At 39.0% G+C, this 144,179-nt stretch overlaps 1 protein-coding gene across 1 annotated transcript; it reads right to left on the bottom strand.

The window, feature by feature from the left end:
- Positions 1-23,330: 23,330 nt before the first annotated feature.
- MANEA (mannosidase endo-alpha) lies at positions 23,331-82,278 on the bottom strand. The gene is made up of 5 exons (XM_070418059.1): positions 82,170-82,278; positions 65,564-66,145; positions 57,373-57,482; positions 27,958-28,034; positions 23,331-27,242 (listed from the first exon to the last, which is right to left on the bottom strand). The coding sequence occupies exons 2-5, from the start codon at positions 66,105-66,107 to the stop codon at positions 26,585-26,587; spliced, it is 1,389 nt and encodes a 462-aa protein (XP_070274160.1). The 5' UTR covers positions 66,108-66,145; positions 82,170-82,278; the 3' UTR covers positions 23,331-26,584.
- Between the last annotated feature and the right edge of the window lie 61,901 nt (positions 82,279-144,179).

Here is a 144,179-nt window from a genome sequence, read left to right on the forward strand (position 1 = left end):
ATGCATCTGACTTCCACAGTGCTGTCCTGGACCCACGGGCTAGCATGTGAGCAGATCCAGCGATGACTTCCATCCACAGGACAGTGATGGTCCATTCACTCTTCAACCCTAGGGATATATCTACTGTTATCTGTCATAATATCTTTACATTCTGTGCTCTCCCAAATCCATATATTTGTTCACCGGATTTTCTCTGCCTGGAATACATTTCTAAAAAAATTTCCCCACCTTACTATACATTCTTAATCTTTATATATAAAACCCTGGTCCATCTCTGAGTTCTAGCTCAAATGCTACTTCAAGTTAAAGTTTTCTGTATTAAGAACGTCTTGTCTCCCGCTCCTCTTCTCTTATATTCTCTCAACCTAGTCTTCAGCCATTGCCATAGCAACCAGTTTCTCACAGATGCAACCTGAGGGCACCTCCCCTTAACTGTACCAGTTTATCTTCTACTTTCTGTTCCAAGCTTCTCTGACAGAGAACACCTGTTGGAACCAATTTGGCTACTATGTGCAATCCAGAAGTATAAGAGAGTTAATGACCCAATGGGCAACTATTAATCATTGGAAAGAGAATCACTTACTAATTTCCTCAGGCAGGCAGTTCTGGGATACAACCTTTATGTCTCTACAGCAGGTTCAGGCAGAGTCAAGCTAAGTTGTCTCCAGTGGTGACCAATTCTAGAATATCCTCTAGAGTTGGCTTTTCCTCCTGACCTATTTCCCTCTTCCTTGTCTGTTGCTACTCTTCCCTGGGATTACTTCTGAAAGTAAACAACTGCCTACTAGCAGCAGTCTCAGCCTCTGTTTCCTGGTGGATGCCTTCCATATGACATTTTCCCTAATGATTAATGGAAAGCAACCATTTCTTTCTTCTCTATCACAGTAGGTCGTTTATGTTGCTCTAATTATGCCTCCTTGTACTTGGCTATAAACGTCTTTAAAGTGGAAACTCTGTGCTCTTCATCTTCATAGCCATATTGCCTACCCTAGTTTTTTCCACATACCAGGTTTTCAAACATTTCTTGAAGACATAATTTTTAAATTCCATAAAATTAGATGACATAGCAAATACACATGCATGTTGTCTGCAAAACCAGATAAGTACCTTCCTTGTGAAATGTGCACCATAAACATTTGGTCAATGATACAAATCAAACTCAAGCTGTTTAAAACGAAATTCTCAAAAGAGATACAAACTCTGCCAACCGGATTTTTGAAAGGAATCTCTTCTGGAAAGTTATAACCATGGATTTATGGGGAACTTTCAGGCATTTTATGGTCTTATGAAGACCAGGCATCTTGTGAAAATCATCTGAGGCTGTCTCTATGACATCAGGAAAAATAAAATAACTTAGAAAATAACCCAATTAATATAAAAATGAAAAGCATTACATTAACAAAGACACCAGTGCCATCATTTTTCTTTGCCTTCAGTTCATAATGTTTTGCACTAGCAAAAAATCCTGCTTACAGTATCTATTGATCTCTTTCGCAAATCTCCACAAAGTCAACAGCTTTCATGTTAAAGAATTATAAGGCGTAATAGTCTTCCTGTTCCCATTTCACTTTCTTAAAGTTAATTTCCCACACAGCAGCCAAAATATTTTTTAAGGCATATCAGGTCATGTAATCACCCTGCTTAGATCAGGGAATGTTAGGACAGATCCACCTTCTTGTCCTAGCTACACAGCCCTGCACGATCTGACTCTGACCTGCCTATCCCACCTTTCATTCTACTCACGTTGATTACTGTACCAGTCACACAGTCCCCATCCTCTCTGACATCCCCATCCTTTCTCACTTCAGGGCTTCATCCTACTTTTCTCCATCTGGAGTGCCCTTCTCTCATGTTGCTTATCTGATTCTTATCCTTCAGTGTGAGCTAGATGTTACCTCCTTAAGGTAGTTCTTCCCTGACAGCCACATCTAATGACACCATACTCGTCCATTTCTTTCGTAGCGCCTTTTGCATTCTGACATTAAATTACATGTTTATTTGTTGGGCAGCTTCCCTTGTCTCGCTCTGCCCCAGCAGGCCCATGAGAGCAGGGCCCTGTCTTTTGCATGCATTGCTCTCTCCCTAGTGATCTGTCCAGAGCAGGTGGCATTCAATAAATGTCTGTGGGTGGAGTAAATGAATGAGGAACAGTACAGCATGCTAGGAAGAGCGTGGGGTTTTAGAGTCCGACTGACTGATTTTGTATATTTGCCTAGCCCCATGGCTCACTGGTTATATTACCACGGGCAGCTTACGTGACCTGTGTTTCCGTCCAATGGAAGTGATGAAAGGACCAATCTCATAACATAATTGTGAAGATTAAATGCCTTCATGTAGAAAGGGAAATGTTAAAACTTCTCCTTCAGTATGGCTTCTGACAAAAGTGACCATGGCCATGTGGTGGCTGAGAAATGGCCAAGGATCATGTCCAGGAGGCAGTGTTTAAGCTTTATGGAGTAGCGCACATAACAGCATGACAGATTCTCAAAAAGAAAGGGCAAGGTGGATAAATGCCAGAATTTCCTGAGATTAATTCATGAAAAGATTGGCTAGGCCTCCATAAGAGGCTTTGTGTAAATGAAAAACACAATTTTAAAAAAGAAGCAATGGATGATCTAAATTTAATTTTAAGGTTTTGCATTCCCATTCTCTTGAAATTGGCATTGAGTAGCAAGATGAAATCATTAATAGAAAATAGATTATAGATTTTATGAATCTGAGTTACCGTGTATGCATTTTAAAATTTCAGACACATACATACACACCCACACTTGTTTAAAATGATTTTAAATAGTATATTATGAAGATACAATGAAGAAAATTCACCAGTGATGCCATGTCTCACACCAAGGAAGAGGTCTTTGAACTTGAGGGGTGAAAGAATCCATGGTGATATAATTACAAATTATGCAGTCCTTGTCTCCAAAGAATCTGACTCAGTGGCTTGGTTAGGCCTGGAAAATCTGCATTTTAAAGCCTTGTTAGATGACCAAGTATATGGCAGACTGAGGACTAAAGTAGAATAGAACTCTATGTCCCAAAGATTTATCAAACTGGTAGTTAGGACAAATCAAGAAGGAACTTTCACAGGGGCATTATGCAGGAACATAAAATGCCTACATTTCAGACTATATGAAAAGACGGGAATAAACTGTTGAAAATACAAATGCCATTTGCTTATAATCTAAAATTCTAATAAGCAACATTTTTGTAGTAACTATTAACCAGAAAAAGTTGAAATATGTTAGAGAATGCAAACTCTGTATAATTAAAAAGTTTAGGGGGAAAAATCTTACAAAGAAAATATTAAATTCTCTGTATTTTATTCTTCCACTCTCCCTAATTATTTCATTCCCAAATAGCTTAAATTATATCTGAAGTCAACTATAAAGCTTTGTAACTCTTAACAAGCACCTTAACTTTATAACTTTGAATGCACATCAAGGGCAAATGCATTCCCATAGGAACCTCAAGTGACTCAAAGTAATTTGTCATTTAAAAAAGAATTTCTTCCCACTGCATGATTCCATCTATACATTAAGCTCTGTGACAAGCAAAACTAATCAGTGTTGTTAGAAGGTCACAAATGCGTTTGCCCTTGGGGAGCAGCGGCCGTGCCTGAGGATGGGGATCTGGGGAGGGTGAGGGGGCTTTGGTAGTGCTGGTAATGTTTTATTTCTTGATCTGAGAGCTAGATGTACAAAGTTTAAATACATTGAGCTATATACTTAGGACATGTACTTTCTTAAATATATATATATATATATATATGTGTGTGTGTATGTATATATATATATATATATATATATATATATATATATATTTATATCTACACTAATAAAAGACAAAGATGCTAATTGACCATACCTTTGCTATGCCCAAGCCACGCCCACCAGCAAATCAGAGCGACTATATGCAAATTAACCCAACCAAGATGGCGGCCAGCAGCCACGGAGCTGGAGCTAGCAGGAGGCTTGGTTGCCCCAGCGATGGAGGAAGCCAAGCTTCCTGCCTGCCCTGGCTGGCTGTGGCCTCCGCAAAAGGCAACAAAGTTTCAATTATAGATGATAAATAAATCCCAGATACCTGCTTCCAGAGAGCCTCCACTGGGAGCTTGGGTGGCTGGGGGCTGTGGCCAGCCTGCAAACAGCCATCAGCCCCTCACCCAGGCTGGCCTGGCACCTCAGCGGGGACCCCCACCCTGAAGGGGCTGTGGCCAGTCTGAAAACGGCCCTCAGCCCCTCACCCAGGCTGGCCAGGCACCCCAGCAGGACCCCCACCCTGATTCGGGACACCCTTCAGGGCAAACCAGCTGGCCCCCACCCATGCATCAGGCCTCTATCCTATATAATAAAAGGGTACTATGCAAATTGACGCTAACAGCAGAAAGACTGGGAATCACTGGTCACTATGACACACACTGACCACCAGGGGGCAGCTCCTGCATTGAGCATCTGCCCCCTGGTGGTCAGTGTGTTCCCACAGGGGGAGCTCTGCTCAGCCACAAGCCAGGCTGATGGCTTCTAGTACAATGGTGGTGATGGGAGCCTCTCCTGCCTCCTCAGCAGCGCTAATCATGTCCGACTGCAGCTAGGCCTGCTCCCCGCTGGCAAGTGAACATGCCCCGAGGGCTCCCGGGCTGCCAGAGGGATGTCTGACTGCCAGCTTAGGCCCAATATCCCAGGGAGCGGGCCTAAGCCAGCAGGTGGTCATTCCCCAAGGGGGTCCCAGACTGCGAGAGGGCACAGGCCGGGCTGAGGGACCCTCCGAGTGCACAAATTTTTGTGCATCAGGCCTCTAGTGTGTGTGTGTGTGTGTGTGTGTGTGTGTCTCTCTCTCTCTCTCTCTCTCTCTCTATATATATATATATATATATTATTCTTAGACTTATGGAAAGATTGTGAAGATAGTACAGAGAGAATTTCCACATATCTCATGCTCAGTTCCCTTTATTATTAATATTTCACATTTGCCATAACTGATTTATTCAGATTTTCTTAGTTTTTACCTATTACCTTTTTTCTGCTCTAGTATTGCACCCCAGATTCCACATTGCATTTAGACATTAGGCCTCCTTAGCTGTGACAGTATCTCAGAGATTTCTTGGTTTTCATGACCTTGACTGTCTGTAAGAATACTAGTCAGGTATTTTTCAGAGTGCTGTCTCTCAGTATCCCTAGAGTGTTGGTTCCAGGATCCCCCACAACCTGCCATACACAAATCTTCAAACACTCAAATCCCTTACAGAAGATGGCATAGTACTTGCATTTAACCTGTATTTGCATACAGGCTACAGCAGGGTATGCCTACACTTTACTGCCTGGATTCAGCATAGTGCAGATTCAAGGTTTGCTTTTTAACATTTCTGGGATTTTTTCCAAATGTTTCTTATCTGTAGTGGATGCAAAATGCATGGCTACAGAGGGCCCACAGTACATGTAAAATATCATCAGAACTGTTAACCAGTTCTGCATTGTGAAACAATCTTATCAACTAGGGTAGAATGCTTATATGCTATTCCTTTTACCTTTTGTCTTAGGAACTCCACATGTTTCTCAAGTTACTTCAGTCAGCAGCTTTCTCTTCATCCCTTCAGTGAGGTGTGTTATACATTTAGGTCAGTGTGCCCTACTCTGCATTCTACCTTGTGGTGTCCTTTGAAATCATTTAAATTGGTTTCTTAAAATCTGCATATATAGAGCTTCACTTTTTGTGCTGTATGTTCTATGGGTTCTGAGAAAGACGTAGCTTCATGCATCCATCATTACAGTATCCTTCTGAACAGCTAGGTCTCCCCCAAATTCCCACCCCTGTATTTCAATGATTCATTTCTCCCTTTCCACCACCAATCCCTGGAAGCCACTGATCTGCTTATTTTTTCTATAGTTTTGCCATTTCAGACTGTGATATAATTGAAAGTATATGTATATAGCCTTTTTAGATTGGCTTCTTTCCTTTAGCAATATGTATTTAAGAACCATCCATGTGTTTGTGTGACTTGGCACTTTATTCCTTTTTATTGCTGAACAGTATTTCATTGCATAGATGTAAAACAGCTTGATTATGTATCCACTTTTGGGTGATTATGAATGAAGCTGCTATAAAACTGTGTGCATGGGTTTTTGTGTGGACATATGTTTTTGAATCATTTGGGTAAATATCTAATTGCTTGACTGCTGAATTACATGTTAAGATTATGTTCAACTTTGTAAGAAACTGACAGACTGACTCCCAAAGTGGCTGTACCAGTTTGCATTCCCTTCTGTAATGACTGGAAGCTTTTGTTGCTTTATGTCCTAACCAGCATTTGATTTTAGACATTCTAATCTATATATGTAAAACCCTAATATGCAAATAGACCAAACAGTGAAACAACCGAACAACCAGTCGCTGTGACGTGCGCTGACCACCAGTGGGATCCCAATTGCTCGGAGCTGTCAGCGGGTATGAGCGATGGTTGCCAGTCCTGATTGCCCCTCAGGGCTTCTCCATCTCCCTCTCTCCCTCTGCTTCTGAGGGGTGATTGGGGCCGCAGCCGCCTCTCACACCCCCTGCTGGCGATGGCCCCGCTCATACCCGCAACTGGCGCCGGAGCCACCACTTGCACCCGCTGCCAGCTCCTGGTGCTGGTCCTGATCACTTGGCCCTAATCACCCCTGAGGGCGCCAGCCCTGCTTGCACCCGCTGCTGGCACTGGCCCCAATCGCTCTGCGCCATTAGTGTGTGCGAGTGGGGCTGGCGCCATCATGGGAGCAGAGGCGGGAGCAGGGCTGTAGGCAAACAGGACCAGAGGCTGCAGAGGGAGGGGCTGGGAGGGGACATGGAGGATGGGCGGAGACCTGCCTGTGCTCACTGCAGCCTCCTGGCTCACAGTTCCTTTCAGGGTGCACAAATTCGCGCACTGGGCCCCTAGTATGTATATAATGGCATCTCATTATTGTTTTAATTTTCATTTCCCTGGTGACATATGATGTTGGGCTTCTTTTCATATGCTTATTTGCTACATCTTCTTTGATGAGGTATTTGTTCAATTCTTGTGCCCATTATTTAATAATTTAACTTAATTGTTTTAAGAGTTCTATGTATATTTTGGATGTCCTTTATTATATGAGTTTTGCAAATATTGTCTCTCAGTCTGTTGCTTTTCTTTCATTTTCTTAATTGTTTCTTTTGCAGAAAAGTTTTTCCTTTTATTAAAGACAAACTTAATGTTTTTTTTCTTTTAGAAACTGTGTTGAGTATTGCATCAAAAATAATCACCAATCTCACAGTTACATGAGTTTTATGCTAAAAAATAAAAGACAATGTAACTTGATTTTATAAACTAAAGTAATGTTGTTCTTGTGCAAATCTCACTGCAGCAATTGACACCAGGAGGCCAGATTTATAGACAGCTCCTTGGAAACCACAGCACAGCGATCAGAAATGCAGGTGGTTTGACGTTTAAAAAACTAGATAAATTACACAGCTAATTCTAAGGTTGACACACTCTCCCTTGGGTTGAATTTCAGTTTTTGTCAATTAAATACCTATTTATCTAACTTGTATTCAGTTCTCCACAAATCTGAAATGTGAACACCTGCAAGAGATACTGACATTCTAAAGCCCAAGCAGCAGAGGAATTGGTGAGGTGCTTTGGTCCCCCCCCCCCATTATTATTTTCTTTTGTTAGAAATGCCCTTGATCCAGATCTCTCTATGAGGAAAATAAGAATGTAATAGAAAGAAAAAGGAAAAAATCCCAACATTGTCTTCTGGGAAGATGGATGCTTTTTAGAGTCACTGTCTTAGTAAGCCCTCATCCTGAATTATTTTGCAGTGGATATTTGGAAGTAGTAGAATGTTATGATAAATGAAAGCTCTGATGCCAGGCTACATGCGCTTGTGTCCCAGCTCCAAAAATGGCTGGAGAGTTCATCTTTCACAAGTTCCTTAACCTCAGTTTCCTGACATGCATGTAATCATAGTGAGCCTACGTTGCCGGCAGTCACAGGGTCATGCTCAGCTGGTTTAATTTAGTGCTGCTTTGGTCAGGGGAGAGGTTCTTCCATGAGCCCCATTTTCATGAGGATGTTCCTACCGTCTCTTCAATGAGGAACTTACAAGCTTCAAACTATGGAAGGTCAGGTTGTTCACTGCTGATAGGGTGATGGGGTGGAGGGATTTCATGAACCACCACAGCTTCATTTTGGATGTCTTTCCAAAAATTGCAATTAGTCCTTTTGTTCCTCTCCTGTCCGAAGTCCTGGTTTATCTAACGAAAAGTCTGTCTCAAAAGAAAACTGTTTCCCTCTTTCGGTTGGCAGGTGTGTTTTTCCCAAATCTTTCTCTTCCCTTTAGTGTAAGATAGATGGACGGGAAATGCCCCTGGGGTTACAAGTGTGAAAGAAGAGGGATAGGGAATTAGAGAAAATAGATTAATTAATAGTTCAGGGTATAATCCCACCATACATATTATATCTATAGTCCAGTGTCTGGCACTAATAAGAGACCTCTAATAACAAACTTGCATTACTGTCTAATCATAATCACCACTATTACAATGACTTGCTTAGTTCAGGCTGCTAAAACAAAAGGGCACAGATTGGGCAGCTGATACACAGCAGACATTTATTGCTCTAGTTCTGGAGGCTGGAAGTTTGAGATCAGAGGGCTGGCATGGTTCGGTGAGGGACCTTTTGCTGGTCACAGACTTACTGTGTCTTCACAGGGTACAAGGGGCAGGGGAGCTTTCTGAGGACTCTAATTAAACACTGACCCATTCATAAGGGCTCCACCCACATGACCTCGGCACCTCCTAAAGGCCTCACCTCCTAATACCATCATCTTTGGGTATTAGGTTTTGAACATATGAATTTGGGGTGGGAGAAGGGACACAAACATTCAGACCATAGAAACGGCCCAGACAGTTTCCCTAATTTGGAGTTTGGAAACGATTATAAATAAGAATGCCTGCCCTGGCCAGTGTGGCTCAATGGTTGGCATTCTTCCATGTACTGAAGGTTGTAGGTTTGATTACTGGTCCAGGGACATGCCTGAGTTGGGGGTTTGATCCCCAGTAGGTGCAGGAGGTAGCCAGTTGCTATTTTATTTTCTCTCTCTCTCTTCTCTCTCTCTCTCTCTCTCTCCCCCCCCCCCCCCCTCATTATCCCTATAACTCTTTTAAAAAATAAGAAGAAGGATTCCTGACTGGAGAGATTAAAAAAAAGAAAAAGGGGGGGGGGGGGAAATCCTCCTGACCACTTGAAATAGCAACCAATAATATAGACCAAGAGAGAGAGTGAACAATGGGCTAAAAGAAATCAGTATTTTCCTTAATGCTTTCTTTGACTAGCCTGTATTTCACTCTAAATAGTAGCACCTTGACCCCAGATCCAGGAAGACAAAAATCCGTGCTGCTCAAGAGCTCACATATATTTTAGCAAGTGTCAACAGAAAGGGTTTTAATGACCAACAAGATACATCTCTCTCACATCAGTCTTGACTGTGGGTGTTGGTTTCAATGTCCCAGATGGTGCCAAGACAGGGGCTTACTGCAGGAACCAGGCTAGGTGAACTCTAACATGCTTCTTTTTCTTTTCAGCACAAATGATTCACAAGTTACTTGGGGTAAAGCAAATTTAAGTAATAGGTGGGAAACTATCTCACATTTTCAGCTGATGTTTATTAACCAGACAAATAATCTAGTTAAAAAGATTGGTCTCAACTTAAGGATTTAGTAATTTGAGATGTCATCTTCTATTTCTTAAGCCATACTTGGGTCAGTTGTGCATGTTATATCCAGAAACTAGAGTTATTCCTTTTACTAAGATAAGCCATCAAGCACACTCCCTTTCATGAACCTCCCTTTCACTTCCATGTCATGAACCTCTAGGAAATTCTCTGAAGCTACTTGGAGGCTATTGGGGTGAATTAATCCAAATTTTTATTTGTTTTCACTAAACATACAGATTTTTAGCACTGAACCTCAGCTTGATTTTTCATATCATAATAGTCTATTTGCATATGCTTTACATGTTAATTATTAATGCTGCTATTCTCTTTGCTATAATTAAAGCTAGCACTTTATTATAAAACCTGATTTTCTAAGTTTTATAGCAAGACAGTAAATATTCCCTGAAACTAACATTAACCTACCCAACCATTTGCGTTTTCTTTGTATAAATCGAGATGTGTGTGTGTGTGTGTGTGTGTGTATGTGTGTATGTGTGTGTGTGTGTTTCTGTATGTATGTGTTTGTTTGTTTTCCCCAATGATGAGGATGGTAAAAAGAAAGTTTTATATTTTTGTTTTGTTTTTATTTCTTAGCCTCAGGTTGAAGTATTCTAGTATTATAATGATTGAACATTCTCATCAAGTTATTTTATTGCTACAAGTAGTTCAGGTTACACATCTCAATCAACATTTACTATATGAAAACCTTTCATGTTAAGACATCTCTACCATCATATGATTTTTGTGGGTTCTGGATAATCCAACTATTTCTTAGCAGTCTACTTGCAATGGAACTAAACTGGACCAGAACTCTGCTAAGGGCTAACACCAGTATTGACTGAGCCAGTCTAACCAAGTGTAAAGGCTCAAGGAGAACTTCAAAACACAGATGTCATTTACTTTTCATTTAACTTCCAGAACCTTGACCATGTCTACTCTCTTCTAAATCCATCTTTGCTAACTTTGAAGAAAATATTCTAAAAAATGTTTGTGACAATATGGATTGTCAAAAGATCTATTTTTTTTCCTGGCAGTCTGACCAGGTATAAGTCTTTTAACTTCTCTGGTATTTGGTTTATAATATGAGGGTTTTGATGAGATCAATTCTAAGGCCTAGTATCGTTTTAATATTCTGAGGCTGTGAGAGCTGAAATTTCAATGTCAAAAGGTCTGTGTCCAAATCTCAAGTCTAGTCTGATACATTATCGACTTGCCAGCTAACCTCCCTGAGGTTAGGTTTCTCATCTGTGAAATGAGAGAGTATATGATCTACACAGGCTTTTCCAGGTATAACATTAAGGATTTCAGTTTACTAGGTTCATATATAGTAGCAGCAAAATAATAAAACCACAACTGATCGTATGTTGAATGTATGTGTTACGTTCTGCTCCTTCATCTATAATACCATTAAGTGATACAAAAATGTTCGTAAGGTGGAAAATGACAAGAACAATGAGAATTGAAGAAAACACAATAGCAACAAAATTTGGAAGCTGGAAAGCAGAGGCACAAGGAGCTGCTGACTTGGTATAGCCAAGAAAACCGAGCCCTACGCCAACTGTGTAGAAGGCAGAGAAATAACTGCTTTATTTGTACTGTGGAGCCTTCAAAAGCCTCCAGAATTCACTTTAATAGATACTTCTGGAAATAAGTCAGAAAGTAGGGCTCAAAAGGCTGAGTGAGAACCTCTTTAAGGTGCTGGTAGACCTCCACATACCCTTCCCACTCTTGCAACTGAGCAGTGGTTCTTCCTCCAGGGAGTGATTGAAGTTTATGGATTGGGTCAAACTGAGGGTTTTGGGACTGGAGACAGAAGATCAAGTTGGAAGTTGGGGTCCATAAAAAAAGAGGGGGGTAAATAAAAGTGTACATACTGATCACAGAGTCCCCCAAAATTCTTCTTCCTTTGCCCCCAGAATGCTAGCAGCCAGGCAGGAGCCTGAAAGGATCTTCTCCAAGTAGCCTGCATCAATCACAGGAAAGACCTAATGATGCTGACAGGATGTTTCTCAAAAACTGGTTCAGATGAACATCCACATTAAAAATACACAAGTCCCACCCAGATGTTTCTATCTGCTTTTTATTGTCCTCTCTGAAATATGAGTGGACAACCAAGGGTAACCTAGGGAATGCATTTAATATGAAATACAAAGACAAAAATGAACATGAAAAGAGAATGAAAAGATAACTTGGCAAAGACAGAGACTAGACAATGATACACACAACAAATAACTTCAAAGTGACTATTTTAACTCCTTCATGCTCAACTTTTATAAACATGAAAAAAATCAAATTAAAAAATATTAAGGTGACAAAAGATTTGAAAAGATGAGGGGGAAGTGTAGGGATTGAGGAATGCAGAGTGGAAGGGAGAGAGGAGAAGGAGAAGGAGGGGGAGGAGAGGGAAGGGGCGCAGGGGCCACTCTCTGAGTAACTGGTGTAGTAAACTGAACCAAATTTCAATCCACCAGTTCCCCAAAAGAAAACTCTAAGTTATGGATGAATTCATTTCTTTTTAAAGGAAGAAATAAAAAAATCAAGACAACCAGGCAGGTAAATTTCAGACTTTAGGAATATTCAAAGAAACTCCTAAAATAACTTATTTTTAAAAGCCTCTTTTGGTCATGGTTATTTGGACTCATGGCCTCGGACTTCTGCTCAATTTGGTTAGCAGAATTCTGGCTGCAGTGACAGGAACATGCTGAATTCTTTCTTCCTTGCTTGTTTTGGAAGTGATCCAGAGGAAAGCCCCAAACAACCCTTTTGCATCTTTAAGAGGTCCTCTTGGGGGCCTGAAGGGGTCATCTGGTGGCTAGAGCTGCACATATCACTGATTTACTTCTTGTCATTGCCAGGACACTGTGGTGAGGATGTGGTGGAGGTGTGAAGTAGCAAGGGTCGTGGCAGGTTTGCTGAGTCAACAGTACAGACAGCAGATGGAGAAGAGAGACTCACTTCGTGGCCTGGGCCCCAGTGGGGAGCATCGGGCTGTGCTCATGAAAGGAATTCCATGTGTATATGTGGTCCCTTGTGTTTGACCTTCTCTGTGGTATTATCTGGGGAAAGGCAGGAGCCCAGGCCCAGCCCATCTCTCACCATGCTTCCTGCTACACAGGCCTGCTCAGTGTCTTCAATCCACAACCTACTGCTCATATTTCTCTCTACTTTATCAATGCCCGTTTTCCGTATTTCACCCCTGTGCTTGTCCAGGCCCACGAGTCCCCAGCTCGGGGAGGAAGCTCTGGGTGAAGTAGCCCCTCTGCTTTGTGAAGGAGACTTGAAAGCAGCGGAAGAGGCAGGACTCAGCTACCTAGTATATTCTGTGAAAAAGAAAATCAAGATGCTTCCTGTGTTTGTGTCTCAGCCACTGCTTTTTTTTATTAGTATGCAGGAGGGGAACTATGCTCTCTTAAAACACTGATTTTTAATTGATGGGTTTTTGCGTCATATTTTTAGGTGTGGAAATACTATGTAACTGGATAGTCGGTCCCTGATGATCTCTTCTTGTTCCAATACTCCCTACGCACTTCACAGAGGTGGGAGAGAGATCGCCATACTTCAATAAAGGATCCTTCCTAAACTGCTAGTGCTAGTTTGAGAAACTGACATTCGAGAAGCCATGCTGTGTTTCCATGGAAACTACTTGCAGTTTTAAGGAAAACTATTAGAGCCAGATTTTAATCTCAAATGCAAGAAGCACAAAACTACACATTCTAAATGTAGACTAGGAATGAAGTCATGGAAGAAATGCTAATTTGAAGGCACAGAGTGATTGTTTTCTGCAAATTTAAAAGCCCATCCTAAAGTTGTACTTGTATGTATATCGTTTGCCATAATAGTACGATCAAGTTTGATTTTGTCAGAGGTGCAAGCACATTGAAAACGCAGCATTTTAAGTAGGAGATTCTCATCTTCATTTTTAGCCAGAATTTGAGAAAGCCATTTAAAAGGAAAAGCACTAAGAAGAGATGATTTTGTGATTATGCACAATGGGTTTGTACATGTTTGGCATTGACTCATCTCTGCAGAAGCTTAACACCATTGTTAGGCACTAAATGACAAATGGGCTGTGTATGACAAACTGAGAGGATGAGCAGGTGTGTGAGAAATATGTGAAACAAATTAAGACTGAGAATGAGTGAGTAGGATTCTTTTGCAATATTTATAATGAAAAAGAAAAGGGAGAAAAAAGAAAAGCTTTGTGATAGACTCAAAAACATTCCTGGGTACATTGGCACATATAGAGTAAGTTGGAAGGAAGTAAAAGGTATTTCTAGCTAGGATAAAGAAAAAGGTCTTTAAAGGGTTTTTTGAAAGATCATTTTAATGTTTTCACCATCTGGAAAAGATCAAAGCTAACTAGAGGATTACTGATTAGGTAATGCATCTTACAAAATGTCCTAACTCATTATTTTACTCAGTGAAAATGTTGGAGTAGAAAATGTTCCACTGATGAAAATTTCTTAAAAGACTACTGTAGATAAATACAGCTATGATAGTTTACTGTTTTAAAATTTAGGTTATTATTGTTTATTTGTTTGCTTATTTGTTTTTTAGGTGAATCGCGGTAGTCAGGGATAAGAATAATGGAAACAAGATCCCCTATTTCCCAGAAGAAAAAAAATGAGACTATCTGAAATGTGGTAAGTTCATCAAAAGAACATAAACAGCTACAAATAAATTCTAGTTCGGAGGTGATGGATCTATTGCATAACAGCAAATTCTTCATCAACAAAAAATGTAATAGAAACCTGCCTTTTCTATAACTCAACAAATGATGATATTTTGGTATTTCTATGATTTGCTCCTCTGAGCTTGTTTCACGTACCCCATGAACTTGTCTGCAATCTGATATAGGAGTGAGCAAACAAAGGACCCACCATATGGAGCCTGTGTTCCAGAAGGGAAGACAGGCTATAAAAAGAAAAAGCTATTATATTGTCTTCAGGTAAAAGAGCCTTGAAGAAAAGTGAAGTAGTGCAAAGGAATAGAGAATGATATGGCTGCTGTTTATTTTATTTATTTTTTTTAAATATATTTTATTGATTTTTTTTATAGAGAGGAAGAGAGAAGAATAGAGTTAGAAACATCGATGAGAGAGAAACATCGATCAGCTGTGAGAAACATCAATCAGCTGCCTCCTGCACACCCCCTGCTGGGGATGTGCCTGCAACCAAGGTACATGCCCTTGACTGGAATTGAACCTGGGACCCTTCAGTCCTCAGGCCGACGCTCTGTCCACTGAGCCAAACCGGTTAGGGCATGGCTGCGGTTTAAATAGGACACTGGGGAAGATGTTTGGAGACTTTTGGCCAGAGACATAAATGAAATGAGGGTAACAGTGATCTTTGCAAATAGATGTGAGGATCATTCTAGAAGAGGAAACAGCAAAGGAAAAGAAAGGAGGAACCTGAGGAACGCATCTGCACAGAGGTCTGTAGCAACAGCACAGAAGCCTGTGTGCCTAGGGGGAGCGAGCAAGAGAAGAATGAAGGAAGCAGGCCAGGGCAGAAGCAAGGGCTAGATCCTGCAGGCCTACGTGTGTACTATAAATACTTTTAATTTTATTCTTAGTGTTGAGGGAGTCATAGGATGGTTTTAGAAATGAAATATCATGATGTAACTTAACATATTAAGGATCACTCTACTTAACAAAAGGATAGACCGCAAGTTTCCAACAATAGAAAAAAGGTGAGAAGCTACAGCCAGGGAAGCAAAAGTGGTGGCTAGAATCCAAGTGGTCCTAGTGAGTGGAATGAGAAAGGTTGATATTGAGAACACATGTTGAAGGTAGAATAGGCAGTTTCTCAACAAAGGAATGAATGGATGTAGGATCTGAAATATAGACAGGAATCAAGATCGATTCCAAGGATTTGGAACAGAAAGTATGCTGAAGCCACTTCCTCAGAAAGTAAGTATTTGTGGAAGGAAAGAAATTAAGAGTTCAATTTTGAAAAAGTTAAATTTTAGTTACCAATTAGAAATTCAAGTGCCAATTTGATATGAGCTTAGAGCTATAGATATAGTTTGAGAGTTACATGCTACAGATGTTGTTTTAGAGGTTTTGTGCATGTCTGTGAGACTCAAAGCCATGCCTACAAGACTGCCTAGGAAGGGAATGTATGTGGATAGGGAAGAGAAGAGGTACAAGGCAGAGCCCAGAGCATCGTAACCTCCAGCGGTTAAGAAAGGCAGGAGGATGAAGCAAGGTAGACTGAAACAGAGCAGTCAGTGTTAGAAGGAAAGCCAGAAGTGGGCGATGTTACCAAAACTAAGGGAAGAGAGTGCTTCAAAGAGGACAGAATTTTTATCAGAAAGAGTTAAGGAACACTGGGCAAGCAGAAAAGAAACAATCAAAACAGATGTCATGTAAAGAAATGATTCTTTTGCTTCTAAATTGTGAACTCTTTGGGCATGAAAATAGTGCATTCATTTTATTTCATCTGCCTTTGAATTATTTAATCAAGTGCTTAGGGATCTTAATGACAACCTCAAAGTCCCTTCGCCTTTGTCGCATTCTGTTAGAAGATCCTGTCCACACTTTAGGGGCAGAGATTATATAAGGGCATGGCTCATTGGGTATCATCTTCAGTCGCTTCTACTTTCTTAAGTAAGAAGCAAGAACATTAATTGTTTAGACAGAGGAGGAAGAAGTGGAGGTTTGAGAAAATGGGAAAAAAATAATGAAATATATATAAGAATGAGTGTACCTTTTGACTCTAACCAATCTCTTCAAGATTTGTAGGGCTTCTCCAGTATGTGGATTCCTAAGATAACTGCTTATCAAACTCAATCCTCATACTTTAATCAATTATTAAATATTCTGGATGGCATTTGTGGGACTTGGTCATAGACAGTAAGAATAATTGATTCTACTATATTAAAATTTATTTTTTTGGTGGTTTCTGAACCATTAAAAATACCTAAGAGACTTTAAAAATAGGTTTTCTCTTACATTTTATATTGAAAAAATTTGTAAGAAATTTGAAAACATGTTACAGAAAAGCTGTAAGGTGTATGTGGGCCACTTAATCACTGAATATTTTGAGTATATTAGCCACTGATAATCTGCCAGTTTAAAATGACCCCTGGTTGAACTCTCATGCTTTAAAGAACTTTTTTTTCTTTGAGTTATCAGTTCTTTGGAGAAATAAATTTTGAAGAGGTGTGGGAGGAATACATTTTATAAAATCTTACAGTGAAGCTCACAAGTTTTAAGTATGCTATTAAAAATCTGTAATGGATAGTTAAGGCAATTACCAGACTGTGAAATAAGCATGTGAGCTTGCCAAACAAGGATTTCAGTGTAGATTTTGTCTTTACTCAGTGATCTTAAAAGGGACAAGTTACAGTTAAAGATTGAATAGAAGAACCTGCCATTGTTGTTCCACAACTGGTTGTTGCTATTTACATTCTTTTGTTGAGCCTGTATCTTCAGCTGTTTAGTAGGTATATGTTGAACACTTCTATTTCATAGTCAAGACAGGATCAGAGGCCGTAGACAACAATAACTGATTTGTCTGTTTTATTCTGTCTTTTCCCAGAATAAAATGAGTCTACAGCCTACTCTAGTTTATAAGCACACCTGGAAAACCTACAGGTTTGTGGTTATCTAGGACTAATATAGCAAATAGTGCTGTTATTTTTGGTAAAGAAAGTCAATTTTGTATAGTTTATTTCAACATAAATAAAATGTGAATTTTGAAGAAGACTTATTGGTCTATGAGGAATTAGGAATAATGCAGAAATGAGGTTAATATTCAGCAGCATATGCTTTTCTAAATTTTATTGTTTGAAAAGCATGTCGATATGTAGTTTTTAAAAATTTCTAGTGCATGTTCTGTTTTAATAGCAGTGTTAAATTCAGCAAAACATTTAATGAAAAGAGCATAGGGATTATGCAAATAGCTCAGAATCTATGACTATTTCAAACATAATACTTGTTAGAATAAATGACTTATTAAAAGTCTGTTTAACTGGGATTCTTCCAGAATTTCTACCACTAAGACATTAAATCAACAGCAATAGTCTCACTTTTAGGGAACAATATAGTTTTTGTTTGCTTTACAGAACTTGCCTGAAATTGACTTTGTGTGAAAGGCTCATTAACCAAAAAAACAACTTATGAAATAGAACTACAATTTTATTTTTAATGCTTTAGTTAATAAATATAACAGGAAATTATATATATATTTTATATATAATAAAAAATTGTATGTATATACAATTGTATATATATATACCAATATTATTTGGCTACAACCATCAATCATGGAACATATCTACAATCTTCTTACAAGTAGTCTACGAGGAATCAAATGTTAAAAAATATTTATGAACAGAAACCTCTAAGTAACACACTGTTTTGTATATGCAGTGTTCATATGAATCTATGTTAAGTTCAACAAGCATTTAATTTGCCCTTACTGTGTCAGGCACAGGGGATATAAATGTGGAAAGCACTTACTCACTGATTGAGGCCAGGGTTCAAAGCTACAGGAAATGCTACATTTCATTACAGTGAGTGTTGGGTCCATGACAACACTATATCTAGCCTAGTTCAGTGGTTGAGTGTTGACCCATGCACCTGGAGGTCACCAGTGTGATTCCTGGTCAGGGCACATGGTTGGGTTGTAGGCTTGATCCCTGGTGGGGGATGTACAGGAGGCAGCGATCACAATGTTGATGTTTTCTCTCATAAATGTTTCTATCTCTCTCTCCCTCTCCCTTCCTCTCTCTCTAAAAATTAATAAAAACATTTTTTTAAAAGTGTAAAAAAAAAAGATATTTCCTACCCTACCCTCAAGGTGCTTATAGCAGATATAAAGATACTCATGTATAAAAGCTTATCTCAATAAAAAATAGTAAGTGCTAGATGTGTACTCTAAGTGCCAAATCTGTGTGAGTGGGGGGAAATACTTCTAGATAAATTGACCCTATAGTAAAATGACAGTTTGTTCAGGTCTATCTCTACTCAGCTGTGGGACACTGGCAACTTCCTCATGTACAGTTTCTTTAACTATAAAATAAATAAAGGCTCCCTCAGAATGTTGCATTTATATTACATAAAATAACATACAACACAACATGGTGCTTGATACACATTACATACTTATTAGAAATATTATTTCCTTTTTACTTTTTTGTCCTACTCACCTCCTCTTTCTAGTAGGAGTAAACGGTTTTTGTAAAACCAACTAAAAAATACGTTTATGCGTAGACATAATTGATATCAATGCAAACACACACACACACACACACCTTCATGTGGTTATGAAATAAGTTGTGTTCGGTGACCCTTCTGAAATAAAATATTGCAGAAGAAAATTTAAGAAAAAATAACCAGGAAATGAGACTATCGCTGTAGGCATAGAACAGTAATGGGACATCTTATATGCCTTCTGAAGAAGTTTGTGCTTTACTCTGTAGGCAACTGGGAAAATGACCTTGACTCTGATTCTAGAGATTGATTTGAAATAGTCAATACTGTAGGTATAGAAACTAGTTGAAAATATGAAATGGGCCACATGAAAAATGATGATGAACTGGATATAGTCAGTGCAGATAGAGAATAGCATACATATTTAGGAGACATTTAGGGGGAAAGGAATCAGGACTTAATGTTTGATGGGATTCAGGCATGAGTGTGTGATAAGGCCAAGAATGACCCCATGTTTCTGGTTGAGTGGTTGAATGATAATGTCCTGAATTGAGATAGAGAAGAGAGAATAAGGAAGATGAGCTATTCTACTACTGGAAGTGAAATAGTTGGTCATGTGGTAAAGATATGCTTAAATTTATAAGAAACTGCCACATGGTTTTTGAAAGGTGAAATATTTTATACCACTACCAGAAATAAGCTTTAGCATTGCTAATCTTTTTAATTTTAGCCATTTTTATGACTGTTTAGTAAGTAGTACCACATTGCAGGTTTTTAAAACTATTAATATAAGAAATTTTAATGTTATGTTTGGATGTGTATTGGGTATGTGAGGGATTGTATAGCTCTTTAAACTTGGCAAATGTAGAGTCAGGTAATCATTACCTTGATAAGGATATAGAAGATCCCTCCCCAAATTATCTTGTGCTGCTTTTTTTTGTAATCAACCCCATCCCCAACCCCTAAACCTTGGTGAGCACTAATCTATTCCTCTCTTAATGCCAAGGCAGCTATATTTTTTATTGAGAGCTGTATTTATATCTTGTACTGTGGACATTACACAATGTGTAGATGATTAGATGTCTTTTCATATTGTCCAATCAAAAGCTTAACTATCAGTATAGCAGTTTATTTGCCATAATATTCAGTTTGCATTTAATGCTGGGTTCAATAATTGTATTCCTATTCATGATGTACTTTTCACTGAGACTATGTTGTCACATGTTTTGTATTCTAACAAATCACTAACATCATTTTTGAAACAAAGCAGATAAGCAGGCCGCCAAAGGGTAGAAAGTAGGTTGCAGTAAAGGGGCTAGAATCAAACCCAGTTACTTTATTTTTTTTTTTCTTGCCAGGCTTCAAAATGGATTCAAATCTAATAAGCAACAGAATAAAAGCATCCCACTTTCCCTCAGTGAATATAAATTAAGGCAAATCACTATTCAAAAGCCAAATTGGGAGGAATAATAGAGAAGATCGGCTGAGATATGAACCTAACTCTCCCTTTGGGGTGCTTTAATTTCTGATCTTGCATCAGGTCAGACCTGAGGAAAGCTATCACATAATCAGAACCCTCATGCATTCGCTTTCACTGACTTGCCTTTTATTGTTACATACTTGGAATTTATCCAATAATCACCACAATGAATAATCATATGAAATCCTCTTAAGTATTATAAAAGTTTGAGGATATTTTCATGAAAAGTTTTACATTCTATCAGAGGTCACAAATTAATGACCCATGAAATGAATCCAATCAGCAAATAGTTTTTTAAAACTTTGCAATATTTTCCAACACGTTATAATTAGAAAAATTTACATAGATACACATATATATACATGTTCATTTTAGTGACCCATAGCTACAGAGGGTGACATGGACAGGAGCTGACCAGCAACTACTCCTTGTAGGTGACAGTTACCCACTGTCCCTAGACTCTCTGGAAGAGTCTTAAATCTGATGCACTTATTTACAGTACCTGATAGGTTCCTGTAGGTTTTTGCATTTTGACCCCATATATAATGCCTGTTTGAGAAATTTATTTTAAAACATACCAACAAAGTAAAGTTTGCATCACATATAAGGAGGTGCTTCTTTTCTGGCAATAAGAACAATATGATATCTTGTAGTAACTACTCAGAGGGTCAACACCAAATGTGTAGTCAGTCATATGAGCATTTAGAAAATTCCATCATTCATAATTTATACATTAATTTTGTAATTATTTTTTGTGGAAAAATACTTGAAGTCCTTTTTGAAAAGGGTCAGAGTGCACATATTCTAGTAAAATAAGACATTACCTAAACTCTAAGAATGACTCAAGTTAAAAAAAAGTGAAATGAGAAAATAATGTATATTAAAAATATTTTACTTGGAGATTAAGTCTTTAACTATAAACACAATACTCATATGAAGAAAAATAAAATTTGAGCTCAGCTCCTATTCATATCATTGTCATCAAATATTTTTCATACAAAATACCTAAAAAGAGCATAATTTTTAAGAATGCACTTTAATTAAATATAGCAACACAGCAAATTTTCAAGAATGTAGCAGTTGAATTTTTACATGTAGTCAGAGATTCAACTGCATCATTTTAATAATAATGGCTTAATAGTCTGAAACATGGCTAATCTAAGTCTGGATAATTAACAAACGATATGTAGAACAGACGTATTCAATAAGAACATGTTTAGTATATACAAACAAAAAATGGTGGCATGATATCCTAGGTGACTGTGTTCAAACGTATAAATTGCTTAAGTTTACTGCATGCATTACAATTGAATTTCTTTCACATATTTTTCTATTTTGCATTTGCTATTTTCAAGATTAGGTTCAAGACCACATTATATTAGTTATCAAGTTTACATGGTGATATAGTGGTTTGATAATGGTTTTTGTAAAACCAACTAAAAAATAGGTTTATGCATAGACATAATTAATGTATTTATTTTCAATGTTATTGAGTAGCTGTAGTTTGTCACTTTTGTGTTGTTTACAATGATCTTTGCTCAGATTTCTATTCTATTCTTTCAAAAAGTCAAACACAAAAGCACAAAAGGATACAATCATATACCATAAGTTGAATTATATATAGAATTATCTTACCATGGTACATCATTGCTTTGTGTCATAAAATAGTTATTTCAATGGGGCTTTTTATCCAAAAAGCTTTTTATCGTTGTTTAAATATATTGTTAATTTGCATATAAATAGAAAACTTAAAATTCAGTATACATGATGCTTTTTAAAAAATGAAATCTAGAACATTCAATAGAAAAAGTGCTAGTTTAGAGTTTAGTAAACTTTAGATTTAAGACTATCTGATTAGGTCTGAAATTATTTTCTTTTTTAAAAAATATTTTTATTGATTTCAGAGAAGGGAGAGGGAGAGGTAGAAACATCAATGATGAGAGGGAATCATTGATCAGCTGCCTCCTGCAGGCCCTCTATTGTGGGTGGAGCCTGCAGCCTGAGAATATGCCCTAACCAGGAATCCAACCATAACCTCTCGGTTCACAGGTCGATGTTCAACCACTGAACCATGCTGGCCGGGCTATTTTGTCTTTTGATGTCATTAATTAAATAGTAACCATATAACAATAAAAGCTAATCACTTTGAAAAATGCTCCTTTCATTGATAGCTGGAATAAAACAGCACAGTTACTAAGTTTTTTTGATTTGGCTAAGAATAAATGAGTCTCTTCAATTAAGTCAAAGTAGTAACTGAATTTTCAAAAATAATAACCATATATCAGGCATACAATAACATTTAGCTTTTATGTAGATATATAACAAAGTCAGTATAAAATTTAATTTGAAGTACATTTTTAAAAAGAGGACTATCTGAGCCAAAACTTCTTTGCTTGCGGCTAGATCAATTTTTTTATTTTGAAATAGTAGATATTTATAAAAATAACTAAAAATTTGCTGGTTGTAAATAAAGTATTTAGCTCTGTACTATGATACATGAGGGTGTTGACCTTAATTCAAAATTTAGGTATAGATTTTCAAACACTGTTTCTGTACGCACTATAGAGTTTAAGAGCAGTCGCAGGATTTAAATTAACTGATTAGTTTGAAAAAGCACAAGGTTATGAACTTGTTAGGTTTTTCAGGTAGCTTGTTACTTTTGCTGTTTGGGGGGGGAAGATCAATTTCCTAAAGGATATCAGAGCTAATATATCATTATGCCCAAAGGATAAAATAACAAAGCACCTCCCAAATTAAAAGAGAAAGTTTTTTTTTTGTGTATAACTCAGATGCACAGATTTTAAAAGTATGTAAAATTAAACATATCTACTTTGTAAATGCTACATATCTCAAATAGAGAAATTATAGTGTAATTGAATATTACCTTTTCACTTGTTGATCAGACATTAAATAAAACACAGCATAAATAGAAATAAATTTTTATATCTGAGATATAACATATTTCATGTATGCTTTTATTAGATGAAAATTAACTACTCCATATAACAAAATAGTCATCTTTTAATTACATACTCTTTAAACAAAAAAATGTTAACATGCAACTTATATAAACAATAATAGCAGTTTTAACAGTACTGGTCCTTAAGGGGAGCAATGAAAGAAATATTTGGTTTCTACAGTCAAAACAATTGGATTACAACATAAAATAATTCAGTGGAATTCATGCATTGCATATATTACGCTGCTTTTTCTTTTAACGGTTATTTTAGTTTATTGAATTAAAACCTACAGTTTTAAAATTAGGAAATCATTTTTTGCTCTTATTTACTTGTGAGCTAAACTGTTACTAGTCAAATGGTAAATAAAGGCAGCTGTAATGAATACCTGAGAGTTTGAAAGCATTCCTCCCTAATAACAACAAAACTATCAGAGATAATTCTTCCTCATAACTTGTATTTAAAAAAGGAGAAAAATATATTCATCCTGTATAATAAAAGGGTAATATGCAAATCGACCAAACAGCTGAACAACCATGGCTATGATCTGCACTGACCACCGGGGGCAGATGCTCACTGCAGGAGCTGCCCCCTGGTGGTTGGTGCACTCCCACAAGGGGAGCGCCTCTCAGCCACAAGCCAGGCTGACAGCGGTGAGTGCAGAGGCTGTGGTGGGAACCTCTCCTGCCTCCATGGCAGTGCTAAGCTGTCAGTAGGACATCCCCTAAGGGCTCCCAGACTGCTAAAGGGCACAGGCCATGCTGAGGGACCACCCCTCCCCCAGTGCACGAATGTTGTGCACCGGGCCTCTAGTATAATTATAAAGTATTAAACCACTATGTGATCACATTCCAAACATTCATAATGAAGTCAGAATCTGTCTTATCTTACATTGAAATCTGACTGCTTGTTACTGGCTAGTGGGGTAATGTGTTGGGAACCACACTGAAGGTCAGAGTTAAACTGTGCTGTAGTAGGTTATCTATTTCTGCCCTACGAGCAGGATAGGAAGTGGTGCTATCTGTGTTGAGGATATACTGAACATGTTTATACAATCTCCCTTAATCTTAGAACTATTTTATAAAATTAATTTCCTACCATAATGAATTCAAATATACAATATAAGCAATGAGAAAAATTCCTCTGTAGTAGCTATTTCTCTAACCAATCTTTAATAAAATGTGGTATGTTATAAAATATTATTAGGTATGACATAGAGTTTATATCCATAATATATAGTGGTTAAGTGAATATAAGAAAAAAAAAATCCACAGGTTAGATCTATGAGTATTCATTTCTATGAAGATGCTTGGTTATATCAATCATATAGTGATTTTTTCTTGTGATTTCCTATAGAAAGTAGATAATTACTATTGTAATAATTTCCTGTGGCCTGATCATTTTTTGAGGAATGGCAAACTCTAAGTTATAAAAATGTTCTTTTACTTCAAAACCACTGGTTAAAAATAAAATTTCATCCTATGATGGGCTATTTTATGATAAATTACACTGCTAATTTGTTTCAGACTCTCTTTATACTTTAAAGATTTATATGCATTATTGTTTAGTACTACCCTATTGCTTCTCTTCAATACATAATATTCATGTAGTAACATATATATTAGACTTTATACTACAGTTCTAGTTACACATATTAACTATAATATATTTTATTCTCTAGTTTTTAAAGTAAGGAAATTTATTTTTAGCATACAGGTGATTAATTTATCATAATATGATAAACAACTGACCACAAGTATTTAACCTGATAGGAACCATAAAAGTACATATAATTGGAATACTATTAACAATAACTTAAAATATTGTCTTTGAAACAAAAATATTATTTCCATCAAGTCTTAATCAAATGTCAAACTTCAGGAATGAATTTAAGATATAAAGACATTTTCATTTCAACGTCTCTAAAAAACTAAAATAAGCTAAGTAAATGTTCTCAATTACTTTTGGTAAAAGTAGCTTAATATCATAAAAGGAGGCAATCTAAAAGTAGTATCAACTTTTTTCTTATCTAACAGTTGGTTTCTGATTAAATTGAAAAATATGAATAACAGAATAAGAAGTTAAAGACTAAAACATTATCTCTAAAAATAACATTTTGGACATTATATCTATCCTATATAATAAAAGTCTAATATGCTAAGTGTCTGGTCATCCATTCAACCAATCAAAGAGTAATATACTAATGATATGCTAAGACCACTCAACCGCTCACTATGACGTGCAATGACCACCAAGGGGCAGACGCTCCAACCAGTAGGTTAGCTTGCTGCTGGGGTCTGGCCAAATGGGACTGAGCAAGATGAGCTGGACACGCCCTGGAGCCCTCCCACAGTCTCTCCCCAGCTGGCCAACCTCCCACGTCCAGCCCCGATCATGTACCAGTGGCGTCCCTCAGCCTGGCCTGTGCCCTCTCACAACCCGGGGCCCCTCGGGGGATGTTGGAGAGCCAGTTTCGGCCCGATCCCGCAGACCAGGCTGAGGGACCCCACTGGTGCATGAATTCGTGCACCGGGCCTCTAGTATATAATAACTGTGAAAGAACTATGTTTTTTATTTGAGAAGCAATCGTTAACTTTTGTAAAAGAATTTTCTATAGCTTCTAAAATCTAGAATTCAGCTTTATAAAGCAGAAACATTACACATGCAAAACACCTAGCATGCTCTAGGTAACCAAAAATCTGCAAATGATGATACATATTGTGCTGCAGAAAGTAGGCCTTCCGAATGCAATATGGTTCACAGTAAAGTTTAAGATATGTGATTTTATTTTTGTAAGAATTATTGTTAAAGAGTTATCCAGAATCTAAACACTAATACCATAAAGTTTATTGAATCATTGAAAAAACATACAGATGAAACAAGTACATTAACAAATACATAATCCTATTTCTTTGGGCCCAGAATACAGTAGGATAGAAAGAACTGTGTGCTAATTATTTTATGTAATAAGCATTTATCTATTGTAAAATAAAAATTAAACTGCTATAAAAGCAGGATTTCAATTTTAGTCAGAAATTTAGCAGATGATGGCACAGGGAATGTTTTTGCACAATTTTCTCTCAGGCATTTTCTCAGTACAGCATTGTGAACGGTGGCGATAACATTACTACCTTTAAAAAAGTACAAATTATTTTTATAAAAGATAATAGTAACAATGCATATTGATTTTGACAGTTTTCTTTCCGTAACTCAAAACAATAGGCATTTACTGAAATTAGGTGTTTTCTATAATTATTAAACGTTAAATAGTGCATTAAGAAACAGGCAGCTGGTGCTCTAACGCGTAAGTTGATCTTTCCTTACTGTATTTTTCAGACCACTTGCGAGTTAGTTCCAGATAAAGACTTGGTTTATGAGGCCGGTAATCCAGGTATACTCTTTTACTGGTTCGTTTGGGCACAGCTTTTTCAATCTGAGTTCCTTCATGCCACTCATTGAAAGAGGTGATAGAAATTACACTAGGGTGAGCTTGGAGTGCCAAATTCAGAGCAGTTTCATAATACTTCCCATTGATTCGGTTCCGAGTGTTTTGAGTGTTCCATGGACGGATGCTGGTATCTATGTATCCTGGGCCCACACTTGGGATAAATAGTAGTTGGAAGTGATCACAAAATAATTTTATTTTAGCCCAATTCTCATATGATGAGCCATAAGTAAAGCCATTTGTGGCAAAATACGTGTAAATTCCATTAAAACCACTTTGAAGGATATCATATTTATGCTTGTCTTCTACTAGAAGTGCAATAAACAATGCATCATAAGGAGAGCTTCGAATGCTCTGAGACCCTGAGGTGGTTAACAGATTGGCCCATTGTTCAGGCTCTGTAATATAGGAATCATAGACATAAAACATAGGAAGAGAACTGCCGGTCTTAGTCTTGTACCTGTAAAAGGCTGGATGATTTCCATATCTAGAATACAAACATAGATAAAAGTGAAATAAATATTCACATTTCATTTGCCATAGATAATAATTATGTATGAAAATCAAGGTAATCAGAGTTTATACACATTGTTCACCTTCTTTGGGGAGTCAGGTATGTAAGTGTAATTATTAAAAATGCATTTTAATTTTATTGATTAGGGAAGGAAATACTAGATATCAAGACATTACCAAACAAGAAATTAATTCTTATGCTGAGGTCTACAAATGATGACGAACACCATGAAAAGCCCATTTTCTACATGAATATATAGACTGCTTTTTTTGTATCAATAGTACATGGTCATCTGTTGCTGACAAGCTTCTTTGTTAGAGTATGGCATCTGTCAGACTATTATCAGTAGTACTCATGAACCCAGTGAAACTGAATAAATTCTTATAATCAGACTAAGTATAAATGAAAATATTAGATGTTGAGTCCACCGTTACAAAAGCAGTTCACACTTCATAATCTGAACCTTCTTTTAAAAAGATAAAACTCTATATCCATAAGATTTAAAGAATAATATAATTTTAAAATATCAGTATGAAGAAATCATAAATAGCATAAAACATATGTAAAATACTAAAGAGAAATCTTTAATTATTCATATAGAAAGTGAACTGGAAGGAACCTCAAATGTTCCTCAAAATGACTTCAATATTCACTACAAAATTAATTTATAAACACAGGAGAAACTCACTTGTCTATAATGTATTTGACATTTCGGTACATGTTTTGAACATCTCGATTGCTATATGGTTCAATGTGAAAAGCGACCTAAAACAAAAATATTGATTAAAGAAAAAACCATCTATGATGTAAATATAAAAGTATATCCTATGTTTTAAATTAATCCCATGATTTAATAACCTTAACTTAAAAAATGAATAGTTATTGAACATAGAAGTTACCCGAGAATTTTAATAATATTAAGAGCTTTTTCTATTAAATAATATGCTAAATATTTTATACACTTTACCTCAGTTAATTCTGACAATGCTATAAGGTAGTTACAATTAATATCTTCATTTTCTAAGGGAAGCAGATTTAAGAAAGGTGTTGTAACCAGTCACACCCAGCCAGCTGGAGGCATTGAGGGCGATCTGACTTCAGAGCCCAAATGTTCAACCACTGTGGAATACTTCTTCCTGTATGTTAATTCCTGATAAAGAATAAATAGGGAGGGCTTGGCCGGGTAGTTCAGTTGGTTAGAGCATCATCCAAATACACAAATGCTGTGGGTTGGATCCCAGGTCAGGGCACATACAAGAATCACCCAATAAATGCATAAGTAAGTAGAAAAACAAATTGAAGTTTCTCTATTTCAAATCAATAAATAAAAATGTAAAGAAGTAATAAATCGGGATATAGTCTATATTCAGACATAACTATTTTTTAAGAAAGGTACAATAACAACAAAAAGAACCCCAAAGCAAGCAAACTATAATGAAGAAAAATCTGGATTCTTTTTTTCAGATGTGATCATATGTGTACACTTAAATGGAGTCAACAGCAAATGCCTTTAAATGAAAAATTCTTCTATATAACTAAAACAGAATTTTACAAAATAATGTAAATTTAATTTATACTATTAACATTCACTTGTACTATAAAGGGCAATAATTTTCAGAATGCTCATTATTATTGACATGGTTTATATATATCTCTACTGTAATAGAAGCAGTAACCAAAAGTATTTTTAAGATACTATGCACAGAAGACTCCATTTTTTTAAATTGAGGTAACATTAATAACATAAAAATTTCAGGTGTTCAACATTATAATTCAACATCTGTTATGTGCTCCCCACAAAAAGTCTAGTTTCCAATTTCACCACACATTTGACCCCACTTTGCCCTACCCTTACCACCTTTTCCTCTGGTAACATCAATCTGTTGTCTTAATATATGAGTTTTTGTTTTGTTTTTATCCTTCATGACTGTAATCATATTCTTTGTCTTTTTCTCTTATTTTACTTAGTATCATACTCTCGAGATCCACCCATGTCATCACCAACGGCAATATTCATCTTTTTATGGCTGAGTAATATTCCAGTGTGTATATTTACCTCATCTGTTGATAGACACTTCTTTCCATATCTTGGCTATTGTAAACAATATTGCAATGAACATAGGGGTGCATATATCTTTTCAAATTAGTGTTTTCATTTCAGATGAATACCGAAAAGAGGAATTGCTGGATTATTTGGTAGTTCTACTCCTTATGTAAAAAAACTTCATACTGTTTGCCATAGTGGCTGCCCCAACTTACATTACCACTAGCAGTGTACCAGGGTTCCCTTCCTCCACATCCTAATATTTGTTATTTCTTGTCTTTTTAGTTACAGCCCTTCTAACTCATATTAGGTGACATCTCATTGTGGTTTTGATTTACACTTTCCTAATTGGCGAAGTTGAACATCTCTTCATGTGCCTGTTGGCCATCTGAATGTCTTCCCTGAAAAAATGTCTATTCAAACCCTCTGCTCAATCTTTAAGCTGTTTTTTGTTGTTGTTGTGGTGGTGGTGGTGCTGGTATGAGATTTTATTTGGATATTAACCCCTTCTCTCATTTGATTGGTTGCTTTATTGACAGTTTCCTTTGCAGCACAAAAGCTTTTCAGTTTGATGTAGTGCTATTTGTTTTTATTTCCCATGCCTTTGGAGTCAAATTCACACAAAAACATCACCAAGACTAATGTCCATTAAGTTTAGTGCCTACTTTTCTTCTAGGTATTTTATTGTCTCAAGATCTTACATACAAGTCTTTAATCCATTTTAAGATAAATTTTATGTATGGTGAAAGATATTGGTCTAATTTCATTTTTTTGCACATGGTTCAGTTTTCCCAGTCTTTTTATGGAAAAGACTTTCTCCATTATATATTCTTGTCCTCTTTGTTACAAATTAGTTGTCCTTATATTTGTGGGTCTATTTCTCTGCTCTCAACTCTTTTCCATTAGTATATAGGTCTTTCTCCCAATACCATGCTGTTTAAATAGAGCATTGTAGTATAGTTTGAAATTAGAGAGTGTGACGCTCTCATACTTTGTTCTTTTTTTCCTGAGGATTGCTTTGGCTATTTTGGGTCTTTTGTGGTTCCATAAAAATTTTAGGATATTTTTTTCAATTTCCGTGAAAAATGCCATTAGGATTTTAATAGGGATTGCATGGAATCTGTAGATTGCTTTAGGTAATATGGGAATTTTAGCAATGTTAGTCTATTCCTCCAATCCATGAATGGAGCCTATCTTTCCATTTTGGGTCTTCTTCAATTTCTTTCAACAATGGTTTGTAGTGTTCAGTGTGCAGGTCTTTCCTCTCCTGTGTTAAGTTTATTGCTAGGTATTTTTCTCTTTCAGATACTTCATTGTTAGTATATGGAAATGTAACAGATTTTTGTATACTGATTTTGTACATTGCTACATTACTGTATTCACTTACTATTCCTAATAGTCTTTTTGAGGTGAAGTCTTTAAGGTTTTCTCTATATAAAACCATGCCATATGCAAATAGTGATGGTTTTACTTATCTTTCCAATCTGGATGCCTTTTCTTTATTTTCCTTACATAATTGCTCTGTCTAGGACTGACAGTACTATCCTATATAATAAAGAGGTAATATGCAAATTAACACCCACACCCTCACAAGATGGCTGCCTACAACCAGGCCTGCAGGGGGGGTTAGTGAGGGACTACCAAATGACTAAACAGCAGGCTGCGTGGGGCGATCAGGCCGGCAGGCAGGCAGGTGAGCGATTAGGAGCCAGTGGTCCAGGATTGTGAGAGGGATGTCCGACTGAGGGATGTCCTAAGGATCGGGCCTAAACTAGCAGTGAGACATCCCCTGAGGGGTCCCGGATTGGAGAGGGTGCAGGCTGCGCTAAGGACCCCAAACCTCTGTGCACGAATTTCATGCACCAGGCCTCTAGTGTTGAATAAAAGTGGTGAGAGTGGGCATCCGTCTTATTGGTGATCTTACAGAAAAAGCTTTCAATTTATCATCACTAAGTATAATGTTAACTGTAGGTTTGTCATATATAGCATTTATTATGCTACAGTACTTTCCTATATACCCAGCACAGATCACTGGAGTGGGGGGACGGGGGATATGATTTAGGACACAGTGGAGGCTGTCAGGAAAACTCTTCCAGTACCATTGAAACATTGAAAAGCACTAATTTATCTGCTGAAGGTGACCTCTCCCACAGGAAAAAAGGAAAGCAGTGTTATTCCCAGCTAGTTGGCACCCAGCTGGAGAAATCAAGTCTTTCTTGTAGCACTTAGAATAGTATGGTGAAAGCTCTATAACTGTGGGTGGGGGTAAGGCATTGGGAAAGAGGCAGATAAGTATTTCAAATGGTGTTAAAGGGATTGTGTTCAGCAGGAAGTCCTAACTGGAGCTGCTGGGTGTACCACCCTGTGTGCACCCTCTGGGTCTGCAGGCACCCCCAATGCACTCAGTGCTAAACCCACACCTCTCCCCATTCTATGTTAGCTCCTTGTGTGGGCTGACAAGTACCACTGCGAGAGCAAGCTCCAGTGGACAGAGAGCATGCTCAGGAAGCACAGAGTTGAGTATAGTGCCACCTTATTTAAAACAAAAGAGGTTTCTAATACTCAGCCTGGTGATTTTTAAAAACCAGAAGAAGCACAAAAGCTTAAACTTTTGCACAAAAGAGGGAGCAATAGGAGTGGAGCAGTACACCTTCACAAGTGTTGGGGAGACAAGAGACTTGGTTGGAAAGTTGTAAGGAGGACATTCTGAGAAAAGGGAAGTATGTGAAGGCTGCCTGCCCTATCAGAATTCCGACTTAGGGGAGACTTAAGGGAGTGTCAAAGGCGGCACCCCTAATTATTCCTTGACCTTTCCAAACAAGTCTGTGCATATGCAGACCCCCGGGTGTTTACTGGAATCCTTATGCTTAATCTGTGGATGCCCTTGCCTAGAGGACAATGTAAACACATGTGTCCTCCCAAGATTACTCACCCTACTGATTGTATCTAAAGATAAAAATTCTAATAATGAGGCAGGCAATCGAGGCTGCCTGGCTTCTTCAGCAGGGTTGTCCCTTAGTCCTCTCCCCCATAGTGAAACTGTGTCGGAGTAATTTGTTCATCCGTCACTCAGGGGCTGCTGGTCAGCCCCAGCACACAAATACAGATAAAAACTCAGGTAATAATAGCACCTCATCTGCTGAAGGAAATGAGAAAAGAGTCAAGGAGGAATCTACTGCAGCAAAGCATATCTGCAAGGAATATGAAACTTCAAGGAAATACGGCATCAAAAAAAGAAAATTATATTCTTCAGCAATCAAGCTCAAAGGTACAGAAATTTGTAATCTAACAGTTAAAATTTCAAAATAGCTACTCTGAAGAAACTCAGTTATAAGAAAACTCAGAAAGACAATTCAGTGAAATCAGGAATAAAATTAGTAACAAAATGAGTTCTTTACCAAAGGAAATAAAATTATAAAAGAGAACCAAACAGAAACTCTGGAATTGTAAAGTCAATGAATGAAATTAAGAATGCAATATAGAACCTATGTAGCAGGGCAGATTATATGGAAAAAAGAATAATTAATTTAGAGAATAGGAATTTTGAAGTGGCACAGAAGAGAAGAGGAAAGATAGTTTTAAACAGAGCAAAGACAGTCTCCATGAGTTATTGTTATTCATAAAAACAACATATAGAATAATCAGGATTCCAGGACAAACGGGCAGCGAGTTTATTTAAAAAGTAGTTGAGAACTTTTCAAACCCGAGGAAAGACCTGGACATACAAGTCTACAAAGCTAATAGATCATTCTGTAATCTTAATTCAGAAAGACCTTCTCTAAGACATAACTGTCACAAATCAGTGATAAAGAATCTTAAAGGCAGCCAGGTTAAAAAATATAATTTAACTTACAAAAGAATCCCCATTAGGCTATTGGTGATTTCTCAGCAGAAACTACAGGTCAGGAGAGAGTAGAGTAGAATGACATACTCAAAGTGCTGAAAGATTAAAATGGCCAGCCAAGAATACTTTATCCAGAAAACTCATCCTTACAATAAGATCTGAAGTAGTTCACTACCACTAGACCTGCATTGCAAGAAATGCTGAAAGGAGTTCTTCCTGCTGAAATAAAAACATACAAAAGAATACAACACACTAGTACAGGTGAAAAATGTACAGCCAGACTTAGAAAACTGTATGTCTAAAGATTAAAGGAAAAGAAAAATATAACTACAGTTATTACACATAACAAAAAAGTAACTTGTGATATCAGTAATATAAAAGGTAACAATAAAAGGTTATCTACTAGTATCTATACTAATAAAAGGGTAATATGCAAATTGGTCACCACACCCTAACAGTCATGACTGGATAGGCTAATTAGTCACAACCACTATGCAAATTGACCATCACTTTAACACACAAGATGGCTGCCCCCATGTGGTCAAAGATGGCCACCACAAGATGGCATGCAGGGGAGGGCAGTTGTGGGCGATCAGGCCAGCAGGGGAGGGCAGTTGGGGGGGAGGACCGGGCCTGCAGGGGAACAGTTAAGTGTCGGTCAGGCTGGCAAGGGAGTGGTTAGGGGGTGGTCAGGCTGGCAGGCAAAAGCAGTTAGGGGCAATCAGGCAGGCAGGCAGGCAGGCAAGCGGTTGGGAGCCAGCAGTCCTGGATTGTGAGAGGGGTCCCAGATTGGAGAGGGTGCAGAGGCTGGGCTGAGGGACAACCACCCCACCCCAGTGCACAAATTTCATGCACCAGGACTCTAGTGTGTGTGTGTGTGTGTGTGTGTGTGTGTGTGTGTATGTATAAGAGGTAATATTCAAATTGACCACCATGCTCTCACACAAGATGGCCAGCAGGGTAGGGCAGTTAGGGGCAACCAGGCCGGCAGGGGAGGGAGGGCAGTTGGGGGGGACTGGACCGTCAGGGGAGCAGTTAGACGTTGATCAGGCTGGCAGGCGGAAGTGGTTAGGGGCAATCAGGCAGGCAAGTGGTTGGGAGCCGGCAGACCTGGATTGTGAGAGGGGTCCCAGATTGGAGAGGGTGCAGGCTGGGCTGAGGGACAACCACCCCCCCCCCCCCCGTGCACGAATTTCGTGCACTGGGCCTCTAGTATATATATAAAACCCTAATATGCAAATAGACTGAACGGCAGAACAACTGGCCGCTAAGACACGCATGGAACATGGTGGGTGGCAGAATGATGGAGCAGGTAGCGAGGGCTCCGGTCACTGTCATTGGGGCAAGCCTGTGGTGGTTACTGAAAATTCTTTGCTCATACGTGCCACAATCCCACCCGGCACTCACACCCGATGCTGGCCCTGCTTGCATCTGATCGCTTGGCGCCATCAGCGGGTACGAGCGGCGCTGGTGGGAGCGGCCAGGCAGGGGCACAGAGGATAGGCCGAGACCTGCCCCTGTGCCCACTGCAGCCTGGAGGCCCACAGTTCCTTTCAAGGTGCACAAATTCATGCACTGGGCACCTAGTGTTTTTATAAGACATCAAAGATAAGTTGTTATTAATCTAAAATGGACTGTCTATCTAAAAAATATTTTATATATATAAATCCTATGGTAAACACAAAGCAAAAACCTGCAGTAGATCCACAAAAGACAAAGGAGGGGAAAACAGAGCACACCATAATAAAAAATAACCAATTTATAAAGTAGGCAAAAACAGAGAAAAATATGGCAGTAAAGTCCTTAGATATTAATATTTACTTTTAAAAGAAATGAAATTGAATTCGCTAATCAAAAAGCAAAGAGTGGCTGGCTGGATAAAAATAAAGACCCTACTATATGCTGTTAACAAGAGACCCACTTCAGATTTAAGGATACACATACCATGAAGGGATAGAAAAAAATATTCCATAAAAGTGAAAACTGCAATAGAACCCAAATTTCAGAATGTAAATTCAAAAAGGGCAGAAAAAATGAAATGTCCAAGTGGAAATTAACTTTTTAAGAAAAACACTTTCAAAGAGAGAAACCAAGATGGCGGCATAGGTAAATACCGAAGATTGCTGCCTCGCACAACCATTTCAAAAATACAACTAAAAGATGGAACGAACATCATCCAGGACCACAGGAAGGCTGGCTGAGTGGAATTTCTACAACTAGAAGGAAAGAGAAAAGCATACCGAGACTCGGAGGAGGTGCGGAGCGGAAGTAAAATACAAAGATGCAGAGGTGCATGCAGAGAGGGCTGGCGGCTGAGGTCATGATTGTCTTTTTCAATCGGGAGGGAGTCTCAGGCTCTGAGCTCCAGTTCCGGGCGAGTCTCTGGGGACCCAGACTCATACGGGAGAAACAGGACTGTCTGGCATAGGTCGGAACTCGAGGGCAGCTTTCTCTCGGAGGCACACGCAGTGATTGCCGGGGCCTCTAAAGACAGGACTGAGAGCAGCCATACTGCTCGCTCCGCCTGCCCTGTTGATCCCCTGAGATCCAGCTCTGCCCAAGCCGTGCACGGAGGCTTTTGCATATGAAAGGCCTGGCTCTTTGTAATCTGAAAATTACTTAACAAACTGCAGCTGCCCCAAGGCCCCAGGGCAACTTGCATTGCTTTACAGCTGGCTTCTGCTGGGGAGCCTCAGGCAGAGGCTAGATTAGCACCTCCTTAGATCCAAGAGCCAGTGTACCCAGTGGTCAGAGTGGGACCATCCAGATTACAACTCCGCAGATCCATAAGGGACACACTCAGGGGGCAGACTCAGTGAGCACCAAAGCCCCACTGAAGCAAGTCTTGCCCCAGAAGGGTGTCTTCAGCACAGAAGTTCTCCCACCGTAGACACAGCTGATTCTCACAGCCAATTGGCCTAGAGATCAAATCCTTCCAGTGTTACCTACAACAATCAAGGCTTAACTACAACAAGACTGTGCACAAAGCCCACAAGGGGGTGCACCAAGAGTGTTTACCTCAGGTAATTGGGGAGGCTGAGCCACTGGGCCCTACAGGACACTTAGCACAGAAAGCCACTCTATCGACACAGCGAAGCATAAAAAATGCCGAGACAAAGAAACAGGACACAAATGACAGAAATGGAGGAAAGCAAACTACTGGATATAGAGTTCAAAACCACAGTTATAAGGTTTTTCAAGAATTTTCTAGAAACCGCCGATAAACTTAATGAGACCCTCAAGAAATCTAATGAGATCCTCGATGTTGTGATAAAGGACCAACTAGAAATTAAGCATACACTGACTGAAATAAAGAATATTATACAGACTCCCAACAGCAGACCAGAGGATCACAAGAATCAAGTCAAAGATTTGAAATACAAAGAAGCAAAAAACACCCAACCAGAAAAGCAAAATGAAAAAAGAATCCAAAAATACGAAGGTAGTGTAAGGACCCTCTGGGACAGCTTCAAGCATACCAACATCTGAATTATAGGGGTGCCAGAAGAAGAGAGAGAGAAAGATATTGAAAACCTTTTTGAAGAAATAATGACAGAAAACTTCCCCTACCTGGTGAAAGAAATAGACTTACAGGTCCAGGAAGCACAGAGAACCCCAAACAAAAGGAATCTAAAGAGGACCACACCAAGACACATCATAATTAAAATGCCAAGAGCAAAACACAAAGAGAGAATCTTAAAAGCAGCAAGAGAAAGAAAGTCAGTTACCTACAAGGGAGTACCCATACGACTGTCAGCTGATTTCTCAACAGAAACTTTGCAGGCCAGAAGGGAATGGCAAGAAATATTCAAAGTGATGAATACCAAGAACCTACAACCAAGATTCTTTATCCAGCAAAGCTATCATTCAGAATTAAAGGTCAGATAAAGAGCTTCACAGATAAGAAAAAGCTAAAGGAGTTCATCACCACCAAACCAGTATTATATGAAATCTGAAAGGTATCCTTTAAGAAGAGGAAGAAGAAGAAAAAGGTAAAGATACAAATTATGAACAACAAATACACATCTATCAACAAGTGAATCTAGAGGAGAGCAAGATGGCGGCGATATAGGCAGACGCATCCCAGGTCTTGTCCCGGAGCAAACGGAGTAAGCAGCTGAAACTAATAACACCCACCCCGAATTGGCAAATTTACTCAGCTGGTGAGACGGCTTGCAGCCTGGAAGGGCAGACCTCCCCTGGAAAGGTTAAAAACCAGGGATCTGGGCAGGAAAGTTTGCCAGACCTGAGCCCAGAGGGTCGGAGGGAGACCGCATGGCAGACAGCCGCGTCTCTTGGGACAGACACAGACCCTGACCAGGGTAAGGAGTTCCGCGGGTTTGCTGGCGCCAGGAGATTTGAGATTTGGATTTTGTGATTGCGGAGAACTGAGACTAAAGGGGGCATCCTGAGGAACTGATCAGACCATGCAGTGCCCATAAGAGAGGAGCGTTTCCCAGACCATGCAGTGCTGGTAAGAGGAGCGTTTCCCAGACCGGTAAGAGGAGCGTTTCCGCGGCCGGCCGGCGTTTGTCTGTTTCTTTGTTTTCACTGAACCCTGCTCATAGGACAGTTCGGATACAGACACTCACCTGTGCTGAAGAGAGGGTGAAGGTGCAGACGAGGGGAATCTGGGGAGAGGCTGAGGAAAGAGGGGGAGCCGGAGGAGGTGGCAGCGAATTGAGTGCTGAGACCCCCCTGGGCCCAGGACTGGGGCAGCCATTCCTCCAGAGGGTGGAATTCCTCCCCCCAGCCCCCCAGGCAAGGAGCACAGCCACACCCAGATTCCACCCTGTATGAGATAAAGGACTAAAACAAGCTGATTAGTCCCTGGGAGTTACCAGGGTCTGGCCTATAGAGGGATTTTCAGTCCCACCAACAACACAGAGCAGGGTAAGGATTAAAAAAGGATAGAGAAGCTGTATAGCCTCAGAGGCCAACCCAAAAACACTGCCACCCAGAGGTTGAGCCACAAACTGACTCTTAGGGGAATACAAATTAAGGCAGACTGGATCACAAATACGGCCTGCTTTAAAATCAGGACTGTGATTTACAACACGGAGGAACAGTGTAATGCAGGCAAATTCAACACTCTCCTAAATACCTGGCAGGACTAAGGCGAACCAGGCTGAAGAGTAGAAGAACTGAAAGACCATCACTACTGCAAATTTTTTCTTTTTCTTTTTCTTTTTAATTTTTTCACCTTTTTACTAAGAAACCAATTTTTTTTTCTCTCTTTTTCTTCTTTTTCCATCACCTGATTTTACCCTTTCAATTACCACATTTTTATTTTTAACCAGTATTATTACTCCTACCATTTTACCATTTTTTAAAGTGCCATTTTATTTTCTCTTTATTTTCTTTTGGGATTAGTGTTCTCCATTCTATTTTCATCGTTCCTTTAGCATTAATTTTCCCTATCCCAATTCCACCTCTTTGCTAAAACCCTCTTCCTTACTTTTCCCCTTTTGGTGTCCTGTTTCTCTTACCCTATTCCTGCTCCAGACTTTCCCAATTCCCTCTTTTTACCCCCTGTCTAATTCCACCCTACTTATATATCCTATTTCCAATCTACTGCTCTAAATCCTTATACACCTATTCTTTATCCTTCTTCACTTTCCAACCATTTTTTTTCTCTCTTATCTTTCTATTGTTTTCTTGATTGTTGAATATATTGGGCTTTTTTTTTTTTTTTAATTTGTTTGTTTGTTTTGTTTTGTGTTTTTTCTTCTTTTTTAGGACTGGTTGTGAGGTTGTTTTTCTTTTTCTTTTTCTTTTTCTTTTTTTTTTCTGCTGGTTTTTCCCTTCCCTCCCCCACCCCACCCCAGTTATTTTTGTGCTTCTGTTTTCCCTTACCCCTCTGGATATTATTGGTGGTTTGTAGTTTGCATTCATCTCCAGGGATCTGTTGCTGGAATTTGTTGAGATTAGTGGCAGTTCTATTGGAGTTTGCTCCTCATACGGGGAGTCTCTTCCCCACTTCTACTTCATTCTCTTTTTTCGCTCTCTTTTTTTCCCCCCTCTTTTTTCCCAATTCTATTTTTGCACTCCTTTTTTGTTTGTTTTTTTCTTATTTTTCTTTTCTGTTCTCTCTTTTATCTTCTTCTCTTCTTTCTCCCTTATCCCCTAATTCTCTTAATTCGGGTGGTCACCTTTATTTGGAGTTATTAATATTGTGAATATACTTGTGTTCAGTGCCTGGTACGTTGTGCCTTGCTCTGTTGTATTTTGTGCCTTTAAATCAACGCAGCAGATCCAAGCAACAGCAGCCCCCTGATCACCGCAGCCTCCTGATCACCACAGCCTCCTGATCACCACACCCTCTGTCTGTGGAACAGCAACTGTACGTGAAGCCTCCCCCCACCAGCCAGAAGAGCCAACACAGCTGTGAACAACACCCACCAGAGGAGCTGCTGCCAACTGGAAAGCAGCTGCTACCGCAACCGTCTGAGCAGCAACCACAACCCAAGGAGCCCCTGCCACCCAGGGAGCAGCCACTGAACACCTCAACATCTACATATGTCAGCGAGATCAAACATGGGTAGGCAAAGAAACCCCCAAAGGAAAGAAAAGGAGGACTCGCCAGAAAAGCAGCTAAGTGAGACAGAGATATGCAACATGACGGAAAAAGAATTCAGAATAAGGTTCCTAGAGTACATGCACCACATGTTCAAGAAGCAAGAAGAAACAGATGAAAAACTCAACTACTTATGCAAGAAGCTAGAAGAAACAGATGAAAAAATCAACAACTTAAGTAAGTCCCAAGAAGAAATGAAGAGTGACATAGCTTCAATAAAAAACTCCATTGAAAGTATCAACAGTAGACTGGGAGAAGCGGAGGACCGAATTAGTGAATTAGAAGACAAGGAAGCAAAACACACTCAAACTGTACGGCAAATGGAGAAAAAAATTAAAAGACAGGAGGAGAGCCTAAGGGAGCTTTGGGACAACATGAAACGAAACAACATACGAATAATAGGGGTGCCAGAACAACAGAAAGATGAACATGGATTAGAAAACCTATTCGAAGAAATAATATCAGAAAACTTCCCTAAGGTGGGGAAGAAAAAAGTCACACAAGCCCAGAGAGTCCCAAACAAGGTGAACCCGAAAAGACCCACACCAAGACACATCATAATTACCATGGCAAATGTTCAGGATAAAGAGAGAATCTTACAGGCTGCAAGAGAGAGACGGAAAGTAACATACAAGGGATCTCCCATTAGATTATCAAATGATTTCTCAACAGAAACACATCAGGCCAGAAAAGAATGGACGGAAATCTACAAAGTGATGCAAAGCAAAGGACTGAATCCAAGAATACTCTATCCAGCAAGGCTATCATTCAAAATTGAAGGGGAAATAAGAAGCTTCACAGACAAAAAAGGGCTAAGGGAGTTTATCACCACCAAGCCAGCCATGCAAGAAATGCTAAAGGGACTGGTGTAAAAAGAAGAAATATCAAGCTCAGAAAGAAAACAGCCACACACACACACACACAAAGAAATGGCTACAAACAAATACCTTTCAATAATAACTTTAAATGTAAATGGACTAAATGCTCCAACCAAAAGACATCGAGTGGCTGAATGGATAAAAAAACATGACCCATACATCTGCTGTCTACAAGAGACCCACCTCATTAGAAGGGACTCACACAGACTGAAAGTGAAGGGATGGAAAAATATCTTTCACGCAAATGGAAAGGAAAAGAAAGCTGGGGTAGCAATACTTATATCTGACAAAGTACATCTCAAAGTGAAGGCCATAACCAGAGATAAGGAAGGCCACTTCATAATACTAAAGGGATCAATACAACAAGAAGATATAACCCTGGTAAACATATATGCACCCAATGCAGGAGCACCCACATACATAAGAAAACTTCTGGAAGATATCAGGGGAGAGATCGACAACAATACAATCATAGTAGGGGACTTTAATACACCACTGACATCACTGGATAAATCCGCTAGACAAAAACTCAGCAAAGAAACAGCAATCCTAAATGACTCACTAGATCAGATGGACTTAATTGACATCTTCAGAACACTTCACCCCACAGCTGCGGAATATACATTCCTCTCAGGTGCTCATGGGACATATTCAAAAATAGACCACATATTGGGTCACAAGCAAAGTCTCCACAAATTCAAGAAGATTGAAATCATAAAAAGCTTCTTCACAGACCACGATGGCATAATGTTAGAAATAAACTACAATAAAAACAACCCAAAATACTCAAACACTTGGAAGCTGAATAGCATGTTATTAAATATTGATTGGGTTACCGATGACATCAAAGAAGAAATTAAAAACATCCTGGACACTAATGACAATGAAAACACAACAATCCAAAACCTCTGGGACACAATGAAAGCAGTCCTGAGAGGGAAGTTTATAGCTCTACAGGCCTATCTCAAAAAACAAGAAAAAATGGTAGTCAATCATCTAACTCTACAACTCAAAGAATTAGAAAGAGAGCAACAAGAAAACCCCAGAGTGAGCAGAAGGAAGGAGATAATAAAGATTAGAGCAGAAATCAATGAAATAGAGACCAAAAAAACAATACAGAAAATCAATGAAACCAAGAGCTGGTTCTTTGAAAGGATAAACAAGATTGACAAACCCCTAGCCAGGCTCACCAAGAAGCAAAGAGAGAGGTCCCAAATAAACCAAATCAGAAATGATAGAGGCGAAATAACAACAGACCCCACAGAAATACAAATGATTGTTAAACAATACTACGAGCAACTCTACTCCAACAAACTGGACAACCTGGAGGAAATGGACAAATTCCTAGAAAAATACAACATTCCAAAACTCAATCAGGAAGAATCTAAAAACCTCAATAGGCCAATAACTATGGAAGAAATTGAAGCAGTCATCAGAAAGCTTCCAGCAAACAAAAGCCCAGGGCCAGACGGCTTCACAGGGGAGTTCTACCAAACATTCAAGGAAGAACTAAAACCTACCCTCCTCAGACTACTACAAAAAATTCAAGAGGAAGGAACGCTTCCAAGCTCATTCTATGAAGCCAGCATCACCCTAATACCAAAACCAGGTAAAGACATCACAATGAAAGAGAATTACAGGCCAATATCCCTCATGAACATAGATGCCAAAATCCTCAACAAAATCTTAGCAAATCGGATCCAGCAGTACATCAGAAGGATCATACACCATGACCAAGTAGGATTCATCCCAGAGATGCAAGGATGGTACAACATCCGTAAATCAATAAATGTGATACATCACATAAACAAATTGAAAGAAAAAAACCACATGGTCATATCAATTGATGCAGAAAAAGCATTCGACAAAATCCAACACCCATTTTTGATAAAAACTCTCAGAAAGGTGGGAATAGAAGGATCATACCTCAACATAATAAAAGCCATATATGACAGGCCCACAGCCAACATCATACTCAATGGACAAAAACTAACACCATTTCCCCTAAGAACAGGAACAAGACAGGGATGCCCACTCTCACCACTCCTGTTCAACATAGTACTGGAAGTATTAGCCATTGCAATTAGGCAAGAAGAAGGAATAAAAGGCATCCAAATTGGAAAAGAGGAAGTAAAACTGTCCTTATTTGCAGATGACATGATATTATACATACAAAACCCTAGAGACTCCATCAAAAAGCTACTAGACTTAATACATGAATTTGGCAATGTAGCAGGATACAAAATTAACCCCAAGAAATCTGAGGCATTTCTATACACCAACAGTGAACTTTCAGAAAGGGAGATCAGAAAAACAATCCCATTTACCATCGCACCAAAAAAATTAAGATACCTAGGAATAAACTTAACTAAAGAGGTTAAAGACCTCTACTCAGAAAACTACAGGACGTTGAAAAAAGAGATAGAGGAAGACATAAACAGATGGAAGAACATACCATGTTCTTGGATTGGTAGAATCAACATCATTAAAATGTCCATACTACCCAAAGCAATCTATACATTCAACGCACTTCCCATTAAAATACCAATGGCCTTCTTCAAAGATTTAGAACGAACTCTCCAAAAATTCATCTGGAATAAAAAAAGACCCCGAATAGCTGCAACGATCCTGAGAAAGAACAAAGTAGGTGGGATCTCAATGCCAGATATCAAGCTGTATTACAAAGCCACTGTTCTCAAAACTGCCTGGTACTGGCACAAGAACAGACATATAGATCAGTGGAATAGAATAGAGAGTCCAGAAATTAGCCCGAACCAATATGCTCAATTAATTTTTGACAAAGGAGGCATGAACATACAATGGAGCCAAGATAGTCTCTTCAATAAATGGTGTTGGGAAAATTGGACAGACATATGCAAGAAAATGAAACTAGACCACCAACTTACACCATACACAAGAATAAACTCAAAATGGATAAAGGACTTAAATGTACGACAGGAAACCATAAAAATTCTAGAAGAATACAAAGGCAACAAAATCTCAGACATATGCCAAAACAATTTCTTCACTGATACAGCTCCTAGGGCAGTTGAAACTAAAGAGAAACTGAACAAATGGGACTACATCAAAATAAAAAGCTTCTGCACAGCAAAAGAAACCATCAACAAAACAACAAGAAAACCCACCTCGTGGGAAAACATATTTGCCAACGTCATATCTGATAAGGGCTTAATCTCCAAAATTTATAGGGAACTCATACAACTTAACAAAAAGAAGATAAACAATCCAATCAAAAAATGGGCAAAGGATCTAAATAGACACCTTTCAAAAGAGGACATTCAGAAAGCCAAGAGACATATGAAAACATGCTCAAAGTCACTAATCATCCGAGAGATGCAAATCAAAACAACAATGAGGTACCATCTCACACCTGTCAGAATGGCCATCATCAACAAATCAACAAACGACAAGTGCTGGAGAGGATGTGGAGAAAAAGGAACACTTGTGCACTGCTGGTGGGAATGCAGACTGGTGCAGCCACTATGGAAGGCAGTATGGAGGTTCCTCAAAAAATTGGAAATGGAACTCCCATTTGACCCTGTGATCCCACTACTAGGAATATATCCCAAGAAACCAGAAACACCTATCAGAAAGGATATATGCACCCAGATGTTCATAGCAGCACAATTCACCATAGCTAAGATCTGGAAACAGCCTAAGTGCCCATCAGTAGATGAATGGATTAGAAAACTGTGGTACATCTACACGATGGAATACTATGCTGCTGTTAAAAAGAAGGAACTCCTACCATTTGCAACATCATGGATGGAACTGGAGAGCATTATGCTAAGTGAAACAAGCCAGTCAATGAAGGAAAAATACCACATGATCTCACTCATTCATGGATAATAAAGACCATTACAAACTTTTGAACAATAATAGATACAGAGGCAGAGCTGCCTCAAACTGATTGTCAAACTGCAGTGGGAAGGCCAGAGAGAGTTGGGGGGCAGGAGGGAGGGGAGTAAGAGATCAACCGAAGGACTTGTATGCATGCATATAAGCATAACTAATGGACATAAGACACTGGGGGGTAAGGGAGGGTAGTGGTTTGTCAAGGGCGGGGGGGAGGGGGAAAGGATACTTATGTAATACCCTTTGTAATACTTTAAGAGGAAAATAAAAAAAAAAAAAAAAAAAAAAAAAAAAACAAGTGAATCTAAAAATCAAGTGAATAAATAATCTGATGAACAGAATGAACTGGTGATTATAATAGAATCAGGGACATAGAAAGGGAATGGACTGACTATTCTTGGGGGGGAAAGGAGTGTGGGGGATTGGGGAAGAGACTGGACAACAATCGTGCACCTATAGATGAGGACAGTGGGTGGGGAGTGAGGGCGGAGGGTGGGGTGGGAACTGGGAGGAGGGGAGTTATGGGGGGAAAAAAGAGGAACAGATGTGATAATCTGAACAATAAAGATTTAATTAAAAAAATAAAAAGAAAAACACTTTCATGTGTTATAATAGTGACTGTATTTTTTAAGTATTTTTATTTCTCCTGTTTTTTTTTTTTCCCATTAAAATGTCAACAGATATTTATTATTGACTATATTCATGTTTACTACATTTAAATTTTTCACAAAAATGTTTCTGAGTGTCAAATATTACCTTTTTTGTATTTTTACTTATAATTTTGTTGAAGTAAGTATGTTTCTACTCTTGGAAAAAAGAAAGAGGGTTCCAGTTAAAGACATAGGAAGATCCTGAACTTGCCTCTTCCAATAGACACACCAAATCTATAGCTACATATGGAACAATTTCCTTTGACAAAAACAAACACCTAAAAACTGGCAGAGCAACTCCTTCATATCTGCCAATCAAGAGGAAACCCACATTAGAGCAGGTAAGAAAGGCTGAGACATAATCTCACAAACTCTTCCATGGAACAGTGACCCACAATTGGCAGAAAACTGGAAACCAGGAGCTTCTCCATGAGGGGCAAAGGGTTCATACTCAACATTGGGCAACCTAACTTTTAACCTTTTGCACTCCAAAGTCGAGGCTGAATGACAGACCAGGCGCTAGTAGCAGGTCCAACGTCGAGTTGGTGATTGAGCTAATTGGCAATTTCCGCCAGGGAATTACTGCAACCAAGAGAGGAAGGACTTCCAATTCGGACCACACTGTTTGAATTCCAAAAATAAAATTGGAGCGCAAAGGGTTAATACCAGCATCTGAGAGACAAGCCCAAAGCATCTATATTTAATGACCAATGGGGCTTGTCACCAAGGGACTATCTTGAACTGAGAAATAGCGCTTAAAAGGGCTTATGCACAGGCTCAACTGCCATGGTGCCCAGGGCAGAAGCAATCCTTGGAAAAGTACCCGGACTTTATGTGAGAAACAGGGTCCTGCTGGGATACTCTTGGGGAAAGGAGGCTGGTGGGCACCATCTTTCCGTGTGCCCTGTCTTGCTAAAGCTGCTGTGTGCTACCTTTTTTATTCTTTTTCCTTTTCTCTTTTTTTAGGTGAATACTGTCTTTGCAGTGGATCCAGCCAGTAGTATTCCAAAGTGATAATATCTCCCAGATAGGATCCTCTACACAGGTCTGGTGCCCTGTGTTTCGTGGCTACCACCCAGGGCTATTACCCCTGATTGCCTGGCTCTAGAGGCCAGAGAGGTGGTGTTCTTGGGTCCCATGGGACTGTAGCAATCTTGTTAGACTACCACTCCCAGGGCACTGCAACAGCTAAATGAGTAGGGCACATCCCAGTGTTTCTGAGAAAGAGGCCCATTTGCTTGTTCAGAAGATCTGCCTGATGGGTACACATATATAGGCCTACTGCGGTGCTCTCAGGGAACAGAGGACAATGACGGCATTCACACAAGCTCACCCTTATCTCCCAGAACAGAGCTTATATCCTTGACTGGTGGCCTGATTTTTGCAGCTGCTACCAGGGGATACATCTACATCACCTGGCTCTAGGGGCCAGCTGACTTATGCTGTGGGTCCCACAGGACTGTAAGGAACACATAAAGAGTCTTAAACAGCTACTACCCCTAGGGCACAACAGAGGCAGGGGCTCAGCATTTCTGTGAAAGAGGCCTATTACCTTATCATCATAGCTGTAGGCTGAGAAACAGGCATCTAATTTAACACACATCCAAGAGTGACTGAAAACCTTTCCTGAGACTTAGAGGTCAGGAATTACCTTCACACACTCTGCCACATTCCAGAGCACCAGCATCTCTTGGAGGGGAAGCTCTTACATGTGTCTGGTGCTCTGGTTTTTGTGGCTACAGTCCAGGGGATAATCCTTAATTGCCTGGCTCTGGTAGCCAAGGGGGCTTGGGAACCAAGGGAATATGACAATCAGAGAGACAGGTCTTGGCAGGCTACCACCAGGCACTACAGAGACAGAAGACTGAAACACATGCCCATCCTTACTGTGAAACAGGCCTACTTGCCTGGGACAAGTCTGGCACACATGTAGGGGCTACAGAAATGCCCTCAGGGAATGCATCTCTGTGCTCTCTCTCTACCCCAGGACAGCGCACCAGTATTTCTCAGAAAGGAGCTTACGCTTGACTAAAACACCAATTTTTAAGACAGCCACTTGGCTCTGGTGGCTGATGGGGCTTACACCTTTGGTCCCACAGACTGCATATATTTGCATTCAAGAGCTGCTGCCCAAGGGTCTGGCTTACAAAAGCCTGGATCTAGGTGTTGAGACTCTCTCCTATGGGGAATCAACTGGTCTTTGCACACCGGGAACCACCTTGGATTATTAAACATAAAACAGGCTGCTTAAAGAGGTTTCATCCTGGCCTGCATGGCTCAGTGGTTGAGCATCGACCTATGAACCAGGAGGCCGCAGTTCAATTCCCATCAGGACACATGCCTGGGTTGCAGGTTCCATCCCCAGTGTGCAACATGTAGGAGGCAGCGGATCGATGATTCTCTCATCACTGATGTTTCTATCTCACCTTTCCTCTCTGAAATCAATTTTAAAAAAAGGTTTTAGAGACAACCAAGGTCTAGATCACGCTGAGTGATAAGATTAATCTCCTAAACTAGGGGTAGGGAACCTTTTTTCTGCCAAGAGCCATTTAGATATTTAAAATATCATTTCACAGCCCATATAAAATTATCAACTTAAAAATTAGCCTGCTATATTTGGTCAAACATTTAATTAACTCACCCCTAATGCCTTGACAGGTCTGGATGTTCCCCACCACTGTCCTAAACAAAGTAAAACCCTCAAGACTGGGAAAGATGGCTGTTTCACCTTATGCATGGAAACAAACACAGAATTAAGCAATTAAAGAAAAACAAATATCACCAGATAAAGATAAAATCTTGGGAGGTACTAATAAAGAGTTGAAATTAATGATCATAAAGCTGCTTATAAACAAGACTTGGGAGAAGAATGAGTGGACCGGGTGAGAACTTCAATAAAGTGAAGGAAAATATAAGAAAGTATCAAACATAGATAGCTAAAGAATATAATAAATAAACTGAGAAATGTACTAGAGGGTTCAATAGAAGACAGAATTAGTAAGCTTAAAGACAGTACAGAAAAAGTCACCTAGTAAGAGTAAACAGGAATGAAAAGAAAGTGAAGCTAGATTAAGAAACTTATCTAAACAATTAAGCTGACTAGAATTTGCATTGAAAGAGTTCCAGGAAAAAAAGAGAGAGGAGCTGCAATCTTCCCTAACCTGGGGAAGAAAACACTTCCAGATCAAAAAAGCCTAGAGCAGCGGTTCTCAACCTGTGGGTCGCCAACCTGTGGGTCGAGACCCCTTTGGAGGTCAAACGAAGACCATCGGAAAACACGTATGTAATTACATATAGCAGCGGTTCTCAACCTGAGGGTTGAATGACCCTTTCACAGGGGTCACCTAAGACCATCGGAAAACACATATACAATTACATATTGTTTTTGTGATTAATCACTATGCTTTAATTATGTTCAATTTGTAACAATGAAAATACATCCCGCATATCAGATATTTACATTACGATTCATAATAGTAGCAAAATTACAGTTATGAAGTAGCAACGAAAATAATTTTATGGTTGGGGGTCACCACAACATGAGGAACTGTATTAAAGGGTCGTGGCATTAGGAAGGTTGAGAACCACTAGCCTAGAGGGTTCCAAATGAAATGAACCCAAAGAGACCCACAGCAAGACATCAATTAAAAAGTTAAAGACAAGAAGATAATTTTTAAAGCAGTAAGAAAAAAACAAAAACAACATGATATACAGAAGGGAATTTACACATTTTTCAGCAAAAACTCTGCAGGCCAGAAGGGAGTGATATAACATATTCAAAGTGCTGAAAGAAAACAACACTTTCCAAACAAGAATACTCAGCCCAGCAAAGATATCATTTAGAATTGAAGGAGAAATAAGAGTTTTCCAGACAAGCTAATGGAGTTCAGCACCACAAAACCAACCTTACAAGGAAAAGTTACAGAGACTTTAAGCTGAAAAGAAAGGGAGCTAAAAAATAACAAGAAAACATCTTAAAGTATAAATTTTACTGGGAAAGGTAAATATATAGTAAAGGAAGTTGATTATGCTGAAACCGGTTTGGCTCAGTGGCTAGAGCGTCGGCCTTCGGCCCCAAAGGTCCCAGGTTCGATTCCGGTCAAGGGCATGTACCTTGGTTGCAGGCATATCCCCAGTAGGAGATGTGCAGGAGGCAGCTGATCGATGTTTCTCTCTCATGGATGTTTCTAACTCTCTATCTTTCTCCATTCCTCTCTGTAAAAAATCAATAAAATATATTTTTTTTAAAAAAAAAAAAGGAAGTTGATTACTTATAATGCTGTTAAAAAGATTACAAGACAAAGGTAGTAAGAACAACTGAAATAGCTACTTTAGGGTACACAAGATAAAATGATGTGAAATATGACAACCATGCAAATTGGAAGGAAAGTATTAAAACTATTATTATTTGCAGATGGCATAAATTATATATAGTGAAAACACTAAGGATTCCACCAAATAACTATTAGAACTAATAAATTAATTTGTTACAGTGGCAGAAAACAAAGTTAAAAATGCAATTGATTTCTGAATTTTATACACCAAAGATTAACTATCAGAAAGAGAAATTAACATTTACAATTGCATTAAGAAATTAAAATACCTAAGAATAAATTTATCCAAGGAGGTGAAAGACCTATTACTCAAAAAATAATACACTTAAAAAAATTAAAGGTACAAATAAATCAAACCATATACCATGCTCATGGATAGGAACAATTAACATCATTAAAATGCCCATACTACCCAAAGCAATCTATAAATTCAACTCAAAGTCTATCAAAATACCAAGACAAAACTATAACCATCTTAAAAAGCCACGAACAATAAAAGCTATCTTGAGAAAAAAGAACACAGTTGGAGGTTCACACTATTTGATATCAAACTACACTACAGGCCTATATTAATCAAAACAACATGGCACTGGCTTAAAAACAGATACAAAGATCAATGGAACAGAACAGAAAGACCAGAAATAAACCCTTATCAAAAGATCCATCTATGACAAAGGAGGCAAGAATATGCCATGGGGTAAAGCCAGTCTCTTCAATAAAGTATACTAGAAAAACTGAACAGAAACGTACAAAAAAAAAAAAAAGAAAGAAAGACCACATTCGGACTCCACACACAAGAAATAAACTAAAAATGGGTTAAAGAGCCCTAACCGGTTTGGCTCAGTGGATAGAGTGTCAGCCTGCAGACTGAAAGGTCCCAGGTTCGATTCCAGTCAAGGTCATGTACCTTGGTTGCGGGCACATCCCCAGTAAGGGGTGTGCAGGAGGTAGCTGATCGACGTTTCCCTCTCATCGATGTTTCTAACTCTCTATGCCTCTCCCTTCCTCTCTGTAAAAAAAATCAATAAAATATTTAAAAAATAATAAAAATAAAAATGGGTTAGAGATTTAAGACCTGAAACCATAAGACAAATAGAAGAAAACACTTTGACATTGCTTTTAGTAATACTTTTTTGAGTATGTCTCCTTGAGCAATGCAAACGAAAAAATATACAAATGAGAAACCATTAAACTAAAAAGTTTTGCACAACAAAGGAAACCATCAATAAAACAAGACAACCTTCTCAATGGAGTAAACTATTACCAATAATATACCTGTTAAGGGTTTAATATCCAAAATATATAAGGAACTCATACAACTTAATACTAACAAAAGAAAAAATGCAATTAAAAAATGGGTATAGGACCTGAAGAGCCATTTCTCTAATGAGGACATGTACATGGCCAATTGACATAGAAAAGATGTTCAACATCACCAATCAGGGAAATGCAAATTAAAGCCACAATGAGATATCACCTCACACCTGTCAGAATGACTGTCATCAAAATCAACATATAACTGCCGGGAGCCGGTCCATCCTTGCTGCTTGACACAGTCGCTGCAGAGAAGAAACGTCTGCACAGCATATGTTTCAAGGGACCTGGTGTATATAGCATACTGTTCTTAATATGTTTGCTCCCCTTAGCGCTATGTGTTTTAACCAAGGTCACCTCTCTGAGAAAGGTTGTTTCCCCAGGTAGGGATTTTTCCCTGAAGTTACCCTTGACTAAGTGCCAGGCGGGTAGTTAATCACTTTAACTACAAACAATCACGCTTAAGCTACATAATCTTTACTCCCTGGAATGGAGATAAGAAACACCCTAACCTTTGGAATAGAAATTGATAGGATTAAAATCAACTGGTATAAATACAGATGTAACAAGACAACAGAACATAGAACCTAAAGACAGAACCTAGCGAGAGAACATGGTAAAAGATCCTGGACAGAACCTGGCTACAGAATCTGGCGGGAGAACCTTGCTATGCTGATCAACTGAACGCTGCCTCCATGTCATTCCTTCTTCGCTGACTCCGTCCACACCTTTGGGGACCCCTGGTCCTGCTGGGGTTGGACCCCAGCATATAACAAGTACTGAACTACCATATGATCCAGCAATTCTGCTGGGTATTTATCAGAAGTAATCTAAAACACTAATTCAAAAAGATACATGCAGCCCTATGTTCACTGCAGCATTTATAATAGCCAAACTATATAAGCAACCTAAGTGTCTTCTGATGGGTGATTAAGAAGAGGTAGTACATATATACAATGGAACACTACTCAACCATAAAGAAAAAAAAAAATGAAATGCTGCCATTTGTAACAACATGGATAGATCCTGAGAGTGTCATGCTCAGTTAATTAAGTCAGACAGAGAAAGACAAAAAACATAATTTTTCACTTATATGTGGAATCTAAAAAACAAAACAAACAGAAACAAACTGATAAGGTACAGAAAATAGCATAGTGGTTACCAGAGAGAAAGGGCTATGGTGGGAGGATAAAGAAGGTAAAATATATAGTGATGAAAGGAAACTAGACTTTGGGTGGTAAGCACACAATGCAATATACTGATGATATATTACAGAATTGTACTATTGTAACTTACATAATGTTACTTACCAATGTCACCCCAACAAATTTAATTTTTAAAAAAAGTTGCAAAATGCATTGCACAGGAAAACAAGAATAAACTCTAAGAAAAATTAGCAATCTGAAAATTAGAATTATTAAAAATGAAAATTATTGTCCAAGAACAACAGAATGGATAATGCAAGAAAACTAAACCAGTATCATGAAGATCATATATAAATATTACTTTTACATGATTCAAAATGGTTAATTATATATCAGATTTCCATATACAGTTCCTTATTATTGGCACTGTGTTTCATTGATCTGTTTTCTTTCTGTATACTGATACTAATGCTATACTCTTTTAATTCTATTTTATTATTTGGGAAGACAAGTTCTCCCTTCATTATCAAACATTTTAATAAATTTATACTATATTTTTAAATTTTAGAATTAGCCTGTCAAATTCTGTATTAAAAATCTCACTGGAAATTTGGATTGGGATTGCATTAAATTTATACATATTAACAATATTATGAGTTATATTAAAAATATGATACAAATGTTTGAGAGAACATTTTTGCGATTTTGAGTCTTTCCATCAAATTTATGTTTCTGTACGTTTGCTTTCATTTCATATCCTTTATTAAAATGTCCTTCTATGCTAGTTACAAAGTACATTTTCCCATTTTCCTCCTGTAATGTAGGAATCCTATTGCCGTGTATATTTTTGGTTCCAGTCACATTACTAGACTTATGATGTCTAATAATTTTTAGATTATTTTCATTGGTTTTGTAGGTATTTTCCATTTGCAAAAATGATCATTTTACTTAGCAGTTTAAAAATATTAAAAATAGTTATTTGATAGAATCTCTATAGTAATATTAAATACTGATGGAGAGCAGGCTTGATTGGTGTTGCTACTGTTTCTCCATTAAGTATGGTGTTTGAGACAGCTATTAAAACATACCCTTTATCAAGATTTAAAAAAAAAACTTTCATTATTAAGCATGTTATGAGTAACAAGTTATTTTCTCAAAATTTCAGTATCCAATAAGATATTTATCTCCTTAAATATCCAATGAAGTTTTGTTTACTTAATTGTTATATAGTGTATTCGGTGCCAGACACTAAATGCTATATATATTACTGCATGTAATCTCTATACCCATTCCATTTGAGAGATGAGGAAACTGAGGCACAAGAGTAACATACATAGCTAGTAAGTGGTTGAGTCAGGAATGAATATAGGAGATTTGGATTCAGATTTTATATACTCTTGAAACTATTCTTAATATCCATTCTAATAAACAACTTCTTTTTAAAGTTTTCTTTAGGAATTTTGCATATATTTTCATCAGTGGGATCAGCCTATAAATAAATCTCTTTCTTGTGCTATTGTTTAGTTTTTAAATCAGAATCATGCTATCACTATATAATAAATTTGCAAGTTTTCTGTAGTAGCCACTATCTAAATTGACCACATATGATCCCCATTTTCTAATATTCATGACCTATGCAATTGCCTTTTTCATTGTACCAGGGTTGGTTTATCAGTGAATAAACCAATAAAATAGGATGAAAGTGACATTATTTCAAGATTAGTTCAGAAAAAAACTACAACTTCTACACTGGACTCTCTCTTCATTCACTATGGAGAATCTGTTGGGGAGCACACGAGACTTGGTTGGAAGGTTGTAAGAAGGACATTCTGAGAAAAGGGAAGTGTGTGGAAGACCGCCTGCCCTGTTTATCAGAATTCCGACTTAGGGGAGTGTCGTAGGCGGTGCCCCTAATTATTCCTTGACCTTTCCAAACAAGTCTGTGCATGTGCAGACCCCCGGGTGTTTACTGGAATTCTTATGCTTAATCTCTGGATGCCCCTAGAGGACAATGTAAACACATGTGTCATCCCAAGATTACTTACCCTACTGATTGCATCTAAAGATAAAAATTCCAATAAAAGCCTAAGGAGGCAGGCAATCAAGGCTGCCTGGTTGCTATCAGCCAGGCTGTCCCTTAGCTTTCTCTTTCACAGTGAACTGCAGCAGAGTAATCTGTTCATCCTTCGCTCAGGGGCTGCTGGTCAGCCCTGGCAAGGTGGCGCCCTGTGTGAGGGGCCCCAGCAAGAATCCAGCTCCCATGTCTTAATAGACACAGGTAGCCCCACAGAGAGGCTTATGTGGTGAAGAACTAAAACTCCCATGTCAATAGCTGGAAGAAACTGATGCCTGTCAACCACCACATGAAAAAGTTGGATGCATGACTGTAGCACCAGACAATAGCTTGATTGTAATCTCCTGAGATACCCTGAATCATATTACCAGGCTAAGACACTTCCAGATTCTTGACCTTTAGATATTGTATAAGATGATAAATGTGTTGTTTTAAACTGCCAAGTTTTGGGGTAATTTGTAATACAGCAATAGGAAACGAACGAAGTTTTTCACATGAATAGTTCAAAATAACTGCTTTAAGATGCTCACTGAGGTCAGAACACAATGAGAATTTCAATAAACAGAAAATATAAGAAAGTATCAAACACAAATGATGGAGTTAAAGAATAAAATAATTGTACTGAAATATACAATGCGGGAGGGGGGGGAGGTGGTTCAGTAGCAGACTAGAAAAAGCAGGAGAAAGACTCAATGACAAGGCAGTGGTACTCATCCAATCAGAGCAGCAAAAGAAAAATGAAAATAAGAGAACTTAAGGGACTTATGGGACAGTATCAAAAAAGCCCAAATATTTGCATTATAGGGGTCCCTAAATAAAAAGGGTAGAAAACTTCCCTAATCTGGGGAAGAAAAGGCATGCAGTCCAGAAATCCCAGAGAGTTCCAAATGAAATGTACTGAAAGAGACTCCTAAGATACATTATAAATAGTTAAAAGTTAAAGAAATCTTAAACGAAGCAAAAGAAAAAAATGGTATGTTATGTTCAAGGGAACCCCTATAATATCAACAGATTTTTCAACAGAAATATTATAGGCTAGAAAGGAGTGGCATAATATATTTAAAGCACTTTTAAGAGAAAATTTACAAACTAGAATACTCTCCCTAACAAAGTTATCCTTCAGAACTAAATGAGAATGATTTTTCCATAAAAGTACAAGTTAGAGTTCATGACCGACCAGCCTTACAAAAAATGTTAAAGGGACTTCCTTAGCTTAAACAAAAAGGAGCTAATTTGTAATAGAAAAACATAAAAGTATAAATCTCACTGCTTAAAATATATATATTAAAATTCAGAAAAATCTAATGTAAAAGCGATGAATTAATCACTTACAAAGCTAGTATTAAAGCAGAAACAGTAAAAATAACTACAATAATGTTATGAGAAACATAAAAACATGTAAATGGGGGCAAATGTCAACAAAACACACTATTACAAATATAAGTTGTTGTATGGAAGTCTCATGATAACAAAAAAGTAAAAACCTATAGTATAAAATAAAGAGAAAGAAATATAAGCCTACTCTATAGAAAATCATCATAAAGGGAAGAAAACAAGAAAAGAAGGAACAAAGGAATTACAAAAAAAGCTATAAAACAATTAACAAGACCCATACCTATCAATACCTACTTTAAGTATAAATAGATTAAATTCTGCTCCATGGGGAGCGGGCCTAAGCCATCAGTAGGACATCCCCTGAGGGCTCCCGAACTGTGAGAGGGACCCCTCCGCCCAAAGTGCATGACTTTTCATGCACCAGGCCTCTAGTATATCTATAATAATAAAAGGTAATATGCAAATCAGACCGGACAGCTGAACAACCTTCTGGACAAAGCTGGGGCTGCAACGGGCCTCTAGTATAGAATAAACTTGTTTAATTAGACCTGCTTTCTGATGTAGCTAAACTTTTTCCAGCCCAGTGAAGCACCCCAACTTCTCTTTCAGGTAATTGTCAGCAACACAGCAGTAAATATCAACATGAAGCAGATTATTATTGTAGATCACTCAGGGAGAACAAAGGGTAAAATATTTAACTGCAGCAGTATTTGACTATGCAAAGGAACCATCAGCAAAATAAAAGGCAACTTACCAAATGGGAGAAAATATTTGCAAATAATTTATCTGTAAGGGGTTAATATTCAAAATATAAAGAACTCATACAACACAATAGCAATAAAAACAAAAACACCAATCTGATTTAAAAATAGGTAGAGGTTCTGAATAGACTCCCTCCCCCGACCCCAAAGAAGACATCCATATCCCAACAAATAAATGAAAAGATACTTTAACTTCACTAATCATCAGGGAAATGCAAATCAAAGCCACAGAGAGATATCATCTCACATCTGTTAGAATTACTATCAAAAAGGGAGAAAATAACAAGAGTTTGCAAGGATATGGAGAAAAGGGAATATAAACTGATGCAACCACTATGGTAAACAGTAAGGAGTTCTTTCAGAAAAGTAAAAATAGAACTACTATATGAAGGAAACAGAAACATTAAGTGGAAAAGACACTGGATACTCAATGCATCATTATTTACAACAACCAAGAAATGGAAACAATGTAGTGTCCATTAACCAATGAATGGATAAATGTGGCATATGTATTCAGCTATAAAAACAGAAGGAAATCTTGCAATTTGTTATATCGTGGAAGGAACTTGATGGCATTATGCTAAGTAAAATAAGTCTGTCAGAGAAAGACAAACACCACACAATCTCACTTAAATGTGGAATCTTAAACACACACACACACAACTCAGTGCTGCAGAGAACAGATCATAGTTTCCTGAGATGGGGGTGGAGCAAAATGTTTGAAGATGATAAAAGGTACAAACTTCCAGTCATAAAATTATTAAGTCCTGGCATGTAAAGTAAAACATAGTAACTATAGCCGAAACCGGTTTGGCTCAGTGGATAGAGCGTCGGCCTGCGGACTGAAAGGTCCTAGGTTCGATCCCGGTCAAGGGCATGTACCTGGGTTGCGGGCACATCCCCAGTGGGAGATGTGCAGGAGGCAGCTGGTCGATGTTTCTCTCTCATCGATGTTTCTAACTCTCTATCTCTCTCACTTCCTCGCTGTAAAAAATCAATAAATTTAAAAAAAAAAAACAAAAAAAACATAGTAACTATAGTTAATAACTATAATAACTGCATTGCATATGTGAAAGTTACTAAGAAAATACATCTTATAAATTCTCATCACAAGACAAAATATTGTTACAACGTATAATGATGGATATTAACTAGACTTATTGTGATGATCGTTTCAAATATATACATGTTATTATAATGAACACCTGAAACAAATATGTCATATGTCAATCATATCTCAATAAAAATTTAAAATACATGAAATAAAGTACCTTTAGATTGTATTTATGAGCTTTATCCAAAATAGTTGGTACCAAGTCATCAGTAGGTACTCCATTCTCATCATGTGAATCAGGTGGGTACCAAGAAACGGCTAATACACCTAACAGAAAAGACCAAAAAGAAAAAAAAAATGAACACAGAAACAAGAATGACTGCAGGTATTCTTTAAGAAAAAAAAAAAAAGTGGGGGAGGGGCACAATGAGAATTAAAGTTTTAACAAAAGAGAAATATCTTCCCTTAACACTGTTTTGTTACCTTAGATACTACCTATGGCTATTAGATTACTTTGTATAATCAATTTTATGAACTTTTTCAGGCATTAGTAACTGAATTAACAGGTGTTTATTTTTAATTTTTTTTTAAATATATTTTATTGATTTTTTACAGAGAGGAAGGGAGAGGGATAGAGAGTTAGAAACATCAATCAGCTGCCTCCTGCACATCTCCTACTGGGGATGTGCCCGCAACCCAGGTACATGCCCTTGACCGGAATCGAACCTAGGACCTTTCAGTCCTCAGGCCGACGCTCTATCCACTGAGCCAAACCGGTTTCGGCGAGGTGTTTATTTTTTTAAGCAAATTTTAGGTTTATAGAAAAACTGCACCCAAAGTACAGTATTCCCATATATGTACTCCCTGTTTACCCAACCTCTCTCCATCCCATATAGTTTCTATTATTATTAGCATCCTGTTTTAGTGTGGTACATTTGTTAAAACTGATGAATATTGATACATCATTATTAACTAAAGTCCACAGATTACAGTAGGGTTCACTCTTGAGTTGTACAGTTCTATGGCTTTTGATAAATAAATACATGCTGCGTGACCACTATTACAGTATCATCTAGATTAGTTTTTCTGCTCTCAAAAAGTCTGTGTGCTCTACCTATTTATCCCTCTTCTCTTCCCCTCAACTCCTTGAACCATAATTGATCTGTTTACTATTTTTATAGCTTTGCTTTTCCCAGAATGTCATATAGGTGGAATAAAAAAGTAACTTTTGTCTTGACTGGCTTCTCACACTTAGCAATATGCATTTAAGGTTCACTTATGTGTTTTTATGGATTTATGGCTCATTCTTTTTATTGCTAAATTAGAGGCCCAGTGCATGGATCCGTGCACTAGTGGGGTCCCTCAGCCTGGCCTGCGGGATCGGGCCAAAACCTGCTCTCTGACATCCCCTGAGTAGTCCTGGATTGCGAGAGAGCGCAGGCCAGGCCAAGGGACCCCACTGGTGCGCAATTGGGGCTGGGGAGGGACGCAGGAGAGCTCCAGTGCATGTCCGGCCCATCTTGCTCCGTCCCAATCGGCTGGACCCTAGCAGCAAGTTAACCTACCAGTTGGAGCGTCTGCCCCCTGGTGGTCAGTGCACATCATAGTGAGTGGTTGAGCAGCCTTAGCTTATCATTAGTATATTATGCTTTGATTGGTTGAACGGACGACAGGACAACCAGACACTTAGCATATTAGGCTTTTATTATAGAGGATAGTATCCCATTGTAGAAATGTACCACACTTTATTCACCTACTGAAGGACATCTTGGTTGCTTCAAGTTTGGGACAATTATGAATAAAGGTGCTAAGACTTGGGGAAGATATTCTTTGTTCTTTGGTCTTCCTTATCTTGTTACTGTGCTTCAATTTCTTTATTGTATCCATTATCACCTCCACGTATTTAATGCTATCCCATACTGTGCTTCACAATCCAATTTTATCTTTGTACAGTAAGTCTTCATTTAATGCAGATAGCCTGATTTAAGTCTGCATGGTTCAACTTCCAGGGGATAACTGCATTGCCCTGCCAAGGGGATTAACATCCCTCCCTCCCCCAAGTAGGAAGGACCAACTTTCCAGGGAACAACCATACAATACGAAGGTGGGGGTGGGGGAAAGAGAATAAGTAAAAGAGATTTTTATGCTGAGGCATGTGCAGTAGAAATCAGATGACGAAGCAAAACTATTAGACCACTGCAGTCGGAGCCAAAATGGGACATAACAGCCTGGGAAAATCTGAGAAAAGGACTGGATAGGTTAAGGGCACAGAAACTCAAAGACCAAGGAAAGGGATTGCATAGGGCAGTGATGGCGAACCTTTTGAGCTCGGCGTGTCAGCATTTTGAAAAACCCTAACTTAACTCTGGTGCCGTGTCACATATAGAAATTTTTTGACATTTGCAACCATAGTAAAACGAAGACTTATATTTTTGATATTTATTTTATATATTTAAGTGCCATTTAACAAAGAAAAATCAACCAAAAAAATGAGTGTCATAGGTTCGCCAACACTGGAGTAGGAGGAGAACCCAGCATAAGCCACAAAGAATTAGAAAGAAGACTGGTTAGTTTGAAAGAAAGCTTATCCCTTCACAAGCCCAAAGTAATATGATCAAAGCTTATTAACAAATGCCAGGGGCTGGTTCCTTCACACCTTCTCTCTTCCCATTGCAGCCACAGGAGTGAAGCACAGTGCTGATCAGGCCAGAGGGCAGCCAGGAGCAGAGTCTATGTTGGACTACCAGAGCCAAGGTGATGGCAGTACAGTATGGATCCTGACCCTCTTGCTGGGTTGTGTAATTGTGCTGACCAGACCACAGACTTCCACAGCGAGATGGAGCTCAGCCACCTGGTCTTGGATGAGACATTGGGACCCTGAGGGCAGTCCTAGGTTTCCACTCCAATAAATACTGCCACTATTCACATCCTCCTATGCCTAAGTCTCCAAAATGCTTTTCTCACAACCCCGTGGAAGTATCCCATTTCCACTGGCAACACTATGGCATCTCCTCAACGTTATAACGAAAGACATAGAACAAACATTATTTGAGGACCTGCTGTATAGTGGAGAAGACTCACTCATGAGCTCTACATAAGTAGTATTCTGGGAACCAAGCCAATGATGATTGTAACCTAAGGACAGTTGGACCATTTACAATGGTAAATGAGTCCTTCACAGTCATCAGATTCCTGTAAAATACATCAACCAGGTATCATTAATAAGTAATACCTATTACTATGTATTTCTACCTTTCCAATTGCTTAATGAAAAGTAATACTCATTGAAACCCATTCTTAGAATATTAGTATGTTAAATGCAGATCACGTCATATTGATGGTGTCATCCCTCCAAAGAACTTATCAAAGGATGACCTTCAATATAACTGACACCCATTTTTTCCCCGTTAAGTAAATAATGCATTGAAACAAGGTAATAGTTAAGAACACCAGATATGAAACTGATAGACTTGGAGAATCAAGTCCCAGTTATGTCATTTGACAGGTGTTTATTTTTATGTAAGTAATTTTACTTAAGTTTTCACATGTGTAAAATGGGAATAAATTCATAACCTAAAAGTCTGTTTTAAAAAATACAAATCAGCCCTGGCCAGTATGGCTCAATTGGTTGTGGATTTGATTCCCATTCAGGGCACCCAGGTTGCAGGTTCAATCCCTGGCCAGGGTGCATTTGGGAGGCAGCCAATCGAGGTCTCTCTCATATCATCAGTCTCTCTCTCCCTCTCACTTTCTCCCTCTCTCTCCCCCTCTCCCTCCCTCACTCCCTCCCACACTCTCCTTCCTCTCGCTCTCTAAGATCAATTTTTTAAAAAAAGAACATATCCTGGGATGAAGATTAAGAAAAAAAATATATATATATGAAACATGCATCACACAGAGTAAGCTCCCCCCAAAATTAATTACAAAAAACAGTAATAAGAAAACAGTAAAATAGTAAATAAATGTGGATACTTTTAACTCCACAGAGCTTATGAAAGCTTCTCTTACATTATAGGAAACTTACATATAGTGCCTCTTTAAAATATCACGAACATTCTTTCAAACTAAAGATTTATCTGCAAGGCAATTCCATTCCCAGACATCAACACTATTATCACAATACAGAATGACAAGAAACATTACAAAGCACATAAAAATTAAAAGGCAAACAAATAAACAAGGAAAACAACTCACTGACAAGAGAAAGCAATCAATGAAACCAAATTCAGACAAGAAACAAATGCTGAAGTCATTAAACAGGGAGCATAAAATCACTATGATTACATGATAAAGGATCTAAAGGGAAAGACAGCCAATAGGTAAATTCAGGTGAAAATAGCAAAGATAAAAATTACAAGAATCAAACAGAAATGGTGCAAATGAAAATCCTATTAAGAGATGAAGAATACCTGCAACAGACTCAAAAATAGACTCAACAGAAGTGAGGAAAGAGGTAATTCTGGCAAGTCACAAAAAATTACCAAAATGAAATATAATGAGGAAAAATAATGGGTAAGAGAACACAAAACAACATACCCAATTGCTCTGGGATTAGTCAGACATAGAAGGACAAATAATGTAAGATATCTCTTATATGTGGAATCTAAAAAAACAACAACAAAGAAAGCTCAAAGAAAAACAGAGTGGAATGGTGGTTACTAGCAGATGGAGAGTGGGGAATGGAAGATATGTTGTTAAAGGTACATACTTGCAACTAGTATATAAATAAGACAACCTAGAGATCTACTATACAGTGAGTATAAACAAAACTATTATAAACATTAAACTTGCTAGGAGACTAGATCATAATTGTTCCTATCACTAGAATAAATAATAATTATGTGATGTGAAAGAGAGGTTAACTAATGCGACAATGGCAATGTAAATGTATCAAATCAATATGCTATAAACCTTAAATTTACCAAATGTTAAATGCAATTATATCTCAATTAAAAATGATTAGTATAATTCAATATTTAATAAGGAAATAAATTCTTTATTTACCAATGGGTTATGTTTTGTTGTTTTTTTTTTACTATCAAGGTGTTTTTTAATTTTCTCCTGCAGAAAATCTACCAAAGAAATATTTGCATCAATACTGAAATTGTCAAAATTTAAGATAATTTGGGAAGAGATTAACCAATGAATTTATATGCATATAAGCATAGCCCATGGATAGATAATAGTGCAGGAAAGACCTGGGGAGGGGTGGGAGCAGGGTGGAGGGGGTTAATGGGGGAGGAAGGTGAACATCTGTAATACTGTCAACAATAAAGATAAATTTTAAAAATTTTAAATTGTATTGTTGACAATGTTTTATTTTGAAATGACTCATGTTCATACATATTATGTAGTAATATATAATTTACAGGGGGAATGGTCTTCATAAACATTAGATAGGCTTAGAACTAAATATGAACTGAAACTTTTTCTTAATCATAATTAAACTATAATATATGCAATATGCCATTTACATATTGCTCACATATAAACAGTTATGCATCTGATCGAAGGGAAAAAGAGCCTTATTGTATACAGTTCAGTTTGCATTAAGAAAACTAAAACTACCATGAATATCCATTTTTTTTTCTGTCAATCAAGCATGGCTTTTCTAGCCACAAACACATCAACTTTGAAATAAAAAATAATTGACTGTAATACAAATTCTTTGTAGAAAGCAGGAAAAAGTCATTTGAGAGGTCCTCCTCCCAAAAGTAAATTGTAAATAGAGATGGACACGTACACATGCACTAGTTAATGCTATCTGAATTTACAAATCCTATCCTATATAATAAAGAGGTGATATGCAAATTAACCCTCATGCACTCACAAGATGGCTGCCTACAACCAGGCCGGCAGGGGAGTTAGTGAGGGACAACCAAATGACTGAACAAGCAGGCTGTGTGGGGCGACCAGGCCAGCGGGGGGGCATGAGAGGCAACCAGGCCAGCAGGGTGGGGCAGTTGGGGGCGACCAGGCCAGCAGGGGGGACAGTTGGGGGTGACCAGGCCAGCAGGAGGGGCAATTAGGGGCAACAAGGCTGGCAGAGGAGGGCATTTGGGGGCGACCAGGCTGGCGGGGCGGAGCAGTAAGAGGCAACCAGGCCGGTGGGGGGAGGCAGGGGCAACAAGGCTGGCAGGGGGTGCAGTTGGGGGTGACCAGGCTGGTAGGGGGGCAGTTGGGGGTGACTAGGCTGGCAGGGGGAGGCAGGGGCAACCGGGCCGGCAGAAGGGAGCAGTTGGGGGTGACCAGGCCGGTGGGGGGGTGAGGGGGGGGTGGCAGTAAGGGGTGACCAGGCAGGCAGACAGGTGAGCGATTAGGAGCCAGTGGTCCAGGATTGTGAGAGAGATGTCTGCCTGCCAGTTTAGGCCCAATCCCCAGGATCGGGCCTAAACCAGCAGTCAGGCATCCCCAAGGGATCCCAGATTGGAGAGGATGCAGGCTGGGCTGAGGGAACCCCCCCCACCCATGCATGAATTTCGTACACTGGGCCTCTAGTTTTGTCATAATTTATGTCATAGAACATAGAAATTAGAGCTATAAGTATATACTATAAACTTAGATTTGTTTTAAATGGTTGAAAAAAAAAATCCCACAGAAGAAAAACAAGCCATCTTACACATAGTTGATGTAGATTCACAAAATTCTGTACTGTTTTGTTCATGAAAAAGCCTTGCATGTCTCCACATACATAGAAGATTGATAGTGAGTTTGTACCTTTTGTACAACTAGAAAAATGTGAGAACACCTAATTTCTTCTTATGGCCCTAGTGTTAGGGATACTAAGAAGACAAAGGGAACCAAAACAGGGAGGTTTTTATTAATGACCTGAAGAATTTTTAGGCACCCAATAATATTTTTCTCATATTATTTACTAGTGGGATAATATGTCTCTTTCAAATATGTATAACTGGAGTGCCAGAAATTAGAGAGAATAGAAAGTTGAAGAAAAGGAGGAACAAGAATAAAAATTACTGGTGATTTCTCACCCATTTAATTAAAGATGCATATTGTAAACATTGCAACAATCGTAAAATAAATAAAATGGATTATATGTAATAAACCAGAGGAAAATATCAAACAGCAAAAACATAAGAGAAGGAAGGAGGGGGGGAAGAAGAAGAACAGATGGGATAAATAGAAAAAGAAATAGTAAAATGAAACTTTTAAATTCAACTATACCTAAATGTAAATGAAATAAACAGAGAAATTAAAAAAGAGATTGCCAAGCTGGTGTGGCTCAGTGGTTGAGAATCGACCTATGAACCAAGAAGTCACAGTTCGATTCCTAGTCAAGTCAAATGCCTGGGTTGTAGGCCCAATCTCCAGTTGGGGGCATGCAGGAGGCAGCCAATCAATGATTCTCTCTCATCATTGATGGTTTTCTCTCTCCCTCTCCCTTCTTCTTTGAAATCAATGAAAATATATGTTTGAAAAAGAGAAGAGATTGTCAGACTAGTTTTAAAAAACAGAGAAAAAAGACCAAATCATATGCTACATGCCTAAACCTAGAAACAGCCCAAATGTCCATCAAGATGAATGCAGAAACAAACTGCTAAATTGCTATAATCATTACAATGGAATACTATTCAGCAATAAGAAAGTACTGATATCATTATCATAGGTAAATTTCAAAATAGCAGCCTGAGCAAAAGACCACACACACAAATGCTGAATAATTCTATTTTTATGTAGTAAGAGAACATTCACAACTTCTCTACAGTTACAGTAATGACATTCATAGATTTCTGGGGTGGAATGGTGGGGCTAAATAAGGGAATCATGAAAAGACTTGTTGGGCTAAAAAGTATTTTACTTCATGACGGGTGGTATTTAAACAGGTGTACATCTTTGAAAAACATCATTGAGCTGTATACTTAAAGTGGAGAATTCATGGTCTCTTACATAAATAAATATTTAATAAAATTCTAAAAGAGTAGTAAATTAGAAATCAGTAAAAATATATACATAAATCCTACAAAATTTTAAAATTAAACATAAAGTAGTGTTAAAAGGCGGTTTCTGCCCTTGGTGTGGTTCAGTGGTTAGTGTGTCACCCTATGCACAGACGGATTGTAGGTTTGATTCCTGGTCAAGGACACGTACCTGGATTGCAGGTTCTATCCCTGGCCCTGGTCAACCAATCGATGTGTCTGTCTCACATTGATGTTTCTCTCTTTCTCTCCCCCGTCCCTTCTACTCTCTCTAAAAATCAATTAAAAAAATATATCCTTGGGTTAGAATTAAAAAAAAAAAAGTGGTTTTCTGGATGTTTAAGAACATATATAGTTTAATTTGAAGTTTGTAAGTCTACACTTATAATTAATAATGTGAAGATTAGTAACTTAATTTTCTACAAGAATTATATATTTTACACTCATACACACACAATAAAATAAAATAATTACCAATTGAAGCTGAGTATATTTGTTTCATGTGAGTTTCGATGACAGAAGGATCCCGAGAGCTGTAAGTTCCCAACTCAGGGTAAAAGCTGGAGCCAATATCATCAGGAGGTTTGTGTTTCCCTTGTGGATAATTCTTGTCTATTCTAGGGTCCCAATGCTTCAGCATTGAATGGTTCCAATGTATGTATTTACCATCAAATTGTGGATTTCCATACCAACTGTAATAAAATACATGTAAATAATAATTCAGAGGTGGCAGTTCTTCCAGGTAAGGTTCAGATGCTTTGGGAGGTTTCACAGTAAATTCAACATTTTTTAAATTCTTGGTATCTGTTTCACTGTTGATTGTGTCACTCAATTCGGAATCAAAAATTTTCCCCAAGCGAGGAATTTGTTGACGAACTTCTGGAAGAAGATCAAGTCCAAAAGGAGCTCCAAAAATACCTTTATTTGGTCTCAACATTTTTAAACCCATCATCACAGAAAAAATAAATAGAATAAAAAGTGACAAAATGATGCAAGTCCTTCTTCGAAACTTTGCCATGATGACATACTTTAAACTCCAAAATGATAAATGTTTAGCTGTAATTTATTGAAAAACAGTAATTAGTAAGTGGTATTATTAATATTTTCCAATGTATTAAAAAATGAAAACTCAAATGCACAAAGTTCATTACATTGAAAAAATTTAACAGTGCATTAGGGTATTAATTATATCAAATATTTATGTCTACAACAGAATCTATATATGGCTAGACTAAATGCAGTATTTGGAAATACCATAATTATATTTTGTCAGATAAACATTTTGAAAATATTATTTAAAAAAACAAATATATTTTTCATCATTTGGGAAGATTTTACAAATACTGGTTATAAATAAAACATTCTATGTATAGGGACTAAAACTTTCTAAATATATAGTTAAGGTTCATGGTTTAAAAAAGGAAATACTTGTGAGATTTTTAAAAAACTATTTTTTGCAACAAAAAATAATTATTTCACAAGAAGAAAGTAATCACCCATTTTAAATGACATTTGTTATGGAAGAGAATGAGATAAAAAAATTTAAATGATCACAACTTAGATTCCTGATTTTTAAAAATATTTTTACTTTATAACTTTGAAAATCACATTGCACAGAGGTTATAAAATTAACTTACAACTTCTTTTTTTTAAAATATATTTTATTGATTTTTTTACAGAGAGGAAGGGAGAGGGATAGAGAGTTAGAAACATCGATGAGAGAGAAGCATCAATCAGCTGCCTCCTGCACACTCCCCACTGGGGATGCGCCCACAACCAAGGTACATGCCCTCGACCGGAATCGAACCTGGGACCCTTCAGTCCCCAGGCCGACACTTTATCCAGTGAGCCAAACCGGCTAGGGCAACTTACAACTTCTTAAGTGGTTTCATGTATGTTCTTTATGTCTTATTAAGTGTGTATATATACACCTGTATAGGTTGTGTTTATGTACATAGGTATATATATGTATACATGGATAAAATATTTATCTTTTTATGCACAACTTTTTATTAGATAGGTATTTGATGAAAAGTTTACATTGATTGTATTTATAAAATACTAGAGGCCCAGTGCACGAAATTCGTGCAGGTGTGTGTGTGTGTGTGTGTCCCTCAGCCCAACCTGCACCCTCTCCAATCTGGAACCCCTCGAGGGATGTCCAACTGCCCATTTAGAGTCGGACATCCCTCTCACAATCCAGGACTGCTGGCTCCCAACCGCTCGCCTGCCTGCCTGATTGCCCCTAACCGCTTCTGCCTACCAGCCTGATCACCCCCTAACCACAACCCCTGCCAGCCTGATCAACGCGTAACTGCTCCCCTGCCGGCCCGACTGCCCGTAACTGCCCTCCCCTGCCAGCCTGGTTGCCCCCAACTGCCCTCCCCTACAGGCCTGGTCACCCCTAACTGTCCTTCCCTGCAGGCCTGGTCGCCCCCAACTGCCCTCCCCTGCTGGCCCGGTCACCCCTAACTTCCCTCCCTTGCCAGCCTGGTTGCCCCTATCTGCCCTCCCCTGCCGGCCCAATTGCCCCTAACATCCCTCCCCTGCCGGCCTGGTCACCCCTAACATCCCTCCCCTGCCAGCCTGGTTGCCCCTAACTGCTCTCCCCTGATGGCCTGGTCGCTCCCAACTGCCCTCCCCTGCTGGCCATCTTGTGTCCACATGGGGGCGGCCATCTTGTGTGTTGGAGTGATGGTCAATTTGCATATTACCTCTTTATTATACAGGATGGTTTTCTACAATTTATCATTTTGTTGTTACTCTAAAGCATTAAATTAAAATAAATTAACTATGATGGAAAAGACACACAAGTAAAATTTAATCTAAAACCCAAGTATTTATCACACAAAAACTGTCTATAAACTGATGCTTCTACTATACATATACGCAAGAAATACTAAGATGAGCAAGCATTACTTCTTTAAAGGCTAAAATTCAGAGACTCTCCTCAAAGTCAACTTTGTTTAACTGTGAACCATATCACACCTAAAGATTAATATTAAAAAATATATATATGTTTAGTTTGAAACAAACATTAGAAAATAAAAGTGTCAGCTTTTAAAAGTCTATCTCCACCTTTTGTGCCTTTTGCCCATCACCAGCCCTAATCATTCTCTTTGCTTAAGGGAAACCACTTGAGTTTTGTGTTTAATATTCCCTCACCCTTTTTTAAATAGTTTTTTCCAAACATAAGCATACCTAACCAATATTAATTTTATTTTCCTGGTTTCAAATTTTTATTTAAGTAGCTACGGTACATCCATATACCATATATAAATCATACATAGGTACATATATACACACAAATATATATAATGTGCATATTCATCTTATATACAGATACACGGATACCTTACATATATTTATGTACACTACAAGTATGTGTAATTATATATATAATTCAATGTATATGAAATATACAAAACTTCTGGGAAACAATATTGATTACTAAACCTTCTTTGCCACTTCCCCATTCATGCATTCCATCACATTAGTTCCTTCACTCTCATAAAAAGCCATGAAAATGGACTTTTAGCAAAGGAATAGGTAGATGGGTCTGGGATTTTGTTTTGGAATTATATTAACCCACTAGTTGGATGAAAATGCTCTCATGTCATTCTCCTTCTTAAACTTTAAAACTAAGATTATAAAAGCAACACTTTTTGTTGTTCCTAATGATCTAATTTAGGGACCCCATCCATAAAGTTATATTTTAATACTGTTATTACATGAATAAACTGTGACCACACCAACAGGCTGAGTTCATTAAAGTATGTTATGTAATCAATCAATAACATAAGATTTAAGCTAAAACAAGCATTATAAAAGTTGACATAGTTGACTTTAAAATGAGAAAGAGTTGAATCCTTATTGTTCTCCCAGGAACAAACAAAAACTTATTATTTTATTTGGTTGAAATATCAAAATGCAAAAACAGAAACAAAAAACCTCTAGAAAACAAAAAGATGCAGAACTCATTTTCAATTGAACAGCTGTATTATATAAAAATGAAGTATGCTAGGTTGATTAATAAGACAATTCTTTTATAGGTATATATGTATGTATATGCATATATATATATAGGATATGCATATATTATATAGGATATGTATGTATAGGTGCATATACATACATATCCTATATAATAAAGCCTAATATGCTAAGTATCTGGTCATCCAGTCATCTATTCAACCAATCAAAACATAACATGCTAATGATATGCTAAGGCCACTCAATTACTTGCTATGAATTGCACTGAACACCAGGGACAGTCAACTGGTTGACCAGTCCCTATGATGTGCACTGACCACCAGGGGGCAGACGCTCCAACCGGTAGGTTAGCTTGCTGCTGGGGTCCAGCCGAACAGGACTGAGCTAGGACCAGACATGCTCTGGAACCCTCCCGCAGTCCCTCCCTGGCTGGCCAACCTCCCACATCCCTCCCCAGCCCCAAATCATGCACCGGTGAGGTCCCTCAGCCTGGCCTGCGCCCTCTCGTTATCCGGGACCCTTCAGGGGATGTTGGAGAGCTGGTTTCAGCCCCATCCTGCAGGCCAGGCCAAGGGACCTCATTGGTGCATGAATTCGTGCATTGGGCCTCTAGTGTGTGTGTGTGTGTATCTACAGTAATAAAAGACAAAGATGCTAACTGACCATACGTTTGCTACGCCCAAGCCATGCCCACCAGCCAATCAGAGCGACTATATGCAAATTAACCCAACCAAGATGGCGGCCGGCAACCACGGAGCTGGAACAAGCAGGAGGCTTGGTTGCCCCGGTGATGGAGAAAGCAAAGCTTCCCGCCTGCTCTGGCTGCTGCAGCCTCTGCAAAAGGCAACTAAGTTTAAATTATAGAAGCTAAATAAATCCCAGATACCTGCTTCCAGCCAGGCTCCACTGGGAACTTGGGTGGCTGGGGGCCGTGGCCAGCCTGAAAACGGCCCTAAGCCCCTCAGCCAGGCTGGCCAGGCACCCCAGAGGGACCCCTACTCTGAAGGGGCTGTGGCCAGCCTGCAAACAGTCATCAGCCCCTCACCCAGGCTGGCCAGGCACCTCAGCAGGACCCCCACCCTGATCCGGGACACCCTTCAGGGCAAACCAGCCGGCCCCCACCCATGCACAAGGCCTCTATCCTATATAATAAAAGGGTAATATGCAAATTGACCCTAACAGCAGAATGACTGGGAATCACTGGTCACTATGACACACACTGACCACCAGGGGGCAGATGCTCAATGCAGTAGCTGCCCCCTGGTTGTCAGTGTACACCCACAGGGGGAGCTCTGCTCAGCCACAAGCCAGGCTGATGGCTGCCAGTACAGAGGTGGTGGTGGGAGCCTCTCCTGCCTCCTCAGCAGCGCTAAGGATGTCCGAATGCAGCTAGGCCTGCTCTCCGCTTCAAGTGCACATCCCCCAAGGGCTCCCGGGCTGCTAGAGGGATGTCTGACTGCCAGCTTAGGCCCAATATCCAGGGGAGCGGGCCTAAGCCAGCAGGTGGTCATTCCCCGAAGGGTCCCAGACTTCGAGAGGGCACAGGCCGGGCTGAGCGACCCTCCCGAGTGCACAAATTTTTGTGCACCGGGCCTCTAGTGTGTGTGTGTGTATGTGTGTGTGTGTATACACATACACATACACACACACATACATATATATGTATGTGTGTATATATATATATATATATATATATTGATTTCAGAGAGGAAGGGAGAGGGAGAGAGAGGTAGAAACATCAATAATGAGAGAGAATCAATTGGCTGCCTGCCTCCTGCACACCCCCAACTGGGGATCAAGCCTACAATCTGGGCATATGCCCTGATTGTGAATCGAACCGTGACCTCCTGGTTCATAGGTTGATGCTCAATCACTAGCCATGCTGGCCAGGCAGACACAATTCTTAAGTTCAAGGTTCTTAGTGTCCAGGAGGAAGGGAAAGACACATATGCAAATAACTATAACTCAAAGTGTCAAAAGAGAAGTGGAAGGCATATAAAGGAATAAAATGCCATATACACTAAGGCATTAATGAAAACTCTTCAGGAAAATAAAACAGTAAAATCTTGGAAGTATGAACATAATATACATAGGCTGGTGGAATAGATAGGAAAAAAAAGAATGTCACCAGAGAAACAGTATGCCTAAAGATACTGGACATGAAACAATAAGGCATCTTTTGGCTGAGGCACAGAAAACAAGATGGTAAGGTAAAGGTAAAGCAGCTGCAGTGGCATACTGTAACCACACTGTACCTAAGTAAGAGGACAGTTCTTACTTGGGTAAACAGGGGGTCAGGCCACTGGATCCTTACAAACAAAATATTGGCATAATATTTTTAAAATAGGAGGAGGAAGCGACCTTAAAGAAGACGTTCAAGTCATCAAGCTTTACCATTATCTGAATCTAATCTCCCATTCACTGATGGTTTTAGCAAAATCATCACTGTTTTCCTTCCTACCCAACTTCTAATACTATTTTTAATACTCTACCAACATGGATGAGCCATGTAGCAGTTTAGACTCCCAGTCATTCACTGCCTCATTTCTAATGATCTGTTCTTCTACCCCATTTCACCAACTCAAGTGTCATACTTGTACTTTTAATCTGTTCATTTACAATCATTGACGAAAATCTCTATTTCATTTTTCTCCATTTCCTAAACAATCTTCTGTGCTTGGACCCCTCTAACTAATATGCTCATTCTGGCAATCCCTGGTCCTTACTGAGATGTCCAACCCATCAACTCTACCACTTTTTTGCTATTTCTCCTTTTCTTCATGTTTTGTCTCTGGTGAATTTATATCCCATAATCCAGCATAATTCCTCACTTGCAATATCCTTCTTAACTCCCTTTACTATTCTCCTTTTTTAATACTTCCGTGAGAAAACCTCAAATAAATGTTTGTCTTGACCTTGATCCACAACCACAGAATGATACTGGAGAAAAACAGCCATGCTGACTTTTCACTTTGAATTTACAACCATAAATTTAAAATCAACACTCGACTGCTTAACAATTGTATTACTATTCCCTAGTATGTTCACTTTTCTAAAAAGAATTATTTCATTCCTTCTCATTTTTCATCAAACCTGCTATTACATCACCCACTTTTCATTCTTCAAATAGCCATGCCTTAAAATTCATAGCAAAAACAGAAACAATAATACAGAAACTTATCCTCCCATCAAGAAATGAGCTAACCTATTGATATCCACTCCCTCCTCTCCCCCCAATATATCTTTATTGATTTCAGAGAGGAAGGTAAAGGGAGAGACAGAAGCATCAATGATGAGAGAGAATCATTGATCAGCTGCCTCCTGCAAGCCCCACACTGGATATTGAGCCCACAACCGGGCATGTGCCCTAACGGGGAATGGAACTGTTATCTCCTGGTTCACAGATTGATGCTCCATTACTGAGCCAAGTCAGCTGGGCGACATCCACTTTTTTATTGTCATCAAATTATTTTCTATTTAAATTTGTTCTGTTGCATTGCTTTACCTTTCTTCTATGGGAAGTTCTACTACTTTCTTTGAATTTTTGCTGAATTTTACCAAATGCACTTTCTTTTTCACCTCTTCATTTTATTTTGATTTTTAAGTTTCTCTTTACCATTTCTCATAAGGATTTATCTGTTGTGCTTGTCTTCTAGTCTTCATTTATGAAATCATTTATGAAGCTTTTATTCTAATTATTTTCTGATTTATATTACATTTCTGAGTTTTCATATCTGTAATTTACTTATTCATTCATACATCATTAATTATTTTGTTTGCTTTAACTTAAATATTAGGGTACAGTTGTCAGATGTTTTGTGAGCACATCTCCAGCATGCTTTCAGTGTTTACAAGTATGATAACTTTTTGCCTATAATTACTTTTTATGGAATTTGACTGCAATCATTTTCTGTTGCTGAAGGCAGCAGATCCTCAAATAACTTCATTTTGTTAAATGCTCTTTTGTTACAATGTTGACGAGATTATGGTAAAATTGGTTTTGTTATAAATTGTTTTGCTTACAGTCACAGAACCTATTGAGAACATATGTGAGAACATATGAAATAATTTCCCCTTAATTTTTGGAAATAAATGTTGAATTGTGATAGTTTTTCCAGCCTCACAGCTCTAGAGAGATTTTTCTGCTGCTTATGTGAAGTCTTCATATGGCCTAAAATTTTTCTGAGATCAGTTGGGTTCTTTTTCCATTCCCATAATTATCTGGAAGTTTTTATTTCCTTCACTTCTATTTCGTTCCCACCTTAATCAATTTGAAAATTATTTCCAGACCTTACTCTTCAATATGGAATTTTATCCTGAACAAATTTCAGCAACTTAAGGTTTTAAGAGTTCTTGAAACCAAGATGCTGTAGCCCCTTCAAATATGACTTCAAACTCCACATTGCAGCACTATTCTCAAATTGGAATGTCAATCTTTCCTAAAATATATACATTTAGAGAATGAGGAAAATGAAAGACAGTTTAGAACTATTCAGACTGAAAAGACAAAAGGAGGTAAGTTAAAAAAAATTAAAGAAATACATGTGACATAAAATTCTAACATGTGAATAATGTATTCCAAAATGGGAGATAATCTATCTTCTCTCTTACTTCCTTGAACATTTTAATCCCATTTATATAAAGTGCAACTCTAATAACCTGAATTTGGATCTTAAAGATTCTATTTCTATTGCCTGTTTAATGTTTTTTTTTTGTTTATTTGTTTGTTTCTCTCTTAATATCTGGACATTCACTATCTTTTTTTTTTGTAAGCTAGGTTTATTTTTATTGAATGCTGTATAAAAATTTTTAGAGACAACTCTCTATATATTATTTTCCTTTGAGAAATCTTATTTTTTGCTTCGTAGTCTGCTAGAGTAGAGAATAATCTTAATCTAATCACAAACTGATATCTTCAAAATTGGGCTTAAGTCCCTATGAATATTTGTTCTATTTCTGATTCATCCTTACTCAATAACAACCTAAAGTTCCAAAATCAAAGCATGCATCTTTCATGGATTTGGAAGGATCTTCAATTCCAACTTTGGTCCCCAAAGAGTCCTAAAACTGCCAAAAACAGTTAATTTTCTCAACTGCCACATTCTACTTATGATCTCTGCTTCTCTGCTGCTACTTTTGAATCAGGCGTTTTAAACCCCTCCTCTTTTGGACCCCAAACTCCCATAGAATAATGCAACTTGTAAGGCTCAGAATCATTCAAATGATTAAATAATCCCACCTGAATTTGCTTATAACCCCTGAGTGTAGTGATAGGCTTTATAACTTACTAGAGGCCCAGTACACAAAAATTTGTGCACTCGGGGCAGTGGGGTCCCTCAGCCCGGCCTGTGCCCTCTCGCAGTCTGGTACCCCTCAGGGGATGACCACCTGCTGGCTTAGGCCTGCTCCCTGGGATATTGGGCCTAAGCTGGCAATCAGACATCCCTCTGGCAGCCCATGAGTCCTCGGGGTATGTCCACTTGCCAGCGGGGAGCAGGCCTAAGCTGCAGTCGGACATCCTTAGCAGTGCTGAGGAGGTGGGAGAGGCTCCAACCACCACCACTGTGCTGGCAGCCATCAGCCTGGCTTGTGGCTGAGCAGAGCTCCCACTGTGGGAGGGCACTGACCACCAGAGGGCAGCTCCTGCATTGAGCATCTGCCCCCTGGTGGTCAGTGTGTGTCACAGTGACCAGTGATTCCCAGTCGCTCTGCTGTTAGGGTCAATTTGCATATTATCCTTTTATTATATAGGATAGAGGCCTGGTGCATGGGTTGGGGCTGGCTGGTTTGCCCTGAAGGGTGTCTCAGATCAGGGTGGAGGTCCCGCTGGGGTGCCTGGCCAGCCTGGGTGAGGGGCTGATGGGTGTTTGCAGGTGGTCACACCCCCTTCAGGGTGGGGGTCCCCACTGGGTGCCTGACCAGCCTGGGTGAGGGGCTGATGGCTGTTTTCAGGCTGGCCAAGCTCCCCGGGCGACGGAAGCTCCCAGTCTCTCCTTTTTTACTTTTTTTTTTTTTTATTCTGGGATTTATTTACCTTCTATAATTGAAACTTTGTTGCTTTGAGTTGAGCTCAGAGCCGCTCGCGGCAGGCGGGAGGGAAGCCTCCTGCTCGCTCCAGCTCCGTGGCCACAGCCGGCTGAAAGCAGGTATCTGGGGTTTATTTATCTTCTATAATTGAAACTTTGTTGCTTTGAGTGGAGCTGAGAGCCGGCCTCCGCAGGCGGGAAGTTGGCTTCCTCAATCATTGGGGAAACCAAGCCTCCTGCTCGCTCCAGCTTTGTGGCTGCCGGCCGCCATCTTGGTTGGGTTAATTTGCAAATTTGCATACAGTCGCTCTGATTGGCTGGTGGGCGTGGCTTAAGGCATAGCAAAAGTACAGTCAATTTGCATGTTTGTCTTTTATTAGTGTAGATGACTCAAAATTCAGAAGGAATAAAGGACAGTAACTACATAAAATCTTTTTTTTTTTTAATATATTTTGTTGATTTTTTACAGAGAGGAAGGGAGAGAGAGAGAAAGTTAGAAACATCGATGAGAGAGAAACATCGACCAGCTGCCTCCTGCACATCTCCCACTGGGGATGTGCCCGCAACCCAGGTACATGCCCTTGACCGGAATCGAACCCGGGACCCTTCAGTCCGCAGGCCGACGCTCTATCCACTGAGCCAAACCGGTTTCGGCAACTACATAAAATCTTAAAAAATATATACAGAGTGTCCCAAAATGTATACACACTTTGAATAATTTTTAATTCCAATGAGTTAAATCTGAAAAGAAACATCAATTGAGCTATCAAAAACTGTATGGGGGACAACCTAACTATCAGAAAACTATAAAGGACAATTGGCAAACTGAGTGAAAATATATTTGCAAGACCTGCCTCAACCAAAATTATAAAAATGCAAATTAAAACTACAAAGATACCATTTCTTACGTAACACATTGGAAAAAAGAAAGCATAAAAATACATCCTGTTCCAAGACAGTGAGAAAACAAGCACTCCCATATATTGCCAGTGAAGGCAAATTGGTGCAACCTTTTGGGGAATTTGGCAATATCTAACAAAATTACACATCCATTTACTTTTTGAGTCACCAATCCTACTTCATAGAATTTAGCTTGAAAATACACAAACAATAGTAAATAAATTCACATACAGCTTTGTTTGTAATTGTATTGATTGACATATTCAGTGGAAAAAAATGAGGAAGAGATTCCTGAAATCCCATAAAGTGATTTTCTGGGTATACTGCTAAGTGAACAAAGCCAAATGCAAATAGAAAGTATACATTTCTCATGAGCAAAAGAAACACAAAGACTAAACAAGACTTTAATTAGGTTGATTATTTAAAAGGGGTGAGGAGGAACAAGGTGGAAAATATGGAGGGGATGAAAATGAAATAGAAGGACTAGGGAATGAAAGACTCTTCTCTGATTATACCTATTTGCATAGTCTTATTTTTTGAGCCATTTTATATTTAGCACACTTAAAACAAACAAACAAACATATCTAATATTAAATGTTGAACTCCAGTTAGTAAGTTGTTTTTTTGCAATGGTATCGGTTAGCAATTCTTGAAGTACTTAATGTGTATTTTAGAAGTAAGCAAATAAGCAATATATGCTGGAAAATGGGGCCCAGAATTTTCACTGACAAAAAAAAGTGAGTTATAAAAAAGTAGGAGACTAGAATAAAAATTGTGTTGTTAGATTGTAATTGGCAATTTCAGGATGGATGTGGGGCTTTTACCATCAATATATAGGTGTAGGGGTGTGTGTGTGTGTGTGTGTGTGTATGTGTGTGTACATGTAAATATATTCACATTATTTCCTAGCTCTGACCACTGAGAGAGTCTAGAACCAAAGCAACATCAGCAGCAATTAACACATCTGATGCCAAGATTTTGGTTTTTAAGTACCCTTCTCTACTTAAAAGAACCAAGTTCTGTGGAGAAATGTTGATTCTAAGACTCTGGATGGAAATTTATAAGGTAAGCCTAGAAAGTAGGTAAGTACACAAAAAATGTAGGATGTATATCCGTAGGACACAGGAGCCAGCTTGACAGGACAACCACTGGCTAAATCTGGGACAATTTCAGCGTCAAAATAAGGAATAAGAATAAACTAAGGCATTAAGATAAAGTGAGAACTACTGAATCTTTATTTTTTAAAAGGTAAAAATAAATGGAATAAAGTAGACTCATTAGAAAGTCAACTAATAAATTTAGATGGAATAATGGAATTAGAATATCACCATTTGGCAACTACCATAACAATAATTATCAGGCAAGAGTTATCGATGGATATTAAATGAGGGAGAAAAAGTTTGATGAGAAACAGGCTATCTCCCCAAAAGATATCTAATTAACTACAAAGGGAAAATAGTAACTTAACAGTACAGAACCTAACAGACACCACGTTATTAGACAAGTAATCAAAATTAAGTTCTTCAGTTAATTTTGGAAGGAGATATCATGAATCTCCTGAGATAATGTCTTAAGGACACAGAATCACTGCTGTGGTATTTGTCAAAATTTAATCTGGATCTAAGCATGAGGAAACATCAAACATGTTACACACACACACAATCTATGTATATTTATATGTGCACACATATGTGCACACATGCATACAATTACATGTGTGTAATTGTACACAATGTACTATGTAAGTGTGTACTTGTATAATGATAAAGCAAATGTGGTAAAATATTACCATTTGATGAATCTTCAGAAAAAAAGCAAAGGAGAACTGTTAGTTCTTTGTATTATTTTTAAAACTTTTCTTTAAGTCTAAACATGTTTGAAAATTAAAAAGGAAAAATAAAGAAAGCAAACTGGAGGACATACACTGTTAACCTAATACCTGCTTATTTCTGGGAAGGGCCAACTCATGTACTCTTTCAAGCTCTGCACTGAGGGACTCCAGGGAGTGAAATTCCTACCTATGGAATGTGGCAGTCCTGTAGATAAGAATAAAGGAATGATATAACTATTTGTGGTTACCTGTGATTTGTTGTCCTTAAATTTCCATGAAGTAGAAAAAAATTATGAATATAACATTATCTCAATTATATTAAAGATACACACAGAGGGAGAAAATAAGGTAAATAGGTATAATGATTACCTCTGGGTGAGAAAATACAGTTATGTTTTCTTACTCTGTCTTCTAAAATGAAAGCAATCCTTATAAGAAAAGTTTGGGGCAGATACTTTATAAGGAAATAATCAATGGTAATGAATATTGATGAGTCACAGAGGATGGAGAAATAACTACTGAATTTAGAAATCAGCAAGACATTGAATTCTGAGACGTTGACTAGCTCAGTGGTGAAATGCATGAGAGTCAGGATATATAATGGAAAGAATATTGATCTTGGAATGGAAGAATCAGTCATGTTGATTTAGTTGTGTGACCCTGAGTAAGTAACTTAATCTCTTCTTTCAAAAGAGTATGTTGCCTGTTTTACTTTCTGACAAAGTTGTTCTGTGAATCATGCAAGATAATGTATGTGAAAGAAAGTATAAAAGGGTAATGTTTTAATCAATTGGTAAGTACCGATTGGATTTAAAAATAAATAAAAAGGAAAGAAATATAGGCAACATAGTTGATTTTTTAAATATTTGTTATATAAACTTCTCAAATCTACATATGAACATAAAACACACAAAAAAATCCATTTATGGAAGTTGATGCTTTTTTTCCCCCTCTTGCCTGTCAATGTGATTTCTTAAACTGGACCCTCTGTCTTTTTTTTTACATTCACTTAAAAAATGTTATCACATTATTATAGATGATCCACTGGTTCTATCCCAACCTTCATATCTCAAATAACAGTAAGTCATCTCGACCATAAGTAAGACAGCAGGTCATTGTGATTAAAAGTATGGGCTCTGCAGTTCAGATGCCCAGGTTCAAATTCCAGTTGTATCCTTTTTAGCTATTTCACCTACACAAGTGAACTGACCTTTCCCTGCCCTTTTTTTTTTTTCATCTGTACAAGTTATCACTTCACTCAGGATTTGTGTGAGGATAAAATAAGTTAACATTATAAAATTCTTAGAATATTTCTGGCTTATGTTACACTGAATAAATATGAACAAGCATTTATGATGACAATGCCTACTATCAAAGCTGGGTGTCTGGCAAAAAATTAAAAACTAAAACATGATTTATTCTCTTTAAATGCCTATTGTTTATATGGCTAACTTTTAAAATACTATTTATTCTTCAAGCTGAAATGTTGCCTCTTCTTGATACCTCTAATGGTTCCAGAGAGAAAAGGACTCACTTTCTCACATATTCTATTGTTACAGCGTTACCTGCTTTTTAAATTGGCATTTTAAAAAAATGCATTGCATCATGTTATTTATTTACATGTATTATATTCCCTACTACATTGCTCCTTAAAGTCCAGAAATGGAACCCTTACCTCTACAGTCTAGTAGAGCCCAACATATCTTTTACATAGTTAGTGACTATTAAGTGTTCAGCTTAAACAATTTAATTTCTGGCCCTTTTGTTCTGATACTGGTATATATTTGGGCAATATGTGTATAGACAGATTCTACTGATTATACATATACTTAATATGTTTATAGTCTATAGTGAACTGATTATACAGGAAGAATCATAGGTATACAGACAGATCCAAAAATTTTAAAAATCAATTTTAATAAAAATTATGTCCAGCCCTAATCAGTTTGGCTAAGTGGACAGAGCGTCAGTCTGTGGACTAAAGGGTCCCAGGTTCGATTCCAGTCAAGGGCATGTACCTTGGTTGCAGGCACATCCCCAGTAGGGAGTGTGCAGGAGGCAGCTGAATTGATGTTTCTCTCTCATTGATGTTTCTAACTCTCTATCCCTCTCCCTTCCTCTCTGTAAAAAATCAATAAAATATGTTTTAAAAAAATTATGTCCAACATAGCAAAACCACAATGACCCTTGGAATGCCTAACAGGTGTAATAATCTCACAGGAAAGGTATATAGGAACTACTTATTTGGGTTCAACAAAAGTTTCAGAAGTCACTTAAGAGAAAAAACAAACAAAAATCCTGCAAGTTAATTATAGATGTATAGGTTCTCAAAGCAGGAACCTACTCCAGGTGTTGGCTATTGAAAATCTGTTATCTGCAAAGGACAGTTCACATTACATCAAAGATTCTTTCTAAACTTTATGGTTTCTATATTTGTGTGTTGTGCTTTTAATCTTTGAAGTGCTAGTTTTTGACTTGGAGGTTTAGTGAGGTCCAAGGGATCCAGAAGCCGTATGATTTAACTATTATTTCAAAAAGTATTTACTGTTATCTTGTTACTCAGAAAACCCCCAAAATTTCACCTTTTAATGATCTATTATACCAACGTCTGCTGCTTTTCTTATTTTAGTATTGCTTTCTTCTGATTTTACTTTCTATTAAGCCTCTAGAGCAGGGGTGGGCAAACTTTTTGACTCGAGGGCCACAATGGGTTCTTAAACTGGACCGGAACAAAAGCATGGATGGAGTGTTTGTGTGAACTAATATAAATTCAAAGTAAACATCATTACATAAAAGGGTACGGTCTTTTTTTTTTTTAGTTTATTCATTTCAAACGGGCCGAATCCGGCCCGTGGGCCGTAGTTTGCCCACGGCTGCTCTAGAGATACACTAGTACTGTAAGACAACCTGGAACTTTCAAAATCAGTTTCAGGACCAAGGCTTCCTGCCCAGGTGGGCAGGTCGGTTTTAAGTAAACACTTGCACCCTCTGGCTAACAAAAATTCGGTTAAGCGTAATCTCATCCTTTTGTTTTAATCTTCACAACCATCTATGAAGCTAATGCTATTTTACAGCTGATGTAACTACTGTACAGAGCCGCCTTTGATAACTTTATCAGCTAGCAAACGGGCAATAACCTGCCTGAGGTTAAGCAACTAGCAAGGCGCAGGGCAAGTCTGGCTCCAGAACTCAAGCTTTTGCCCTCAGCCATTCCACCTTCCTACAACGTTAGCCACATCAAGTTTACAGAATATAACACTGCTGACGTGTGACCATATTTTCATTACACAGTGCTTAACTGTTACCTACTCAAAAATGGTAGCCCAAATTTAACCTCAGAACAGCTTATTTTCTGATCATACACTTACTATTCATCTCGTGACCAATGTTTTAGGCGTGGAGCCTGAAAAATCCCAATATTCACTGCACTCAAGGGCTTACCTATAGCTTAACATGAATAGAGTAACATCATGAAAATGATTTGCAATGTGACATGTCATTACCAATCTCTAAATTTTATTTTGTATTAATATTTCCAACTATTGTCTAAATATGTTAACATAACCCATTTCAGTCCCTTTTGCCTTTTTTTTCAAGTTCATATAACGGTATCCTCCCTTGCTTTTTGGTGTTTTTTTTTTTTTTTAATCACTTCTACATTTCCCCTTAAAAGCTATCTGTAGAGTCTTGCAATAATAAAACCAAAACAAACTATCCTAACTGCCTGAATTTCAATTCCCTCTTTTGGAAAATGAAAAAAGACACCGATCCACCATAGTTGCACCCTGAGACCTAGAAAATATAAGTCTACGATGACAGTGCCCAACATGTTAACAGGTGAATGGAAAAAAACATGTCTGTGGGGCCTCGCCATCCTAGCTCCCCGCTCCCGACGCCTAAAAGCACAGCGAGAAGGGCGACCGCGACTCCCCGCCACAGCCCGAACCCGAACCGGGCAGGCCCGGCTCCTTCCACTCCCGGCTCCCGCCGGCCGCCGGCTGGGGATACCGGACGAGGTGTGGACCCGCGTTCCCCACTCCCCAGTTCCCAGTGTGCTCGGGACGGGAAGGAAAAACCGAGGCAAGTGAGGCTCCATTCCCAAGTGGCTGAGAGGACCCCGACGGGGTGGGGAGAAACCAAGGCAGAAGGCAATAAAACCAGCCCAGGCACAAAAACGGGGTCCGAGGCCCGCAGCTCCCACCTCCCGCCTCCGGCCCCGGGGTGCAGGGATCCGCGAGCAGATTGGCTGGCGAAACAGCGCGCAGGCACTGGACCCCCTGTGCCCGCCGCACCCGCGTGTGCGGGGCCCCGACTCCCCCAGTTTACTCACCGGGGCCTGGGAACCCGGCATCCGGCGGAGGTTCCGCTGGCCGAGCTGTCGAGGTTGGGAGGCGATCGAGAGGACGCCTGCAGCCCCCGGCGGCTAGGTCCACCTGCCCCGCCTCCGAACGGGCGCGCGCAGAGCGTTCCGGGAACCGGGGGCGGGGCTTGCTGCGGGGGCGGGGCTTATTGGGGGCGGGGCTTGCTGCGAGGGAGGGGCTCTGGTTCCCCTGGGAAAAGCCCTTCTGGCTGTGCGGGTGGGGAGGGAAGTGGATGAGAGTGGAGAGGTTTTTAGTGTGTCCTGAGCTAATAGTGGAGAAAAGGTGGCAATACAGTCAGGCTGGATTGCCGTCCTCTTCCTCCATGGATAGATGACCCGCCCCTCTCTTAGAAACTGGTCCTCTAAGGTTCCAATGGGAAGCGCTCACCAATACCTGTCAACTGATTTTGATAACAGGAGTTGCAAATTTGTATTTGCGTTCAAGTCTAGTGCAGTGGTTATTTTCAACCTTTTTAAATTAAGGAACTGCGTTGTGTTTAATGGAGCTTTACTTGGAAGGCCAAAGTAGACAGATAAAGGTGACATTTTTAATTTGCAAAGTATTATATAACCTCACCTTTGTATTGAAATACTTATACAGGTAATTGAGAACAGTGAGGAAGGTGTGAAGAAAAGGAACTTTTGAAATAGTGGTTACAGCTGAAGGTTCCTTCTTACATCAGCCTCAGAAGCCAAGAGAATTCTCTGTTTGGTTCCATAGTAACAAGGAAATCCTGACTCACAGTTTAGAACTTACTGATGTACTCAATTTGCTCTCCTTAAAATCTCACTGAATTTTTTAAACACATATTAATTGTGAAGTATACATATATAAATTATCCCATATTTGCACATTTTAAAGAATAATAAAAAATATCTAGGTATCACTTCGGAGCTGAAGATACAGAAAAATACCAGTACTTTTAAAGCCTTTTAGGAAGGCTTCTCCTTAAGTATCTCTTTCCCTCCTACCAAGAAATACCATTATGCTGAATTTTATATTACTCGTCCCCTTACTTTAAAAAAAGTTATATATATGATTCCATAAAAATATAGTTATCCTGGTGTTGTATTTTATATAATGAATCATACTCTTCTTTTTTCACTACACTCTGAGGTTTTGAGATTCATCTATACTTAAATCCATTTCACATGAGCTAAGCTGGCACATCATTATCCATGACACCTGCTGTGGTTACATTCAAAACTTTTGCCTGGAAATAGTCTCTTTTAATTTGCATTTTCCCCCTTGCTATCTGGGTTGTGCATGTTTGTGTATGCTGGTGGCTATTTGTGCTTCTGTGAAATGCCTGTTCTCAATTCTTGACTCATTTTTAATTGGCTTCTTTGCTTTTGAAAATTAATTTATACATAATTATGTATTTTAAAAGTTTACATATGGGTGGTGGTACACAATGCAATATACAGATCATGTATCATAGGAATGTACACTTGAAACCAATATGATGCTCTTTACCAATGTCACTTCAATAAATTTTGTAGAGAGCCGCCTGGGAGGCACCTTGCATTTTCTTATAATTATTGTCAGCTGAACTCAGAGCATAGGCAGAGCCACGCCCTGGGAACATGCTTCCCCAATAAGGCTGGACATGTTAATCAGGCAGGGGCGGAACTAGATATGTAAATCTAGGCCTTTAAAATAAACCTGCTGCTTTGCCGCCTCTCCATTAGAGAGGATGGCGCCCACCTGGCCCCAACTTAAAATCTATTTCTGCATCTTGGTCTTTCTTTAATTTCTTAATCCCCAGCTCCTCCACTCAGCAAATGGACTGTTTCCTTTTCCATGAAGGACATGGAAAAGAGAGAAACAGCCCCCCCACAAATTTAATTAGTAAAAAATAATAAAACATTTTTCAAAAAAAGTTTAAATACTTCCCTTTTATCAAATTCTATTCTAATGCATTAACCTAATAGTAGCCTTTGGTTTTTCCTAATTGCCATTGATTATTATAGTAGTCTCCACCCCATAAGATCATTGGAATTAATCTTGTCTTGCTATTAGAACAACAGAACCATTTTCTCTTTTGGCATTAGCAATAAAGATCCTCTTATTTCCCAGGCCTATGCAAACTTTTGTATAGGGTGTCCCAAAATTCATGCAAGAAGTAATTTTGATAGAAAACACAGGTTTATAATTAAAAATTGTAAATTTTTTATTGATTCATAAAGTATACAGTATAAGGTTATGTATGGAATAGCACATCGGGTAAATGGCCTCCACAGCTTTGCTGGCACATATGCATAGCCGTGGTCTTCATTGGTCTTCATTGTCCCTGCTCCTGGCCATAATTGGTACTTGGTAATGCTTATCAAATTGAAGGGATTGAAATCAAAGGGCAACAAATATTAGAATCTGATTCAATAAACCAAGTAAAATTAGGCTTTTATTTGTTGTTGTTGTTGTTGTTGTTAGTGCTCACGCAAAATTCAAATCTTGCGTGAATTTTGGGACACCCTATACCTACAACCATTCCTCTCCTTGTCTCCATTTTAATGAGCCTCAGACACATACAAAATATATAGTATGCAAGAAGTTATGCCAGTTAGGATTAGCTTTAATTACATAAAACAGAATACTCAACAGTTTTGTAAATAAGACACAGCTTTGCTACTTTCTTGTATAAAGGAGTCCGGGGATCATAAAGCAATGCCACAGTTGTAACGCCACAGACTTCTCTTTTTATTTTATTTTATTTTTTCATTTTACTTATTTTTTGTGCCACAATCCTAATTGTTGGCTTCCATCCTCTCTAATATGCTGGTTTTCATCCTCATATCTACCTTATAGTTAAGATGCATGCTCTAAACATCTTGTCTGAATCCTAGTCAGCGAGTAGAAGGAAGTGGTAGCAGGAAATGTTGAAAAGGGGATGGCTCTTCTGGCTACTTATTCAAGGAGTTTTCTGGGAAGTACAAGCCAACCATATATGCTTTCATGTGATTGACTGTAACTGAGTCATTTAGCCATATCCAGCTGCAAAGGACTCTTAGAAGTGTGCCCTTTCACCTGTGCTCAACAACTCCTACCCCCAATGAAATCAGAGCTCTGTTACTAAAAAAGAAGCAAAGAATGGATATTGGGTAGGAAATGAACAAGACTTACCTCAGCAGATAATAGAGTAGAGAAAGAGGAGATAGACCTTACCAAGATACTTGAGCCCAATCCAAGAATCTTGGAATACGTAGCTTATCACATGGCAGCTTAGTTCCCCTATGGGGTGTACCTGTTTTTAGAAAGGTAATAAAAAGGGTATAAAAGCTTTGCCATAAAATTGACAGCATCTGACAATATTACCACATATCAGTCTTCCAGTTTCCAACATAAGTGGTGGTGAATATAGGTCGTTAGGTGTTCAGAGGAATAAAACACTCACTCAATGAAGGTCTTCTCCCAGTGCCAGTTATAAGCCATCAAATTCTTTAATACCAATTTGGGGGCAGACACATCAAAGTGTACTCCTGGTCCTAGCATTAGAAGTGGTAGATATTCTTTTGGTTAACTGTATTTGATGTTGATAGGTACAAGGACAAGTATAGTTTCAATAAAAAGCGTATCATTCACCCTGGCTGGTGTGGCTCAGTTGATTGGAGTGTCATCCCATATACCAGTGGTCGGCAAACCACAGCTCACGAGCCACAGGCTCTTTGGCCCCTTGAGTGTGGCTCTTCCACAAAATACCACGTACGGGCACGTACGTACAGTGCGATTGAAACTTCGTGGCCCATGCGCAGAAGTCGGTTTTCGGCCTGGGCGAGTCTATTTTGAAGAAGTGGCCTTAGAAGAAGTGAGGGGTGTCGGTCGGGTGATGGGAGACGCAGCGCGGGGGAGGCATGAGTGATTCATGCACTAGTTGAGTGAGCCAGTCAGTCAGCAGTCTCATTGTGCAGTGGTTAGTGCTAGTCGTGTCAGCAAATTGCACTCGGGTGACAAAAATACCTACTTGAAGCATAAAGTTACCTGTATTTTTCCAACCAGCTGCAAATCCTACAGGTATTTTTGTCAATTTAAGAATTGTAATTATTTTGTGTTGGTAGCTTTATTATTATAAAATGAGGACGTTTTTAGCAAAGGCCAGCTTAGGAGTACCCTAATTAAGTTAATAACAATGTACCTACCTATATAGTTTAAGTTTAAAAAATTTGGCTCTCAAAAGAAATTTCAATCGTTGTACTGTTGATATTTGGCTGTGTTGACTAATGAGTTTGCCAACCACTGCCATATACCAAAAGGTCCTGTGTTTGATCTCTGTCGGGCGAGTACCAGAAGGCATCCAACGGATGGTGGCAGCTGAGATGGATGCATGCCTGTAGTTGAAAGCTAGGCAAGCAGGGAGATGCAGCACTTCCTGGGAGGGAAAACTACTACACAGGGTGATATAGAGCCTCTCCGTGTTTGGGAAGAAGGAAGTTTCATGTGTTGTAATCGAGCATTAGTTTCACACCTCAACCAGCCAAGCCCTCATTGTTACACCACTTTTAAAGTCCAGATTTTACTGGGTTATTTCCTAAGGCATTTAGGGTTTGAGTTTCTTCCTTTGCAGGATACCTTAGATTCCTTATAATGCCTTAACCAAATAAGATTCCTCTGCCAAAACAACACCCTCTGTTGACATAAAAAAAAGCAGCTTGCACAGTTACTAAAAGAAAAAAAAAAAGGCTTGTTTTTTTCCTAAGATAGATGAGCCCACTCATCCTGTCTTTATATAAGAAAGAAAAAGTTAATTTTTCTCAACAGTATCTGAAAGGTGATTTTCTGTGCCTGCCTATTCTAAGAGGTAGCTGGAAATTTTCTTGTTAGAATAAAAATAGGAAGAAAATGCATTTATTCTCTGCTAATGCATTCCTTTGCTAGAGAATCCAATTAAAAAGCAGGTCTATGCTTTGTACATTTCTTCTATTCCCCATAATGTCAAACTCTATGAGGCCTGGTACGTTGTGCCTTGCTCTGTTGTATTTTGTGCCTTTAAATCAACGCAGCAGATCCAAGCAACAGCAGCCCCCTGATCACCGCAGCCTCCTGATCACCACAGCCTCCTGATCACCACACCCTCTGTCTGTGGAACAGCAACTGTACGTGAAGCCTCCCCCCACCAGCCAGAAGAGCCAACACAGCTGTGAACAACACCCACCAGAGGAGCTGCTGCCAACTGGAAAGCAGCTGCTACCGCAACCGTCTGAGCAGCAACCACAACCCAAGGAGCCCCTGCCACCCAGGGAGCAGCCACTGAACACCTCAACATCTACATATGTCAGCGAGATCAAACATGGGTAGGCAAAGAAACCCCCAAAGGAAAGAAAAGGAGGACTCGCCAGAAAAGCAGCTAAGTGAGACAGAGATATGCAACATGACGGAAAAAGAATTCAGAATAAGGTTCCTAGAGTACATGCACCACATGTTCAAGAAGCAAGAAGAAACAGATGAAAAACTCAACTACTTATGCAAGAAGCTAGAAGAAACAGATGAAAAAATCAACAACTTAAGTAAGTCCCAAGAAGAAATGAAGAGTGACATAGCTTCAATAAAAAACTCCATTGAAAGTATCAACAGTAGACTGGGAGAAGCGGAGGACCGAATTAGTGAATTAGAAGACAAGGAAGCAAAACACACTCAAACTGTACGGCAAATGGAGAAAAAAATTAAAAGACAGGAGGAGAGCCTAAGGGAGCTTTGGGACAACATGAAACGAAACAACATACGAATAATAGGGGTGCCAGAACAACAGAAAGATGAACATGGATTAGAAAACCTATTCGAAGAAATAATATCAGAAAACTTCCCTGAGGTGGGGAAGAAAAAAGTCACACAAGCCCAGAGAGTCCCAAACAAGGTGAACCCGAAAAGACCCACACCAAGACACATCATAATTACCATGGCAAATGTTCAGGATAAAGAGAGAATCTTACAGGCTGCAAGAGAGAGACGGAAAGTAACATACAAGGGATCTCCCATTAGATTATCAAATGATTTCTCAACAGAAACACATCAGGCCAGAAAAGAATGGACGGAAATCTACAAAGTGATGCAAAGCAAAGGACTGAATCCAAGAATACTCTATCCAGCAAGGCTATCATTCAAAATTGAAGGGGAAATAAGAAGCTTCACAGACAAAAAAGGGCTAAGGGAGTTTATCACCACCAAGCCAGCCATGCAAGAAATGCTAAAGGGACTGGTGTAAAAAGAAGAAATATCAAGCTCAGAAAGAAAACAGCCACACACACACACACAAAAAGAAATGGCTACAAACAAATACCTTTCAATAATAACTTTAAATGTAAATGGACTAAATGCTCCAACCAAAAGACATCGAGTGGCTGAATGGATAAAAAAACATGACCCATACATCTGCTGTCTACAAGAGACCCACCTCATTAGAAGGGACTCACACAGACTGAAAGTGAAGGGATGGAAAAATATCTTTCACGCAAATGGAAAGGAAAAGAAAGCTGGGGTAGCAATACTTATATCGGACAAAATACATCTCAAAGTGAAGGCCATAACCAGAGATAAGGAAGGCCACTTCATAATACTAAAGGGATCAATACAACAAGAAGATATAACCCTGGTAAACATATATGCACCCAATGCAGGAGCACCCACATACATAAGAAAACTTCTGGAAGATATCAGGGGAGAGATCGACAACAATACAATCATAGTAGGGGACTTTAATACACCACTGACATCACTGGATAAATCCGCTAGACAAAAACTCAGCAAAGAAACAGCAATCCTAAATGACTCACTAGATCAGATGGACTTAATTGACATCTTCAGAACACTTCACCCCACAGCTGCGGAATATACATTCCTCTCAGGTGCTCATGGGACATATTCAAAAATAGACCACATATTGGGTCACAAGCAAAGTCTCCACAAATTCAAGAAGATTGAAATCATAAAAAGCTTCTTCACAGACCACGATGGCATAATGTTAGAAATAAACTACAATAAAAACAACCCAAAATACTCAAACACTTGGAAGCTGAATAGCATGTTATTAAATATTGATTGGGTTACCGATGACATCAAAGAAGAAATTAAAAACATCCTGGACACTAATGACAATGAAAACACAACAATCCAAAACCTCTGGGACACAATGAAAGCAGTCCTGAGAGGGAAGTTTATAGCTCTACAGGCCTATCTCAAAAAACAAGAAAAAATGGTAGTCAATCATCTAACTCTACAACTCAAAGAATTAGAAAGAGAGCAACAAGAAAACCCCAGAGTGAGCAGAAGGAAGGAGATAATAAAGATTAGAGCAGAAATCAATGAAATAGAGACCAAAAAAACAATACAGAAAATCAATGAAACCAAGAGCTGGTTCTTTGAAAGGATAAACAAGATTGACAAACCCCTAGCCAGGCTCACCAAGAAGCAAAGAGAGAGGTCCCAAATAAACCAAATCAGAAATGATAGAGGCGAAATAACAACAGACCCCACAGAAATACAAATGATTGTTAAACAATACTACGAGCAACTCTACTCCAACAAACTGGACAACCTGGAGGAAATGGACAAATTCCTAGAAAAATACAACATTCCAAAACTCAATCAGGAAGAATCTAAAAACCTCAATAGGCCAATAACTATGGAAGAAATTGAAGCAGTCATCAGAAAGCTTCCAGCAAACAAAAGCCCAGGGCCAGACGGCTTCACAGGGGAGTTCTACCAAACATTCAAGGAAGAACTAAAACCTACCCTCCTCAGACTACTACAAAAAATTCAAGAGGAAGGAACGCTTCCAAGCTCATTCTATGAAGCCAGCATCACCCTAATACCAAAACCAGGTAAAGACATCACAATGAAAGAGAATTACAGGCCAATATCCCTCATGAACATAGATGCCAAAATCCTCAACAAAATCTTAGCAAATCGGATCCAGCAGTACATCAGAAGGATCATACACCATGACCAAGTAGGATTCATCCCAGAGATGCAAGGATGGTACAACATCCGTAAATCAATAAATGTGATACATCACATAAACAAATTGAAAGAAAAAAACCACATGGTCATATCAATTGATGCAGAAAAAGCATTCGACAAAATCCAACACCCATTTTTGATAAAAACTCTCAGAAAGGTGGGAATAGAAGGATCATACCTCAACATAATAAAAGCCATATATGACAGGCCCACTGCCAACATCATACTCAATGGACAAAAACTAACACCATTTCCCCTAAGAACAGGAACAAGACAGGGATGCCCACTCTCACCACTCCTGTTCAACATAGTACTGGAAGTATTAGCCATTGCAATTAGGCAAGAAGAAGGAATAAAAGGCATCCAAATTGGAAAAGAGGAAGTAAAACTGTCCTTATTTGCAGATGACATGATATTATACATACAAAACCCTAGAGACTCCATCAAAAAGCTACTAGACTTAATACATGAATTTGGCAATGTAGCAGGATACAAAATTAACCCCAAGAAATCTGAGGCATTTCTATACACCAACAGTGAACTTTCAGAAAGGGAGATCAGAAAAACAATCCCATTTACCATCGCACCAAAAAAATTAAGATACCTAGGAATAAACTTAACTAAAGAGGTTAAAGACCTCTACTCAGAAAACTACAGGACGTTGAAAAAAGAGATAGAGGAAGACATAAACAGATGGAAGAACATACCATGTTCTTGGATTGGTAGAATCAACATCATTAAAATGTCCATACTACCCAAAGCAATCTATACATTCAACGCACTTCCCATTAAAATACCAATGGCCTTCTTCAAAGATCTAGAACGAACTCTCCAAAAATTCATCTGGAATAAAAAAAGACCCCGAATAGCTGCAACGATCCTGAGAAAGAACAAAGTAGGTGGGATCTCAATGCCAGATATCAAGCTGTATTACAAAGCCACTGTTCTCAAAACTGCCTGGTACTGGCACAAGAACAGACATATAGATCAGTGGAATAGAATAGAGAGTCCAGAAATTAGCCCGAACCAATATGCTCAATTAATTTTTGACAAAGGAGGCATGAACATACAATGGAGCCAAGATAGTCTCTTCAATAAATGGTGTTGGGAAAATTGGACAGACATATGCAAGAAAATGAAACTAGACCACCAACTTACACCATACACAAGAATAAACTCAAAATGGATAAAGGACTTAAATGTACGACAGGAAACCATAAAAATTCTAGAAGAATACAAAGGCAACAAAATCTCAGACATATGCCAAAACAATTTCTTCACTGATACAGCTCCTAGGGCAGTTGAAACTAAAGAGAAACTGAACAAATGGGACTACATCAAAATAAAAAGCTTCTGCACAGCAAAAGAAACCATCAACAAAACAACAAGAAAACCCACCTCGTGGGAAAACATATTTGCCAACGTCATATCGGATAAGGGCTTAATCTCCAAAATTTATAGGGAACTCATACAACTTAACAAAAAGAAGATAAACAATCCAATCAAAAAATGGGCAAAGGATCTAAATAGACACCTTTCAAAAGAGGACATTCAGAAAGCCAAGAGACATATGAAAACATGCTCAAAGTCACTAATCATCCGAGAGATGCAAATCAAAACAACAATGAGGTACCATCTCACACCTGTCAGAATGGCCATCATCAACAAATCAACAAACGACAAGTGCTGGAGAGGATGTGGAGAAAAAGGAACACTTGTGCACTGCTGGTGGGAATGCAGACTGGTGCAGCCACTATGGAAGGCAGTATGGAGGTTCCTCAAAAAATTGGAAATGGAACTCCCATTTGACCCTGTGATCCCACTACTAGGAATATATCCCAAGAAACCAGAAACACCTATCAGAAAGGATATATGCACCCAGATGTTCATAGCAGCACAATTCACCATAGCTAAGATCTGGAAACAGCCTAAGTGCCCATCAGTAGATGAATGGATTAGAAAACTGTGGTACATCTACACGATGGAATACTATGCTGCTGTTAAAAAGAAGGAACTCCTACCATTTGCAACATCATGGATGGAACTGGAGAGCATTATGCTAAGTGAAACAAGCCAGTCAATGAAGGAAAAATACCACATGATCTCACTCATTCATGGATAATAAAGACCATTACAAACTTTTGAACAATAATAGATACAGAGGCAGAGCTGCCTCAAACTGATTGTCAAACTGCAGTGGGAAGGCCAGAGAGAGTTGGGGGGCAGGAGGGAGGGGAGTAAGAGATCAACCGAAGGACTTGTATGCATGCATATAAGCATAACTAATGGACATAAGACACTGGGGGGTAAGGGAGGGTAGTGGTTTGTCAAGGGCGGGGGGGGGGGAAAAGGATACTTATGTAATACCCTTTGTAATACTTTAAGAGGAAAATAAAAAAAAAATAAATAAATAAAAAAAAAAAAAAAAAAAAATGTCAAACTCTATGAGCGCAGATACAGAAATATCTGAGTCTCTGAGTCTCCTACCTCCAGCACCTACTGCCATATGTCACAGTACTGTTTGTAGTGGGGTGAATAATGGCCCCCCAAAATATCTAAGTCCTAATCCTCTCAACCTGTGAATGCTACTTGATATGGCAAAGGGGACTTTGCAGATGTGATTAAGGGTTTTGAGATGGGGATTCTCTGGATGGGCCCTAACTATTATTTTTATTTATAAGAGACAGACAGAGGGAGATTGGACAGATTAGAAGGCAAGGTGACCACTGAAGCAAAATACTGTGCTGCTGGATGTGAAGATTAGGGAAGGAGCTACAACTAAAAGAATGCAGCTCTAGAAGCTAGAAAAGGCAAGAAAATAGATTCCCCCCTAAGCCTCCTACAGGTGAGTGACTGCCAGCAATGGGATTTCACCCAGTGAAACTGACTCAGATTTCTGAACTCCAGAACTTCAAGAAATTATGTTTTTTTTAAGCTACCAAGTTTATGGTCATTTGTTCTAGTAGCCATAGTGTTAAATAAATGAAGCAATGAACAGTAAGTATTTAGTAAACATTACATCAATTACAAGATGCTCAGGTTGATTTAAAAATGATGTGTGAGAGGAAAGATCATAGATGTACTGTATATTCATTATTATTATTATTAGCCTTAAAATATTCTTTGGATGTGAGAGAAACACCATCCTTCAAATATATGTACAGAATTAAAACTGAATACATTTATCTAACCTGGGGTTTTTATTTACCAAACATTACTCTGATTGTTTTTGGTTGGTTTTGGTTCGTTAATATTGCTCAATATGTTAGTTTTATGGTAATACTAGAGGCCCGGTGCATGAAATTCATGCACTCGGGGTTGGGGGGATTCCTCAGCCCAGCCTGTGCCCTCTTGCAGTCCAGGAGCCCTGCGATTGATCACCCTGCAGAGGGAGGCCCCACCCACCCAGCCTGGGCCTCCCTCTGTGAGGCGATCGATCACAGGGCTCCGTGATCCATTGCTCCAAAGAGGTAGACCCTGACCACCTGGCTGGAGCTCCACGATGGATCACACCTTCAGAGGAAGGCCACGCCCACCTGCCACAGCCTGCTGGTCGGTGGCCTGGGCCTCCCTCTTTGGGGCAATTGTGGAGCCCCCCTATTGATCTACCCACTGGCCTGTGGCCTGGGCCTCCCTCTGCGGGGCAATCATGGGGCAATGGCGGGGCCCCCCAACCAATTGCATTGCACCCACCTTGGCTGGCCTGGCACCAGTGGGTGTCATAGTGTGGTCTTCTGGAAGGTTGTTCCGCTGTTCGGCCATTCGGTTGATTTGCATATTATGCTTTTATTATTATAGATGTTTCATTTGCTTATTCACTTATTCACAATATTTAGGTGTTGCCTACTCTCCGAATACACCAATTCATAAGAAATCTGTCTTCTAGACATTTGACATCTATCAAGAGAGATACAGATAGACACTATGTGGTTTATATTAGTTACCCACTTACCACTGCTTGGATTACTTTAATTATACATATATAATCTATATTCTCAAAAGCATTTGTATTCCTGTAAGGCAGGCTTTTCTTCATTCACCTATGTATTTTAATAGCACCTAGTTCGATGCATTTCATGAAGAAAATCTTTAAATTTTTGATTAATTGCATCTATTAGCGAGCAATTCATTCTTTATTGACTGAATAAGGACCAAAGCACTGGTGTGTGTGTGTGTGTGTGTGTGTGTGTGTGTGTGTGAGAGAGAGAGAGAGAGAGAGAGAGAGAGAGAGAGAGAACTTGGTGGTAACATTTTTCTGTTCCTGCTTCTTTCAAAATAAATTGAGTATGGTGCTTAATTTTCTTTTAAAATGAAAGAATAAAAACAGAACTTATCAAATTACCATTAATGACTTTATAGTTGAGAAATATACATATATATTCTGTTAACTACTATATCTCAGTACTATTTTATGATTCATTAGAAGAATATAATATGCTCTCAAAAAGATTTATTAAAATAGAGTTTTATACATACATTTTAATGGCTTTTGTAGGTTTAGAATTTGCTGCAAGATATGAAATATCTTTATTCCGTAACATTAATTTTTATATTCTGTACATCTTGTTCAGGAAGAGTATAGAAAGAAATGTCAAAGCTATTTTTCAAGTAAGTATCAATGCTATTTTTTATTCAAAAAATAAGATGAAGAATTTTTAGATTGGGTTCAATAAGGAAGAGAGAATATGTTGGCTTCTACAAAATTTCTCTTCTAATTTTGATCCCCTCCTAGATATGTTCAGGCTCCCTAGATAGTCTTGTCTTCCTAGTTCTCAATGTGGCATCTTTGCCTCTGGACCTGAAATTTCTTTTCCCTTAATCTCCTACTGTGGGAAGTTTAGTGACACCCTCTACCAACACTAACATGTAGATCCGAAAACTTTTACTGACTGGAATTACCTGGTTTAGGCTCATTAATGCTCCCCTTTGATTACATCAGGCTTGTATCTACTGGTGCTTTGCTCGAGTTATGCAACTCATAGGATTTTACAGTGTGAAAGGATAGTAAAATTCAGCTGGACATCATTTCTCTTAGTAGATCAATCTCTTCAACACTCCAAGCAGTTGGTTCCAATACTTTGTTCTGAAATAGCCAAGAAAGGCAACTAACACTCCCAAAGCCAGGAAAAACTGCTGCAAATTGTCCACAAGTTAAAATGAGTTTCCCTATCCGTTTCATACATTGGTCCTAGCTCTCTTTGTGGAGCTACAGAAAATACTATAATCCCTCTTCTAGAAGAAAGTCCTACCAATATATGAATATGGTCCTACTTTTCTTCCCAGGTTTTTAGAGAGGAGTATTTCAATCTCTTTGAAAATTCTCCATGTGACTTTGTAGCCAGAATAAAAGCAGTGATTGTCAATGCAAAATACACTATTTTGGCAAATATTGCTCTGTCAGTGCAGCTCAAGAAAAATAAAAGCATAAATTCTTCACATCAACCTTACTTTAAATTTCAAAATAAAACTTCTGGTGAACACAACTGGGTAAACTAGATAGCCCACCATCCCCCACACATAGAAATTGAAAACCGTTGACCATGTAGAAGCCAACCCTTGCCAAGTATCTACATGGACTCCACTTCTCACTCACAATGGTAATTGACAGCACTCCCCCTAACAATCAGAAGCAGAGAGGGATGGGATAGTTTAATCAGCAAGTGGCTTTCATACTGTATCGCAGTCCTTCAGGCTGCAAGCCCTTGCTTGTCCAAGGTCAACGTAAATCAGAAGCTCAACCTAGAAGTTACCTCCTCAAAACTCAGGATCTGACCAATTAATGAACCCTAGTTCAAGACTGTAGGTTCCTGAATGTAAGAGAAATGTCAGGATCAATTTTATCTGTGAGCTGCACATTATGCAGTATTCCAGCTGGATTATGATAAAACTAACTGGGAATGTTTATTCTCTTTCGTTCTATGAAGTTTTTAAAAAGTAGAATTTTAGGAGAAGAACGAGACTTTAGAGATTATCTAGTTGGGTCTAGCTCAGTGGTCGGCAAACTGTGGCTCGCGAGCCACATGCGGCTCTTTGGCCCCTTGAGTGTGGCTCTTTCACAAAATACCACGTGCGGGCGCCCACGTACAGTGCGATTGAAACTTCGTGGCCCATGCGCAGAAGTCGGTATTTTGTGAAAGAGCCACACTCAAGGGGCCAAAGAGCTGCATGTGGCTCGTGAGCCACAGTTTGCCGACCACTGGTCTAGCTCGATGCTCTCATTTCACAAAGAGAAAATTGAGGCCCAGAGTGGTAGAGTAACTTGAAAGCATCACACAGCTAAGAAGCAGCAGAGCTCCTACTGTCTCCCAGTCCAGGCTCTACCTCCAGCCTCTGAAGGAAAACCCCAGGAGGCCCTTTTCTATCATCTCACCCCCCTCTCTGTTTCTGCACTTCGGCAGGGGTGAGTGTCCCCCTCTAGAAGAGAGAAAAGACTTAACTGTGCATTCTCTCTGCTGTGTTACAGTGTAAACTGTGGGCTAGGCTAGAGTAAGGAGGAGGAGGGGGCAGCTTTGGGAAGGTCATATTTATAGGGCAGAGTGCCTCCCAAATCCCTACAACATCCTGGTGCCTCAATGTCTACGGGCTGAAAAATCAGTGCATAGAAAGGGACTTTCTTGGTCACCCTGTAACTAGGAGTGCAGCTGCACTGGCGACCGCACAATTATCCAGGAGCAACCAGGCATCGGTCCAGCACCTCTGACGGAGCTGCAGGGAGCTGACTTCTTCCCTCCACACTTAGAGAGATGCATTGCTTGAGCTCTCCCAGGCTCGCAGGGGAGAAGCAGATTAAGAAGCTACAGAATTGAACCCAAAAATACCGTTTCACCAGGCGCAGTCTCATTTCTCAGTGCTGGTTTATTTACAGAGAAATGTGCGTGTGTGTATGGGGGGGGGGGGGGGAGAGTGGGGGGGAGGAGAATAGAGATGTTTGGTGGAATGTACAGTCTCAATATTTCAAGGTGTAGTAGCTTGATTTAGGCTTTTGTTTTTTTTTAACTTGGGCCTGACATAGAGAAACAGATTTCTTAGAATTTTAAGGGACCTGAGAAGCCATGAAGTACAAAATACCAATTAATTGAAGCATCCAATCTGTAACAGGCTTAAAGCCCTTTAATTCATCATGGAGAAATGAAAATAAATGATAAATTTTAATTTGGTAATTTCTACTAATAAAATATTAACTGGAGAGAGAGAAGACTGAGACTGTTACCTAAATATTTTACTGGCCCATGAATTTCACATTTAAGTGCTTTGTACCTCAATCACTACCACAGGAAACATAGTTGCTTATCATTTTAGGTAGCTTTCAAGAGAAGTGGTTCACAAAAATGCCTACTACGTGCTGAGTACTTTACAGGTAAAGACAGATGGCAAAAACAAATAGGACATGGTCCTGCCATCAAGGAGTTTACAACAAAGGCAAGAAGCCCAACAACTCTATTTTATCTGTATTTACTTCCTAACCTCTGACCTCTCTCCTAAGCTCCAGTTCTGAACTTTTAACAAAGTGCTTAACCCCTGCCTCCCTACATCCATATATTCCAGTGCATTCCTCAAGCCAAAATGTCTAAAGCTGAGTGCCTTGTTTTCCCTCCAAAATTGATTTTCCTGTTTTCATAAATGATACTAATATTTTCAAAGTCATCCAAACACAAGACCTTGGAGTTCATTTTCATTCCACCCTTTTCTTTATTCTCAAACTCAATCATGTCATCCTATTGATCCTTTCTTCCTAATCTCTGGATTTCCTTCCTCTCCCCCTCTTCTTCCTCTCCCCCTCATCTTCCTCTCTCTGGAGCCGAACCTAAGACCCTTCAGTCCGCAGGCCAACGCTTAATCCACTGCGCCAAACCAGTCACGGCTGTTTAGAAGGAAGATAAAACAACCTCAAAAAGAATTGTTTTCAATTTTCAGTTGAGGGGTTATTTTAAAGCAAATACATGAACCTGGTGAAAGGGAGTAAGAGAGTGAGGAGGGAGTGTGGGAAAGAGAGGCTTTGCAATGACCCTTTAATACAGTTCCTCATGTTGTGGTGACCCCCAATTTCATTGTTACAAATTGAACATAACTAAAGCATAGTGATTAATCACAAAAACAATATGTAATTATATATGTGTTTTCTGATGGTCTTAGGCGACCCCTGTGAAAGGGTTGTGACCCACAGGTTGGGAACCGCTGCAAGAAGGAAAGGAGAAAGGCAGAGGGTTTGAATCCGTACCAAAAGGAGGGAAAAAGAACTCTACTTGGACACAGAGCAATCCAAGTAAGACCCCAGAGGCTTGAAATAGTGTGCAACTTGGGGAATTATGATGTGTTCCAACCATAAAGTGAAAGAAAGGATGGAAGGAGATGAGGTTGGAGAAAGGGGTCCCAGGCTGTCCTCACATGGAAGTCATTACAAAGCCTCTCTTTCCCACACTCCCTCCTCACTCTCTTTCTCCCTTTCACCAGGTTCATCTATTTGCTTTAAAATTACCCCTCAATTGAAAATTGAAAACAATTCAGGAAGGAAGATTTGCAACATAAATGGCATCTGTGAATGCTCTGGAAAGTAATCTGTTATATACATCATTCTTTTTGAGATTGTTTTTTTTTTTAATATATTTTATTGATTTTTTACAGAGAGGAAGGGAGAGGGATAGTTAGAAACATCGATGAGAGAGAAACATCAATCAGCTGCCTCCTGCACACTCCCCACTGGGGATGTGCCTGCAACCAAGGTACATGCCCTTGACCGGAATCGAACCCGGGACCCTTGAGTCCGCAGGCCGAAGCTCTATCCACTGAGCCAAACCGGTTAGGGCTCTTTGAGATTGTTTTATTTTCTTTCTAAAGAACTCAGAAACTCAATGGCAACTTGAAACAGAACCCAATTTAGTCCTGTCATTAAATATAGCACCCTAGAGAATTAACATGTTCAGCTGTTGCCACAGTCTGGTGTAAATCTCTCTATACTCACCTGTTTCCCTTGGGAGAGAGTGACTCACTGGACCATGGCTGAAAACCCCACATAGTCTAAACCAGGGGTGGGCAAACTTTTTGACTCGAGGGCCACAATGGGTTCTTAAACTGGACCGGAGGGCCGGAACAAAAGCATGGATGGAATGTTTGTGTGAAATAATATAAATTCAAAGTAAACATCATTACATAAAAGGGTACGGTCTTTTTTTTTTTTTTTAGTTTTATTCATTTCAAATGGGCCGGATCCGGCCCGCGGGCCATAGTTTGCCCACGGCTGGTAAACCTTGGTAGTCTGTTTGGTTTATTCTCTCAATGGACCTCTTTTCTGTAGCCACACACACCCTCTGTCCATTCCTTGTACTGTTTATAGTACCTCCCATCACAGGGTCTGTGCATTTATGTATTTCCCACATTCAATCTCCTAGCCCACCCTACCAGCCACTGTTCACCCACCTAATCCTCTCTCATTCTTTAGGTCTTATTTTAAATGTCCCCAAGGCAACCGCCACCAACCACTCTGACTTCTCAGACAATCAGAAATATAGCTACCTGTACCATTTATTCATCACACTGATCACATTTGTGATTATTTAATTGAGAGTCTCTCCCACTTCTCCATAAACTTCATGAAAATGGGAACGGAGCTAGTCATTCTCCTCATCGCCATAGAAGTAGTTATGTGTTGATGAACTAGCCAATGTGGCCTTCAGGCTCTGGGGTGGAAGAGAAAAAGCAGGTGCTTTTATTATAAAGGTCAATGGGACTGGCAGGAATTTGTCCACTCTCCTTTATGATGGGCCTTTCAAAAGGCTTGTTTAATCCCACAGGGTCCCAGAGGACCCCATTACGCTCCTGGATTTTGTAGCTGGCATCAAAGAAAGCAGGTCTCTAATACCCTCACGTCATTTACAAGCTAATCTTTAAATCTTTCTCCTTAGGCCTCCTTATGTTCCAGAACAGCTTCTCACCTCTGAGAGTCTCCTTCTCTTATTTCATTTCTTCTGCATATAACACTGTCTCCAAATAGCTTTGCCTTTCTCCACCCCAACCATGGTTGGAGCTCCATCCTTCTTAGCTGAAGATATGCCTTGTCCATGTTCTGGTCCCCCCCAAATGCAGCTCTATGGATACTCCAGCCTGATTCATAGCCTTTCAGTTTCTCAAGTCCTTTACTCCCTCAACCCCCAGAGTTCTGCATATGCTTTTCCACTGCCAGGAGTATTCTTCTTCTTACTCTGCTCATTTGGTTAACTCAGACTCATACTTAAGACAACAATGCAAATAAGAACCCTTCCCTGACTCTTAGCTTCTGTTAACACCATAAACAGGGCATTTATAAAAAAATATTTGGAGCAGTTTATAAGGTTGTATTTGTGAGATTATTAATGTCTATCTGTTCTAGACTTTAAACTCCAAAAAGGCTGTCCTTTTGTTGTTGTTTTTGTTCATTAGTACAACCTCCATGCCTGGCATGGAGTGTGTGCTTAAAATATTGGTTGAATGAATAAGGGTAGAAATTCTTCAAATCGGATACATCTACCTTGAGCCTCTGCCCTTTTCTACTCTAAGAAAATGTGTTGAAGAGCATAGACAGTCTCTTTATATAACCTTCTCTAAATGTCTCCTACAGTAGGGAGGGCAGATACAAATGCCCTCAATTACTAACAGTGAGAGATGAACAAGTACTCACTTGCTCTGCTCCTCAGTCTCTACCTTTCCAAATGATTCCTAGAATAACTGCCTCAAAGGGTATGTTTATTTATTCATCCAACCATCCATTCATTCATTTATTCAGTAAATGGCATTTCTCAAGGTGAGGTCCTAGGACCAACTGCATGGAAACCACCTGGTTACTTACTAATGATGTAGCTTCCTAGCTCCTATGAGAAGATTATAAAACTAAAATCTCTTTACATGCAGTTTTCATTTTAACAAGTATTATTAGTGATTCTTATGCACCTTTAAGTTGAGAGCCAATGGGTGTCGTGGGTTGTGATGATTGAACAAGATGCTCTATATAAAGGATTTGGGAGCCATTTCATAGCACAGAGTCTGGCACATGGTTGGTGCCACACACCAGTCCATCTTTCCATCTACTTAACCATCTGTCTCCCTAACCATCTACCTTCCTCCATCTTTTCTAATATAGTACTTTCATTTCTCCATCTGATTCCATCCTATTCTTCTATTTGCTTTTCCCACCTTATCTTAAACTAGAGGCTCGATGCACTAAATTCGTGAAAGGGGCTCAGCCCTCACAGCCCCGGCTTCATTCGGAAGGTCATCTGGAAGGACATCTAGAAGGTCGTTCAGCTGTCTGGTCTAATTAGCATATTACCCTTTTTTTATTATAGATATCTTACTCTGCCCAAAACTAACAGTGCTGGAAGCCGGTCCATCCTTGCTGCTTGACACAGTCGCTGCAGGAAAGAAACATCTGCACAGCATATGTTTCAATGGACCTGGCATATATAGCATACTGTTCTTAATATGTTTGCTCCCTTTAGCGCCATGTGTTTTAACCAAGGTCACCTCTCCGAGAAAGGTTGTTTCCCCAGGTGGGGATCTTTCCCTGAGGTTAGGGAGGGGATACAACCCCTTAATTAAGTGCCAGGCGGGTAGTTAAGCTACATAATCTTTACTCCCTGGAATGGAGATAAGAAACGCCCTAACCTTTGTAATAGAAATTGACAGGATTAAAATCGGCTGGTATAAATATGGATGTAACAAGACAATAAACATCAGATCCTCATCAGTTCCTAACCAGAACTGCCACCAGAACTTTGGCTGGAGATCCTGGCTAGAGGTCCTGACTAGGCTGCTGATCAACTGAAGGCTGTCTTCGTGTCATTCCTTCTTCGCCGACTCCGTCCACACCTTTGGGGACCCCTGGACCCGCTGGGATTGGACCCCAGCATAACAGGAGGTCCATCACTGAACTAAGTGATGAGAGAAATATAGAAGACAAAGACCTGGTTTTCAGGGAGCTCCTAGCAAAGAGAGGAGATATGGAACTCCACAGCTGTATACAGATGTGTGGGCACATCCTGGCCCATGAGCCTTGACCTGTTCAAATTGCCCCCTCCTCTGCTCTTTTCTCCTATCCCAGGAAGCCTAGTTCCAAGCTCCCCCAAATGACTCTAGCTCTGGTTCTCAAACTTCTCCATCCTGTGCTTCTTTGTCACTTGGAGATAGACACAGTCACTCATTCACCACATCCCACCTGGGCATTCAGAACTTCCTCTTCAGGGTAATCACAAGATAAGTTTAATTATGCTAATCAGCGTCTGCAGGCTGACACAATTAACCAGAGCATGAGATAGCTCCAGAAATCCGTATAGGAGCTGCCAACCTGCTGGGTTTAATTTCACCATCCAGCACAGTAATTAGAGGGAAGAGGTGGGTGGTACGGTGAGAGGAGTTTGCTCTTTTCAACTAAGGAGCACATTGTTCCATCTTCCAATGGAAGTTGCAGGAAGTTTTCCATGGACTGTCTAGCCATTTAATTTCCCCTCTTCGGACCTGCCAATGGACATCTTCTTGGGGTTAAGTACTAGCACTGTAGCCATTTTTTTCTTGATGGTGGTACAAAATGAGGTACTTGTATTTTGATACATTTTAAAATCCTTTTCACTCCCCTATCTACTCTTAAGCACCTTTAATATTTTAAATATATATTTTTCTTATTCAAATATAAGAGAAGTTGGCCCTGGCTGGTGTGGCTCAGTTGGTTGGGAATCATCCCATGCACCTAAAGGCTGATGGTTCAATTCCCTGTCAGGGCACATGCCCCTGTTGCGGGTTCAATCCCTGGTTGGGGGTGTGCAGGAGGCAGTTGATCAATGTTTTACTCCCACATCAATGTCTCTCTCTCTTTTTCTCCCTTTCGTGCTAAAAATCAATAAAATATCGTGTGTTTTTTTTTTTTAAATAAGAGAAGTTGCAAAAACTTTAGATTAAGCATCCCTAACATGAGTTTCAGGAAGTGCTAGTTCTGCAAGTTGCCTTGGGATGAAAGTTTACAGTTCAAGTTTGGGAAGCCCGAATTTCTTTATTCCCTCTTGAAGAGCCATGATCAATATTAGCATATTAAAACTCTTAAATTCCTGTAACAAAGAAAACATGTTTAACTACAGTTAAATGAAGATTTCCCAAATTTATTTTATCATGTTTTAGTTTTTCTCTCAAAGGTGACCTAAGATAAGGACTTGAGTACAGTTAGTTTGTTGAGAGACAATTTCAGAAAACAAAAGTGAGGGGATGGGAAAAGTGAAGCAAGTTAAGAAAGAAAGACAATCAAGAGGTATTAATGAACTCATTAACGCTATAAACAATCGAGATTTAGTTTTGCTAAGAACTCTCTAAAGATTCATGTAGAATGCACCACAGACTTGTCATGCTTGAGGATAGAAAAGATTCAGCATTCATCCACTGACTCACATCCCTTATTGTTTGGGAGTTGCTCTAAGGGACTTTAACCTTTGTGTACTACTGAGTTCATCAGTTGATAAGCCTTCCCCAGCTTTGAAAAAGCAGACTGGAGAGATTCCTTGACTCAATATGGCAGCGGTTCTCAACCTGTGGGTCGCGACCCCTTTGGGGTCGAACGACCCTTTCACAGGGGTTGCCTAAGACCATGAGTAAACACATATATAATTACATATTGTTTTTGTGATTAATCACTATGATTTAATTATGTTCAATTTGTTACAATGAAAATACATCCTGCATATCCGATATTTACATTAAAATTCATAACAGTAGCAAAATTACAGTTTATGAAGTAGCAACGAAAATAATTTTATGGTTGGGGGTCACCACAAGATGGGGGACTGTATTAAAGGGTCGCGGCATTAGGAAGGTTGAGAACCACCGTTCTAAAGTCACATTCATCTGACCCACTCTTCTGCTTTCCTCTCCCACTTTTCAGAACTCATGAGATTATATTGGGCCCCAGTGAATAATTCATGATAATAGCCCCATCTCAGAATCCTTAACCTTAATTGCATCTGCAAAGTTCCTTTTGTCATGTAGAGTACCATATTTACAGATCTGAGGAATAGGATGTGGACACCTTCGGGGGCCCATTATTCTGCTTACCACAATATCCACATGTACATGTAATATACTTACATAGATTCATATATATGTATATATATGTATATACATATATATATATATGCATACACACATGCATACATACAAACAGGAGTGAGGAAAGAGACAGAGGCAGAGATAGAGAACATCAGCAACAACAAAAAATAAACATGTGTGCCTATAGAACAAATTTTAAGAAATAAACATGCCAAACACTTTGAATAGTGGCTATTTCTGGGAACTAGGGTTTCAGTTGTTATATATATATATACTAAAGAATATTTTGCATTTGTAAAAAAGCCTACGTTAATTTTACACTTAAAAAAGTAAAGAAACAGTAAATTGATCAATCAGGCTCAACACTTGATCTAATTCACTTAAGTTTCCTAGCATAAATACCTAGTGAAAAAAAATAGTCTTTGAGTAAAATATATGTTCCTTAAATTATTCATCAAAATAAGTTGGGAGACACTTCTGTATTGAAGAAATTAACCTTAAACTAGTGATTGGCTGAATTGCTGCACATTTAAATAGAGTAGCGATTCTTAGTACAGAATAATCATATGTGTAGTATCACTAATAACACTAACTGCTAACAGCAAATGGCACCAGATGTTACCAGTGAAGTTAGACCTTGGTCCATGAGTTTGGCTATGAAAGAATTCTGAGCCAAGAACTCAAATATAAGCAGAATTTATCTAGAAAATCACAGAGGTAGAAGTCCACCAGCTGGGCAGAGTGGACTCAGGAAACAAGTCATAGAGGCAAAAGTAGGCCCTTGGAGCTTAGAAAAAAAGAGAACAAGGGTATGCACCTCGAGGGAAGAAAGGGGGAGTGCTCTACAGAGAGACACTGAATGATATTGGATATAGAAACTACAGAGAAAACGAGAACTAAGGATAAAACATTAGGGAATGCATTTATCTATTTTTTTAGGTGAAAGCAGAGAGCACTTGAAATCAATGAATAAAAATTCCATTAAGGATTTCAGACAAATAAAAACCGATGAGGGTTTATGTTTGTGAATAATAAGCTATTAGTGATGACTTTCAGATAAGTAAATGACTTGAGCAATGATATACCTGGTCCCTTTTCCAACCTAACATTCTCAATTATCCAGTAATTAATGAGTAAAATATCCAAAGGACGTTAAAAATGGTGAAAAGCATGCACAGTGTTAAGAACCATGACTAATCAGTATACTTTGAACTGAATTAATTTTCCTGGAAACAAATTAAGGAAAGACTCCTTGCTTCTTCATCCTGAGATGGTAGTGTGACATTAGAGAAAATAAATCTTGAAGATTCTGGCACTTCACAGTTTCCAGCAGAGAGGGCTGAAGGCAATGGCACAGAATAGAATAAGCAAGAGGCGCCTCTCTTGGATCCATTTACTTGCTCTGATCAACAGCATTCTAAATTGTCTGCAGTGAGAGACTAAGAATGTAACCTATTTAAGGAGAAAAACCAATAGGTGGTGGGTAGTTTTCTCCCTGATCCACTGTGTTTCTTCCCAATGGTTTGGTAATAACACAGCAGAGGCAACAAGATACATATTATCTGCAGACTGAAACCTGGGCCTAATGGAAGACGAGGCACAGAAAGCTAGTCTTTGGAATAGCAGCCTCATAAATTATAGAGAGGAAATTATGCACAGATTCATTGTCCCACTAGGCCTGCCCATGCCTTAACCTCCTTCTAATTCTTTTTAGGATGCTGGGTTAATACATTTAATTTATGCTAATTGCATTTCTAGTTTAAAACATAAGAAAAATATCCTGAAAAATATATTCAGGTATACAGTGAAGACATTAGGAGTATATCTTACCATGTGCTGCTTGGGCTAATATCAGGCCATAAAAGATCTCTCCATTGTCAAGAAAAAAAATGGGATGATTAAAAGAAGAAAATCAAAAAGAATAGTTCGTTCTAATAGAAGGAGGAGAATACAGCTCTCTAAAAGTTGTTCTTCAAAAAAACTTCCCTGAGAAACAAAAAATGTTTTAAAACTGTCTGTCTTCAACTGTCAAAAAAATGTACTCCCTGGCTGGTGTGGCTCATTTGGTTGGAGTATCCTCCTGTACAACAAAACTGTACACCAAAAGATTACAGGTGTGATTCCCAGTTAGGAAACATACCCAGGTTGAGGATTTGATCCCTGGTCAGGACGCATATGGTACGCAACTAATCAGTGTTTCTCTCTCTCTCTTTCTTTTCTGCTCTCAAAAAAAAATTCACATGGACTCTTGAAGCAAAAAATATAAGATAAAATGATAATCAAAATACTAAGTTCAAAACTTATAATACTCTCTTTAATGTCTCTTAGTGTTTCAAGGGATTTGGGCAGAAGATGTTTGAGAAGTTAATATTTAAAGACCCTGATTTCTCTAGCGGGATCATCACATTCATTGTTTTTGCAATCAAAGTTCCAAGGGTTCCATTTCACAATTTGATAAAATAATTCAAAAATACAGGTTAGAAAATTAACCAGAAAAAAAATAACCAGAAAATTTGTAAAGAAAGGAGAATGAATAGAATTATAGGGCTACAGTGATTAAAATAGTGTGGTTTAGGGGAAAGATCAATCAGTTAGATCAATGTAAATAAATAGAGACTCTAGAAATTGATTCCTACATTCCTGTTGACATTTCTAATCACTGGAGAAAATAAACATTATAAAATAAATGATGTTAGGTCAATTGAATAACTTGCTTGGTAAAAGAAAATGCAGTTAAGATCAGACCTCAAGTAAAAAACATTATAAAAAGATTAAATATTTAAATCTAATTTAAATGTAAACAAAAAGAACCCTCAAATATGTAAGAAAAATAGATAATATTTCAATAATTTGGGTGTGGGGCTATTTAAAAAGTTCATACAAATTAATAAAAATACATACTAGAATTTAAAAACACTGGGTGAAATCCACTTATCAACAGTAGTCAGAAATAAAATTAAAAGGACAATATGCATTTAAAAAGCTAACCCTGGAGTCAGCTTTATGAGTATGAAACTTTGAGTCACACAGAGCCCCAAATTTATAAAGGCCCAATGCTTGGTTAATACTCTGCTGTTGTAGTCTTGAAATTCCTAGTTTTTAAACAAAGGGTCCTGGATTTTCATTCTGCCCTGGTTCCTACAAATTATGTAGTCAGTTCTGGTTAATCTTCACATATAGTCAACAAAATACAAAATAAAACTTGAATTTTAAAAATTGTTTCTGGATTTAAAAAGATAAAACAAACTTGCTATCATATAATGTCAAAATTGTAGATAAAGCAGCATTCTCAGGCATTTTTAGTTTGACCATTTGAAAACACTCTGTAATCATAAATCAATATTTAAGGTGAATGCCTTTGATTTAGCATTTTTCTCTCTAGGAATAGATGTACAAGAACTAATGGGACCAATATGTAAAAATAAATGTATCTATCACAATACTGTCTACTAGTATAGTAGCCTAGATGTCAACCATCTAAATGTCCATAAAATTATTGAAAGATACATTTATATATTTGCATATTATACTTGAAATGTTATATTATACGTATAAGTTGTATATACACATACCCATATGATATGTAAAAATATATAGTGCCCTGGCCAGTGTGGCTCAGCTGGCTGGGTGTCGTCCCATGCACTAAAGGTTTGTCGGTTTGATTCTTGGTCAGGGCACATGCCCAGGTTCTAGGCTCGATCCCCGGTACTGGGGCATGTGGGAGGCAGCTGATCAATATTCTGCTCTCACATCCATATTTGTCTCTCTCTAAAAATCAATAAAAATATGAAATACATATAATGACACATAAAGCCATTTATTTCTAAGTGAAAAGCAAGGAGAGTAAAATGCTATAGGTATCTGTAGAAAAATTTTACACACGTGTATAAAAAATATCTGAAAAGAAAAAATGTAAAGATATTTTTCTCTGGAATTACAGAAAATTATGTTACATTTTAACAATGAGCTTTTATTTCAATTAAAATTAAGAAAAGGACTTTATTTTGAATAAATAATAATTAAGCCATATAATTGTGTTTGTGATCATTAAAATATTTAAATATATAATTGCAAAAATAATTGTAATTTGATATAAAAAAGGCAAATGACAAGTTTTGAAAGAAAAGATAAACAATGTTTAAAAGTTATAGTAAGTTGTTTCAAACCTGCAAATTACACTACTAAAAATCGGAAGGTGAAACCAAAGGTATACTGATTTGCTCATCTTAAAAGGAAGCAAGAAGATATACTAGTACACTGCTCAGTTCTGACATAGACAATTAGAGTAATATAGGTTTAATTTTGTTTTCCAAAGCATAAAAATAGTGTAATTTATGATTTTTAGAAGCATGAAAAATTATGCTTGCCAGATGATTATGAGACAGAACACAAGGTAGTATATCTTGAATTGAAGTGACGAATAGAACTTAATGTGAAAAATAATAATTGATTTGGACTAAAATTTAATTAAAAAAGAGGAAACCATACCACACTTAATGAGCCACAAAAAATTTCAGTCTTTCATCTAAAAAGAGAACACACAGAATGTAGCTGAATCCAGATGATATATTACAGTCATTGAGTTAATTCTCTATGTTGATTAAAATAAATACATAATCTTCAATAAATTGCTTCCTGATATTCCTTTAAATTGTTTTACTTGAAAGAGATTTCAAATGGAGCAAAATAGCAGACATCTAAAATAAATTCAGGACCACCTGCAGCTTGACTCTTCAAAGTCTGATGAGTAGAGATATTTTAGTCAAGTGTCTGACCTAAAACATCACATTTCTATCATTTTTGATTGGAAAGGAGATTCTTGGAGGTAATCCAGCACAAATGGCAATCATACTGAAAGGTACTGTAATGCCAATTTTATCCGTATATTTTAACTGTTAAAACTTAATTTTAAAGAACTAAATTAATGGATTTTTTTCTTCCTTCCATATCAATTTAATGTTTATTAAGTCATTTTTTTTTCACTCTTTGGAAACATTTTAACCTATACTATCAAGGTAGTAGAACCCTAAGAAAAATTATATAAAAACTCAAAAATTGAATCTACATGTTTATAGTCATCATGTGGATTAAACAAATCAACATGTCATCATGGATAAAAAGAATAAATTTAAGCATTTAAGCCTTTTTAAACATTAACTGAAAATGCATATATTATAGATTGTCAAAAGTAATACTAAATTAATGAATGCTAGTTTGTGGAAAACCTTGTTTCTTTTAAATAAGGTTTACCCTATACAGAGGCAACTGCTTTAGTGACAAAATTGAGTGATCTTAAACAACAGAATACTTATGCCAACTTTAGACAATCGGTGACCAGATGAAAAATGACAAAATAGAATTTGATTGTTTTTCAATGTGTTTTCTGTATATCATCAGCATAAGGAGTACCGACTGTGTTTGTTAAGAATTCAGCTATTAGAGAGAAAAAGAAAAAGCAAACAAACAAGAATTCAGCTATTTAAGTCCTGGTTCAGAATGTCCAAATCCCAATCTCTGCGGTAAAACCCAGGAATCTGTGTTTTTGTCAAGACCTTACCAAAACCTTTGAGATGTCTTCTGCATGAATTTATCAGTATTACTGCTTACAGGGTGAGGAGCAAGAATCCACACTAGGAGAAGAGGAAAAGCACAGGGAGCTAACAAGGTCACTAGCTGATTCTCTGAGGACAGCTGACTTCACAGACACTGTGCACTACTGTACATAACTTCATATATCTTTGGAGACTGCATTGGGAAGACAGATGTCAGGAGAGCTAGAAAAGGTGAGGATGCAGGGTGCAGGAACCTACTTCATTAGTAGTTTTGCAGATAAAATTTAGAACAGAAAGTTAAGAAATGTACTTTTCCTACCTGCTATATGTATTTTGAAAAAAGATGTTTTTACATCTATGTCACCATCAGTTATGAAGTGATTAAAAAATGGTTGCACTCTTCCAACCCCAGATAAATATTTATATGAACAATGAAGAAGTGTTTAAAGAGCTTTGGCACGTCTACAGAACAGAAGCTTTCTTAACCAGTCCTACTACTTGTCACTGAATCAATTGTTTCCTTTCACTGAAATATATTCCAACCCCCTTCCCTCCCAACTTTATTCTGTATATGAAGAACGTATCGATAGACTTTCTTGTAGACTAACATTTTAACACAATGCCTAGAATTATCACTAGGCATATAATTTATTAATAGGAAATATTTAATGTTGGTAAATTGCTAGTGCTTACATCTCATGTTCACCTAACATTTTTCATTTATTGATCAAATATGTTTGAATTTCTACTTGTACAAAACACTGCCAGACCTCAGGCAGAAAGTAATGAACCAACTAGACACCATTATGAAGTATATGGGATAATGGAGAAAACAAAAATCAGACATGTGTTCAAACAAATATATTTTAAAAGAAAATAACAAATGCTACCAACAAAATATACTAGTATAGTGTGCTCTCAGAGAATATAACAGAGTAGTCTAATAGGGAGGTCAGTACCAAGCTATTTTTTTATATATGTTTTTATTGATTTCAGAAAGGAAGGGAGAGGGGGAGAGATAGAAACATCAATGATGAGAGAGAATCATTGATCGGTTGCCTCCTGGACAACTCACATTGGGGACTGAGCCTGCAACCCGGGCATGTGCCCTGACTGGGAATCGAACCAGGGCCTCCTGGTTCATAGGTCAATGCTCAACTACCGAGCCACGGTGGCCCAGCAATACCAAGCTCTTTGAGGGTGTCCAGTTTGAGTAGGTGCTGGGGCCTAAAGGATAAATTCACTAGAATTTGTTCATAAGAGTGAAGCTGAAAGGATTCCAGACAGAAGAGAATATAAATAGTACTTTCAAAATCCAGCAAGCAGTCCAGTGTGGCTGAAGCATAACGAACAAGAGAGAGAGAGTAGCTAGAAAAAAAAGCTGAGGATGAAGGCATGAGTCAAAGCAAAGACTTAAAAGCAAATGTGAAAGCAATGGGGAGCCCTGAAGGGTTTGAAGCAGGGGAGTGACTGGATCCTCTTGGCTGCCCCAGGGAAAAGAGATGGGAGAACACTAGAGGCTATTTTACTCTAGTAAAAGATAATGCTGACTTGATTTAGAATCTTTTAGTGAAACTGGTGAGAAACTGTCAGCTTTAAAATACATTTTGAATTTGCAGCCACCTGAATTGGTGATAGATTAGCTGTGGAGCTGGCTGGAATGAGAGAGAAGAAAATGCTAAACTCAACACAGAGATAAAATGCCTTGCTTATGTAACATGGCCTTTTTTTTTTTTTTTTAATATGACCATGCATGGCCCAGGAAAGTAGGCTTTTTGATAATCCTGGAGTAACCTGACCTAGAGCTAAGTCTAACCATAATGGTGAAACAGAATTTGCTGCCAGGAGGTAGGAAAAGTGCATTTGAGAATTAGAGTACAATGTGAAAAAGAAACCGTAACAGATGTTTACTTTGCAGGCTGTAATGTCAGAGGAAGCCTACTGAGAGGAACAGGTTTAGAAATTACAGCAGGAGGTGGAGAGGCAGCCAGGCAGCAGCTGAATGTCCATCTCAGACCAGGGAGCAGGCTTGCATTTCAAGGCAAGATTATGATCCCTTCCTTTGTTGCAGGAGGTAAGTAAACCCAGAGGATCCAAAGTATTGGGTAGGTAACCAAGAGAGGGATTTGAACCCACAAAGGAAAAGGCAAGGCCCAATCTTCAGAACTCACATGTGAGAATGAATTCAAAATTATAGCAACACTAAGTAACAACTCAGAGTGTCAGAGGCTGGGCTAGAAATCAGAAGGTAAGGCTTGTCCTAGAACCTGCAGTGATGTAGGTGGAAGTTAGGAAACACTGGGTGTGGGAGAACATGCCTACTGGCAAAAACTACATTCTGTTTAAATCACTGAATTATGACAGCAATGTATATCACAAAATAAATGCTACTATAGAAACCTAAAGTGTGCTAAGGATATGTATTGCATATTTAAAGTGAAGAGTACAAGCACCGGAATTCCATCTAGTAGCAGTGCTTGACCAAGCCTTTCCCAACTTCCAAGCATAATATCCATGAAAATATTAAAATCTCAAGTCTGTCACCTCTAAGGTAGAGACGCAGGACAATTGGTATAATTCAGTCTATGACTGAAGGCTTGAGACCCAGAGGACCCGATGATATAAATTCCAGAGCAAGAAGAGAAGATGAGGTGAGATGTCCCAGCTCAAGTACTGAGGCAGAAAAGATGGGGCACATTACTCCTTCCTCCTTTTTTTTTTCTACCCAGGTCTTCAATGTGTTAGATAAACTCTACTCACTGTGGGTAGGGCCTTCTACTTTATTGAGTTCACAAACTCAAATGCTAACCACATCTGGAAACAACCCCACAAAAACACACAGAAATAACGTTTAACCAGAGATCTGCGCATCTCCCTACCTACTTAGGTTGACACATAAAACTAACTGTCACAAAGAATAACAAGGTCATTAGTCTTCACTGTTCTGCCACAGAGGGCCTCTTGGCCTCAATACCCCAAGTCAGTACCAACCGCAACGCTAAACTTCTTTTTCTCTAAAGCGGAGGAAAGAGCTGCTCTCTGAAAGGTACAAGGTGATTCAATCTTTCGATTTCTTCCATTTGTAGTTTTGTCTGTTCATTCTAGAAATAAAGTTATTATTCTGTTCCAGCCAGTGGCAGACATGGAAGGTGCTGGTGCTGTTGGGGGATGTGGAAGAATTGGTGGGACAGGATTGCAAACACTATGTGCTGTTGGCTTGTTTGCTTTTTATTTAATTTATTTTTTTTTAACTGCATCTAGCAAGGGAAGATTGAAAGAATGTTTCCAATCATCAGGTTGTAAATCAACCTTTTTGGAAGACCACCAGATAGACACAAAAGATAAATGTCTTTTGGATATAAGAAATTTTGATAGAGACTCTGTACATCCATAAGCCCTCTGGCTCAAAATCCATCTGAGGGGAAGTTATAATAGAGTCAGAAAGCCCATGAGTTCACCCACAATGCCTTATGGACAAAATATCATGTTTGGGTATATTATTTGTTATTAGGACAAGCAGGTATAAAAGGTAAGTGGGTATTTTAACAAATGATACAGAAAAGAAATGTTACAGTATTTAAGCTGTAAGGACATATTTTTGGAAAATGCCTATTATAAAAAATTAAAACACTGTTTTTTTAAAGCATCTAATTTGTGCTTGTAATAAAATATAAGAAAATATGGACTGTGGTATAAAATACAGGTGAAAATTCAATACATTGACAAGAGAGAGACATTGAAAGGAGGGTAGAAATTAAAGCAAAAAATGCAATAAAAGAATACCTGGCATTAGGCATTAAAGATGGTGATACACAATAAGTTGAATTATATGTTAGAAATAGGTTGTCAGACAAAATACAAAAGTAATTCTTGAAATAAAATATGTAACGTAAAATAATAATAATCTCGGTCTCAAATTTCTGATTATAATTACAATTCCCTATTATTCAATTGAGAAGTGAATGAGGGATGAAGAAAGAAAAGTAAAATAATAGTAATATACAGAATTACATTGGATGGTATCAAAACACTATTTTATTTGTGAAATTGATTATTGGAATTTATTTTTAACTTGTATGTATTGGTTAAAATTTAAGATAATATTTATGTTTTATAATACACTAGCATAGGTAATAAAATTATGCTACATGAAGAATAAGATAAGAAAGAAAGAGAAGGGGGAGAAGCAAGATGGCGGCGATATAGGCAGATGCGTCCCAGGTCTTGTCCCGGAGCAAATGGAGTAAGCAGCTGAAACTAATAACACCCACCCCAAATTGGCAAATTTACTCAGCTGGTGAGACGGTTTGCAGCCAGGAAGGGCAGACCTCCCCTGGAAAGGTTAAAAACCAGGATTCTGGGCAGGAAAGTTTGCCAGACCTGAGCCCAGAGGGTCAGAGGGAGACCGAATGGCACACAGCCGCGTCTCTTGGGACAGACACAGACCCCGACCAGGGTAAGGAGTTCCGCGGGTTTGCTGGCGCCAGGAGAATTGAGATTTGGATTTTGTGATTGCGGAGAACTGAGACTAAAGGGGGCATCCTGAGGAACTGATCAGACCATGCAGTGCTGGTAAGAGAGGAGCGTTTCCCAGACCGGTAAGAGAGGAGCGTTTCCGCGGCCGGCCGGCGTTTGTCTGTTTCTTTGTTTTCACTGAACCCTGCTCATAGGACAGTTTGGATACAGACACTCACCTGTGCTGAAGAGAGGGTGAAGGTGCAGACGAGGGGAATCTGGGGAGAGGCTGAGGAAAGAGGGGGAGCCGGAGGAGGTGGCAGCGAATTGAGTGCTGAGACCCCCCTGGGCCCAGGACTGGGGCAGCCATTCCTCCAGAGGGTGGAATTCCTCCCCCCAGCCCCCCAGGCAAGGAGCACAGCCACACCCAGATTCCACCCTGTATGAGATAAAGGATTAAAACAAGCTGATTAGTCCCTGGGAGTTACCAGGGTCTGGCCTATAGAGGGATTTTCAGTCCCACCAACAACACAGAGCAGGGTAAGGATTAAAAAAGGATAGAGAAGCTGTATAGCCTCAGAGGCCAACCCAAAAACACTGCCACCCAGAGGCTGAGCCACAAACTGACTCTTAGGGGAATACAAATTAAGGCAGACTGGATCACAAATACGGCCTGCTTTAAAATCAGGACTGTGATTTACAACACGGAGGAACAGTGTAATGCAGGCAAATTCAACACTCTCCTAAATACCTGGCAGGACTAAGGTGAACCAGGCTGAAGAGTAGAAGAACCGAAAGACCATCACTACTGCAAATTTTTTCTTTTTCTTTTTCTTTTTAATTTTTTCACCTTTTTACTAAGAAACCAATTTTTTTTTCTCTTTTTCTCCTTTTTCCATCACCTGATTTTACCCTTTCAATTACCACATTTTTATTTTTAACCAGTATTATTACTGCTACCATTTTACCATTTTTTAAAGTGCCATTTTATTTTCTCTTTATTTTCTTTTGGGATTAGTGTTCTCCATTCTATTTTCATTGTTCCTTTAGCATTAATTTTCCCTATCTCAATTTCACCTCTTTGCTAAAACCCTCTTCCTTACTTTTCCCCTTTTGGTGTCCTATTTCTCTTACCCTATTCCTGCTCCAGACTTTCCCAATTCCCTCTTTTTACCCCCTGTCTAATTCCACCCTACTTATATATCCTATTTCCAATCTACTGCTCTAAATCCTTATACACCTATTCTTTATCCTTCTTCACTTTCCAAACATTTTTTTCTCTCTTATCTTTCTATTGTTTTCTTGATTGTTGAATATATTGGGCTTTTTTGTGAGGTTGTTTTTCTTTTTCTTTTTCTTTTTTTTTTTTCTGCTGGTTTTTCCCTTCCCTCCCCCACCCCACCCCAGTTATTTTTGTGCTTCTGTTTTCCCTTACCCCTCTGGATATTATTGGTGGTTTATAGTTTGCATTCATCTCCAGGGATCTGTTGCTGGAATTTGTTGAGATTAGTGGCAGTTCTATTGGAGTTTGCTCCTCATACCAATAGTCTCTTCCCCGCTTCTACTTCATTCTCTTTTTTCGCTCTCTTTTTTTCCCCCCTCTTTTTTCCCAATTCTATTTTTGCACTCCTTTTTTGTTTGTTTTTTTCTTATTTTTCTTTTCTGTTCTCTCTTTTATCTTCTTCTCTTCTTTCTCCCTTATCCCCTAATTCTCTTAATTCGGGTGGTCACCTTTATTTGGGGTTATTAATATTGTGAATATACTTGTGTTCAGTGCCTGGTACGTTGTGCCTTGCTCTGTTGTATTTTGTGCCTTTAAATCAACGCAGCAGATCCAAGCAACAGCAGCCCCCTGATCACCGCAGCCTCCTGATCACCACAGCCTCCTGATCACCACACCCTCTGTCTGTGGAACAGCAGCTGTACGTGAAGCCTCCCCCCACCAGCCAGAAGAGCCAACACAGCTGTGAACAACACCCACCAGAGGAGCTGTTGCCAACTGGAAAGCAGCTGCTACCGCAACCGTCTGAGCAGCAACCACAACCCAAGGAGCCCCTGCCACCCAGGGAGCAGCCACTGAACATCTCAACATCTACATATGTCAGCGAGATCAAACATGGGTAGGCAAAGAAACCCCCAAAGGAAAGAAAAGGAGGACTCGCCAGAAAAGCAGCTAAGTGAGACAGAGATATGCAACATGACGGAAAAAGAATTCAGAATAAGGTTCCTAGAGTACATGCACCAGATGTTCAAGAAGCAAGAAGAAACAGATGAAAAACTCAACTACTTATGCAAGAAGCTAGAAGAAACAGATGAAAAAATCAACAACTTAAGTAAGTCCCAAGAAGAAATGAAGAGTGACATAGCTTCAATAAAAAACTCCATTGAAAGTATCAACAGTAGACTGGGAGAAGCGGAGGACCGAATTAGCAAATTAGAAGACAAGGAAGCAAAACACACTCAAACTGTACGGCAAATGGAGAAAAAAATTAAAAGACAGGAGGAGAGCCTAAGGGAGCTTTGGGACAACATGAAACGAAACAACATACGAATAATAGGGGTGCCAGAACAACAGAAAGATGAACATGAATTAGAAAACCTATTCGAAGAAATAATATCAGAAAACTTCCCTGAGGTGGGGAATAAAAAAGTCACACAAGCCCAGAGAGTCCCAAACAAGGTGAACCCGAAAAGACCCACACCAAGACACATCATAATTACCATGGCAAATGTTCAGGATAAAGAGAGAATCTTACAGGCTGCAAGAGAGAGACGGAAAGTAACATACAAGGGATCTCCCATTAGATTATCAAATGATTTCTCAACAGAAACACATCAGGCCAGAAAAGAATGGACGGAAATCTACAAAGTGATGCAAAGCAAAGGACTGAATCCAAGAATACTCTATCCAGCAAGGCTATCATTCAAAATTGAAGGGGAAATAAGAAGCTTCACAGACAAAAAAGGGCTAAGGGAGTTTATCACCACCAAGCCAGCCATGCAAGAAATGCTAAAGGGACTGGTGTAAAAAGAAGAAATATCAAGCTCAGAAAGAAAACAGCCACACACACACACAAAAAAAGAAATGGCTACAAACAAGTACCTTTCAATAATAACTTTAAATGTAAATGGACTAAATGCTCCAACCAAAAGACATCGAGTGGCTGAATGGATAAAAAAACATGACCCATACATCTGCTGTCTACAAGAGACCCACCTCATTAGAAGGGACTCACACAGACTGAAAGTGAAGGGATGGAAAAATATCTTTCACGCAAATGGAAAGGAAAAGAAAGCTGGGGTAGCAATACTTATATCGGACAAAATACATCTCAAAGTGAAGGCCATAACCAGAGATAAGGAAGGCCACTTCATAATACTAAAGGGATCAATACAACAAGAAGATATAACCCTGGTAAACATATATGCACCCAATGCAGGAGCACCCACATACATAAGAAAACTTCTGGAAGATATCAGGGGAGAGATCGACAACAATACAATCATAGTAGGGGACTTTAATACACCACTGACATCACTGGATAAATCCGCTAGACAAAAACTCAGCAAAGAAACAGCAATCCTAAATGACTCACTAGATCAGATGGACTTAATTGACATCTTCAGAACACTTCACCCCACAGCTGCGGAATATACATTCCTCTCAGGTGCTCATGGGACATATTCAAAAATAGACCACATATTGGGTCACAAGCAAAGTCTCCACAAATTCAAGAAGATTGAAATCATAAGAAGCTTCTTCGCAGACCACGATGGCATAATGTTAGAAATAAACTACAATAAAAACAACCCAAAATACTCAAACACTTGGAAGCTGAATAGCATGTTATTAAATATTGATTGGGTTACCGATGACATCAAAGAAGAAATTAAAAACATCCTGGACACTAATGACAATGAAAACACAACAATCCAAAACCTCTGGGACACAATGAAAGCAGTCCTGAGAGGAAAGTTTATAGCTCTACAGGCCTATCTCAAAAAACAAGAAAAAATGGTAGTCAATCATCTAACTCTACAACTCAAAGAATTAGAAAGAGAGCAACAAGAAAACCCCAGAGTGAGCAGAAGGAAGGAGATAATAAAGATTAGAGCAGAAATCAATGACATAGAGACCAAAAAAACAATACAGAAAATCAATGAAACCAAGAGCTGGTTCTTTGAAAGGATAAACAAGATTGACAAACCCCTAGCCAGGCTCACCAAGAAGCAAAGAGAGAGGTCCCAAATAAACCAAATCAGAAATGATAGAGGCGAAATAACAACAGACCCCACAGAAATACAAATGATTGTTAAACAATACTACGGGCAACTCTACTCCAACAAACTAGACAACCTGGAGGAAATGGACAAATTCCTAGAAAAATACAACATTCCAAAACTCAATCAGGAAGAATCTAAAAACCTCAATAGGCCAATAACTATGGAAGAAATTGAAGCAGTCATCAGAAAGCTTCCAGCAAACAAAAGCCCAGGGCCAGACGGCTTCACAGGGGAGTTCTACCAAACATTCAAGGAAGAACTAAAACCTACCCTCCTCAGACTACTACAAAAAATTCAAGAGGAAGGAACGCTTCCAAGCTCATTCTATGAAGCCAGCATCACCCTAATACCAAAACCAGGTAAAGACATCACAATGAAAGAGAATTACAGGCCAATATCCCTCATGAACATAGATGCCAAAATCCTCAACAAAATCTTAGCAAATCGGATCCAGCAGTACATCAGAAGGATCATACACCATGACCAAGTAGGATTTATCCCAGAGATGCAAGGATGGTACAACATCCGTAAATCAATAAATGTGATACATCACATAAACAAATTGAAAGAAAAAAACCACATGATCATATCAATTGATGCAGAAAAAGCATTCGACAAAATCCAACACCCATTTTTGATAAAAACTCTCAGAAAGGTGGGAATAGAAGGATCATACCTCAACATAATAAAAGCCATATATGACAGGCCCACAGCCAACATCATACTCAATGGACAAAAACTAACACCATTTCCCCTAAGAACAGGAACAAGACAGGGATGCCCACTCTCACCACTCCTGTTCAACATAGTACTGGAAGTATTAGCCATTGCAATTAGGCAAGAAGAAGAAATAAAAGGCATCCAAATTGGAAAAGAGGAAGTAAAACTGTCCTTATTTGCAGACGACATGATATTATACATACAAAACCCTAGAGACTCCATCAAAAAGCTACTAGACTTAATACATGAATTTGGCAATGTAGCAGGATACAAAATTAACCCCAAGAAATCTGAGGCATTTCTATACACCAATAGTAAACTTTCAGAAAGGGAGATCAGAAAAACAATCCCATTTACCATCGCACCAAAAAAATTAAGATACCTAGGAATAAACTTAACTAAAGAGGTTAAAGACCTCTACTCAGAAAACTACAGGACATTGAAAAAAGAGATAGAGGAAGACATAAACAGATGGAAGAACATACCATGTTCTTGGATTGGTAGAATCAACATCATTAAAATGTCCATACTACCCAAAGCAATCTATACATTCAACGCACTTCCCATTAAAATACCAATGGCCTTCTTCAAAGATCTAGAACGAACTCTCCAAAAATTCATCTGGAATAAAAAAAGACCCCGAATAGCTGCAACGATCCTGAGAAAGAACAAAGTAGGTGGGATCTCAATGCCAGATATCAAGCTGTATTACAAAGCCACTGTTCTCAAAACTGCCTGGTACTGGCACAAGAACAGACATATAGATCAGTGGAATAGAATAGAGAGTCCAGAAATTAGCCCGAACCAATATGCTCAATTAATTTTTGACAAAGGAGGCATGAACATACAATGGAGCCAAGATAGTCTCTTCAATAAATGGTGTTGGGAAAATTGGACAGACATATGCAAGAAAATGAAACTAGAGCACCAACTTACACCAGACACAAGAATAAACTCAAAATGGATAAAGGACTTAAATGTACGACAGGAAACCATAAAAATTCTAGAAGAATACAAAGGCAACAAAATCTCAGACATATGCCAAAACAATTTCTTCACTGATACAGCTCCTAGGGCAGTTGAAACTAAAGAGAAAATGAACAAATGGGACTACATCAAAATAAAAAGCTTCTGCACAGCAAAAGAAACCATCAACAAAACAACAAGAAAACCCACCTCGTGGGAAAACATATTTGCCAACGTCATATCTGATAAGGGCTTAATCTCCAAAATTTATAGGGAACTCATACAACTTAACAAAAAGAAGATAAACAATCCAATCAAAAAATGGGCAAAGGATCTAAATAGACACCTTTCAAAAGAGGACATTCAGAAAGCCAAGAGACATATGAAAACATGCTCAAAGTCACTAATCATCCGAGAGATGCAAATCAAAACAACAATGAGGTACCATCTCACACCTGTCAGAATGGCCATCATCAACAAATCAACAAACGACAAGTGCTGGAGAGGATGTGGAGAAAAAGGAACACTTGTGCACTGCTGGTGGGAATGCAGACTGGTGCAGCCACTATGGAAGGCAGTATGGAGGTTCCTCAAAAAATTGGAAATGGAACTCCCATTTGACCCTGTGATCCCACTTCTAGGAATATATCCCAAGAAACCAGAAACACCAATCAGAAAGGATATATGCACCCAGATGTTCATAGCAGCACAATTCACCATAGCTAAGATCTGGAAACAGCCTAAGTGCCCATCAGTAGATGAATGGATTAGAAAACTGTGGTACATCTACACGATGGAATACTATGCTGCTGTTAAAAAGAAGGAACTCCTACCATTTGCAACATCATGGATGGAACTGGAGAGCATTATGCTAAGTGAAACAAGCCAGTCAATGAAGGAAAAATACCACATGATCTCACTCATTCATGGATAATAAAGACCATTACAAACTTTTGAACAATAATAGATACAGAGGCAGAGCTGCCTCAAACTGATTGTCAAACTGCAGTGGGAAGGCCAGAGAGAGTTGGGGGGCAGGAGGGAGGGGAGTAAGAGATCAACCGAAGGACTTGTATGCATGCATATAAGCATAACTAATGGACATAAGACACTGGGGGGTAAGGGAGGGTAGGGGTTTGTCAAGGGCGGGGGGGAAAAAAGGACACTTATGTAATACCCTTTGTAATACTTTAAGCGAAAAATAAAAAAATAAAAAAAAATAAAAAAATAAAATAAAAAAAATAAAAGAATAAAAAAAAAAAAAGAAAGCAAGAGAAGGAGAGAGTGAAGAAGTATTAAAAATTAATTGAAACTAAAAAGGTAAATGAGCAAGCTTCTCCAGTATAACAGGATAAAACTTTTGAAGTTGGGTGGGTTAAACTCTCCTATACAGAAAAAGTTCAATTACATGTTATTCCAAATTAAAGTAAAAATAAAAAAGCCAGACAAACAAAACAAAACAAAACAAGAATAAAAGAACTGTCATAGATATATTGTGTAAAGGCAAACAAAAGAGAGTGTATATTACTAAAATCAGTTATAAAGTATTAGATTTTGAGGCAAATAAATCATCATAGAAAAATAACTCATTTTATTGAAAAATTATACATTCAAAATGAAGATATTAAAGGCATAAACCTTTATATGTTAACATAGCTACAAAATATTCAAAGTAAAAGCTATGCTATAAAACTTTACAAAGAAAAATTGGAAAGAAAGAAAAAATGTAGCTTTGAAGATACATGTCCCAGGTTTTGAAAAATCATGTGGGAGAAAAGAAATATATAAAGACTATATACACATATTTCAATTTATAATTTACTTAAAAGCAGTATATACACTTTCTTCTAAAAGCCTTTGGATCATACAAAAACTAGACATGCAATAGGCCATGAAGAAAAGTTTAATAAGTTACACAAAAGCTGAAACTGTGAATGCCATATTAGATCACAATACAATAATAGCCATTAATAACAAAAGTTAAAAGTTAATTATTTGGAAATAAACAATGCATGGCTCATTAGCATGAATCAAATGGGATTATTGATTGTTTACAAAACAAGATGAATGAGAATAATTTATTAAATATTTTCTAGAAGCTTTCTGCTCAAAAATTGGATTAAAATCAGCAGATGCGATGTGTTAGCAACTAGGTAGCCAGTGAATAACACTAGGGCAATTCACCTATAATGTTTATGGTGAAATACCATGAGTGAATATATTTTTATCGTGAATAATAAGCAGATTTTAAAAGAGAAAAATGTGCATGGATATAGTACAAAATATGGAACTCAGTCTGTAGCCAAAGCCAATATTGTTTAAATGCTATCAATAAAAATAAAAACTAATAAAAATAAAGAAATCATTCAAATTCCCTGCTTCGTTTAAAAGTAGGTGTTTGTATTCAGTCATGGAGATGAGTATTCAGAAAAGGAGACGATTGTCATGGAAAAGCTAGTTTGTTACTGGTAAGTCCCTAGAGGAGGACGCATGCCTTGCTATACAGGCCACATAGGGAAGCACGAGGGTTGGTCAGGAAGCAGAGGTTGCCAGGAGAAACCGTGGGCATGAGCCTTTCTGTGGTAAGAAGCAGGCATGGCAGGGTAGGCAGGTTTAGCATTGCCTACTTGTAATACGTTCAGCAGGCTAGAGTGTTTTGGGCTGTCTCAAGATGCCTAGTACCTAACTATGGTGTGATTAGGACAGGGGCATAGTGGTCCTGAGAGTGAGAGAGAAGGTGATGGTGGGGTTTGAGGGCCCTGGTTGGTGGGTTTGCATAAAAAAGGTGTGCTCCAGGGCTAATCAGCTGCTTTGTAGGAACTGGCCAGCACTTACTTGCAAGGCCCCAAGACAGAGATTTTCAACCCTTTTCATCTCATGGCACACCTAAATTAATTATTAAAATTCTGCAGCACACCAAAAAGCATATTTTTTGCCAATCTGACATAAAAAATAGGTATAATTTTGATTTATTCACACCAGATGACTATTGTGTTGGCTGCTGTCATTTTTTAATTTGACAATTTAAGGGAAAAGAGGTCAGTGCCCCTGACTATATAGTCAGGTATTGCATGTTTTAAAAATTCTTGTGGCTGGTTGAAAATCAATGCTCCAAGATGTTAAATCATTAGAATTACAGAAAGTAAAAAGTATATGATTAATACACTGCTGATCCCAGCAGGTGGTGAAAAGCAGGCTTCCTTATCTCCCTTCCACGGCCATGGCAGATGCTCTGACGCTCCGCTTCATTCCTACTTAGAAATAAACGCCTTACCCCAGCTCCCGGAAATGCTGTCAGCACTTTGTAGCTGAGGCGCTTCATTGCCTGCATCACTCTTTTCCTCGGTGGGCCCACATCCAATGACTAATCTGAGTAAGACAGGGTTTCTCAACCTTGGTATTACTACCATTTAGACAGGATAATTCTTTATTATAGAGGCCTGTCCTACATTGTAAGTGCATTGTAAGATGTTTATCAGTACTCCTTGCCTTTACCCACTAGATACCAGTAGTATTTACCCTTAGTCATGGTATTCAAAAATGTCTCCAGATATTGCCAAATGTCCTGGGGGGTGGGGGATCACTTCTGGCTGAGAACCACTGACATGAGAATATAAAGGCCACCCATTCATCCTAATTATGGACAGTGCTAACATGTCATTCTTCCACATATCCCATAGAGTTCCATATGAAGCCACAACGCTGCTCACATTACCCACTCCTCTGAGGTTAACGCATCCATTCCATGCATTCATTGGCATGTATAGACGAACAGCTTTTAGATTCGTATTTGTGGCCCAGATCTCTTGCCTAAGTATCAAATTTGTATAAGTAATTGTACAACTATTGGCTATGTCCTTTTATTAAGATACTAGAGGCCTGGTGCACAAAAATTTGTGCACTCAGGGGTGAGGGGGTCCCTCAGCTCGGCCTGTGCCCTCTTGCAGTCTGGTACCCCTCCGGAGATGACCACCTGCTGGCTTAGGCCTGCTCCTCGGGGGATGGGGCCTAAGCTGGCAATCAGACATACCTCTGGCAGCCTGGCAGCCCTCGGGGGATGTCCAGGCCTAAGCTGCAGTCGGACATCCTTAGCACTGCCGAGGAGGCAGGAGAGGCTCCCATCATCACCGCTGTACTGGCAGCCATCTGCCTGGCTTGTGGCTGAGCAGAGCTCCTCCATGTGGCAGCTCACTGACCACCAGAGGGCAGCTCCTGCATTGAGCGTCTGCCCCCTGGTGGTCAGTGTGTGTCATAATGACCAGTGATTCCCAGTTGTTCTGCTGTTAGGGTCAGTTTGCATATTACCCTTTTACTATATAGGATAGAGTCCTGGTACATGGGTGGGGGCCAGCTGGTTTGCCTTGAAGGGTGTCCCGGATCAGGGTGGGGGTCCCGCTTGGGTGCCTGGCCAGCCTGGATGAGGGGCTGATGGCTATTTTCAGGCTGGCCAACCCGGCGACTGAAGCTCCCAGCCTCTTCTTTTCTTCTTTTTTTTTTATTCTGGGGTTTATTTACCTTCTGTAATTGAAACTTTGTTTCCGCTCCAGCTCCGAGGCCACAGCCTGCTGAAAGCAGGAATCTGGGGTTTGTTTAGCTTCTATAATTGCAACTTTGTTGCTTTGAGTGGAGCTCAGAGCCAGGCCGCAGCAGGAAGGAAGCTTGGCTTCCTCCATCACTGAAGCAAGCAAGCCTCCTGTTCGCTTCAGCTGCGTGGCTGCCGGCCGCCATCTTTGTTGGCGGTTAATTTGCATATCTGGCTGATTAGCCAATGGGAAGTGTAGCGGAGGTATGGTCAATTACCATGTTTGTCTATTATTAGATTAGACTAGAGGCCTGATGCATGAAACTTGTGCAAGAGTAGGCCTTCCGTCCCTCGGCTGCCAGCACTGGCTTCCCTCTGGCACCTGGGACCCAGGCTTCCCTTGCAGCCCCAGCTTTGTCCAGAAGGTCATCCAGAAGGACATGATGTCTAATTAGCATATTATGCTTTTATTATTATAAATATTATTATATTTTTGTGCTTAATAACACGAGCTCTAGAAATAGCTGCTTATGTAAATTCCTTGATTTACCTACCAGCTTTGTAACCTTGGGACACCACCAAGCCCCCCTTTGCTTCAGTTTCATCATCTGCATTCTTAGATTTGGTTGAATTTGTTCACTTTCTTTATCTCAATTACCACTATCTTAGTTTATTTCCATATCTATTATTGTAAGAGCATAGTGAAGAAATGAAGAACATGGATATTGGAGTCACAGAGACCTGGATTAAAGCTCATTCTAGCTGCTAAGTGAGATTGGGTAAATTACATTTCCTCTGTCTATCCATCATTTTCTTTGACTGAAAAACAAAAATGGACTCAAGAATAGGATCTTCCTCATTGGTTTGTATGGGAACCATGTGAGTTAATGCATGTAGAGGAATTATAGCAGTTCCTGGCAAATTGTTAGTTCACAATAAATGTAAGCTACTATTATTAGTCACTAGCTTGTCTTGCCAGTACCAAAGTACCAGTTGTCTTGCTGGTTCAAGTCAAAACTAATTTCTCCATTTTTCAACTTGGGTCTTTCTTCTGTATTTCTTATTTCAGTAAATGACACCACCAACTACCATTTAAGCTAGCTGCTTTGATCAATGGTGTTATCATCAATTTTTCCATCTCCTACAGTGACTACTTCAAATTAATCACTAAATCATAGTGAATCTGCATTCTTCGATTTGGTTGAATTTGTTCACTTTCTTTATATCAATTACCACTACCTTAGTTTATTTCCATATCTATTATTGTAAGAGCATAGTGAAGCTATGAAGGACATGGACACTGGAGTCACAGAGAGCTGGATTATAGCTCATTCTAGCTGCTAAGTGAGATTGGGTAAATTACATTTCCTCTGTCTACCCATCATTTTCTTTGTCTGGAAAACAAAAATGATTATGTTTAACTTACTGATTGCAAAGAATATTACAAGAGAACTTAACACCAATGACCATTAATAAGAGACAGGATTAAATAAATTGTAATATTTTATATAATAGAACACTATATACCACTGCACACTACAACATGGTTGCATCTTAGAAAGATAATATTGAGCTACTCCACCAAAAAAGGGCAAGACACATACAGTACTTATATAAAATTTAGAGCAGGACAATCTTAACTGTATGGTTTAGTGATATACCTTATATCTAGAGGTAAAACTGTAAAGAAAAACATAGTGTAATTACCATAAAAGTCAAACGCATGAATGGGGCCTGGAAGTACTGAGAAGGGTTGCTTTGGAATGTGATGACCCGGAGGCTTTTGAGGTATAGACAATGTTCATTTTCTCACTCTGGAAGGTGGTTGCATGGGTATTTATATAGAAATACTATTTACTAAACTTTGGATTAATATTTTATGTATGATATACATATCACAAATTTTAAAAGGTTACATAAAAGAAATATAATAAATGACCACTAAATATAAGCACAGAAATAGAAAATATGTAAATAATATATATCAATGTATTATTCACATTTGTAAATATTTATAAAAATGTGAATATATATATGTCAATGTATTATTTACATTTGTAAATAAAGGTTTACATTGGGCTGAAATATCTTCAAAAAAATCCTCAATTCTCATAGCACTGTTTCCTTGGAAACAGTAGAGTTAAGACAAATGAAGAATATTTTATATGCCTCATTTGTTGTGTGGGACACATCTGCTTTGGGTTAGGGTGCTGTGAGTTGGCATTGGGCTTAGTGATAAGTATAGCAGAAAAGCTTGGTGGGAAATAGAGGCTAAGATTTCCATGTGTCAAGGTGACCCACTTGTACCTTGGCTCTAATCTGTGAAAGCCATACACATCCATGCACATGAGGCTGCAAATGAAGCCTCCTTTTTTGTGTATTTGAGTAGCTTCTGAGATGAGATGAAGATGCTGAACCTACTGCATGTATTTAATTTCCTTCTATAATGCCAAGTGCACATAGTATTGTGTTAAGTCTGGCCTGTGCCTCTTGAACCTGACTGTCAGTTCACATTTGTGTCATGCTAGAAGCAGGGGTAGGGAACCTTTTTTCTGCCAAGGGTCATTTGGATATTTATAGCATCACTAGAGGCCCGGTGCATAAATTCGTGCACTCAGGAGGGTCCCTCAGCCCAGTCTGTGCTCTCTCACAATCCAGGAACCCTCGGGGGATGTCTAACTGCTGGTTTAGGCCCGATCCCATAGGAATCCTGCGGGATTGGGCCTAAACCAGCAGTCGGACATCCCTCTCACAATCCAGGACCAATGGCTCCTAACTGCTCGCCTGCTTGCCTGCCTGATTGCTCCTAACCACTCTGCCTGCCTGCCTGATTGCCCCTAACCAATTGCCTGCCTGCCTGATAGCCCCTAACTGCTCACCTGCCTGCCTGATCACCCCAGCCACCTCTGCCCTGGTCCCTGCCGCTGCAGCTTCATCCAGAAGGATGCCTGAAATGATGTCCAGAAGGTTGTTCAGCTGTCCAGTCTAAATAGCAAATTATGCTTTTATTATTATAGACTAGAGGCCGGGTGCACAAAATTTGTGCATGCGGGGGGGAGGGGGAGTCCCCTCAGCCCAGCCTGCACCTTCTCCAATCCGAGACCCCTCAGGGGATGTCCGACTGCCAGTTTAGGCCCGAAACTGGCAGTCTGACATCCCTCTCACAATCCAGGACCGCTGGCTCCTAATTGCTCACCTGCCTGCCTGCCTGATCACCCCTTCCAGCCTGGTCACCCTTCACTGGCCTCCCTGCCAGCCTAGTTGCCCTCAACTGCACCCCTGCCAGCCTGGTAGACCCCAACTGTCCCCCCCCCCCCCCCGCCTGCCTGGTAGCCCCCAACTGTCCCCCCTGCCAGCCTGGTCACTTCTCACTGCTCTCCTCTGCTGGCCTGGTCACCCCTCACTGCCCCCCACCCTGCCGGCCTGGTCTCCCCCAACTGTCCCCTGCTGGCCCAGTCGCCCTTTACTGCCCTCCCTGCCGGCCTGGTTGCCCCATGCAGCCAGCTGTTTGGTCATTTGGTTGCCTCTCACTGCTGCCCGCCCCCCCCATGCTGGACTGGTCGCCCCACACAGCCTGGTGTTCAGTTGTTTGGCCATCCCTCACTAACCCCCCTGCCAGACTGGTCGCCCCATGCAGCCTTCTGCTCAGTCACTTGGTTGTCCCTCACTAACCCCCCTGCCAGCTTTGTCACCCCGCTCAGCCTGTTTGGTCGTCTATTCGGTTGTTTTGGATGTGACGGCCCCTGGTTCTTTATATGTATAGATTTGTGGGCCATACAAAATTATCAACTTAAAAATTAGCCTGCTATATTTGGGCAAACATTTAATTAACTCATCAATGGATTCTTTTAACAGATTTACTTGCTTATTGTCAGTGGTTAAAAAGGAGGAAAATCTGGTCCATATCTGGCAGTTGCCGTCTTTATCCCATGAGATATGCCTTTTCTAACCCAGCCTGGATATATTTAAATCCAATGATGCTGTTGAGGAACATTAACAAATGGTGCTGACTCAGGCTGCTAAATGTACTCTGTGTGTTGAGGCAAAAGAAACTAAAGAGGATTGACTTGAAGGCTAGGATATTTTGCCTGACCCCCAGTGGAAATTCCAGGCCATGTGTGTTGGTTAAAGTAGAATTTCCTTGAGTTGGTAAAACTTTTTGAGATAAGTGGATATCAGTATATAATGTTCTATAAAATCCCCAGGGAGCAAGAAGACACTATTAAGAGGCCAAAAAGGAAGCTCAGGGACAGCGTAGAGATACTGTAATAGGAGCTACCATAGTCCTAGTCAAACTCCAAATAAGTACATAAGAAAGTGAGAGAGATCCAGTGATGTTATCGCCTTTGCTTTAATGTATAACTGGAAGGATGTGATTCATAATTGGAAGTTCTTGCCCTTACTGGTCTGTATCTGAATGTTGGGGACATGGACACTTTGCCAGGTTTTCATTGGATCAGCTAAGTGGAAGCCCTTACAACTGCTCTAACCTTCTGCTGTAGTAAAGACTACTCACCCTAAACAAATAGCCAGGCATTTCTCTAGCAAAATGGGGTTATTTGGGAACAACAAAAAATTGCAATTTGAACATGTAGTCTAAAGGTGAACTGCATCAAAGTCCAAAGTAAAAAAGAAGAGGAATGCTCTTTTCTGCACTTGGGAAGGGCTGTTTTAAGTAAAGACTCCATTGGAAGAAACTGAAAATTTAAAGTTTAGTGACTTTTCATTGGCTGAGTTATGGTGGTCTCCCATTGGCTGAGCTGTTATTGGGCAAGTAGGAACCTTTTATTCCTCCAGCTGAGATAAGCTAAGTAGTATCACTTCCTGTCAGATGCAAAGTGCATCTCTTCCCATGGTGTCACTGCATTGATAGGTGCAAGTGCATTAGAGTTCTCTCTTCTAGTCTTCTGACTCGATTTTAAATGAGGTTTCTGTCTATTAATTTTCACAAGACTAAACTATACCACCTTTCAGGAGGGCAGCAGGATATATCAGACCTGATTGAAAAAGTCATGGAATAGGTGTCCTCATCCAACACCACTTCTCTCCATCTTAGTCCTGTCTGGTCTGTGAGAAAATCCAGAGTTAAAGAAAACAATTCTCCCCAAAGCTTCTGTTGTGCTGGATGTGATAAAAACCATCAGGAACTTTAGTTGCTGATGGTGACGCTGTGTTGTCATAGACTTGGAATCTCAAGCAAGTGTCAAGCACTGTGTGTATCTGCAGCAGAAAAATCCCATGATTTATACTCTTCCCGTCTCACTTTAAGGTTACTCACATTCTCCAGGTACCAGTTTCTGTCCTGACTGTTGATTTATGAAGCTGAGACGATAATGAAACTTTCCCTCTCAGAAAGAAAACTGTGGCTGGAGGGAGGAGGAGTTTAAAAGCTGTGGTTGTAATAGGAGTAGCCCAGTAAGATTAAATAATCTGCCTAAGATTCAGAACCTAGCCCAGTCAATCCTTTACCGGAAATAATCTGGGCGAGGGCCACTCAAGGCATTTCACACACAGTAAAGAGCAAACTGCAATTCCTCCGGTTCTGTACTAGTAAGAAAGAGGCACAAAGCTTGAAAGGGCTGTTTGGATTCTGGAGGACACATGTACCATATATGGGAATCCTGTTGGTCCCCACATACAAAGGGAATAGGAAAAAAAATGGGTTTGAATGTGGTCCAGGGCAGAATGTAGCCCAAGCTGATGCCTGGGGACTTTATAACCCGACATAAGCAGTGCTTTTGGAGATGTCCACTAATCACATACAGGCTTAAGACTCGGCCAGAAGCCTTCGCATGCTCTTTAAAGGCAATTGCTAGACCTCTGGACAAAAAAAACTCCCTGACATTATGTCTAAGACCAGCCCATGTGAGATACAGGTATTGACACATTATTTGGCTCCAACAGAAACAGCCCTCATCTTGGAAGAGCATCAGATTATATTGAAGCTTGAGTTACCTATGATGTCATGTGTAATATCAGAAAGAGATTCCAATAAAGAAGGAGCTGTCCAAGTTCCTTGATCAAATATAAATGGTATGTTTGGGAGCATGCCACGAGGGCTGCTCTGGGGGAGTGCATCGTATTCATGTAGGGAGCATCTCTGCCTCTGCAGTGGAACACCTGCAGAGCTACCCACTCGATGTCAAGGAGTCTCAAGCCTGCTGAGGCAAAACACCTGGCTGACTAGCCAATGGGAGTTCTTGTACTGAATGGCGGGACTCTATTGCTGCTAGGAGGAAATGAAAAGCTATTTAGAACATTCTTCCTGGCAACAACTCTGAGAAGGTGCTGTATCTTCACCCAGGAAGGGCTCTCCTCTGAGCTTGATTGCTGTTGTGTTTAAAGGCATGACTGGGTGTTTTAGAAGCCAGGTTACAAATGCTAAGGACCATCTGACTGACAGCAGAATATCACTGAAACACGTGGTCCTTATCAGTCCCTGTTGCATGTGTGCCATGAATTTAAAAGAAGGTGCTATTTCTTGTTATACAGTTAGCGAGCATTGAGCAGATAAAAAACCAACACTGTGTCCTCTCTATAGAATAAATAGGTTGTGCTCTGCATTAACATTCAGGAACCAGTGTCAGTAAAAACCTATTTCTTCATAGCTGGGAGGGATTGAAAGTCCAGGCCAGCAGGAATCTGGAATTTACTGAACACTCTAGTGACCATCTTGTCACTGAAAATATATAGTATGTAGGTAAGAGATGACTCTGTTGGGAAGGATGGGGCAATTACACTGAAATAAGCACAAATGTTTGGTGTACTAGGTATTACTGTAGTATCTACTGCTATTTGTGTAATATAAACAAGTGGTCTGTGTGCTAAGCATTGCTTTAATGTTTCATCGAAGCCCATAATAAAGCATTTTATGGGCTTACATGTGGAAATTAAAGAAAATGAAATGTGTTCTCATGATGACCCCAGGATGAAAATATATTTTTGGAAACTCATTTAAAACCCCCAATTAGTATTAACTCCATGGAAACTGATTGTCCAGACAAAATGGTAAATTTGGCTTGAAAGAAACTAAACACACATAAATGGCTCTAATAACTTTTTAAAAGATACAAGTGATAGTAAATGAAAGTGAGACTTGCGCAATTGATAAGAAAATATCAAGACTCAAGAAGCACGCTGGTCACGATTAACATGCTTTGGAAAAAAAATACCTACACCTCATTGGGTGGTATAGATTTTGGTGACTGCAGCTGTGCTAGCTTGCCTTTTCCTGCCTGTAAAATATTAGAATTGTGTCCGTCAGAAAAAAAAAAAATCACAGAACACTGAAGGAATATGTCTTGTGGAAATACTGGCTTATGGTCACGAGAGCGAACTATGAGAAATAATTTAACATCCGCCTGGTCTGATGCAGCCTCTCAGAGAATGACCTCTGTTTCCCACAGCCCTCTTTCCTTGGAAGGAGTGGGAGCTCAGAAAAATGAAAAATGGTGTTTCTGCTCATTGTGTGAAGTCAACACGGGGTTGGGAGAGCTACAGGGTGGCAGCTGGTGTGAGGGCTATTGACTTGAACAGAATAAAGGATCCGCAGAAAATACAGATGGGAGCTGCTATGTGTCAAGGTGACCCCCACACACCTTGCTCTCATTTATGTAACCCAAATGTCCATGTGTGAGAAAGACAAAGGAACCGAAGTTCTGGGGATTTGCTAAGAGGAAGATGAGGTGGAGCTACTATGTTTTGTTTCCTGGCTCATATCCTATCATAAGGCTAAATCAACATTAATCCTATTAATGCTTTCAAAAAAAAAAACCAGCCAGACTCTTCCGTGCAACATCCATCCATTATATGGACATGCTTCACCCGCACTTGTAGTTCTTATTTATAATCTCTGTATACCTACATATAAATCCATAAGTAGATAGATAAATACTTTAAAATACTTGTATTTCCAAGCAATAATTTATCTTATCTCTGACCATATGCAACATATTCCTCTTTGTTTACAATCACCCATTTGACTGTAAACCTTACCCTACCCCTGGTCACCTCAATCTTAAAAGATGTTCTTTGCTATAAGGCAGAAGTAATTATTCAGGCTTTATCATGGCATGGATGAATTACACCCCAAAACCCTCAGCTTCTTTGATCCAATATTATGGTAACCATACAATCTTCTAATTACCTTCCATATTTTTTTCAAATCTTTCTCCTAAGGACCTTGATGTAATAAAGGACAAATCCAGATGGTGGGCATTAGAATTCTGGTGACCAGGCTGATGTATCAGGGTCCATGTATTAACATTCCAAGGTTAACATCAGTGTTTCATGGCTTTGTTAATGTCAATCAGTACCCAAGAACCTTATAAATGTGAAGGGACTGAGAAATCCAAGTTTATTTCATCCAAAAACCTAAGGACTACATCCTTGATACCAAAGCACTGCAGCTAGTAAGGCTACCTTTTGAATGCCATCTCTGTTTAACTGCAAGAATCAACTTATATTTTTACTAATCTATCTCTCCACAGTTATAATAATATTTTATCTAAAATAAAATTAGTAATATTTTTATCTAATTAATGTAAGTCAAAGAGAGCTTTGCAAATAGGTAACATAAGTTGATGCTTAAAATGAATAAGAAGAGAATGAGAAGATAAGTTACAGACAGGGAGAAAATATTTGCAAAAGACATATCTGATAAAATATACAAAGAACTCTTAAAACTTAACCATAAGAAAACAAACAGCCCCATTAACATATGAACCAAAAGACCTTAACAGACCCCTCATCAAAGAAGCTATACAGATTTCAAATAAGCATGTGAAAAGATGCTAGACAAAATATGTCATCAGGAAAATGCAAATTAAAAAGACATACTATGGCACACCTATTGGTCAAAATTCAGAACAATGACAACACCAAATGTTGGTGAGGATGTATAGCAACAGGAACTCTCATTCATTGCTGGTGGAAATACAAAATGGTACAGCCACTTTGGAAGACAATTTGGCAGTTTTTTACAAAAGTAAACATACTTTAACCGTTCAATCCAGCAATCACACTTCTTAATGTTTACCCAAAGGGATTGAAAATTTATGTCCATTCAAAAACCTGCACACAGATGTTTAGAGCAGCTTTATTATTATTATTCATAATTGCCAAAACATGGAGCAATCAAGTTGTCCTTCAATAGATGAATGGATACATAAACTGTGGTACATCCAGACAATGGATTATTATTCATCATTAAAAATAAATGAGTTATCAAGCCATGAAAACACATGAAGAAAATTTAAATGCATGTTATTAAGTAAAAAAAAATGCAATCTGAAAAGGCTACCAGGTATATGATTCCAACTATATGACATTTTAGGAAAGGCAGAAAAACTAGGAAGACAGTAAAAAGATCGGTGGTTGTTAGGACTGGCGCAGGGAAGGATGAAGAGGGGGAGCACAGAGGATTTTAGCACTGTGAAACTAAGAATGATACTAATGGTGGATATACAACAGTACCTTTGTCCACACTGTTAGGAGGTCTAACACCAAGAGTGAACTCTTAAGTAATCTATGCACTTTGGGTAATTATGTATCAGTGTAGGTCCATCAATGGTAACAAGTGTACCACTCCAGTTGGGGAATGTTGATAATGGGGACTCTATACATAGGGGAGGGGAAATAGAGTATATGGAAAATCTTTGTACCTTCCCCTCAATATTCTTGTAAACCTGAAACTGCTCTAAAATATTCTTTTAAAATAATACAAATATATACAAAATTTAATTATTGTTCCCACATGGAAATCTGAATTTGTATTTTACATCTATCTTAATGCCCATGTGAGCTGACACTTGAATCTGTGCTTGTTTCCTCATGTGTAAACTGGGGATGAGAATGACAGCACCGTCGTCATAGCATGGGGGTAGGAATTAAGTAAAATAATGCATGTTGTTGAGAGAGTGCCTGGATCAGCAAAAGCATCCAATAAAGCCATAATATATTTTGAGCTCTCTCTTTTCTTATAGAACTTGGGTTAGTAAGGGCATAAAACAATCTTGCAAATTAGGTCCTTAATAGAAAGGGAAGCTTCAGTGCATGGGCGACCAGAAATTGTGCTCAGAAGTGAAGACATTGTGTGACTCCTATGTGCTAAGGAAATACTTCTGGTGTTGGCTTCCATTAGTCTGACTGGCCAAACTTACTGGTTCATAATTAGTCAAATATCAGCTTTCTCCATAAAGTGAGTTAGAAATATAGTATGTATACCAAGAATTTTATTTTATTTTTTATTTATGACTCTTTTTTATTGATTAAAGTATTACATATGTCTCCTTTCCCCCCCATTGACTTCTCCCCAGCCACTTCCACCCCCCAGCACATATCTTTACCGTCCTAGCGTCTGTGTCCATTGGTTATGCTTATATGCATGCATACAAGTCCTTTGATCGATCTCTTATCCGCACCCCCCCCCCCCCTTTCCTCTGCCTTCCATCTGAGGTTTTATGGTCTGTTAGATGCTTCTCTGTCTCTGGATCTATTTTTGTCCACCAGTTTATATTGTTCATTATATTCCACAAATGAGTGAAATCATGTGATATTTATCTTTGTCCGGCTGGCTTATTTCACTTAGCATAATGCTCTCCAGGTCCATCCATGCTGTTGCAAATGGTAAGAATTCCTTCTTTTTTATAGCAGCATAGTATTCCATGTGTAGATGTACCACTGTTTTTCAATACAGTCATCTGCTGATGGGTACTTAGTCTGTTTCCAAATCTTAGCTATTGTAAACTGTACTGCTATGAACATAGGGGTGCACATATCCTTTCTGACTGGTGTTTCTGATTTCTTGGGATATATTCCTAGAAGTGGGATTACTGGGTCAAATGGGAGTTCCATTTTTAATTTTTAGAGGAAACTCCATACTGATTTCCACAGTGGCAATATTTATTTACTTTTTAGTGCAGTGTATTTACTGGGACATGCAAGCATATTGTTCTGTGTCAGACCATTGTTCTGTGTGAGACTATAAATGACTGTTTAAATAACTATACAGATAATAAAATATAAAACTTAAAAAAAACATAGAAAGGAAACATGACTAAATAAACAGCTAAGTAGTAGTTAATATAATCTAATAATTTCAAGAGTGATTCCACAGACTTCTAGCATTTCAAAGGCACAACAAGGAAGTTAAGAGTGACTTGCCAAGTAACAGTAGTTAACCCTTTAGTTATGGATTCTATCATTCACTAGACATCTCACTGTCTCTTGTCTAATTCAGAGAGAGATTATTTATGGCTATAATTCCAATTTCAGGGTTTCCACTGACAAAGATTCCCTTACTGACCAAACTGTATGCAGGCTCCTCTGAGCCCTCTTCTCAACTGTTTCAACTTTGGCCCATAAAAACTGGAACAAACACTAACATAATTTCTAGATCTCAAAGCTGCATCCCTAAGATGGCTCTAGTCCCTTTTAAAGTGACTGCCTGAGAAAAATATAGGCTGCCAAAATAAATTGCTTCTGTTTGTTCCAGCCAACATCTGAAGATAGGGCCCCTATCTTCTTTGTGGGAGAATGGAAGCCTAACTTTGATAAATGTCAGTCAGCAAAACCCAGAAGAGTTTTACATGGGCCAACTCTCCCTTCCCATTTTTGGAATTTTTTCACTTAGCCAACTCTACTGAGTTTCTTTAACCCCCTTCTTATTCTCCCCTTCTCTCTTTAGAACACCCTGTCACCTCTATACAAATAGAACTTGAGTTTATTTCACACGGAATCTTTTTCCTATTGAAATAGTATTATTCATTAAATTCTGTTCTTACAATTTTTAACTAGTATTCAACTTCTTTATAACTTTTGACATGAAGAATTTTTAAGAATCATTTATAATTAATGCATTCAGAATTTTAACTACAACCTGCTACAAAGCTTACCAACTTCATTTTCTTTCTAGTAAGTATTGATCTTACTTAAAACATTAATTTTCTTATCAAAACTTGCTTCATCTTAGACAAAACTCAAGCTGAAATTTTATAACTTGCAAAGAAACCCTGTAAATGTTGGGAAGCTTTTATTCAGTATTCATTTGACCATATGTATATATGAAAACATTTCTTGACTGTATACTTTATCAATATCTATAATAATAAAAGCATAATATGCTAATTAGACAGCCGAATGACCTTCCAGACGTCATTCTAGATGAAGCTGCGTTGGCGGGGAATGAGGCAGAGGTGGTTAGGGGTGATCAGGCAGGCAGGCAAGCAGTTAGGGGCGATCAGGCAGGCAGGCAGAGTGGTTAGGGGTGATCAGGCAGGCAGGCAAGCAGTTAGGGGCGATCAGGCATGCAGGAGAGTAGTTAGGGGTGATTAGGCAGGTATGTAGAGTGGTTAGGGGTGATCAGGCAGGCAGTTAGGGGCGATCAGTTAAGAGCCAGCAGTCCTGAATAGCTAGAGGAATGTCTGACTGCCGGTTTAGGCCCGATCCCAGGGATCGGGCCTAAACCGGCAGTCGGACATCCCCCAAGGGGTCCCGGATTGTGAGAGGGTGCAGGCCAGGCTGAGGGCAACCCCCACCATGCACGAATTTTGTGCCCATGCCTCTAGTATAAAATAAGTATGTGGAAAATTAATTAGCATGTCTTAATTTCTTAATGTGGGTAAAGGGGCTGACTTTCCAAATACTAGATTTAATGCTTTAATATAGCTATATGTATAAAAGGCTAATATGCAAAGTGTCCCCTCAGGAGTTCAACCAGGAGACCTGGAGTTCGATCGCTCGCTATGACGTGCACTGATCACCAGGGGGTAGCATGGAATGAAGGAAGGCCCTGGTTGGCAGCGGATAGGCCCTAATCGGCCCTGATCACTGGCCAGGCATAGGGACCCTACCCATGCATGAATTTCGTGCACCGGGCCTCTAGTATATATCTCTAATATATATATATATATATATATATTTTGAGTGGCCATATTGTTATGACCACCTGACGTTTTACACAAATTAGCCATACACTGCATCCTATGAGATATGGAAGCCAAAGGCCTGTTCGAACACTTTTGCTGTCTGCAGTTAACAAGAAAAAACGTCTCCAATTTGCACAGGAACACAAGGATTGGACAGTCGAGCATTGGAAAAAAAGTCATGTGGTCCGATGAATCATGCTTCCAGTTGCATCATTCAGATGGCAGAGTGAGAATTTGGCAGACACAGCCTGAAAGCATGCACCCCTCATGCATGAGTACAACCCTTCAAGCTGGTGGGGGCAGTGTTATGGTTTGGGGCATGTTTTCCTGGCATGATTTGGGCCCTTTAATTCGTGTGGAACAACGTCTGAATATCACAACATACCTAAGTATCGTTGCTGATCAAGTTCATCCTATCATGTTGATGGCGTATCCCAATGGAGATGGCTTCTTCCAACAGGACAATGTGCCATGCCATGGTGCTCGTATTGTGCAGGAGTGGTTTCAAGAACATGAGGGAGACTTTACCCTTGTTTAGGTGGCCCCCACAATCACCAGATCTCAATCCAATTGAGCATTTGTGGGACGAAGTTAAAAGAGCCATCAGGCAGCTGGTTCTACAGTCATCAAATCTCACAGAAGTGGACAGTGCTCTTCATCAGGCATGGTGTCAGATTCCTCGCATCACCTTTCAACATCTCATGGAGTCAATGCCAAGAAGAATCGCCGTAGTATTGAAGACAAAAGGTGGCCCAACGAAGTACTGATGGGGTGGTCATAATAGTCTGGCCACTCAATATATATATATATATGGCATATTGCTTTAAAAAAAGAAATGTCTTGGCTATGTCCTAGCAAAACACTTGCCTCTTACAGATATGGCCAAGAAATGAGATCACATCTAACTTTCCTTCCAGTGTTATAGGTATTCTACTGAGGTATAATATAATGGCTTCTTCTTTCTCCATAGGGATACTGATTTTTCTCAGTGATTTTTCTAATTTAACAGGTAATTCAATTGCTATTACACATTTCTCCTGACCAAGACTCTCAAGAGAGTCTTTGCTTCCAAAGGTATTGAATCTTACAACATCACAGACTATGAATTAGCAACAATTCATTATATATTTAATAACAGTAGTACTTTCATTGCATGTGCTTTAAAAAGATTCCTTTTCTTTTTTTCAGTAATGCTAAAAGCACTCTCGTGAGGGAGAGATATTTTCCATTATTATATATATTTGACAAATGGAGCAGCTCTGGCCCAGAAGTCCAATTAAGGTCACAGAAGTCACTGGTACACTAAGACATGGAATTCCCAAACTGACCACTTCAAGGCCCTTGCTCTAAGCATTCATCATATGAGATATATTTATGTGTGTTTGAAAGGAAAAAATGATAGGGAGTAACAGAAATTTTCCCCTATCAGAAAACTTGTTATATTCTCTGATATAACCTTTATTTACAACAGTGTTATGGGCAGTAAGAGGATGGACTGGAATTTGATGGCAGTCTTCTATGTCCTAGTCACTGTGTTAGCTGTTTTACAATAATATCTTGTCAGATCTAGCTGAAGACTGTGGAAGGTGGCTATTCCTATCTCCATCTTACAAGAAAAATCTGTCATTCACTTAAGGTCACACAGCTATGAAATGTCAGATTTGTGGCACAAACAGGGTGAGCTCTGAAGCCCATGCATCCCTTATCTGAAGACACCTCCTTCTGAATACTGCTACAGAAGAACTGACAAGTGTATAGGGCTATCAGCTGTACCAAAATTTAAGAAAATCGCATATTAAAGCTTAAATTATACAGTTATAATATGTTAAATATATAACTTTTATAAAGTAAGTTCAACGAAACTGCTTAAGCTGACTGTGATATAGTTGTCCAAAATGGCTTTAATATTCCCCTCAACTTGACTAAACTTCAGACAAGTTTCTTACTGATTATAGACTCAGATCTCTCTTTTCTTTGAGCATTGACTTTAGAAAACTTGCAATCGTAAACTCTTTCTGTGCCCTTTGTAAATGTATATGGATCCTATCCCCTCTTCTTGTCAGTTTTATAATCCAGGATCATCTTCCTCAAGTACCTAGGAGACATCCATTTGAAACGTAATCATCAAGGACACCCCACCCCCACCCCCCATCTCCCAGTCTCTGTGAGAGGGATGAAACCTAATTTCCATGAGTACTAATTAGAGATTGCCTACTTCCAAAGGAAAAGATTCACAAACTCAAAAATAACTCTTTGCAGTCAACATATGCTGTTTATCAATCTCCCATCTAATATCCCCTGTCCTGTTTTCTACTAGCTCACCCCAGTGCTAAAAACCCTTCTGCTCTTTGTCTCTGCACAAAATAGCTATTCAAACTTGCCCTGAACTCTAGCTTCTTTTAATATCAATGTATTGAAATAAAATCAATTTTTGTCTGCTCATCTTACCCAGTGTGATTTTATTTTTTTCAATAAAGAAGTTCCAATTTCATGCATATTTTTGAGAAATTTGCCTATTGATGAAAGCTCATGTTAAATAACATCAAATTTTATTTTGCATTTCTTTATGCTCATTAAACATGTTTGTAAACAAAATGCATCTAATTCCATAAAATGATATTTAAAAGGTTTAAATAAAATTCTATTTAATAAAGATTATTCATATTTCCCTAGTAATTTAAAATGCTTACTATCTGCTCAGTAGATGGTTACCTAGTTTAGGTTCACTTAAACTTTAATAGACATGCCTTAAAATGATATGCACTAAACATGTGTGAAGGTGATGCTTTTTTTTTTTTAAAAAAATCTTTATTGTTCAGATTATTACATTTGTTCCTCTTTTTTCCCCCCCATAACTCCCCTCCTTCCAGCTCCCACCCCACCCTCCACCCTCACTCCCCACCCACTGAGTTCATCCATAGGTGCATGATTTTTGTCCAGTCACTTCCCGCATCTCCCACACCCCTTTCCCCCCAAGAATAGTCAGTCCATTCCCTTTCTATGTCCCTGATTCATTATAGTCACCAGTTCATTCTGTACATCAGGTTATTTATTCACTTGATTCTTAGATTCATTTGTTGATAGATGCATATTTGTTGTTCATAATTTGTATCTTTACCTTTTTCTTCTTCTTCCTCTTCTTAAAGGATACCTTTCAGCATTTCATATAATACTGGTTTGGCGGTGATGAACTCCTTTAGTTTTTCCTTATCTGTGAAGCTCTTTATCTGACCTTCAATTCTGAATGATAGCTTTGCTGGATAAAGTAATCTTGGTTGTAGGTTCTTGGTATTCAGCACTTTGAATATTTCTTGCCATTCCCTTCTGGCCTGCAAAGTTTCTGTTGAGAAATCAGCTGACAGTCGTATGGGTATTCCCTTGTAGGTAATTGAGCCTCTTTCTCTTGCTGCTTTTAAGATTTTCTCTTTGTCTTTTGCTCTTGGCATTTTAATGATGATGTGTCTTGGTGTGGTCCTCTTTGGATTCCTTTTGTTTGGGGTTCTCTGCGCTTCTTGGACCTGTAAGTCCATTTCTTTCTCCAGGTGGGGGAAGTTTTCTGCCATTATTTATTGAAATAGGTTTTCAATATCTTGCTGTCTCTCATCTTCTGGCACTCCAATGACTCTGATATTAGTCCGCTTAAAGCTGTCCCAGAGGCTCCTTACACTATCTTCACACTTTCGGATTCTTTTTTCATTTTGCTTTTCCAATTGGGTATTTTTTGTCGAATCTTTGGTTTGATTCTTGTGCTCCTCTGGTCTGCTATTGGGTATAATATTCTTTATTTCAGTCCGTGTATGCTTACTTTCTAATTTCTTTATCGTAGCATCGAGGGTCTCATTAGTTTTCGTGAGGCTCTGCACAAATTTATGGCAAGCCCTCAAAATTGCGATTCTTAGCTCCATATCCTCCATTTCTGTCATGTTTTTTTGTCTCCGCATCTTTTATGCTTTCTTGGTGCACCCCCTTGTGGTCTCTGTGCGCAGTCTTGTTCTAGCCAAGCCTTAATTGTTGTAGTTAACACTAGAGGGATTTGACCACCAGGCCGACTGGCGGTGGAAATCAGCTGTGGGAAAACTTCAGTCCTCAGGGGAGGCGCTAGTCCAGCCCTTGCCTGAGGCGATCGGCAAATGGCTGTGCGCAGGGTTTGGGCGGGGCGGGCTCAACAGGGCGGGGGGGAGGGAGCAGCTATGGCCGTTCTCAGTCCGTCCCCAGGGGCTCTGCCTCTCTGTCCCAGCAATCGCTGCAAACCTCGGAGGGGCCGTAGCCAGACAGTCCCGCTTCTCCCGTTTGAGTCTGGGTCCCTAGAGACTCGCCCGGATCTGTAGCCCAGAGTCTGAGACTCCCTCCTGATTGAAAACGACAATTGCGCCCTCAGCCGCCAGCCTGCTTTGCGCGCGCACCCTCACCACCACACCGCCGTACCTTTAAATTTTCCACACTACGCCTCCGCTGAGCGTCGGAATGCTGTTGTTTTTGCTTCTAGTTGAAGAGACTCTCCTCAGCCAGCCTTCCTGTGGTTCTGGTTGATGTCCGCTCCGACTTTTAGTTGTATTTTTGAAGTGGTTGTCCACGGCGGCAGTCTCCGGTGTTTACCTATGCCGCCATCTTCGATTCCTCTCTGACTCTTTCGAAGGTGATGCTTTTATTGTTTGCAATTTCCTTCCTTCTTCCCCCCTTCCTTCCTTCCTTCCTTCCTTCCTTCCTTCCTTCCTTCCTTCCTTCCTTCCTTCCTTCCTTCCTCATTTTTACTTAATTAACCTTTTAAAACTATAAAACCCCAAACAGCTATATTTTGAGGTATTAGGGGTTAGGGACTTTAAGCCATGAATTTGGGAGGGGGGGCGACAATTCATCTCATACCTGACCCCATTCCCTAAACTCTGTCTATTTGGTTCACCACCCTCTGTCTGGACTGCAATTCTTGTTTCTGAAAAATGCTACCTGAAGGTTTTTGCCATTTCTCATCTTGCCTGGAATGCAATTCTGTCAGACTTGCTTAGCTTATGCTTTTACTTCATTCACACATGCCCAAGCAGACAACCTAGCTGAAGTAACCCTCCTCACTCTCATTACACGGACTCCCTCAAGTTTTCTTCACCGTGCTTATCACTACCTGATGCATTGTTGAATATGTGTTAGCCTGTTAGTTGTCTGTCCACCTTTAGCCACCAGCTTAGAATGCAAGATCTATGATGTACTACTGGTCACATATACTGCTAACATGCCTTGTACCTATGAGATGCTGTATTAGCCAGGGTTCTCCAGAGAAATAGAATCAATAAGGATGTATATAAAGATTTATTATGAGGAATTGGCTCTCACAATTATGGAAGGCTGAGATGACATGGGCTGAGAAGTCCCACAACCTACCATCTGAAAACTGGAGAGCCACAAAAATTGGCAGCATAGTTCCAATCCCAACCCAAAGGTCTGAGAACCAGGGAAGCCAGTCCTGTGAGTCCCAGTCTGAGTGAAAGCTCGAGAACCTGGAGTGCTGATGTCTGAGGACAGGAGAAGATGGGTGCCCCAGCTGAAGCAAAGAGAACAAATTTGCTCTTCCTTCACCTTTTGTTCTGTTGAGGCTATCAGCAAATTTGGATGGTGCCCAATCACATTAATGAGGTTGATTTTTAAAAATTTTTATTGTTGAAAGTATAACATAGGTCCTCCTTTTACCCCCATTAACCTCTTCCAGCCCACTCCCATCTCACCCCCCTCCCATTCAAATGCTCCTCTCTGTCAGAAACATTTTCACAGATCGGATATAGCCAGAAATAATGTTTTACAAGCAATCTGAGCATCCCTCAGGCCAGTCAAGTGGACTCATAAAATTAACCATCACAGGTGCATAATACGTTTTGCTAAAAGATTGGATTGCTTGTAAGCATGCATAACATTCTGGGTAGGGCTGAAGAGCACCTAAGAATGTAAACACAAACAGAATGGATGAGCTCCAGACGAACTGGGTCTGGAACACACAAATCAAGTCTAGTGGTGAACAAGCTTAATTTACACAATCATTTAAAGAACCATGAAATAGATCCATCACGACTCCTTAGGATTTGGGAGGTGAAGCTTTCTTTGTTGAAAGAAACTGCCATTATTAAGACGGCTGGACATTCTTCTGACTATAAAATCATTTTACTATCAATAAAGCACACATCCCTATAATTTTAAAACTCTAATTCAGCCTATAATTATATTATCTTATGTTAGCTAAGATTTAAGAATATATTCCTTTAAGAAAAAAGAGTTACATCATCAATCATACATTCATACATTGCTGTTGTCCTATGATTGATTTGACTTCTAAAAGTTTAAAGTGCAGCTAAATTTGGGAGTCTAATTATTAATAATTAAAGACTGGTTTACTTTTGACAAAGAGTTAAAGAATGGTTGTTTGGTTACTCTGAAATTCAGGATTTTATGTAGTTATTTCATAAAATGTAGGGTACAGAGGGCATATTTAGAGAAGACAAACTGTCCTCTCACCAAAATACTTATCTTAGTTTTGCATATTTTCTGTCTACTGTTTCTACTAAGTGG

The sequence above is a fragment of the Myotis yumanensis genome, unplaced genomic scaffold, assembly GCF_028538775.1.
Source record: "Myotis yumanensis isolate MYYU_CA2020_CCGP unplaced genomic scaffold, mMyoYum1.0.hap1 SCAF_6, whole genome shotgun sequence".
NCBI lineage: Eukaryota > Metazoa > Chordata > Mammalia > Chiroptera > Vespertilionidae > Myotis > Myotis yumanensis.

Bases quoted from the DNA above. Each gene is read 5' to 3' on its own strand.
- MANEA (XM_070418059.1), bottom strand. From the start codon at position 66,107: ATGGCAAAGTTTCGAAGAAGGACTTGCATCATTTTGTCACTTTTTATT. The intron at 57,483-65,563 runs GTAATTATTTTA...CTTTTCTGTTAG, and splicing joins AATATACTCAGCTTCAATTG to GTGTATTAGCCGTTTCTTGG. The intron at 28,035-57,372 runs GTACTTTATTTC...TTTTTGTTTTAG, and splicing joins CTCATAAATACAATCTAAAG to GTCGCTTTTCACATTGAACC.